This window comes from Oryx dammah, unplaced genomic scaffold, assembly GCF_014754425.2.
Source record: "Oryx dammah isolate SB20612 unplaced genomic scaffold, SCBI_Odam_1.1 HiC_scaffold_19, whole genome shotgun sequence".
Classification (NCBI taxonomy): Eukaryota; Metazoa; Chordata; class Mammalia; order Artiodactyla; family Bovidae; genus Oryx; species Oryx dammah.
Window position 1 is genome coordinate 17,748,312 of NW_024070203.1, and position 144,179 is coordinate 17,892,490.

A 144,179-nucleotide genomic window follows, 5' to 3' on the forward strand; every position below is an offset into this window, starting at 1 on the left:
ATTCAAAGAACCATAGTCCTTAACAAAGCATAATGAGGCGTTGCCTGGTTCTGATAGGCAAATATTTATAGAAAACAGTGTACCATTTCTAGGTTCAATAGAATTGATTTTGAAATCTAATGTCAGAATCGCCAAAATGATAAAATGTAGGCCAGGAAGAGGAAGAACAGAGGAAAGAAGGAGAGAAAGAGAAAAAAAAAAAAGAAAGAAAAAAAGAAACAAAAGTTCCTTTCTAAAATGGAAAATTTTAAATAGTGTTAATTCAGTGAGCATTAATGAGAGACAAGAATTCACATATAAAAGTTTTAAAGTACCTAATTTTCAGTTCAAGTATCATTTGTAAAGAAATACGAGTAGAACTCAGAATTTTGGCCATCATTACACAGTATTGTATGGGCCTTGAACCATTAGATAGTTTAAGTTTCCTTTAAAAAAAAATTTTTTTTAAGTTTCTTATTAGAAGACATGCCCTTACTGTGCCAAGAGTGATAGTATTCTTTGGAATAGGTGAATGATTAGATATGACATTTTCTGGATCTCTCTGGATAAAGGATAACTCTTGGTTGTTTTTTTTTTTCTTAGACAAGCAGTCGAGAAGTGAGGATGGCAACTAAATGCTATTAAGAAACTAGATGTAACCTAGATGAGAAATGAGAGAGAGTAGAGGGATTCAGCTGGACCATAGCTGATTTGACAGTAAGGCCATGTGAGGGGGCAGGTGCATCCAGGCTGGACTAGCCAAGGAAGGGGAGGTCGGGGACAGCATCAGGAAGCTGAGGATGGGGAGGGGGATGCAGACAGATGTCACTTGGGTCTCCTTGGAAGACTTCCAGCAGAAAATTGCTCTATTAGTATTTCAAAGAATTCCCGTACAGGCCAAAGCTGCATATTGAATGTAGTGAATATACCACAAGAGAGGCTTCTGAGTCCAGGATTGACTGGTGGTTTGTTGCACCAAGCCCGGACTCTCTAGCTCAGAATTTCTTGTACTATGAGAAAGAAAAAGAAAAAAACATAAAGCAAAGTAAAACATTCAAAATACTAGTTAATGAAACCACTGCCTTTTTCATTGGAGTCTTTTATTGCTGCTTCTCCCCTTCCCCTGCCTCCTCTTCCCCCTCAGCTTTCTCTCCTGCTCTGTCCACTGGACACCTTCCTAACCCCCGAGGGATGAAAGGCCTCCGAAAGACAGAGATAATTGGATGTAAGGTTGAAAGAGGAAGCAAGCGTTATTAGCAGAGGAAAGGTGGAAGAAAAAAATAATTCTGGGAAAGGAAATGTGAGCTCAGGGATGGGAAATCTTGGGGATACTTTCTAAGTGACTGGAGTGAAGAGGGATTAGAATGAAAAGACAGAATGAAGAGACCCCGCTGTGAAACCAGGTGACGAGGGCTTCCGCAGTCACCCTCCATCACTCTTGGAAATTCCTCCCCTGCAGCTACTCCCATCCCATGAGTTCCAAGACATCTGATATTTCTGAGAAGCTGATGAACAAGATTTGAACCTGTTTCTTGGGGTGGAAACTGGCACTGGTGTTAATGGTGGGAAGACAAGACTTTGGTTAGGCTGTTGGAATAGGAACCCACTCTGGTATTCTTGCCTGGAATGTTCTATGGACAGAGGAGCCTGGCGGGCTATAGTCCACGGGGTCACAATGAGTTGGACACAACTGTGTGACTAACACTTTCACTTTCACAGACTGTGGAAGGGCAGGTCCCGTGCTCCAGACATCATACCCTTATTGCTGATTTCATGTGCCTTTACTCTGACTGCCCTGCTCTCCTAGAATCTATGGTTGGAATCCCCCAAAGTGCCAGCTCACTGACCTGACTTTCTCACAAAAAAGTTTAGTTCACTCTAAACTAGAGAAGATCCTGGAAAGAACACTGATGAAGAAGCCGGGTTGGGAAATAATCCACACCTGGATTGTTCCTGTGTTACTCTATGATGTACAAGCTGTGTGACATTAGATGGGTTGCTTAAACGCTCTGTGTCTCATCTGGGGATGATAAGCCAAACTCAAACGACTGTTCATGAGAACTAGACGATGTATAGATGCTCTGAGCCTAGTGTCTAGCACAGCAAATAGGGACTCATGTGAGCTCTTCTTAGCCTGCAAAGTGGTGCTTCTTTCTTGTCCTAGGAGAATGTATTTCAGATGGCTTTTGTGCCGGGAACCTTCCTGTGATCTCTGCATTGGAGCTCTGCATCCTCAGTGAAGGAGTATTTCTATGCTTCCAAGGATCGCATTAGTGGTCCCCACGCATCATCTTCATTTGTCTCCTCTGTCAGATCTATGCACTTGCTTCAGGCTTTACAGACCTGGAGTCCACAGGGTGGGGCTGCTTGTTGAATGATTGAATGAAGGGATCATCTCATTACCGTATTCCTCCAAATTCATGTGACATCTTCCTTTGCCCCTCATATTCCTTTAACTCTGCATTGTTTTTCTGTCTCCCTCCCTGCCATCCCCTCCTCTCTACCTTCTCTATACCCCTTCCTTTTATCTTCCTGTCTCTTTCTGTATTTCTTGCTCCTCCCCTCCCACCCCAAGGGCATCATGATAAAATGAGGCCATGTGTCAAAAGGATCTTAAATAATGGGTTGTGATTGGTATGAAATTGCCTTACCCCACGCACTGCCTGCCCATTATGTGTGATTAATCAGCAGCATACGACTACTGGAAGGAGGCAGCTCCTGCCAACATATTCTTTAATTTAGCTGAAACAGAAACAAACAAAGGAAAGTCCACAATGCTCATTTGCATAATAAAGAGCTTTGTTGGAGTGAGATAGAAAAAAACAAAAACAAAAAACCCTTCTACAAAAGAATGCCGTCAGCAGTCTCCTAGTTAACCAGATCTGGGTCTACTGATACTAGAGGAGAAAAAGGAGATTAAACGCACATGAGATCCTTTTGACAGTTGCCTCTACTGCTGCCTGCAGCTGGAATTCCCTCCATCAGCTCAGAGCACCCTAATGTCCTAGAGAATCTTCATTGTGGAAAGTGTGAAAGTCACTCAGTCGTGTCTGACTCTTTGTGACCCCGTGAACTATACAGAGCATGGAATTCTCCAGGCCAGAATACTGGAGTGAATAGTGATTCCCTTCTCCAGGGGATCTTCCCAAGCCAGGGATTGAACCCAGGTCTCCGCATTGCAGGCAGATTCTTTACCAGCTGAGCCACCAGGGAAGCCCTCATTTTACTTATAAGTGAGCAGTTATGGATGATCAAGGGCTCAGACTCTCCTCTAGCAGCTTCCTTTGCTTAAGCAAAAGGGAATAAGGGAAAGGAACACCCTTATACAGAGGTGGATGTCACCAGAGTGAACCCCGCCCTTCTGAATGTGAGGCCACTTGGACATACAAGCAAACCCAAGGGGCTTAGAGCCCTGCATTAATTTTGGGGCAGGACGCAGGTGGGAGGGTGTCCTTCATCATGGGAGGGTGTTCGATTCATCAGGGCAGGAAAGGAGACTGGCATTTCTAACTATGGTACCAGAATAGTCTCCTTCCACAAATAAAATTCTTGAGCTATTTTTAGGAGATGAATTTTTAATGAAGACCAGCTGTGCAAAATGTTAGCATGGGGCAAGGGGACTGAAATATGGTCTTCATTCAAGTGGATTAAAAAAAGGGGGGGAATAAAAAGACATATCTTTTAAAAGTACCCTTTCATTATCAAAATTTTCACCCATGCCATACTGGAGCCATTTGAAAGGATGATATTATGGGTCAAATTGTGTCTCCTCCTCACACACACACACAAAAAGACCACTATGTGTTGAAGTCCTATCCCCTGGTACTTGTGAACGTGACCCTACTTTGAAATAAAGCCCTTGCTGATGTAATCAAGCTCAAGAATGGCCCTACTAGATTAGGGTGGAGTCTCATACAATGACTGTTGTCCTTATGAAAGGGAAATTTGAACACAGGTGAAACATGGACACAGCAAGAACCCATGTGTAGATGGAGGCAGAAATTGATTTGATGCAGCTATTATTGTACAAACCAAGGGATGGCAAAGATGGCCACCAATCACCAGAAACCAGAAGAGAAGCATGGACCAAGTTCTCTCTCAGAGCTTCCAGTAGAAACCAACCTGGCGGACATCCTGATTTCAGATATTTGGCTTCCAGAATTGTGAGAGAATAAATTCTGCTGTTTAAGCCACCTGGTTTGTGGTACTTTATCACAGCTGTCCTAGGAAACCAATACAGGTAAATAACCTTGGACATTAAATTTAATTCAAAAGATATTTTTTGAGGCTGTACAACTTCATAAAGTGATGAATATGTTTGAATGGGTGTAGGAAGGAGCACTCTTACTTACCTGGAATCAACACATTTATTTGATATTAAATTTGAATCAGAGTACCAGAAAGACAATAGTCAACTAATGGTCCACATTTGGCAGGTACTTCCTGGGCTCTTCCTATGTGTCAGACTTTTCTAGGAACTGGGGAGACAGTGGTAGGAATCCCATCCCTTCTCTTTGAGGGCATCCTTTCCCAGTTATTGCCATGGATGATGCTTTCTCCTTAGAGACCCTGGGGCAAGTGTAGCCTTCTTCAGAGACATCTCTAAACCATCCCACTGAGCTTGAAGTTAGTTCTAATTATTTTATTCACAGAAAAATTATCATCTGTAATTGTAGTTTTTTCTTGTTGTTTGCTTAACTCTGCGTTGATTCTTTTGCTTGCTCTCATCCCCATAGACTATAGATCGGGAAGGTCAGGGATTATATTTTTCTTGTCATTGTTATACCTCTAGCACCTAACTTAGCTTCTGCTGCTCACACAATGCTCAATTATTTATTAAATGTCCTCAACCTTTTCCCAACAAATTTTCACACGACTTCCCCTCTCGCCGACACTGTACTCTGCAAGTGTGTGATTTTCTTACCAGTTCCTGAACATATCATTCCCATTTGCTCCATGCTGTTCCTATTGCAAAGGAATCCTTCCACTTCTCTGTCTGATAAGATCCTTCTCTTCCAACTCTATCGCATCCTCTCACCTCCAGAGTCAAGCAGTCCCAGTCCTACCGTCCCCATGATATTCTGTCCACATCTCCATTATGCTTTCTATCCATCACATCAATATTTCTCATTTATATGTTTGTCTTCACATTATTCTCTGAGACAGCATTGGTTATTGTGTATATTCAGTATAAAAACATTATTTTAAATATTTTTTGTTAGTATTGTGTCTTTAGTTAGACAGCATCACCAACTCAATGGACATGAAGTTGAGCAAACTCTGGGAATTAGTGAAGGACAGAGAACGCTGCCATGCTGCAGTCCATGGGGCAACTGCAGTACGATATGGGACCATGACTTAACAACTGAACAACCAACCTCTCATCTTTGGGAAAAGAAAGGATGTGGACAACTTTATTGTCAAAATCAGAACCTCTAACAGAGTTTGACAGAGATGTTCGATAAATATTTGGTGAGTGAATAAATGAATGCATTAAATACTGAAAATCTTTACTTATAGAATGTATGTCAGTCAGAATCTTGTCAAGGAATAGATGCCACTCTCAACCAAGTTAATTGAGAAATATTTAATAATACTGTCATTGACAAAGGTCTGGGCAAAATTGGAGAAACTCCAACAAGAGTTAATAAAACTCTGGTATAATAAAATTCTGGGAAAGTAAGATTGGAACCTCTTCTCACTTCTAGAAAAGGCCAGTGGAAAATCGTAGGAACTTATGCAAGGGAGATGCCTGACTGAAGCTTATATTGAGACCACGGGTCACAACTAAATAGTGACTTTTTAAGAAGAGGATAGGTATCTACCCCTCCCTCTACTCACACCAGTGTTTGGCTTTGCTATTTCCAAATCTACCTAGAAGCTGATGGACAAGAGAGCTCGTGAACTGCACTCCTAAAGTTGTTCATGGAACAGGATGGCAAGCTGATCTGGAAGGGCAGGTGGAAAGTACAGGACAGAATGTAAGGAAGTAAATACGGTAACAATATGAATCATAAAGTACTGTTTTCTGTCCTTCCCATTTATTATCAGCTCTAACTTTTAAGAGTAGTTAGTGTAGCTATTATTATTTCCATTGTAGAGATGGGACAACTGAGGCACAGAAAACTAAAGTACCTGGTTCCATGGTCAGAAAGTCTCAGAGCTAGTGGGTCTGACTCCAGGCATCACACAGATAGTTCTTAGTGCTCATCAATCCATGGTTTCTGTTTGTTTTTTCAATTGCTATTGCTCTTTGTTGTCCAAATGTTGATTTAACAAGACAGGATAGTTCAAACAATTTGCAGGAGACCCAGTTGCTAGACCCGAGCTTCTAACAATTAAGTTGTGAATAAGTGAAACAGGGTTGATTTAACATCCAGTGTAGCAACAGGGAAGCACTGGACCAAATATATACAGAACCACAACTTCCCAAATCAGAAAAATTAATCATTTAATACTGAAAGTGTTAATTACTCAGTCATGTCCAACTCTTTGTGAACCCATGGACTGTAGCCTGCCAGGCTCCTCTGTCCATGGAATTCTCCAGGTAAGAATACTGGCATGGGTTGCCATTTCCTCCTCCAGGGGATCTTCCTGATCCAGGGATCAAACCTATGTCTCTTGTGTTGCAGATGGATTCTTTACTGGCTGAGCCACCAGGGAAGCCATTTAATATTGACCTAATACCATTGTCTAACCATGACCCAAATTAGACTTCATCAGTTATCCCAATAGTATAATTTATAGCTGCTTTTATATACAGATATTTTTCTAAACTTTTGAAAATAATTTTAGGCTATGCCCCTTTGCTATGGAAAAATTTATTCTGTATATTCTTTAAGAACAGGAACCATTTCTTACTTAACCAAAGTACAATGATCAAAATCAAGAAATTTACTATGTATGCAATATTATTATCTGTTCTAATTTTCATCAGTTGTCCCAATAAATTTTTTTTCCAGCTATGTTTTTGGTCCATCCAGGACCTCATGATGCATTTAGGTGTCAATTTGACTTAGTTTTCTTTAATCTGAAACTCTTCCTACCCTTTATCTTTCTTTCTTGACCTTGAACTTTTTTGGAGGAGGGGGTCAAAGTACAGGGAAATGATTTTGTAGAATATCCTTCAGTTTTAGTAGATCTAATATTTGCTTATGTAGATTTGGGTTACATGTTTTTAGACAGAATATAATTGACTGGGGTCGATGCCTCCCCTCCCAGAGCCATATAATATAAGCTTCTCTCAACACTGGTGAAGTAGTTCTGGTCAACTGGTTAAGGTGATATTTCCCAGCTCTCTCCAATGCAAAGACAATGTTTACCCTTTGATGAATGAGTTACATGGAGAGGTATTTTGAGGTTGTGTAGATGTCTCATTGATTTGTAATCCTCTCTCTTAACTGGGGAGTCCAATTGCAGGATCTGAGACCACAATGATTTTGAAAATTAAGTATTCAATGGTTTCAGGAAGAAGAATGGAAAAGAGGAGAAAAGGAAGTTATCAGGCAAATATCACAGCACCGGGAGACAGTGATGGCCAGAAGGAGGCGGGATGCGGATGCATCGGGGAGTATCACAGAGTGTTGGTACAGTAGCCAGAGACACCGGGTGTAGACATTCAGACCTTCTCTGCCTGTTTGGCTTGTCTGGTTGGTTCACATCTCAAAGGCTGGGAGCCTGTCGCACACCTCATTTGTGCTCTGACTTGGTCTAAAGCTGTCACACTGGCCCATGGAAAGTCCAGTTCTAAGGCTGTGGGAGTGACAAAATACTTTCTGCTCTGCTGACAGCTTATGAAATTATGTGAGGAGATTCTTAGACATATTTATTTCTGAGGCTTGAAAGAAGACTAAAAACTCCAGAGCCAAAAGGTGTACTTTTTTGGGGTAGGAACTGAGGCCCTTACAGGGTCTGAGCCAGGAGTCTGAGCCAGCCAGGTAACCCCTCATCCAGGCTGTTTCTGAAGCACTAAGGGGCAAAAGCCCTAGTGATTAGGCATATTTATGGATACAGGAGACTATATTCAAAATTATTATTCAAATATTTCAGATAAAAATGACAGAATTTTAACAGTGTTTAAGTGTTAAGCCTATGAGTAAAAGAAGCATTTGCTTTAAATAAAAAATTTCCTTCAGTGATTGAGAAATACTATGTCAGCATTCTTTTTCTCTATCTATGTACATGTGACAAATGGTGGTTGAAAAGGGATCCAGTTCACAGGATTATCTTTCTGTCCTCCAATCCATCATCTTCACAAACACAATTGTTATTTAGAGAAAGCTTATTACTGGGCATGCACTTTACAGAAAACCCCTGCCTGGAGACCTTCGTCGATTTTCATCCTGCAGATGGACTTTCTCAGCTGGGGAAAGAGAAGAGAGCTCCAGTCACAAGAGGTGTCCACAGAACAGAGGTTGAGCATCTTTCTGAAACATTGTGTAATTGATGGTAAGTGAATGTATTTTAAAATATTGCAACAAATAGATGTGTAAATAATTATAATGCAAAATGAAATAAGCTTTTAAGAGTAACATTATTTCAAAACAGAAGGTCATACTTGCCATAGGCTGTTTTAGGATACATGAGAATCCCACGGCCTAGAAGCCTGGGTGAATACTCCTTAACTTTCAGAGAGAGATACCAGGAAAGTGCTTCATGGATTATCTTAAACATCCTTAAAATAGATGTTTAATCCTTACCTTCTGATCTTTCTCCAATTTTGTTTCCTCCCTCCTTTCTTGTTATCCTTTCCTCCCTCATTCATTTATTCACTAAATATATTTTGAGCATCTCCTTTGTGTCAGGCACCATGTTGAGCTTAATAAATAAATACAGAGGGAATACAATGCATGGGCTTCCTTTGCTGACAGAGCCTTTGGTCTACCAGGCAGGAAGAGAGTCAGCAAAGAAACAAGCAAAACAGACATATGTACTTAGCATCAAAAGCTATTTTTGAATACGTGCAAAGACTAAAACTTTTAATGAGTCATGAGAGATAGTGTTATATGATGGTTGGGGGTGGGGAGAAGCATCATTACAGAAGGCCTTTGAGGATATAGTAGTTAAGCAAGGCATTAAAGAAAAGAAGTCCCTGTAGATCTGGAGAAAGACCAATCTCACCAGAAGCTCTGAAGAATAGCAAGCCAGATAAGAGGCTGCTGCTGCTGCTGCTAAGTCACTTCAGTGGTGTCTGACTCTGTGTGACCCCATAGACTGCAGCCCACCAGGCTCCCCTGTCCCTGGGATTCTCCAGGCAAGAACACTGGAGTGGGTTGTCATTTCCTTCTCCAATGCGTGAAAGTGAAAAGTGAAAGTGAAGTCGCTCAGTCGTGTCCGATTCTTCCCGACCCCATGGACTGCAGCCCACCAGGCTCCTCCATCCATGGGATTTTCCAGGCAAGAGTACTGGAGTGGGGTGCCATCACCTTCTCCAAGGTAAGAGGCTAGAGTAGCTAAAAAGAGTGAGGCAATGGGAGATGGGTAGAAGATGGGTCAGAGAGATTGTGGGGCTACATCACAAAATCCCTGGAAGACACTGTAAATAAAAGGACAATGCTAGTAAAATAATAATGACAATTAATTTAGCATGCATATTGTTATAATATAGTATGATATTAAGCCCTGCTCAGAGATGTTAAGTGAATTTCTCAAACACACACAGTAGCTGTGTCCATTGGGCTCCAAACTTGTGCTGTGCCCTTAGAAGGATACTGTCCCTCTGGAGGCTAATCGACTTGCTCTATGCCACAGAGCCGTTGGTAGGAACAGTATTTAAGCTTGGGCTTTTGACTATGAGCCCTTTCTGTAGGCAACTTTACATGACCTTGAGGAAAAAAAGCCATGTATAGTTCCAACTCACCAAATGGAGATTTTTGTTCCTGTTATAAGACTTTGGGAAGATAGTCATAGGCACTTCAAAAACAAAGGCAGAAGATGGAAGGGTGATCACATCTACTGATAACCATTCCGCTAGAGAGAATTCACTAGCTGCTATGGATTGACTGAGTTATAAGCCAAAGGGTTCAACTTCAGCGAGAAGGCTCATATCGCCCCCTGTCGGTAAACTAGAGCAGCTGCAGGGAATGCTCAGGACAACACAGAAGTCTGGCAGCCATTTTGCACTTTTAAGCATCACCAGGCTGTGGGAAGCCTGGTGGGCTGCCGTTTATGGGGTCGCACAGAGTCGGACACGACTGAAGCGACTTAGCAGCAGCAGCAGCAGCAGCAGGGTGTGGAGTCCTGCACCTCCCCACAGGTTCCCAGACTCCACTGAGGCACGGATGGTAGGCTTTGCAGTGATGGAAGGTTAGAAAATTCTAGAATACTAGCACTTGAATGCCACATCATCCAACTCCAATTTCTTTCCTATACAGAGGGTGAGATTGGTGTCTAAAGAGAAGGGACTGGCCCAGGACAACACACATATTGGCAGACTTTAAACGAGAGCATGACTTTCCAGAACTGAAGACCAGAACCCGATAAAGCCAGCTCAATGAAACAAGGGGACATTCTTTCAGGTTCCTTTTGAGACAAATCATAGAATAAATAGTCTTTACAACTCATAGTATTTATTTATTTACTATTTTTAATATAAATTTATTTATTTTAATTGGAGTTAATTACTTTACAATATTGTATTGGTTTTGCCATACATCAACATGAATCCACCACAGGTATACACGTGTTCCCCATCCTGAACCCCTCTCCCTCCTCCCTCCCTGTACCATCCCTTTGGGTCATCCCAGTGCACCAGCCCCAAGCATCCAGTATCATGCATAGAACCTGGACTGGCAATTCATTTCATATATGATATTATACATGCTTCAATAAAACTCATAGTAGTTACTAGGAAAGAGCAGTTTAGAAGTAGTATAGGATATGATGGGGCTTCCCAGGTAGTGCTAGTGGTAAAGAACCCACCTGCCAATGCAGAAGACATAAGAGACAAGAGTTCTATCCCTGGGTCAGGAAGATCTCCTGGAAGAAGAAATGGCAACCTTCTCCAGTATTCTTGCCTGAAGAATCCCATGGACGGAGGAGCCTGGCGGGCTGCAGTCCATAGAGGTGCCAAGAGTCAGACACGACTGCAGTGACTTAGCAGGCATGCAACCATGGAACATGATACTAACTTTGCAAACGTTGTTGTTGTTCAGTCAATCAGTCATCTCCAACTCTTTGTGACCCCATGGACTGTAGCATGCCAGGCTTCCCTGTCCATCACCAACTCCTGGATCTTGCTCAAAATCGAGTCAGTGATAACATCCAACAATCTCATCCTGTATCATCCCCTTCTCCTGCCTTCAATTTTTCCCAGCATCAGAGTCTTTTTTTAATGAGTCAGCTCTTCGAATCAGGTGGCCAAAGTATTGGAGCCTCACTTAAGCATCAGTCCGTCCAATGAATATTCAGGACTGATTTCCTTTAGGACTGACTGGTTTGATCTCCTTGCACTCCAAGGGACTCTCAAGAGTCTTCTTCAACACCATTGTTCAAAAGTATTAATTCTTTGGCACTGAGCCTTCTTTATGATCCAACTCTCACATCCATACATGACTCCTGGAAAACCCATAGCTTTGGCTAGACAGACGTTTGTTGGCAAAGTAATGTCTCTGATTTTTAGTATGCTGTCTGGGTTTGTCAGAGCTTTTCTCCCAAGGAGCAAACGTCTTTTAATTTCATGGCTACAGTCACTATCTGCAGTGATTTTGGAGCCCAAGAAAATAAAGTCTGTCACTGTTTCCACTGTTTCCCCATCTATTTTCCATGGACTTTGCAAAGTATAATAATATAAAGCCACCATATGCATAGATAAATGAATGAAGTATAAAAGATAGGGAATGATCAGTAGTCATTTTTGTTCTTTAAGTATAAAGGAAATTTTTTTTCCTCCTTTGCACTTTTCTGATTTTCCCTAAATTTCTAAAAACTTATGTGTAATATTACTTGTGGGTACAAAAACAAAACCAAATAAAATTAATAATTTTTTAGTTAAAAAAAAAGCTGAAAAACAGCTAGCAGAGAACTAGTGTTGCCTTTTCATATCTGCCTGCTATTTTTTCTCAAGTAACAAAGCAAAAACATAAGAACCTTCATATCATTGCTCATTATTTTCCCCAAATGGAATTCAACACAGTACAAGTTATTTCCCCAGGAGCATCTTCTATCAGGCACTATCATTTTGAATGAAAGCACTTTTTAAATCATTATTTTTTGCTCCCAGACTACTGCTTTATATTGTCTATTTTTTAATATTCTGGGAGATAAATGGTTTTTTAATTTTTTTCTGAATTTATATTATTTTTTGTACATATGCAGTTGATGGCCAGCAGTATTCCTATTAATTCTCAACAAGCATTTCTTGAGTCATTGAATGATAATGGATATCTAACAGAGGTCTTGAAATGAAGTAGATGCTCAGTAAATATTCTAGAAGGAAGGAAGGGAGGGAGGGAAGGAGGAAAGAAGGAATGAAAGAGGAATGATGAAATAAGTGACTAGATAACATGAAATTTTGGAAAGAGATTTTGGAAAGCATCCACAAATACCATCAAAAACAAACAACAGAGCTGTTTTTCATGAGACTCAAGTTTGGGCCCCAGCTCTGGCATGAAATCAACATGATAGTGGGAAAGTCATTTAGTCTTTTGGGTCTGTTTGCTCCATGATGAAGTGCAGATAATAATATTACTAAATGTATAGATGTGCTATGACATTACATAAGATAAACCTTGAAAATGCTATCTCTGTAAATTATGATATGTGGGTTTTTCCAGTAGTCATGTATGGATGTGAGAGTTGGACTGTGAAGAGAGCTGAGCGCCGAAGTATTGATGCTTTTGAACTGTGGTGTTGGAGAAGACTCTTGAGAGTCCCTTGGACTGCAAGGAGATCCAAACAGTCCATTCTAAAGGAGATCAGTCCTGGGTGTTCTTTGGAAGGAATGATGCTAAAGCTGAAACTCCAGTACTTTGGCCACCTCATGCGAAAAGTTGACTCATTGGAAAAGACTCTGATTCTGGGAGGGATTGGGGGCAGGAGGAGAAGGGGACGACTGAGGATGAGATGGCTGGATGGCATCACAGACTTGATGAACGTGAGTTTGAGTGAACTCCGGGAGTTGGTGATGGACAGGGAGGCCTGGCATGCTGCAATTCATGGGGTCGCAAAGAATCAGACACGACTGAGCGACTGAACTGAACTGAACTGAATATTATAAAAGTCATGTATCCAAATTCTGATATTGGTATTTTCCGAGCCCAATACCTGGTATATTGTAGATGTATACTTGTTAAAGGTATACATAATACGTGATTGAGGGGGTGAACAAAAACTAGAGAGATAAAATACCTTGCTGAATTTTTTTAAAACAAAGAATATTGAAGTCCAGATCTTCTGGCACCAGTTTCAATGTTTTCTTCTCTCTGTTTAAAGCCTGTGATCTACATTTATCTCTGGATGCTTTCCCGATGAAGAATTTTAAGTAAATATTTAGTAAACTCTGAATATCAGATTAAAATATACACTTTGAATATTGTTTATTCAATATACAATAGTCCTAATTAATTGCCATTCTCATTAATTTCAAGTCAGAAAAGATCAAAAGATGCTGCTCAACTTGGTTTCTTTTCTGTAGATAACAGTTCATAGTACAATGCAAACCAGCAATCTTGTATTTTGTTAATGCAGATAGAAACCATTACTAAAATAATGGGTTTCCCTATAACCCATTAGTCTTTGGCAAAATTTGTTTAAAATTTTCTGCACGTGTTGATTAGTTTGTATGGAGTAAGATTATAGAAATTGCTCTCAAAAGAATGTTGATTGAGACTTCTAGGTTCAATGCTAGGGCTTGGGGAAACAAAAATGAAAATGATGGTATTTAACAGCTTTCAGTCCACTAAGAGAATTGATAAGAACATAATAGGTGTTAAAAAGTGTTGCAACTACGGTTACAGAAGTAATTATAGACCAGAAAACAGTGAGGCACAGCATTCTCTAGGCACCATGCCTGCAGATACCTAGTGAGGTTTTGCTCATCTTTGAATGAGACATGGAGAGAGAAAGATTTTGGATGATATAAACATGCTTATACATTTTGCTCAATGGGTGAATAAAGTCAAAGCTGCCAATTTTGAGGGCAAATGCCAGATGACTTCCATCACTGTTCTAAGGGAATGTATTGTGGTAGTGCTAGTTTGTGGCTAAGTCGTGTCCGGCTCATTGCGACCCCATGGACTGTAGCTTGTCAAGTTCCTCTGTCCATGGGATTTCCCAGGCAAGAATACTCAAGTGGGTTTCCATTTCCTTTTCCAGGGGCTCTTCCCAACTTGGGGTTTGAACTCAAGTCTCCTGTGTTGCAGGCGGATTCTTTACTGACTGAGCGACCAGGGAAGCCCAAGGGCATCTGTAGAGAATTAACCAAGGGCTTCCCTGGTGGCTCAGAGGTTAAAGCTTCTGCCTGCAATGCGGGAGACCTGGGTTCGATCCCTGGGTTGGGAAGATCCCCTGGAGGAGGGCATGGCAACCCACTGCAGTATTCTTGCCTGGAGAATCCCATGGACAGGGGAGTCAGGTGGGCTACAGCCCAGGGGGTCACAAAGAGTCGGACACGACTGAGCGACTTCACTTCACGGCTACTTGGGATGATCTGTAGAGATGGTTCATAGCTGGTAGGTTTTATAGAGATACTCACAGTTTTTTTTTTTTTCCTTTCTTTTCTTTTATACCGGCAAGAGAGCCTCATAAATCAATAATGAAAATTCACATTAAATGAACTCCCCAAATTATCTCAATGAAGCGTTCTTGCCTTCAGGCCTAAGTGTGAGAGATTTCTACAAAGACCTGCCTCTGAGATGATCGTGGATCATCACTCAATACTGAGTATAAATAAGAGAACTTATTTTAGAATGCATTGCAACAGAGAAAGGAGAAGTCCCATTTACAGGATAAGTTGCTTGAGAATATATTCATATATAACAAGGAAATATTATTTAAAATATGCATTTTCATCCTGGAAAAGAGTGTTGTGGAAAAATGTCTATTTCTTCAAGGATGACACCCAGATTATACAGCAACGTTCTCTGTAAATGTTTCCTAATGACTTTTCTCCTTCACTCACCTCTGCCTGCAGTGCAGGAGACCTGGGTTCAGTCTCTGGGTCAGGAAGATCCACTGGAGAAGGGAATGGCTACCCACTCCAGTATTCTTGCCTGGAGAGAGCAAGGACAGAGAAGTCTGGTGGGCTATGGTCCACGGGGTTGCAAAGAGTTGGACATGACTGAGCAACAAACACTTTTCACCACTACTGAATTTTGCTCATTGGATTCTTGCTACCCTCATATCTCTCTAGTCATACAGCCAGTGTAATCTTCTCATGTTTTTATAATTAGTGACATAATCATATTTAGGTACCTAGATCTCATAGAATGCTTTCACACATAACAGGGGCTCAGAAATGTCTAATGCTATAAAGTTCAACAAAGGTACAACTTTAAAAAATAAATAGAATATCATATTCTTCTCTATTTTTTATTGAAAGAGTCAAGTTAATCAAACTCCAGGTTCATAGCACTAGAGTGGTAGTACAGATTTCTTTGATGTTGTTCACTCTTTCAAACTTCATCTGTTTTTAAAATGATGTACTAGTATATTTCTATTTATTGTAAGATTATATATAATGTATACATATATATGATTTGTATAAATAACAAAATGAACACACCTGTATCTACCATCCAAACCAAGATCTAGAATATATCTAATAATTTTCATCCATCTTTATTCCATCTTTATCTCATATCTTAGTGTTAGTCACTCAATCGTGTCTGACTCTTTGTGATCCTATGGACAGTAGACCATCAGGTTCCTGTTTCAGTGGGATTCTCCAGGCAAAAATACTAGAGCGGGTTGCCATTCCCTTCTTCATGGGATCTTCCCAACCCAGGGGTTGAACCCAGGTCTCTTGCATAGCAGGCAGATTCTTTACCATCTGAGCCACCAGGGAAGTGCAATCTCCCTGCTAATTCACTTAAAATTATCAGCTCGGTTTAATTTAATATTCATTTATTTAGCACTTATACTGGGTCATCTCTTCTGTTACTTATTAATTTAACACATTTATAGAACGCCTGCTATAGGCTGGGAACCAAATGGAATAATCAAGCTGGACTGTGACTTATATTTGTCTTAAAGTTTAGTGACAAAAAAGTCATTAAATAAATATTAGAGAGAAACCTGTAGTACTTGTCCCAATGCAGTTTACAGTCCAGTTATTTCAAAATTCTGGTTAGTACCTCACTTATTATGTTAAAAATATAGTCCTCTCTTTATCATCACCATTTTTTTTTTTTTATTCAAACCCTGTGTCTTAACAGAGGCATGATCGAGTAAGCCATTATTTGGGATCTGAACATGCTTGATTTCTGAACACTACTGATGTTTTTTGTTGTTGTTTGTGTTTTGTTAACTTGGGCAAGTTAATTCACCTCTCCAAGCTTTGTTTTGGGTTTTTTTTGGGGGGGGAAATGATTCCTAATTTTTTGCCAGTTTTGCAAGAATAAACTGTTTCATGAGTTATACTTAAATAGCTGTGAATATCCCTTGAGAAATGTAAACAAAGCAAACATGAGTATCATTTAATATTCCATACAGAATGTAATTCTGTACAGAATTTTGTCTTCACTCATCCACTGATCATCTCACGAAACTGTGACCTACATTTCCAACAGGAGTCTCTGTGTCGTTCTACCTTCTGTTCGCTGCTGGAATGTTCTTTCTTTTCTCCTCCCCCAGAAATTGCATTCATCCCGCTTACACTATCTGAGAATCCTTCCCATTCATCTTGCGGCAGGTCACCTCATCCTCCCAGGAACACTGTGAACTGGGTGTCCTTGCCATTTTCCTGATTTTACAGATGAGAACCCTGAGGCAGAGAGATTAAGAAACTAGTTTAAGATCATTTGGCTTATCTGGAGTCTAAGAACCTGACCTCCAGTTTCTTTCAGGGAAGTGTAGGAATGATGGATAATGGAGCTGGCTAGGACTAAAACCGAAATGACTTCAGAGTGTAGCTATTAGGAAATTGTGTGGACATCAGGTAAGGGATCAGGTCTTAATCTGGAGACAATTGTGAGAGTCCCAGCTGACATCCAATCCTGTCTGAGTGAGATCAGATGACATGAAGAAGGATATGAGAGAGATATACTGTGTATTTGCTCTAAACCATGGTTTTATCAGTAGGAGCATAAGTGATTTCGTGAATGTCTGCCAAAAGACCATGAGATCCTCCTATACAATTAAAAAAAATAATCCAAAACTGCATGCCTTACCTATGTCTCTTATCAGTCATCGACATATATTTCCAGCAACTAATATTTTAACATGCTTACGGCCAATGTTTAGCAACCTTCCAAAATTAGTTTTAAAGGTGACTGATATTTAATATTTTTAAATGAAAATTACTGCATAGCTAGAATTTCCTGAAGACTCTAATTTAGTCTTTGAACAAAAAAATGTGGTTGCCATGCAACGCTTTTGTGTGCAATATTGCAAACTTCCTACTGTGCATACATAATCAGAGATAATTGGGATTCTTATAATTTTGTTCTGAAGTATGTCATCTGTGCTGTCTTGGGCTGGTCGAGAATTTTGATTGCTGCTATTTTGGTAGTCATTAATATATATGGCAGATGATGGTTAGGTTTAATTTTGCTGATCATTTTGTTCTTCTATAATTACTGTGTTTTTAAGGCTCTGAGTCCTATTCGTTATTTTCCACATCTTTATCATCAATGAGTTGCTTCCCTTTTTCCCTCCATCAAAATTAGAAGAGGAGAGGAAACCTACTCCTTTGGGCTGATGGGCCTGTTGATTGTTGGTGCCCAGACAAAGCAGTTTCTCTTTTTCCCTGATTGTAATGGTGTGTGCTCAGCTGTGCCTATCTCTTTATGACCCCATGGACTATAGCCTGCCAGACCCCTCTGTCCATGGAATTTTCCGGGCAGAAATACTGAAGTGGGTAGCCATTTCCTCCTCCAGAGGATCTTCCCAACCCAGGGATTGAACTCGCATCTCTTGCATTGGCAGGTGGATTCTTTACCGCTGCACCACCTGGGGAGCCCATTTGTAATGATGTCTGTATTTTGAGGCTGTTGTGAGTATTAAGCATTTTGCTAAAATTATGGCACCTGGCCCATGAGATAGCTTCCCTGGTGGCTCTTTGATCTCTGGGTTGGGAAGATCCCTAGAGAAGGAAATGGCAACCCACTCCAGTATTCTTGCCTGGGAAATACCATGGACAGAGGAGCCTGGTGGGCTATCCATGGGGTTGCATGGGGTTGCAAAGAGTGGATGTGACTTAGCAACTAAACAACATCAAAGACCTATGAGAAACACTCAATTAACATATTCTTTTACTCTCTTGCATTGAACTATTGTTGGGAAAATTACTCTCATTATTTCTACATAGTGTAAATACTTATAATGACTTCATCCCATTGTTTCTAATGATCTTAAAAAGGACCACATCTAAGAATTCTGTTCTTTCTTTGGATGTTTATTTGCAACTATCAGAGGAAAGAAAATGCCATCCTCCTTTTCCCAAGTCACTGATGTTTTTGTTTCTAAAAGGAAATCCATTTGTATAAACAACGAGGGTGGAAGTGAATACTTATTGAGCTCCTGATGTGTGTTAGGCATTGTACTTTAAAAAACAAACAAACAAACATCTTTTCAATGTGTTAATTTTCTCATTTGGTCCTTAGGACAACCAAATGGAATAACTGTTACAACTCAGAAAAATGAGGCAAAGAGAAGCGAGTTTCCAGGTTTTTAATTCTGGTCTCTCTGACTCTGGTGCCCACGATCTTTCTTTCCACAGTGACAGGAACCAACAGACCAGGAGCATCACCATCCCCTCTGCTCTGTTCATCACTGTCGCATGTGTGGGGCACCAGCTTGCGCAAAGCCCATTTAAAAGCTCATTTCAACCAAAGAGAAGCATAATGGGTACAGAAGAGGTCAATTCAGGCAAACAGATGAGACAAGCATTGCCTGTGATATTTTAAGATGATAATTAATCACCCTTAATATCGCAACCATCTAAATACTGCCGGCACTTGCACTCCATCCTTATCTAATTCTGATTACTTCTCATAAAGAAGTTCATTTTGACATTGACCGTTTCTTTAACATAGTGAAAATACATTTTCAATTTTCTGTCTGCCTCTAACATAACCCCTGTGAGTCTGAGAATTGACTTAGTAAATTACTTAATGGAGTGGCCAAGATGAATGGATTGGATGAAATGGTTCTCTCATCATCCCTTTACCTTTGCTCTGATTATGAGAATTAGGCACAAGGTATCTGTACCTGTAAAAGAGGAAAACATGGAAACTGGTTCCAGGCCAAAAAGAAATGAAGTAAAGTGTGAAAGGAATTGGTGGGGGGTGGGGAAGGGAGGTGGTAGTTGGAAAGTTCCTACTGGGCTGATGCATTTCACTGAAACCCTGAAGGCACCGTTTCAAGGCCGGACAATTTCTTCCAGTTCAGAATGTTCACGAAGCAAGGCTTTTTCCGAAATCTGTGCTTGCTGAAACTCCACCAGTCCTTTTGTCCTCAGCTCAGAAGGCTACCTTCTCCAGGAAGCTGGCTCAGATGCTTAGCCTGTCTTTTGAAAACAATACCTGTAGAACACATTGCTCTGTGTTATGGATGTCTGTGCCATGTTCTCTTCTTGCTGGGACTGTATATCAGCAGCATCATTATCCTTACCAGTACCTGGCTATGAGGATACAAACCTAGGGTCATACAGCTTTAGTCTCCCTGTGCTTAGTCACTCAGTCATGTCCAACCAACTCTTTGTGACCTGATGGACTATAGCCCACCTCTGTCCATGGGGATTCTCCAGGCAAGAACACTGGAGTGGATTGCCTTGCCCACCTCCAGAGGATCTTCCCAACCTAGGGATCAAATCCAGGTTTCCTACATTTCAGATGGATTCTTTACCATCTGAATCACCAAGAAACCCAAGAATACTGGGGTGGGTAGCCTATCCCTTCTCCAGGGGAACTTCCTGACCCAGGAATTGAAGTGGGGTCTCTTGCATTACAGGAAGATTCTTTACTAGCCGAGTTACCCGGGAAGCCCTTGAGCTCCTTACTGATTATATATTTTATATTATATAATAGTGTGTATATATTAATTCCAAACTCTTAATTTATCCTCACCTCCCAACACACACCCTTCCCCTTCAGTAACCGTAAGTTTGTTTTCTAAGTCTGTGAGTCTGTTTCTGCTTTGCAAAGTAAATAAGTATGGTTTTCTCAGATATATGTCCAGGAATGGGATTGCTGGATCATATGGCTGTGTTATATTTTGGTCAAAGAGAGCTGACTGGCATCAAACAGTTAGGGATTAACTCTAGCTGCTGGGAAAAGTCTTAGTCAGCTTCCTAGGTGGTTCAGGGGTGAAGAATCTGCCTGACAGTGGAGGAGACACAAAAGATGTGGGTTAGATCCTGGGTTGGGAAGATCCCTTGGAGTAGGAAATGGCAGCCCACTCAAATATTCTTGCCTGGAAAATTCCATGGACAGAGGAGCCTGGCCAGCTATTGTCCGTGGGGTCACAGAGAGTCAGACATGACTGAGCATGCACACACTGAGAAGTCTTCGGAAGTTTTTTGAAGTTCTCATGTATTCATGGTTTCCCACCATATAACAAACATGCTCAGTGTAGGAGCACAGATATCTTGACCTTTTCATACAATGACTTATTTTTATCTCACGTGTAAAATCACACTTAGACCTTGATGTATGACTAACAGTCTTAGGTTGGTGTGTTAAGGAATATTTTAAGTATTTTTCTGGGTGAGGTCTTGAGTAGGAGAACTTGCATCAGAAAGATTGTTGGGATAAGAATAAGATGAGCCTCAGTGAGGTTAACTGAAGGCAGACAGAAAGTCATTGATAACACCTGTCCTGGATTTCAGTCAAGATGAACGAAAACAAATTTTGACAAAGGTGAAGCATAATTTAAATCATAAACTCCTCCAAATAGCCGGTTTTCCTTGTGGAAAAAAAAAGGGCAGTGTCAATCTCTAGAACAAATACTCTCGATTTTTTACTTAGTGTTCTTGACTATAACACATACATGGCGGGAAAGAGACAGCAAATGAAGTTGCCCTCAACAGCAAGGGTGTGTCTAGAACTGGGTACTTCCCGAGGGCAGAGGTGGGTATTATTTAACTCTGTCGTCTCAATGCTGGCAGGATGACTGTCTTTTTAAAATGAATATGAGAAAAAAAAATGAAGATGAATCATTTAATTCCTCTGCACAAAGGAAAAAAAAATACAGAAGGAAGGGGAAAAAATGAATGTAAGACGCCACAAAGAAGAGCTCACTCTCTCTGACTCAACAGACTCAGACCATCTTTTGCAGTGTTCATGTGGTCTATGCATTGAAAGTGATTCTGGTCCTCTCAACCTGATTACTGGCTGTCAGCATCCAAAGAGGACCTGGTTCAGTACACCACATCACTGGCCACTTCTCTTTTTCTTCTTCAGGAAATGGCCTGAGCCGTGCTCGGGGGTTCGGATCCCTCGTCACTGCACAGTCCTCAGCTACTCCTTTTCTGGAAATTGGCACTGAGCATCGGCACGTGCAGATACTCGGAGAAAGCTTGTTAATCCATGTCTCTGCTGAAATGGAACTCATCTAATGAGGCAGACAGGAAAAAAGAAAAGAATATGTAGGTATTGGAATAAAATGCAAGAAGTCAGTTCCTGGAAACAACAAAAAAGGAAGAGTAATGTGTATGAACATTTAATAGGTACGCAAATTTCTCTTAGATTCTGCCGAGGGCAGCAGATGACCTTGGTAGAGGGAAAAGCTCTCTGAAAATTGTCTAGTCCCAGGGGAAAATGGATGCCAGGCTGGAATATGAACTAGATAAAAGAGGGTGATCATTCTAATACCTCCTTCTTGAAGCCTTTTTTCCTCCATTCACTTCCTGCCCCCCCCCACCACCTCGCCTTGTTCTTTCCTGCTTGACTCTTGTGTATGTTTCCCTGCTCACTACTTTCACTTTGATAACCCACGCCAAGACCCCCCTCTGACAGCCAACAGGGTATTACAGCGGTTTCTTTGTCTTCCCTTCCCATTTCTCCTCCCCAGACAAGCCCACTACCTGAGATGCCCCAGTCTGTCTCTGAAGCCAAAGTCCTTCCTCCAGAGCTCCAGTCATCTCTACAAGAGATGGACGTGAGGGCAGGGTATCGAAGTGCGGAAACTAGAGACAACGTAACCCAAAGAGGAAGCCAGAGGAGATTTAGCCAAAGAGTGCTAACATGAAACCAGACCAGAAGGATGGATAAAAAGATGAAATACGGTGCAAGGGAGCAGAGAGAAGTGGTTAAGGATGAAGACACAGGTGTCAAGGCTGGACTGGGTCCTCTTCTTTTCAAAAGTCCCCTTCTCTTCATGGATGTAAATTTTGTACCTGTTAATGCATCTGCAATTGTTTCTTGCTTAGCAGATAACAAGCTTCCTGAAGCTGGGGTGTTATATATTAGTCATTTCTCATCCAAGGGTCCAGTACAGCACTGAGTGTGTATGTACAGTAGATATATAAAAGTTTTAAAACAAATATACATTATCAAAAGTGAATCATATTACTTGAAAAATATCCTAACTCAATTTTTTGAGTGTTCCAATGGCACTTCAGGTGTAATATCCTTTGGTCAAAAACATAGTAATAATCTAGAGGAGAGTTCAGTTAGCCTTAATTATTGTCAACAAACAGAACTCCCAGAATATCAAGGTACCAGGACCTTTTGATAAGCAATGGCTTGAATGCCAATCTGAAAGCTATTCAGCTGAGAAGAATTTCTAAATCCCTATGCCCTTCCCCTGCATGCTGGGAAGTACACTAAAGTATTTTAGCCAGTTCATGTTTTTTGAACACTATTTATTTCATCAAAAGCCTATTTCTAGAGTTTTGCATTCTATTTATAAAGTCTGTAATTTCACCATTGACAGTTTATTTCTGACTTTCATTAAGCTAATTAGCAAAACATCTGGTGTTGACCAGGGTTAAAGAAAACTAAAACCCCTAGTTGCCATCTGTGCAGGGTACATTTCTGATTAAGACAAGAAGTAACTTCTACAGTTAAACTATCACGTTGAGTTGAGAGTTGAGTGTTAGTCACTCAGTCATGTCCAGCTCTTTGTGACCCCAAAGACTGTGGCCCTCCAGGCTTCTCTGTCCATGGAATTTTCTACATAAGAATATTGGAGTGGATTGACATTTCCTTCTTCAGAAGACCTTCCCAACCCAGGGATCGAACCCAGGTCTCTTACATTGCACGTGGATTCTTTACTGTCTGAGCCACCAGGAAAGCCCAAACTATCACCATACCTAATATCAAACCGTTCATAATAAATGTTCTAAATATAATCACTGATGACTTAATCCCTCTGGCCACTCAGGGCACCTGGAACTCTCTCTGGGCAGCTTTCTGGGTGGTTGGCTAAAGCGATCTCCACTTGGTGGTCCCAATTTTAATCCTTATAAGTTTGAAAACATGAAGTTCTAGACTTACTTCCCAAGGTGAGAAGTAACAACTTAGATCTTCAGAAGTATAATGCTGAATTTTATTTTCTCAGGCAGTGATTAGGTACGGAGTGAGGTGCTAAAAGCTCTGGACCCAGTTCCAATGCGGGTGGGGGGTTGAAAGATTTCCACAGCACTAAGCAGTTTCCAGGCATCAACTGGAATTCAGCTCAGCTCAGTTCTGAGTTGAGCAGAATCTCCTGTCTGCCTGGAGAGAGCAGCAGATCCCGCAGGTTAAGGGTTCAGTCCTGCAAAACTGTCCCCACTCCGTGCAGACACCAATCACAAGTCCAGGTCATCACTTGTGATTCTGACAGACCTGCTTTAGACCAGAGAAGCACTGCTAAACTCACCTGTATGCGTATTCCGATGCATTATTATGGGAAATGCCAACTTCTAGGAAAATAGATGAGTTTTCCAATATCAGTGGTTGTTCCAAACTATGTTTGTCCATCACCTCCTTCCAACTCCTAATTCCTGATTCCTTCCATGAAGATCATTGAGGAATGCACACAGCATCTTATAGCTCTTGAGAATCCAATGAAATACCTTTACTTTAGAGTCAGTTTTATCAGAAAGACAGCAAAATCCGTGGAAAATAGCAAGATGAACCTATCTCACTGCCCCAAAATTCTCCCAGCCTAATGACAGCCTTTCTAACAAAGAGAACAACAATGTTGACAATCATGGGCTCTGCTAACAATATTTGAACACTTACTGTATGCTTCCTCCTTACTACAGGCTTAAAAGAAAGACTTTGTTAATATTTCCAGCATCAGTTCAGTTCAGTTTAGTCGCTCAGTTGTGTCTGACTCTTTGAGACCCCATGAATCACAGCACACCAGGCCTCCCTGTCCAACTCCCGGAGTTTACCCAAACTCATGTCCATTGAGTCAGTTATGCCATCCAACCGTCTCATCCTCTGCCATCTCCTTCTCCTCCTGCCCTCAATCTTTCCCAGCATCAGGGTCTTTTCAAATGAGTCAGCTCTTCACATAAAGTGGCCAAAGTATTGAAGCTTCAGCTTCAACATCAGTCCTTCCAATGAACACCCAGGACTGATCTTTAGGATGGATTGGTTTGATCTCCTTGCAGTCCAAGGGACTCTCAAGAGTCTTCTCCAACACCACAGTTCAAAAGCTTCAATTCTTTGGTGCTCAGCTTTCTTCACAGCCCAACTCCGACATCCATACATGACAACTGGAAAAACCATAGCCTTGACCAGACGGACCTTTGTTGGCAAAGTAATGTCTCTGGTTTTTTATATGCTTTCTAGGTTGGTCATAACTTTCCTTCCAAGGAGTAAGCGTCTTTTAATTTCATGGCTGCAGTCACCATCTGCAGTGATTTCGGAGCCCAGAAAAATAAAGTCAGCCACTGTTTCCACTGTTTCCCCATCTAATTGCCACGAAGTGATGGGACCAGATTTCCAGCATAGGGATGACAAAGTAAGCTCAGAAAGGATTAATAACTTACTGGAGTTTCTGCAGCTTGAACGATCAGAGCAAGGGCAGCAGAGACCAGCACCTGTGACTGTATACACCATGTGCTGCTGGGGTCATGTTGATGGTTGGTGTTTCTGCTCTTAATGAGCTACTGCTCGAGAACAAGACTTCACTTCTCACTCCTCGCCATACCCCAACTCCTCTAGCTCCTGAGGAGTGACCCCAAAGAGGTGGAATGTTCTAGAGGAGATAGTTGGGCTGGGAGTTCATACACAGTCTTTGCTGTGTGAACTTAGGGCATGTACACAGGCTCTGTGAATTTCAGTTCTTCACCTCTTACTCAGGATAACACTTCCCCTTCCCTGGATGGTTGACTGCACTACTGAGACAGCCTCTTCTAAACGTCCAGCTCGCTGTAGCTCATGTTAGCAGCAACAGTTCCTGCCCTCTGCCTCTCAGCCTGGACACCTCCCCAGGCTCAGCCCATTAAATTGTGCTCTGAAAGCAGCTCATTTAGAGACTGCCACCTCAAATCAGATAATAAAACTGCACGGTACTATCTCCATTACCACCCCCTGCTATGCAGAAATCACATTCTGTTCAATTAAGTTAAGTGGACTCAGAAGGAGTGTCACGTGCTCCTGCCATTTGCCTGATTTAGGGGGAAGAAAGGAGGTGGCGAGGGTAAGGGTAAGACGCGCCTTCTGGCCTGCTCCTCTCCTGGTGGGAGGACGTAAACAGGATGCTGTTTCAGAGAGGAGACGCTGGCAGCTCTCCTGCGGTCTTGATGATTCAGTCCTCTAAGCCCCTTCAAGGCGCCAGCCCTGACTATGAACTTTGGCAGAATTGGAATAATGAAAGCTCCCACCTACGGTGACACTGCGGGGAGCAGGCAGTGGAGTGTGTGAAAGATCGCTGTGTAAGTTCCCTCCGTCAGCAGCAGACAGGTCTTCCTTTGAAACTCTCCTTCAGCACCCAAGGCAGTCTATGTCACATATCTTGGCCCAGTCTTTTTTTAAAAAATTAATTTTTATTGGAGTATGTTTGTGCAAACTCTAGGAGTTAGTGAAGGGCAGGGAAGCCCGACGTGCTGCAGTTCACGGGGTCACAGAGTCAGACATGACTGAACGACTGAACGACAACAATACCAGTTGCTTTGCAATGTGGTGCTAGTGTCTACTGTGAATCAGCTATGTATATACTTATATCCCTTCTTCTTTGGATTTCCTTCCCTTTCAGGTCACCGCAGAGCTTTGAGTTAAGCTCCCTGTCCCATAGAGTAAATTCTTACTAGTTATCCATTCTATGCGTGCATGTGTGCCCAGTTGCCTCAGTCGTGCCCAACTCTTTGAGACCCTATGGACTGTAGCCTGCCTGCCAGGCTCCTCTGTCCATGGGATTCTCCAGGCAAGAGCACTGGAGTGGGTTGCCACATCCTCCTCCAGGGATCTTCCCAATTCAGGGATCAAACTCACATCTCTCATGTCTCTTGCATTGGCAGACGGATTCTCTATCAATAGCACCACCTGGGAAGCCCCATCTATTTTGTACATGGCATCATTACCATATGTATGCCAATCCCAATCTCCCAATTCATCTGACCCCACCCCTTGGTATCCAAATGTTTTTTCTCTACCTTTGTGTCTCTGTTTCTGCTTGGCAAATAAGATCATCTGTACCATTTTCCTAAGATTCCAAATACATACATGGATATAGGATATATGTTTTTCTATTTCTGACTCACTTCACTCTATATAGATGGTTTTTAGGTCTATCCATGTCTGTGCAAATGGCACAGTTTTGCTCCTTTTATGGCCAACTAATATTCTGTTGTATATACGCGTCCCATCTTCTTTATCCATTCCTCTACAGCAAACAAGGATGAGGGCCTATACATGCACAAGTCATGGCCTCCCTGTGGAGGCATACACAGTCCAGGGGCCCTTCCAGCCTTGACTTACTGGGCAATTTGAAGTTGCCATGATTCTCTGAATGTCAGTGTTCTCTCTTACAAAATGGGTATGGCAGTTGGAATCCTCACCAAGGAGTACCGTGAAAGTCAAATCAGAGAGTGTGTGTGAAAAACTATTTTGCAAATTGGGAAGCACGGCACTCTTTTCTCCTTTTAAAATTTTGGGCTCACATGGATTAAGCGAGTATTGGTTTATGGCTGCTGCTGTAAAAGGTTGTCACAAATTTAGTGGCTTGAAACAACAAACACTTATCTTTCAGTTCTGGGAGTTGGCATTCTGAAATAGATCTCCACAGGCTACAATCAAGCTGTCTGCAGACACACCCTGATAATCCCACCTCACAGCGAGCATCACGTGTCCTTGAGTCAGCCAGCCAACCTCTGGAGGCACCTCCTTCTGCTCCGTACCCGGGTCCAAGTTTTAGGAAACAATGGATCTGATTGTTGAGGGACCGTGTTTGCTCTCACAGGAAATACAAAACGAAGGGGCTTCTGAATGTGCAGTTACCCCTGAGGTAAACCTGGGAAAGTTCCAAAATCTGGAAAACAAAAATGCCTGTCGACTCACTAAGATTCTGTACCTCCTCATTACAAGGATATTAGTGATCATCACCATGTCCATCTTCTCGATTTCACACACAAGTCATGGGAGCCTGGAGGGCAAGTGACTGGACCAGGGTCCCTGGGGGCTTTGTAATGTGTCAGAGCAGATCCGCTCTCTTCATTTTCCAGGCGTGCTCTTTAGGAGTTCAGTAGTAATATATGATGCATTTTTCCCACCTGACAAGAATAACACCCTTTTCTGTCAGGGCTGCTCCCTTCCTCAAGACTGGAAGTTTTCCAAAAAGGCTGATCAGGAGGGCTTTTTAACAGGAGCGGGACATTCGCAGAAATGCCAAGTGCTGACTTGTCTCCTCTCACAACCCAAAGCAGCACCTTGCAAATGTCAGTAGCTCAGGGAGAGACAGTATCCAACGGTGTAAATTCACTACCCACCTCCCTCCATGGGAGTTGTTCAAAAGCATCTCAGTGAAAATGGGAGGTCAGGTTTATTTTCTTTATTTTTTCAGCCCCTGTTTGCAGAAGTGGGTGATGAGCAACATTCTCTGTTATTTGTTTACAGTGACTGAGATCAGATCACAAATCAGACTTCTAATTCATGTTACTTTGAATCATAAGCGTGCATTATACATGCAAAGGCTTATGTCATGGGCGTTGGGTTCTTGGTTAGCTTAAGATTAAACAGACACACTGTGACCGTCTATTACTATTTTTCTTTCTTCTTTTTCTTTTTCTTCTTGATATTGTGCTAAGCAGTTTCACAAGAGTAACATAGACCTAACAGTCCTGCGGGGCACCTTAGGTTGGAACTAAAAACAAGCTGCTAAATCATCCTTAAGAACATATAACCTTGAACCTTTGTTGTTGTAAGACAAAATAACAAGGTTAACTTCTCTTTTTTTATATTTTAAAGGAATGATTTTTAAATGTCATTTTTTTGTAAAGAAAAGTGTTATCTGATTTGGGGTCTTTGCTACAATTCCTACCCCCAAAGGCTAGGATAAAATATTGAAATCTTTTCTCTATTTGGAAATCAAATAAAATAATTTTAAAAATATGAATAATGGATACCAATTTACTAAGTGCAATACTTAAATCCCCAAGGCGTGTCTCATTCATCTGAACTCAGATAATAATACATGATGCTATGCTCCTTAATCAAATGCTGAGTTTCTTTCATTCATTAGCTACATGAATTTGGGAAATTTACTTAAGCTTTCTGAGCCAGTTTTTCTAACTGTCAGGTTAGGGTTGCTAACACCTCACGGGGGACTTTTTGAAAATTAAATAAGACTTCACATGTAAACAGGCTAGGCTCAGGGCTAAGCCAGGGATGACATCTGCCACAGTCTGATAACCCCTTACACTGGGTCTACCCTTCCGATGTGCATCAGTGAGATGCAGCAAAATGCCTTTTTTCTAGATCCTAATGCCTCTTTCACTTCTGAGAGTTAGTGATGCTGGGTTATAGCAAGCCTGTAGACAATCTGTGGGTAAGACGGATGCATAATGCAGAGCCAACAAATTAATCCTAAGGGAAATAATAGCAAACCTCAGATGACTTCTAACAGTGCATGTATATTTTCTCATGCAATCTTCACACCAGTGCTGAGAAATAACAGATTTGTGTTCATATTTTGGGCTTCCCTGGAGGGCTCAGCAGTAAAGAATCTGGCTGCCAATGCAGGAGACACAGGTTCAATCCCTGAGTTGGGAAGATCCTTTGGAGAAGGAAACGGCAACCCACTTCAGTATTCTTGCCTGGAAAATCCTATGGACAGAGGAGCCTGGTGGGCTGCAGTCCATGGGGTCACAAAAGAGTCAGACAGGACCTAGCAACTAAAGCAACAACAGCAACATCCACATTTTATCCATGTGAGATGGCCACAGAGAGGTTAAATAGTTGCAGACATGGTAAGACAAGTTATTAAATTTCTTTGTCTGCTGAGTTATCTTAAAAATGTAATGATAATGATAGCTCTTTCATAGGTAAAGAACTATTTAGAATTAAATAAGCTGACATGAGTACAATATTCAGCACCGTGTCTGGCACAGGGTAAACTGGTCACCAAACCTTGACCACTGATTTTCTCTATATTCACAGAGCTGCACACAGAATTCTAAAACATAGTGGTTATTCATTAAACATTATTCCAAAAGATATAACAAAGAATAAGTGAGTAATAATTTCCAGGAGCACAAAGTTTAAACAAAAAGCTGACTCCGCTTTCAGTGTTTCTGTGATTAAAGTATGGCTCCATATTTCTGAGTTGTCTGTTGTGATACAGCAGAACATAGTCATCTGGTAAATTATTCAGCCTTTGGAAAGAAAAACTCACTAATCTTTTCTCCCTGTTATGGATCAGATATATTTTTTTTCCTCTTAAGCACATTTCCATACCAGAGAAGATTCTTGTCTCTCTGCCCAAGAAGGACCATGCCTGTTTGATAGACTATTAGCATCTTGACACGTTACACCCCAGAGAACACATTCACGCCTCCCTGAAGCCTGCCCTGACCCTCAGTAGCCAGAAGAGATCTCTCCCACTCTCATTCTTTCCTTCCTTCCTTCCTTCATTTACCAAACATTTATTGCAACTCCACCATGTGCCAGGCACCATGCCACGTATGGAGATAAAATGCCAGACCGGACATAATCTTTGCTCTCATGGAATTTTTGGTGTATTTGAAGATTGGGATTTTAATTGAGTAATCTTATAAATACATGTAAACTCCTTCCTGTACAAAGTGACCCCCAAAAAAGATGAAAAGAAGGTATGAACATGGGGACTTTCCTGGTGGTCCAGTGGTTAAGATCCAGTGGGCAAGGCAGTGGGTGAGGCTTTCATCCTGGGTCAGTGAACTAGGATCCCACATGCCAAGAGGCAAAGCCAAAAAATAAAAATTTTAAAAAGAAATGAAAGAAGGTATGGGTAATGAACGGGAGAAAAGCCTGGGTCCAGGAGTTATGGGTATGGGTGGCTTACTGAGAAATGGTGGTTGAGCTGAGGTTTGAAACAAGAGAGAACAACAGACAGATAAAGGTGTGAATATGTGGGTGTGTAGTGAGAGAGAATAGGAATGGAGGGGTGTGCTGAGAATGGTGTATTTTCAGAGCTTTCAGCTGGGACGTGGGGAGGACAGCACTGTGACAAAAGGAAGCCCGGACTGTTTGAGGTGGTAATATGAGGGGAGGGAGGCGGGGCCGCACAGAGCACGTGATCAACTCCTGTCCAGTCTGCCCCTGGTGGGTGTGTGTGCCTGCCTTTGACTTCTAGAGCGATGCTGTCCAATAGCACTTTATCCAATGATGTAAGCTCTCTCTATCTGCTCTTCAGTGTGCCAGCTATTGACTTGTCTATTAAAGAACCAAAGAACTGTCTGACTAGTCTACTGAAGAACTGTATTTGTAATTTTATTTACTTTTTAAAATTACTATTACCAGACACTTGTGGCTAATGATTTTTTATCTGATCCCTTGTTCTAGGCTGTCCCATGGAGGTCTTAGATTGGAAGACTTGTTGCATGATATGCTCCTTTAACGTCCGATAGTAATCTGGCTTATTTAAAGGTGATCTAATGGCAATTTGATTTGACTGTGATATTCATAAAAAGCAAAACTGGCATCTTCTTTTCTGTCAAATGGTTATGTTATGTGGGAAGAAGGAGATAATTTATATGAGCTATGTGGTTTGCTAATAAAATATTTTTCAGGAAATAAAGAAAAAAAAAGACATTGCATGATCACTCCCTGGTCTAACATTTACTATCCAAAGCACCAAAAACTGATTCTCAATTTGACAATAGATTTTATATTTATTAGGAAGAAAAAGTCAAGGAAAAGGAACAGGAAAGTCAGTCGAAAGAGGAAAATTAATCACTTTAGAGCTTTCTAAAGAACTAATAGTATCAATAATAGGATGCTTATCTTAAAGATGTAGAATTGCAAACACTGATACTTCTATTACTGTGACTGGTATAAGATAAATGTTTATGAAGGGTTTTTTCCCACATCAGTCATTGTTCTAAACACTCAGCTATGGATTAGTCCATGATATCTTTACAGGGGTGCTATGAGGTAGGCATTATTTTAATCTTTTTTTTTTTTTTCCCAGAGGAGTAAAAGTGGCGCACAAAAGCCTCAGCCGCTATCCAATGTAGGTGTCCCTGATGTTTCATTGGCATTTGCTAACTCTTCATCAACCAGAACAAGTTTGGGACAAAGGCCATCCTTCCTTCTGGGGTCATGCATTCCATTTTCTTAGTGTCACGGCTCCTGATTGGTGGCAAAATATACCTCCTTCTGATTCCTTTCATTGTCCAGAGTCCTGCCCTTGAAACAAAGCAGGACAAATTTATTTATTATTTTTTAAAAAAATTGTAATAGAATTGCTTTACAATATTGTGCTAGTTTCTGCTGTACAACAGTGTGAATCAGCTGTAAGTATACATACACCCCCTGCCTCTTGAGGCTCCTTGCCACACCTCCCATCTCACCCCTCTAGGTCACCACAGAGAACTGACCTGAGCTCCCTGTGCTATACAGCAGCTTGCCATGGGCTATCTGTTTCACACGGGTAGTGTGTAGATATCAACACTATCTGCCCCATTTGTCCCACCCTCTCCTTCCTTCACTGTGTCCACAAGTCCATTCTTCTCATGTGCTTCTCTATTCTTGCCCTGCAAATAGGTTCATCAGTATTCCAGATGGAAAGCACCCAATAATTTGTACCGATGAGAGAAAAGCCCAGTTTCCATAGAATAGTTGACTCAAACTCCATGGGAGCCACCAAAAGCAAGGGGACTTTGAAGGTCTCCAAAATGGTCCTCTACCTATAAATCCTGCAGTAGCCCTACCCGAGGAAGCCAGTATTGGCTTCAGGCTAGAAACAGTGAAGCAAATGCACAGCTTCAGCAAACTTTCTCAGTTCTTTCATTTCCTTAAAGGTCACTTTCTCTGAGCTTTTCCTTTTATGGTCCACCTCTGGGCAGAATCCATCACATCCTTGGCTGTGTTCTCTTAACCATTCATCTGTACCTCTGGCTTTGCACTATGCCTCTAGCACCTAAGATAGGCTGCGGCTCAGGGCAAGTTCTACCTATTTATTGAATAAGTAAAACGCTATGGTGCTATTGTGTAAAGACTTGTTTATATGTCAGCCTCTCACCCAAGAGTATGAGCACCTTAATTCAGAACTGTGCTGAATGGCTGGCAGCTAATATCTAGGGCCATCAACTCAAGAGTTTATACTGCTTGAACAACTCAGTCACTGTCTCTTGGTACAGACATGATGGGGAAATCTAGTTCTAAAAACAGTTTTGCCTCTGATCTGACTGCATCCTCAAACCCATGAACATATTACCTGGCTTTTCTTTCTATTGTAAATTTGTTTCTAGTTACTTTCTGTGTTTTCAGGTTGAGGAAATGTGCTTTTCCTTGTTTCTATAGTTGGACATTGCAATTTCTTATCTGCTTAATTATTTATATAAAGAAATATGTTTGTTCCCAGATATATTCAAAGCAAGGGTAATGACAACTGGTATATAGGGTAGACTGAGAACTTAACAAGTCTTGTTATTAATAGAACAGCGCCTAGTATACAGAAGGGCTTCCCTGGTGGCTCAGAGGTAAAGAATCTGTCTGCGATGCAGGAGACATGGGTTCAGTCTCTGGGCCAGGAAGACCCCCTGGAGATCCTCGTTTTCTGGAGAATGCAATGGCAACCCGGTCCAGTATTCTTGCCTGGAGAAACCCATGGACAGAGGAGCCTGGTGAGCTTCAGTCCTTGGAGTCACAAAAGAGTCAGACGTGACTTAGCAAGTAAACCACAGCCACTACCAGAGCATACAGAAGGCTCGGAAGCAAGGAAGGGGCTGGTTGAACCCACACCTGGAGAACCACAGATAGAGAGTGACAGCAGATACTGAGGGCAAACTGAATGTTATACTCGAATTTTCAACTACGTTGTTGAAGGATCAGCTGTATTTATAATTGCCAACTGATGATCACAATAAGTTTAGTTAACATTCATAACCTCACGTAATTACAGTTCTGGGGTGGAGGCAAGCTGCTATTAGAAGCTTAATTTCTCCATCTGACATGTCAAAGCTCCATGAGGAAAGAAAGAACATAATTTGAGCTGTACACTCATGTATCACAAGCACACAGAAAAGCCTTGGACACGCAGTCAATACTAACTAAATATTTGTTGAATTAATTGCATTAAGAAATCCTAGGTGCTATGATGTGTCTTATTTATCTTACTGTTAAATTGAGGGTTATATTTAATGGTGGGTGCATTGGTGAGAGTTGTTTAGCACTTTAATCTTTGAGTGATACTGCTCAATAAACAAGGCACCTTGGTAAGAGAAAAATGGCTAAGAATTTCCAACGAAGTCTTCAAGGAGGGTGGGCCCTGAAGCATGGGGTGTGTTTTACTGGATAGCAGAGAGTTTAAAACATGGCTTCATAAATGTCTGGTCAGTTTTTGCACATTCAGCACAAGCCGCACTTACTTCATGTGTTGCCCAGCCAACTAAACAACACAGAGAGGTGCAGCTTTAAATAATAGAGCTAGACATTTGGATTTATGAAGCCAGTGTTTAGTGGAATTGCCCAGAATGCTTAAGTACACAATTTCCCAGATCCACTCTTGCATTTTGAATTTTGTTGTATTCCTACTTCTGCTTTGTCAATAAAGTTTCTCAAACGAATGCACTTTTATTTCCCCAGGTTACTACTCTATAATGTTAAATAAAACTTGTGCCAGAACTAATCTTTGCAGAGCTTAATCTCATCTGCCTGTGCTTTTAATTATTCCACTTGCCATTTTATTTTGCTGAGCCTACATGGTAGAAAAGATGGAAAAAATGCTAAACAGCAAAATGAAGCATAAATCCATATATACACATATGTATATTTGGCACAAGCTCACATATACACGTGCAGGAGACTCACCTTTTAATTAATCCATGTATCCAAATTAATGAAGATCTGATGCTGACCTTAATCCTTCCTGGGTTTAGGAAATTGGTACAAACCTAATTAAGTGTGATTGAGAAAAAAATCACAATTCTAGGCCTTTTATAGACCTCTTTCTCTCAGCAACTTTATCTGTTTCATATCATTTATATGCCCAAAATATCTCTACTAGAAATACATTTTCCCCCTCCCTGATACTACATCCTCTTTGAGGCATTCTCCTTAGATAACTTGCTCTTCCAAGTCCTAGAATGGGTTGCCAGCATCCTCCACCGCTTCCCCATTCCATTAGATGAATATCAGTGACCTAAAGCAGGGGCATACTATTCATTGAATAGGTTTGCAAATTTTGATTTTTCCTCTCTTAGAGATTACAGAACTAGGATATGGACACAGGTTTAATTAAACATGAGTTCCAGACTGGATGGGCTTCCTGGTGTCTTACAGTGAAGAATCTGCCTTCCAGTGCAGGAGACCTGGGTTCTAGCCTTGGGTAGGGAATATCCCCTGGAGAAGGGAATGGCAACCGACTCCGGTATTCTTGCCTGGAGAATCCCAGGGACAGGGGAGCCTGGTGGGCTGCCATCTATGGGGTCGCACAGAGTCGGACATAACTGAGCGACTTTCACTTTCTTTTTCCAGACTAGATGAAAGACTCATGTGATACAGGGCTGTAGACAAAATTGTGATTGCCAAGATGGAATGCATGTAAAAGAAAAGGAAACCTTTTCTCCCTCTATGCAGGGAGAAAATTATATATAGCACATGCTAGACAAAAGCATATTAATTTTCGATTGTTGCTGTAACAAATTACGACAATTTGGTGACGTTTTCGTCATAAATATGACGTCAGATCATAAGATTATTGTCTCGAGGTTCTGTTGGTCCAAAGTCTGACCTGGGTCTCACTGGGTAAAATGAAGGCATTGGCAGGTCTCTATTCCTTTCTGGAGGCTCCAGGGGAGAACTTATTTCAACTCATTCAGGTGGTTGGCACAATTCAATTCCTCATAGATTAAGGGCTTTCTTTTGTGGCTCATCTGCCGAATGGAGAGATCTCTGCTTTTGAAGCTTGTGGCTTTACGTCCTTGGCTTGAAGCCTTCTTCTTGTGTACCCCAAGCCAGCAATGGCGAGTCAAGGCCTTCCCATACCTCAAATCTCACTTCCCTTTCTACCTCCCACCTATCTGGCTGGAGTTGGAATGGAGTTGAAGGAAACCTGAGGGAAGAAACCACAGGCAGGGGTGGATTCCTGCTAAGAGGTATTGTTCTAGGCTTTATTGTTTTGGTAGGAAGAAGGAAGCAGAAGGATATGAGAGAATGGTCAGGAAAAACCTTTGTGATGTCTGAATGCTATGCTTTATGAAGATTTCTGTTTTCTGGTGTACATGGTCTCCATTTGAAAATGATTTAGTTCCCTCAATGGAAAAAATCTATATTCTTTTACACATGGGTTTCTCAATGAGCCTGGTGTCTGGTGGACTGTTGCTGATAAAACACTTTCTCATCATATGTGGTTTTATGCTGCTGCTGCTGCTAAGTCACTTCAGTCATGTCTGACTCTGTGCGACCCTGTAGACAGCAGCCCACCAGGCTCCTCCGGCCCTGGGATCCTCCAGGCAAGAACACTGGAGTGGGTTGCTATTTCCTTCTCCAGTGCATGCATGCACGCTAAGTTGCTTCAGGCATGCCCAACTCTGTGTGACCCTATGGACAGCAGCCTACCAGGCTCCTCTGTCCAAGGGATTCTCTAGGCAAGAATACTGGAGCGCGTTGCCATTTTCTTCTCCAACATGGTTCATAAAGCTCATTAAATTAAGACTTCCAAAAGATAATGAATATCCAGTTTATACCAACATGTAAATTGAGATTGTACTTCCTTTACTTCCTAAAGGAAGACTGGTTCCAAAGCTTGCTATATATGGGTTCTTGTATCTAGAAGTAATAAAATTGACATAAATCAAGAATAATAGGTGTTTTCTAGTGAGAACTTTCACAAATTCAATTAATGCTCAAGCACTATTATTAATAGTTCAATTCAGTTCAGTTCAGTCACTCAGTCATGTCCAACTCTTTGCTACCCCATGAATTGCAGCATGACAGGCCTCCCTGTCCATCACCAACACCCAGAGTTCACCCAAACTCATGTCCATTGAGTCAGTGATGCCATCCAACAATCTCATCCTCTGTCGTCCCCCTCTCCTCCTGCCCCCAATCCCTCCCAGTATCAGGGTCTTTTCCAATGAGTCAATTCTTCGCATGAGGTGGCCAAAGTGTTGGAGTTTCAGCTTTAGCATCAGTCCTTCCAATGAACACCCAGGGCTGATCTCCTTCAGAATGGACTGGTTGGATCTCCTTGCAGTCCAAGGGACTTTCAAGAGTCTTCTCCAACACCACAGTTCAAAAGTATCAATTCTTCAGCACTCAGCTTTCTTCACAGTCCAACTTTCACATCCATACATGATCACTGGAAAAACCATAGCCTTGACTAGATGGACCTTTGTTGGCAAAGTAATATCTCTGCTTTTGAATATGCTATCTACGTTGGTCATAACTTTTCTTCCAAGGAGTGAGCATCTTTTAATTTCATTGCTGCAATCACCTTCTGCAGTGATTTTGGAGCCCAAAAAAATAAAGTCTGCCACTGTTTCCCCATGAAGTGATGGGACCAGATGCCATGATCTTCGTTTTCTGAATGTTGAGCTTTAAGCCAACTTTTTCACTCTCCTCTTTCACTTTCATTAAGAGGCTTTTTAGTTCCTCTTCACTTTCTGCCATAAGGGTGGTATCATCTGCATATCTGAGGTTATTGATATTTCTCCAAACAATCTTGATTCCAGCTTGTGCTTCTTCCAGCCCAGCGTTTCTCATGATGTACTTTTAGAACTAACACCCAAAAAAGATGTCCTTTTCATTATAGGGCACTGGAATGCAAAAGTAGGAAGTCAAGAAACACCTGAGGTAAAGGCCAAATTTGGCCTTGGAATACGGAATGAAGCAGGGCAAAGGCTAATAGAGTTTTGCCAAGAGAATACACTGGTCATAGCAAATACCCTCTTCCAACAACACAAGAGAAGACTCTACACATGGACATCACCAGATGGTCAACACCAAAATCAGATTGATTATATTCTTTACAGCCAAATATGGAGAGGCTCTATAGAGTCAGCAAAAACAAGATTGGGAGCTGACTGTGGCTCAAATCATGAACTCCTTATTGCCAAATTCAGACTTAAATTGAAGAAAGTAGGGAAAACTACTAGGCCATTCAGGTATGACCTAAATCAAATCCCTTATGATTATTCAGTGGAAGTGAGAAATAGATTTAAGGGACTAGATCTGATAGATAGAGTACCTGATGAACTATGGACAGAGGTTTGTGACATTGTACAGGAGACAGAGATCAAGACCATCCCCATGGAAAAGAAATGCAAAACAGCAAAATGGCTGTCTGGGGAGGCCTTGCAAATAGCTGTGAAATGAAGAGAAGTGAAAAGCAAAGGAGAAAAGGAAAGATATTCCCATCTGAATGCAGAGTTCCAAAGAATAGCAAGGAGAGATAAGAAAGCCTTCTTCAGTGATCAATGCAAAGAAATAGAGGAAAACAACAGAATGGGAAAGACTAGAGATCTCTTCAAGAAAATTAGAGATACCAAGGGAACATTTCATGCAAAGATGGAGTCGATAAAGGACAGAAATGGTATGGACCTCGCAGAAGCAGAAGATATTAAGAAGAGGTGGCAAGAACACACAGAAGGACTGTACAAAAAAGATCTTCACAACCAAGATAATCACGATGATGTGATCACTCATCTAGAGCCAGACATCCTGGAATGCGAAGTCAAGTGGGTCTTAGAAAGCATCTCTAATGAACAAAACTAGTGGAGATGATGGAATTCCAGTTGAGCTATTTAAATCCTGGAAGATGATGCTGTGAAAGTGCTGCACTCAGTAGGCCAGCAAATTTGGAAAACTCAGCAGTAGCCACAGGACTGGAAAAGGTCAGTTTTCATTCCAATTTCAAAGAAAGGCAATGCCAAGGAGTGCTCAAACTACTGCACAATTGCACTCATCTCAGCAGCAGCAGCACACGCTAGTAAAGTAATGCTCAAAATTCTCCAAGCAGGCTTCAGCAATATGTGAACCGTGAACTTCCAGATGTTCAAGCTGGATTTAGAAAAGGCAGAGGAACCAGATATCAAATTGCCAACATCCACTGGATCATGGAAAAAGCAAAAGAGTTCCGAAAAAACATCTGTTTCTGCCAAGCCTTTGACTGTGTGGATCACAATAAACTGTGGAAAATTCTGAAAGAGATGGGAATACCAGACTACCTGACCTGCCTCCTGAGAAACCTATATGCAGGTCAGGAAGGAACAGTTAGAACTGGACATGGAACAACAGACTGATTCTAAATAGGAAATGGAGTACGTCAAGGCTGTATACTGTCACCCTGCTTACTATTAATAGCAGTCATTTACAAAAGCCTTTAAAGATGAAAACTTTTCTAACTTTTCCGTTGCATGGCGCTGTGAAACAGGAAGATGAATTTTTTCCAAAGTCTTCAAGGTAAGTTAAAAATGAAGCGGTAGTATAATTATTATTTAGAATTTCTTCAAATGGAAATGGGGGCTTCCCTAATAGCTCAGTTGGCAAAGAATCTGCCTGGAATACAGGAGACCCCGGTTCAGTTCCTGGGTCGGGAATATTCTCTGGAGAAGGGATAGGCTACCCACTCTAGTATTCTTGGGCTTCCCTCGTGGCTCAGCTGGTAAAGAATCCACCTGCAATGCAGGAGACCTGGGTTCGATCCCTGGGTTGCAAAGATCCCCTGGAGAAGGGAAAGGCTACCCACTCCAGCAATCTGTCCTGGAGAATTCCAAGGGGATCACAAAGAGTCGGACATGACTCGACTCAGCAACTTTCACTTTCACTTTTCAAATGGGATTAGTAATATTATTTTCTTCACTGTTTTATTTCTAAATTTTGCTTTTTTGATTCCAAACATTTAAATTTAATGAAATGCAAGTAAAATATCCCTTTGTTATCTCTTCTTCTCTTGTTTACTCTCTATAGATGTCTATGCATGAATATATAGATATAGATACAGATGATATAGATAAATCAAGGAACTTTTACTGACTTTTAAATGTTTTCTTATGTATTTGATTGTTGTATATTTTATACATATTCTCCTTTCCATTCTTTCTTTTATGTTTTTAAGAGTTTTTTTTTTTTAATTTACTTTACTTATTTGTTTGTTTATTTAGTATTGTCTGGATCTCCCACTGTGGCACTGGGCTTTCTCTAGCTGGGGTGAGCAGGGGCTACTTCACTGCAGTGCACCAGTTTCTCTAGAGCTCTGGCTCAGTAGCTGTGATGTGTGGGCTTAGTTGCCCAACAGCATGTGGGATACTCCCAGGCTAGGGATCCCACTCATGCCCCCTGCTTTGGCAGGTGGATTCTTAACCACTCGACCACCAGAAAGCCTCCATTCATTATCCAAATCCCAGTTGACCTTTTGCCTTTGCATCAGGAATCACTTTTCCAACAAGCTTTCTTGCTTTCCTATAGGTTGCTATTTTACCCTTACAGTTACCATGTTTTTATTCAAAATATTTATGTACATGGTAGTATCCCCAGCCTGCAACGCCAGCCACAGCCCTCAGCAATGCCTTGCACAGAGCAGATGCAGGATGGTTCTTGTGTCTTTCCTGCTGCACCGAAATGAACTGCAGTGACCTCGTGGTAAAATAAGTGCGTTCACAGATGTCAACATCGTAATTAAAATTCCAGTCTTCTGGCTTTAAATTCTCCACTGTGAAGCAATGTCAGGGGTCTTACTTGGAGTATATTATTAGTTACCTAGCAAATATTTACATAATTATGGGTCTGGTTAATGCTCTTTGTGAGAATAGGAGTATTACGAGGTCTCTGATTTACTGTTCTTCATGGAGTTTACATTCTAAATTCAGCCAAGTTCACAATGGTATATTTATTGGACAGGGGAGAATATTATATTCTGAGTATGCTTTTCAGAATTGGATAATGAAAATTAGAGAGGCAACTGCTCAAAACTTACTATGGCTCAGTAAATTTATATTATCAATTTTGAGTAACACCTGTGCTACCCAACTGTCAGAGAATGATAATTTTTATAGTGTAAAGCAGTTTCTCCTTCTAATAATTAGGGACTTGTACATATTAAATATGGATTTTTAATGTTTTTAAGGACTCACCTTTATATTTCATTGCAAATGCATTTTTCCCAATAGAATGTTAGTTGATATATGTCATTTTGGGATTAGATTCTCTAGTTTAATTATTATTCTTCCAAGATCTTGGATCTGCAACTTAATCTCTCTAAGCTATTGGCTTCTATTTTTTTTTATTATAGCATAATACTGCTAAATTCCTTAAACTCCTACTAATTTTATGAGGATTATCAGAAGATAAATATTAATAACAATACACTGATTTAGCTTTATATTTCACAGGCCAGTTTGCCTTCCTTATCTCTTTTGATGGCAATTTTTTTTAACTTTCATTTTTCCTGGATTATAATTTAGATATCTAAATACAAAATTCTGTAAATAAAATTATAACTACTATAATATTCAAGAGAGAGAAGTACAATGTTAATCGAGCAGTTGTGTCCAACTCTTTGCAACCCCATGGACTGTAGCATGCCAGGCTCCTCTGTCCATGGGATTTCCCAAGCAAGAATACTGGAGTGGGTTGTCATTTCCTTCTCCAGGGGATCTTCCCAACCCAAGGACTGAACTCCAGTCTCCTGCATTGCAAGCAAATTCTTACCTTCTGAGCCTCCAGGGAAGCGAGAGGGTACAAATATACAATATAAATACAAAACATACATCGGTGAACAAAAGAGATACAAAGTTAATTGTGCCAAACAGATGATTTATCAACTAGATTCCCCCTAGTTAAAATGCTGTATAAGAAGATAGTCAAAACTCACCAATAATCAAAGAAAGTAAAAATTATAGCAATGTAAATTTCATAACCTATGAGTAGTATAATTTTAAAATGTGATTGTGCTATTAGTGAGTGTGATGAAACATCACATAAATGTGCTGGATTAATGAAATAATGAATGACCCCAAAACGTGCTGATAGGACTCTAATGCCTCATGTTATAAGTTTTGTAAGCAAACCTAAAATATAAAATAAAATATGTATAAAATTGTCAAGGAAATACTCATTTAATCTTTGTTTCTTCTGATTTCACACAGACATGGACCAGTGAATGTTCTTAACATTTTTCAGGGGAAAAGTTTTTTACTCTCTTCTCTTAGTGTTTTTCCAGCTGGGCTGAGAATTAAGCTGACATAAGACAGATAAACGGGAGAAATCATACCTATTTATATAAGTTGTACATGGTGGCTCAGTGGTGAAGAATTCACCTGCCAATGCAATGTAACAGACTCGGATTCCATCTGTGGGTCAGGAAGATTCCCTCGAAGAGGGCACAGCAACCTGCTGCAGTATGCTTGCCTGGAGAATCCCATGGACAAAGGAGCCTGGGGGATTACAATCCTTGGGGTCGCAAAAGAGTTGGACATGACTTAGCGACTAAACAACAATAAACAGCATGAAACAGGAGCACCCCTAAGGAAGTGGTGAAACCTGCACATTTCTATATCAGGTTGAATAAAGAAACCTAATTGTGGAAAAGCAACTAAATTCTTTGGGGAGGCAGAAGGGAGATGCAAGTTATTTCCACAAGTCCTGTTGTATGGTATTATCACGGCTTCAGCTTCTCATTCTTCATGATGATGTTACTTTTTTTCCAGTATATGAAAGGCATCATCTATACGAGTGTTTCCATCTCCTTTTTAAGAAGGAAAGAGAAGATTAGGATGTCCTACTTGCATTTGCTGTTTCTCAAGTGGCTTTAGCTCAAAATAACCCATAGATGGAAGTGGCATATTTTGATACGGCATGTTCTGCCAACCTTCAGTGCAAAATTACAGTATTATGTGAGTTAGTTGTTATGGTACATTATCCTTGTAAAATATTATAAGAAACAAGAAAATGCATCATGGTAGTTACAAATGACATGTAGTATATGCTTATATGCTTTTTGTAAAAAGATGATAAGGGAGTACTGTGAACAACTCTACACCCACAAATTGGATAAACTAGATGAAATGGGCTAGTGAGTTGAAAGACAGAAACTACCAAACTTGTACAAAAGAAAAAAACATATCTTAAATGCACTATACCTATTGAATTAAATAAAGAATTTTAAAAATTTTCCAAAAAAGAAAATATCCAGTCCAGATGGTTTTGTTGATGAATTCTATCAAACATTTAAGAAGGAAAACTAGCAATTCTCCACAATCTATGTCATAAACTAGAGGCAAGAGGAATACATTCTTAATTAATTTTAAGTGACTGTAATTATCTGAATGGGTTTCCCTGGTGGCTCAGCAGTAAAGGGTCCACCTGCCAATACGGGAGACACGTTGATCCCTGGGTCAGGAAGGTTCCCTGGAGAAGGAAACAGAAACCCACTCCAGTATTCTTGCCTGCAAAATTCCAAGGACAGAGAAGCCTGGCTGACTACAGTCTGCAGTGTTGCAAAGAGTTGGATATGGCTTAGTGACTAAACAACAGCAACAACCAATTATCTAAACACCAAGTACTACAACCAAATAAAGCCATTACAAGGAAAGAAAGCTATAGGTGAATATCTCTCATAGATATAAGCAAAAACAAAAAAAAATCCTCAACAAAATAATAACAACTTTAATGCAGTATGTCTAACAATAGAAATTTAGGCATCAGGGCAAGTAGGGTGCAGTGATATATTCTCCCTTGCTCTAAACAATTGCAATTAGTAAAAGCACTTTTCATGTCTTCAGAGACTTAACATTGTCCAATGTGTACTCAAAATATAGTAAACAAGATACAGCAAATATTCATATTAGAGAGATTAAAAAAAAATTCAACACTATGTGTTTTTTGCTCATGACATTTCAAGGACTGCATGAAGAAACAGGTATCAAGAATATCACATAAAATACATGCAATTAATGTCCATTCTGGACTTTTTGCTGTATCTAGTGACTGGAGTGATCACAGTTTGTTCCAAAAGATATCATTGCTACCCACATGAACAAGCAGCTAATCGTCAAAATGCACAGTGGTGTTCATCATGATGTTGCTATTAATTTTCTAGGGCTTCCATAGTCAGCTGTCACAAACTGGGTGCCTTTAACAACAGAAATGTTATTTTTTAACTGTTCTGGAGGCAGAAAGTCCAGGATCAAGGTGCCAGCTGGTTTGTTCATCCTGAGGCCATTCTCATTGGGTTCTGGATAATCGCCTTCTTGCCATGTTATCAGTTTCTCATTTGTGTGCCCACACCTCTGGTGTCCCTTTTGTGTCCAAATCTTCCCTTTTATGCAGACACTGGTCAAATTGGATTAGGGCTTACCATATTGGCCTCATTTAAACTTAATCACTGTCTAAGAGGCCTTGTCTCCAAATATAGTCACATTCTGAGGTTTCTGGGTTAAATCTTCAACATATGAATTTTCAGATTCAATTCAGTAGATAACAATAATTAATAGAAAAGTTTTAAATATATAAGAAGAACAATCAAATTGTTATATGATATGCACAAATTGAATATTATCCAGCCATAATATATATCTATAAAAATAGATTGTTTTAAGGATGACTGTTTCACAGTGGCAACATGATATTATATTCAGTATAGTTACCAGATGGAATTTAAACAAGTTTAATAGCAGAGGAAAGGCTCTGGACAACATTTCCATAAGTGAAAATAAAGCAGTGTGCAGACTTGAGTGTAGAAAGGGCCCTGACTCTGTAAACAGAAGGGTAGAAAGAATGGTGCTTAACCAGGAGTAATAGTTAATTATTCAGTGTAATTGTTTTTATTTCCTCCCAAATGTGTACATCTTGCAGGTTTTCTGTAATGAGTTTGTGTTGTTTTTATAATGGGGAAATTATGCTAGTCCTCTAAAACAATATAATAAAATTCATTCATTAAAGCAAGAATGAAAATTGTCGAGACAACCTGGTTTCTTACAGAGGTTCCTCAGAGTCAGCTGCATTCTCAGTCCCTGTCTTGGCTATGGTCTTGATCACAGTCTCAGCCACGCTGGCCTGAGAGAAACTGGAAGATCACTGTGTTTTCAGCCCAAAGCACTGTTATAATTCCCTCTCTTTTACAGCTGTTTTCTTTGTCAAGGAATGAAGGATGGATATCAGTGAAAATGGTGGTGCTAGGAACTCCACATTCTTAGCTCTCATAAAAACAGTGATAAAATACAAGGAAATCCAGAAAAGAAAATCAGCTTTTTTTGGTATAGTCACCCCTCTTTATCTGAAGGAAATTGGTTCCAAGATCTCCTGTGGATACTAAAACTTATGGAACCTCGAGTCCCTTATATGAACCTCTGTGTATCCTTCTATATACTTTATTAGTAAATCATTTCTGAGCGTTAGTCACTCAGTTGTGTCCGACTCTGTGACCATGGATGGTAGCCCACCAGGCTCCTCTGTCCATGGCATTCTCCATGCAAGAATACTGGAGTGGGTTGCCACGCCCTTCTCCAGAGAATCTTCCCAAGCCAGAGATGGAACCCATGTCTCTTGCATTTCCTGCATTCTCAGGTTAATTCTTTACTGGTGAGCCACTGGGGAAGCCCAGTGCTTTCAGTAGCCTGATTTACAATGAAGAACAACGCGTAGAACCTAAAAGACCTGTAGGACATTGTCAAATACACCAACACACCAACATATACATTCTTAAAGTTCCCAGAGGAGAGGAGGGGGAGAAAGAGATAGGAAGAATATTTGAAAAAAAAAAACAATGGTTAAAAATTCCCAAAGCAGGTGAAAACATTAATCTTTATATACAAGAAGCTGAAAAAATTCCAAGTAGGATAAACTCAAAGAGACCTACATCAAAGAACAACATAATTAAATTGTCGAATACAGGGACAAAGACCTTTCAACAAGAGAAGCATCTCTTAAGGTATAAGGAACTCTGAAAAAGATCAATAAACAATTGCTCATTAGAATCTGTGGAGGCCAGAAGACATTTGGATGATTTATTGAAATTTCTGAAAGAAAAATAACTGACAACCAAAAAGCTCTGTATCTGGCAAAACTATCCTTCAAAATACGAGGAGCAACTAAGATAAAAGGTGAGATTTTTCTTGCTATCAGACCTGCCCTAAAATAAATGCTAATGGGGATTTTGCAGGTTAGGAAGAAAAAACCCTAGGCAGTAACTCAAATCTACATGAAAAAAATAAAGAACACTGAGAGATATGATTATGTAAGCAAATATAAAAAAAAACATGAATGTGTTTTTGTTTGTAATTTTTGTTATTGTTCTTTCTTCTTTCAAAACTCAGGATTACCGATCTTGTTCTCACTTTATTCTAATTCATTACAGGTTCCAAATATTATGAATCTTCATATAAATCCTAAATAGTCCTTCTGTGCATCCTATATGCCAGGTCAATTTAATGATCCATTTCCTTTATACATTTTTGACAGATTGTTTCTTATTGTTCATGACTTTGCTCCAATTAAGATGAACCTAATAGACGCATTTTGGGAGTATTACTGTATTGCTAGTTAAAAAATAATGTTAAGGTCCTTGTGTAGTTTTCAGTTTTATTAGAATATTTAGGAATGTCTCCAGTGATTTTGTCTGTGTATATGATGCTAAAAAGCAAAAGACAAATATTTTTAGGTGAACTTTCAATCACTGGAAAGTTCTCATCCCTGTTACTCCAATGCACAGACTGTGCAAACTAATACTTGAGAATTTTACATTTACAGTGGAGTATTGACAGGCTCTATCACAGTCTGAGAAGGTTAATAGAGTGGAGAGGGTTTGGGGAACTATCTCTCACGATGAACAGTTAAAGAGACTGATAACATTAATCCTGGAACAGAAGAGATTAAAATAGTGCTTCTTGAAAGTGCTTTTAAATTACTGAAAGACTTTGATTTAGTGACAATTAAAATCCAAAATCACAAAGCTGATAAGAAGGAGAGCTACTGTGGTTGAAACAAGGTCAGAAACCTTAAGACCAGAAAGCAGTCTCTGCAGCTTAATTCTCAGCTCCTCTGTCTGGGGCTCCTTCCTGGGAATACAGAAAAGCACTTTTCTAGAAGATAGTTTTAGATACTATAAGATATTATAAAGTTCCATCACAAGGAATAAAAGAAATTATATTGACCTAAAAGATAGATTCAAGACTATTTTTAAAAGTATCATTAGGTTATAATAAAACACATAGCATAATGTGTAATAATTACTTTAATAGTAATGTTTTATACCAGTTATTGTAACAGGTTATTATTATGGTTATGAATCAGGACTTAAAAACGTGAATCCTAATATTTCCACTTACTCATTGTATGACCTTGGGCAAATACACTATGTATGATTGGATTTCTTCACCTATAAAATAGATGTATAATGTACCTTTCTTAAGTTTTCATATCAAATGATTAAAGAATTTTTGTGATGCATTATAATATGTTTGGCACCTAGAGAGTACTACTTATGCATTTGATATGCAAATTATTAGGCTTCCCAGGTAGCTCTAGTGGTAAAGAACCTGCCTGCCAATGTAGGAGACTTAAGAGACAAAGCGCGGATTTGACCTCCAGCTCGGGAAAATCCCCTGGAGGAGGGCATGGCAACCCACTCCAGTATTCTTGCCTGGGAAATCCCATGGACAGAGAAGCCTGGCAGGCTACGATCCATAGGGTCTCAAACAGTCAGACAGGACTGAAGCGACTTAGCATATATAAATTACTCAACAATTTAATATGCAAACCAATCAATCTATGAGAAAAAAATACAGAAGATGTTGTTGCATGAAAGCTAATTATTGTGACTAAGGATGGTTTGTTCAAAACACCTCTGTTATAGCTAAAGAAATAAAGTTAAACATTGTATCTGATAATGAATTCATTATGTTCCTTATCAATACACTGATATTCATCTCAGTTGACTTCAGAAAAAATAGATAGGAATTTTATTTTTCACTATTCTTAGGTATAATTTCTTGGGGGTGTTTTGTCCAAATGAACATCCAGAATTAAAGACCTAAAATATCTGGTTGCTGTTGTTGTTTCCTCACTAAGTTGTGTCCAAATCTTTTGTGACTCCAGAGGCATAGCTAGCCAGGCTCCTCTGTCCATGAGATTTCCCAGGCAAGAATACTGAAGTGGGTTACCATTTCCTTCTCCAGGGGATCTTCCTGACCCAGGGATCGAACCTGTCTCTCCACTTGCAGGCATGTTCTTTACCACTGAGCTACCAGGGAAGGCCAAAATATCTGGATTTATTTAAAAAACACAAAATTTAAAGAAGAACTGCTATTGTGGTCAGTTGGGTCTGAGTAGAAGGAATCAAATTTCAAGTAAAATACCAAAATTAGAAGACTGCAAGTACAAACCAGAAGATGTTCCCAAGTCTATACAAGTAGTCAGAGAAATTATGGATTAATAAGTAATAATTTATAATTGATAAATTATGACAAGAGCTTTGTGAGATTAGTAAAACAGGAGCTGAGTTTAGGACTGAGACATCTTGGTGTCTCAGCTTTAGTTACTTTTCTTCTTTTCTCCTCCTCTTCCTGAAGAGAACCAGTCTGGTGTGTGGCTGACAAGGCAACAAGCCAAGGACCCAGACAGGCCTTTTCCTGGTAGGCTCCATGAACTGAATTTCATAGTAACATGACAAGGAGTTTGCAGGCGATTTGGTGTGGTCTGTTGCATTTCCAAGACTTCCCTTCTGATGTCACAACTGGGGACGTTAACCTGATTGAAAGATTCCAGTAGGAATGTAAACGTTGGTGCAGCCACTATGGAGAACAATATGGAGGTTGCTTAAGAAATTAACAATAGAGCCACAGTATGATCCAGCAGGCCTGCTCTGGGCATATACCTGGGGAAGAACAGGGTTTGAAAGGATCTGTGCCCCCAGCTTTCATTGCAGCACAGTTTATGATAGCCAAGACACAGAAGCAACCTAAATGTCCATCGTCAGAGGAAAAGATAAAGAATATATGGTGCATATATATATAACGGAATATTGTGTGTGTGTTAGTTCACTCAGTTGTGTCTGATTCTTTGCAATCACGTGGACAGTAACCTCCAGGCTTCTCTGTCCATGGAATTCTCCAGGCAAGAATACTGGAGTGGGTTGCCATTTCCGACTCCACAACAGAGTATTCAGTTCAGTTCAGTTGCTCAGTCGTGTCCGACTCTTAAGCGTCCCAGTCCATCACCAGCTCCCGGAGTTCACTCAGACTCGCTTTTGTCGAGTCACTGATGCCATCCAGCCATCTCATCCTCGGTTGTCCCCTTCTCCTCCTGCCCCCAATCCCTCCCAGCATCAGAGTCTTTTCCAATGAGTCAACTCTTCGCATGAGTCGGCCAAAGTACTGGAGTTTCAGCTTTAGCATCATTTCTTCCAAAGAAATCCCAGAGTTGATCTCTTTCAGAATGGACAGGTTGGATCTCCCTGCAGCTATTAAAAAGGATGAAATATGCATTTGCAGCAACATGGGTGGACCTGGAGATTATCAGACTAAGTGAAGTGAGTCAGACAAAGACAAATGTTATATGATATCGCTTACATGCAGACTCTAAAAAATGATACAAATGAACATATTTACAAAGCAAAATAGTAAGGAAAATCGTCTAGCGTAAAAAAGAAGGATTCCAGTATCTCCAGATGTACCCTTTCTATGTTAGGGTTCATTTTGAAAAGTGTATTTAATTAAAATTCCCTATCATAGGACTTTGTTTACATCTTCCTCCCACTATAAAATATTGATATAAAAGAAAGCAAAAATTGCTAGGCACTTTATTTTCTTAGTAATATATTATATATATATATATATATATATTTTTTTTTTTTTTTTTTGCTAAGTGGCTTCAAGTTAGGAACCTCAGGCCCCAGATTGGAAATGCCACTTACCTTAATCTGTAGGTGAAAAGCAGAAAGTCCATCTGCTAAGCTTATAAGATGCTGCTGCCTTTGAGTGTAAGGACAAACTGTCCATCTTCCTTTACCAGCAGTGCTTTTAGGGTCTCAATCCAAAAAGATGGGTGATTGGATTAATAAACTGAAAGGACCAGCTGATGTGTTGGCTCAGGGTACTTTTATAAAATATTAGGTGTAAACAGTTGGAAATAAATGTGGCAATATTTCTGACCTAATTATTATCACCTTAGAAGACATCAGGACTGAGATGGTTTAAAAGAAATCAAAACTTTGATTCTTTATTAAAGGTCAGCAGAATTTGATGGAGTAAGACAATCATTCTGACTTCATTTTAAGAGTCTATGGTAGGAATGAAAATATTCAAGGTACTAACTAGTAAAAAACAAAAATCACTGTGTTTCTGAAGAAGATTATAACCGTGAAAACCAGAGAAGAGAAAGTGTTTATTCATTGATTTGTTTGGTTGAATGATTAACTCGTATATTCATCCACTCAGCAAATGATTATCAAACATTTAAGCCTGTAAGTTTTCCTCAATCTCTTTTTCTACTCTCATCTCTTATTGTTGATTTTTGTATATCTGTGCTCTAACTACATTGTAACTATATCACAGTTTCTAGAAATCGCTATACCTTTTTATGTTTCTAAACAATTATGTGTGTAGTAGTTTGGAATACTCATTTTTCGACCAGGTTTTTGGAATCATTTTTTAAGACTTTGTTCACATTTTGCATTTGTGGCATCACGTAAGGCCGCATCAGGCAGTCAGGGTACCTTCAGCAATGTTCCCAAAGCCTGCAACTTTGCCAATGCAGCTATGCTAGAGAACTTTAGAGGAAAGCCATGAAAGTTACCTCTATGCCAAACACATTCTTATACAGACATTGGAAGGAAAGAGGAATCTATTGTGGATAAACTAATTCTGGAGGGAAAAAATAAGAAACAGAAAACACTTGCAAAATTCAAATTCAAAGCCTCTGTATTTTCAGGAAGATACTGCACCCAGAATACAGAGAACTAGAATGCTCAACAGAACAGAAGACAAACATTTTGAGAAAGGGAGGCTGAGTGATGATGAATGGGCTAGACACAGAGGGTGAGAGGGTGGAAGAAAGGGGCAGAAGGCAGAGCTCAGTGTGAAGCATTTGAGCTAATAAAGTCTGTAACTACCTACATCACAGGTAGGTGATTCATGAGCCCTCCACCTTTCCAGCCCATTAATGCCCCGTTTAGAATATCCAGGAGATGGATTACCGCACTAACTACCTTGCACACTGGATTTACAGGGATGATTTACTGGAATATTTCCTCCTCCAATAAATCACAGCATGAATATTGATTGTGGTGCCCTGCACTTATCTAAACGTTTTATGTGGATTATAAAAGGAAAGCAATGGCTGTTTCCGTGGAAAGTTTTGAAGAGGAAGGATCTTGTCAAGAAAACGCGTCTACAGATGTGTTCTAAAATATGCAAGGCCAGTATTAAATAGTGAGGAATGAGTGTGTAACACAGCAATGCCACTCGGGACCAATTTATTAGATGCTATACAAGTGCTAAACCGCCTTAAATCAATAGTTTGCAAGACAGCAGAAGGTTGGGCGCGGTAAGTCCTCATCCTCATGAAATATAGATTATTCCGAAACTATTAAACAAGCGGTAGGTGTCAGGAAAGTTGTTCACTTTTCAGAGCTAAGCAAAACCATCTGTTTCAGAGGAGTGGAATCAATAGACATTGGTGGCCTGCCTTGTAGCCTGAATATATACATAAATAGATAGCTAAAATTACTCATTGACACTTGGTAGGGTTATACTGCCTTCACTGTTGTTCAATTTTTGAAAAACAATTCTCTAAGGAGTGTGCTGAAGTAAGAAATAGAAGGAGCTGTACCTTATACCTCTTCCCCTCATCTTCTCCCCCTTCGTTGTCTGTCCTTTTCTTTCTCTTCTTCCTCTTTGCTGCCGTTGGAGGAACATCTATTGTGTGATAATAGATAATCAATACTGCCTTGAGAGATTGTGTGGGTTAACCTAGGTAATATGTAAATCAACACTGAGGGACTTCCCTGGCTGTACAGTGGTTAAGAATGCACCTTCCAGTGCAGGGGACACGGGTTTGATCCCTGGTTGGAGAACTGGAACCCTGCATGCCACAGGGCACCTAAACCTGTCTTGCAAACTGCAGAGCCCACGTGCTCCAGAGCCTGCCCACCACAACAAAGATCTGACACAGCCAAATAAATGAATGCATAAATAAAAAAAGCAATTTTCATCCTTAAAAATAAATAAAACAATACTGAGAAGCAGGTATTATTTCCTTGAGCCACTGGCTAGATAATAGGTGTTCAGAATAACTATGTCATCTGCCTAATGCCAAACATTTAGGGAGTGGCATATTGGGCATGGGATGAAGATGTTTGAATGGTCTCTGCTTTCCATTGGGAGATCTCATGAGCATTGTATCAGCCTCCCTACTTGGACACCAATTAGTTTCATGTTGTCAAAGACACTGCTTGCAAAGCCCTCTTCCTCTGAGTGGCTACAGAGATAAGTCCTGTTCAGAGGAATCAGGGGTATTCCCAAACATGGTTTGTCATCAAAATAACCAGGGGTAACATAGATTTCTCAGGCCATGCTAGAATTATGCAGGAGATTTTTAAAAGAGAAAGTCTGAAGACTTTTATTTTTCTTCCCATGGGTATTTCAAGGTTGAGAAACATTCAAGTAACACATATCTTAAGCTCCTTGCTGAGATCCTTGTATTTTGAAATCTGCCATTACATTCTCAGGTCCTCTAACACAGAAATAGGGGACAAATTTCAGTTTTTTTTTCTCTGTCAATGTAATCTTTCTTTGCTCTCCATTTCGTTGTCTTGTTCTCTCTATGATTTTTCACTGATTATATCAGTATATCTCCAACCCTCATCTTTTTGTCATATTGATATTTTATCTCATTTATTATTTATATTGAAGTATATTTGATTTACAATATTTCAGGCATACAGCAAAGAGATTCAGTTATACATGCATATATTTCTTTTTCAGATTCTTTTCCATTATAGGAAAATATATTGAATATAGTTCCATGTACTATACAGTAGGTTCTTATTGTTTATTTTGTATATGGTAGTGTACATCTGTTAATCCCAAATTCCAAATATGTCCCTCCCCCCTTCCCCCTTTGGTAACCATAAGTTTGTTTTCTATGTCTGTGAGTCCATTCCTGTTTTGTAAATAAGCTCATGTTCACCCACCCCCTGCCCCTCTGTGGCACCCCTGGTAAAAGCTCAAAGAAAACCCAAGCCTCCTGCTCTGTCGTGTAAACTGTATACACAGTCCATAGGTATATGAGCAGGCGGTGATGGTCCAACAGGATTATTAGGAGCTTTGACTTTTGAAGGAGAGAGACTCATTTCTTTTGGTCCCAAAATAAATTAACCAAACAAGGTGGATAGGAAGACATCCAGGGTTCACGGGAGAAAACGTGGGAGACAAACTGGAAATGTAGGTGAAGAGGTGAATCTAAGCAGAAGTATGTTAGGACATGCATAACAGCAGACGGCAAAGGACCTCGAGGTGTGACGTGAAGCTGTATTTGGTTACATCTGACCTCTCTTCACACATTAAAACCCATTTCAAAAACATGTCACCATTCACTGATACAGGCCCTTTATTTCTAACACATCCTATGCAACATATACATGGAAAATGCATTGATAAATAATACAGAATGTCAAGCTCATTCATCAACAAGCGAGATGGTTACAAATGTGGTTGTTTAGTGGCTAAGTCATGTCTGACTCTTTGTGACCCTCTGGACTGTAACCTGCCAGGCTCCTCTGTCCCTGGGATTCTCCAGGCAAGAATACTGGAGTGGGTTGCCATTTCCTTCTGCAGGGTATCTTTCCAACCCAGGATCAAGCCTGTGTCTTCTGCATTGGCCTGCAGGTTCTTTACTGTTGAGCCACCAGGAAAGTCCCAGTTACAAATGATCAGAGAATAAATTGGAATGATAAAAGCAAGGCAGAGAGATAATGTTTGTCTTCAAACAGAGCTTTAGGAAACTAGAGCTTTCTTCCAATCAGATGGCCCGATAATAATGAAATTTGAGGTAATGCATGAGATTCATAAATATTTAGAATCACTGCTCCTCCCAACAGCCCATGATGATAATAATTTTGTACAAATCTATGCCAAATATTATAAACTCAAAACACATGTATCTTTCCTAGCAAACTGATACTCAATGTTTCTATTAAGTAATTTGCTTCTTTTTTTTTAAATATCAGAATACTCCAAAATATAGTTAATGCTTTTCAGTTGCTTTCAATATCCCAGAATTTTTGAATAATTCATTTCTTTGTCTCTTACATTATCACTTAAACAGTAGATTTTAGCCTTTCTAGTCTTTTAATTCAAAAATTCACGTGGTGTTTAATGCATGTTGCTGCAGATCCTGCTATGCATGGTCATGTACTACACAGCAAAGGAAAGGTGATGAATGAGCTTGAAATTGTGTATTATTTATCAATGCATTTTCCATGTATATGTTGCATAGGGTTTATTAGAAATAAAAGGCCTGTATTGAATAACCTAGCCTCAGCCAGTGAATGGTGACATGTTTTTGAAATGGGTTTTAATGTGTGAAGAGAGGCCATATTCTGGCAAGGTACTTTTTAAACTGTGTTGACCTCGGGTGAGCTGCTTCACCTTTTGGGGCATCCATGGGGCCAGCAGTAACTATTCATGAATTGGGAGGATTGAACCCTGTGATGACACCCAATAAACTGTCAGCATGAAATTCTCTCTTTCCTCCTTAATAATTCCACTCAAGCTAAAGTATTTAATGGTTCTAACCAAGATAATAGCAGGAAGGATTGAAATTTTATTTCTACCACATGGTATGGGTGAACATAGGGGAATAAAATGCTAATGAAAATCTCCTCTTCTTTCTCAAAGCTGCTAAATTGAGCTGGAAATAGCAAAACAGAAATATTCTTCACAGCCGTCTTCCAAAGCTTCAACTAGCTCTGCTTTCCTGAAATACCTCCCATCCCAGCTTCTGCACTTGAGCTTCACACTTAAGAGTTTCTGGGCCCAGCTGGCACTCCAAGGACTTAGGAAAGAAAGAATGTAATAGTTAGCATTTAGCATACAGTGAACATCCCAATTCTGAAAGTTCCTTACCTTGGAGAACATATACTCTGAACAATAAATGTAAGAGATACTTGGCACTTGAAAAAAAAAAAAAAGTCAAAAAAAAAAAACAAAACAAAACAAACCAAAAACCTTCCAGGCGCAGCTAGTTGAGAAAATAAAATTAATAAATATTCAAGGAAGACCCTTTTCCTTCTTTTCTGGATGAGTTTTGATTAGAATCCTTACCACCATGATTGCTATTTTAAGCACCTTGTTCCAAGGCCCCATGTCATTATAAGGAAATGTTAAAAAACAGATTGTCGATGTGTGGTTTCCAGGTAATGAGTATGTCTCCTGTCTTTGTGCACAGAATTTGTTAGCTCAGGAATATTTTTTTCCTCCCGATTACCTTGTGAATTCCATTTGTCCTTCAAATCTCAGCTTATCTGTCACCTCTTTCTAAGCCACCCAGATCCCTTTCTGCATGTACAAGCCAGCTCTTCCACATTCAGTGTCGTCTTTATGTTGTTGCTGTTGTTAAGTGGTCTAGTCGAATCTGATTCTCTGTGACCCCATGCACCGCAGTGCGCCCAGTCTTTATACCTACATTGGAAATCACCTTCTGCCAAACAAGGTGCTAATGTGTTATTTATATTGTATCATTGACTGTTGGTAAGAATAAATGTGCTATTATCTCTTTGGTGCAGGTGCTGAAACTCACATGACTTGGCTTGAGTCGTTTGCCTAAGGTTATTCACCCAGCCGATGTCTAGATCTAAATTTGAATCCAGATAAACCTGGCCCCAGTCGTGGGCTGTAACCTACCCTACCTCACTACCTTTTCTCAGAATTCCTTTCCCAGTCTTGATGGAGGTGTGTAGATGACTTGAACCTGTTACATTCCATGGGATTTCGACTGAAGTGAGTCCTTGATCACATCAGATCGCATACGAATATTCTAGATGTAGATCAATGGATTTGCAGAAAGATAGACCTGCATTTGGTTTCAAACTCTGTTCCGTAGCTCATTAGGTGTCTTTGGCTCATTCAGTTAAACTTTGAGTTGCCATTTCCTGATGTGAAAAATAAGAAAAAAAATGAAACACCCTCCACACACAAATCTTTATCTTGTGATTTTGTGAGGGTTAATTGAGATAACAATACAAAGCAATCCATAAAGTGTCTCTTTTATGGCAGCAATACATGATAGCTATAAAGATAATAGTAGTTATTATGGGTATCATCATGGTTATAAGAGATGTCAAAACTAGAGAGGAGAATGAATAGGATATCTGAGTCCAGGAAAATGTTTGAGCACTGCTAAGTCCTCCCCTTAAATGTTCTTCTCCCTAATATGCACATTAATGTACTCTGAAAATATTCAGAAAATATTTATTAAGCACCTAGCACTTGCCATGCCCCATTGTGGTGCTGGTTTTGTCATCCTTTAGATTTGAGATTAACTATCTTTTTTTTTTTTTTACATTTAGAGAAGCATTTCTTCCCCACCCTCTCTAAGAGAGGACTCTACTCAATTTCCATGTTTGTCTGCATCAAGCATATTTGTAGTTATATTTTTGCTTTGCCCTCTCCTCTCTATATGTCCATCTCCCCCATGGACAACAGGAACCGGGACTTAGCACAGCGCTCAGCCTATTAGAGTTGTCCTGCTGCCGCTGTTAAGTCACTTCAGTCGTGTCCGACTCTGTGTGACCCCGTAGATGGCAGCCCACCAGGCTCTCCCGTCCCTGGGATTCTCCAGGCAAGAACACTGGAGTGGGCTGCCATTTCCTTCTCCAGTGCATGAAAGTGAAAAGTGAAAGTGAAGTCACTCAGTCGTGTCTGACCCTCAGCGACCCCATGGACTGCTGCCCACCAGGCTCCTCTGTCCATGGAGTTGTCCAGTCAGTACTAAAGAATGATTGACACGGGCTGAAGAAAGAGTCTAAGAGGTGGCAAGTGGAAGGAGGCAGAATAAAATTAAGCCCAACTACAAGAGGCATATCTATAAAAAGATAAATATTACATAGACAACAGCAACAAAAAACAACTTAAGAGCAAATGCGATAGAAAGCTGAAACTATATCACAAACAAGCAAGTGAAAATGAAATGAAAGTTGCTCAGTGTGTCCGACTCGTTGAGACCCCAGGGACTACATAGTCCATGGAATTCTCCTGGCCAGAAAACTGGAGCAGGTAGCTTTTCCCTTCTCTGGCGGATCTTCCTGACCCAGGAATCTAACCGGGGTCTCCTGCATTGCAGGTGGATTCTTTATCAACTGAGCTATGAGGGAAAAAAGCAAAAGAGAGTCAAAAACAATGAGATTATTAAGAAACAAGAATTTGACAAAGAAAAAGTCATGGATTGATGGATGGCTAAGGAGTGGGAAAAGTAGCATGGATCAGAATAATCTCCTTTTAATAAAGACCCTGCTCCTTCAGCATGTGGTTTCCCCTACATGCCTATTTACATGCGTTGAAAGCTGCCCCTCATGATGGCATCTGATGTTACTGATGGTTACTTTTTTTAAGAGTTTGTTGATGCGGATCATTTTTAAAGTCTTTATGGAATCCATCACTATATTGCTTCTGTTCTTTGGTTTTTGGTCTTTCAGCACAAAGCATGTGAGATCCCAACCCCCCCTGCCCCTACTAAGGATTGAACCTGTACCCCCTGCACTGGAAGGCGGAGTCCCAACCACTGACTGCCAGGGGAGTCCCTTGAAGGTTACATTTTATGCAGTGAGGTTTGCAGTGATTTATTTTCATTTTCATCTTTTTTATGGATTTAAACTTTTTAATAGATGTGTTGATGAAATTGAAAGAGGAGAGTGAAAAAGTTGGCTTAAAGCTCAACATTCAGAAAACTAAGATCATGGCATCTTGTCCCATCACTTCATGGGAAATAGATGGGGAAACATTGGAAACAGTGGCTGACTATTTTTCTGGGCTCCAAAATCACTGCAGAGGGTGATGAAATTAAAAGACACTTACTCCTTGGAAGGAAAGTTATGACCAACCTAGACAGCATATTAAAAAGCAGAGACATTACTTTGTCAACAAATGTCCCTCTAGTCAAGGCTATGGTTTTGCTAGTGGTCATATATGGATGTGAGAGTTGGACTATAAAGAAAGCTGAGCACTGATGAATTGATGCTTTTGAACTGTTGGAGAAGACTCTTGAGAGTCCCTTGGACTTCAAGGAGATCCAACCAGTCCATCCTAAAGGAGATCAGTCCTGGGTGTTCACTGGAAGGACTGATGTTGAAGCTGAAGCTCCAATACTTTGGCCACCTGATGCAAAGAGCTGACTCATTTGAAAAAACCATGATGCTGGGAAAGATTGAGGGTGGGAGGAGAAGGGGATGACGGAGGATGGGATGGTTGGATGTCATCACTAACTCAATGAACATGGGTTTGGGTAGACTCTGGGAGTTGGTGATGGACAGGGAGGCCTGGCGTGCTGCGGTTCATGGAGTCGCAAAGAGTCGGACACGACTGAGCGACTGAACTGAACTGAATAGCCATGTGTCAGTTTTATGAAAGGATAAACTTATTTTTCTTTGAAGTGAAAACAGACAACAACAAGATTCCTACTGCAATTCATTCTGCAATATGTGGATGAGGGTTATTGTTACATTCCTTTGTAATTTTATGTATAGTTTTCAACTGAAACTGAATTTTTTTTGATCAAAAAATATACAGCACATGCTGAATTATCTGAGGCCATCTTACAGAATTGTTCCTGTGTCCTCTGTTGGCATTTATAGGCCAGCATAGCGGGACAGGCTAGGGAGACGTGTAGATGGAGTTTGAAGAATGGTGATAAGCTATAAACCTTGTTTACTGATTTGTTCATGAATTTCTGACACTGCATTATGAATGTATTTGTTTATATGTCTGCTCCACTGGCACATGAGACCCTAAGGACAGGAAACGTGTCTTATTTCTTTACTTTGTATAGAGCCTGACACATAATAAATGCTTCATATGTTTCTTGAAAGACAGTGAATTCCCTTAGCTCCAACCAGCTCTGAAGGCTCAGTCGGGCCAAGTGACTTTGCTGTATTCCTCTTGATAAGAAGTCTCTATTATTTTCCTCATCATCAGCAGGATACAGTCTGTGCTGCTCTAAGAATCATGTTTTCAGATGACAGAAATCCTTAGACACCTCAACTCAGATGAGTCGCTTGGGTTTCCTCCAAGTAGACAAGAGGCTTCAGCATCTCATCACATGCTCCATTTAATTACTTGCCAATTCATGGCCTTGAGTTTCTCATGATGCTAATGGAGCCCCCGAGAAAGCAGAGAGAGTGGTTTGAAAAGTCCTGGTATTTTAATGGGGATGGGGGTGGTGAGTGTTAGATATAATTTAATCTATGGGAACTAATAGCTTTTGATATAATGATGCCTCTTGACTATCAACTTGAAAGCTACTGCAAGTAATTGAACACATTTCGACTCAGAGAAGGGTGGCTTATTTCTGTGCTCTTGACTTAAATGCTGGAGCAATTGTCTTACACTTTAAGAACACCAGTGGGCAGCATACAATTATGCCTTAGGTTAAAGCGTCTGCCTCCAATGCGGGAGACCTGGGTTCAATCCCTGAGTCGGGAAGATCCCCTGGAGAAGGAAATGGCAATCCACTCCAGTATTCTTGCCTGGAGAATCCCATGGATGGAGAAGCCTAGTAGGTTACAGTCCACGGGGTCGCAAAGAGTCAGACATGACTGAATGACTTCATCTTACCTCACCTTAAAAAAAAAAGTTCAGTGCATTTAAGCATAAAATGAACATGCACCCTGCTTTAAGTAATGCGTTTATGTTAAAATTATATACATCTTAATGTATTACCATATATACTCATATATAAATATAACCATATCAAATACTTCAGTTTTTAAAAATGAGGAAAGTATGAATGAAAATTATGAATATTAACAGGCCAATTTGGGGGTGCATAGAAAAGATAGCTCTACCTTGGGGACCACTTGGTAATAAATGGCTTGAACCAGAATGTCTGGGGTAAATCCTAGCTTCCTGATAAGTGAGTTGCCAAACACAGAGAAAATCTGATCCTCCCTATGCTTATTTTCCCATTGTAAAATGGTCCTCTTGAGAAACCACGGCAGCATCCTCCTTGTCACTCTGTGTGGTGTGGAACTCTGCACGTGGTTCCCTTTAACCCCTCTGCACTTCCTCGTGGTATCTTGTGTTTAATCTCCCACGAGGAATTGTTTCTGTGGCTCAGTACTGTGCTTTCAATCCTGTCTGATGGACGCCAGGATGTTCCAAGAGGACGGTAATGTTTGTTTGCTTTGCCTTGTGGTTCTTTTCATTCTTGAGTTCTTCCTATACCCATGGCAGGCTTATAAGAAGCATTCAATAAATATTAGCTGTTACATTATTTATAATGATATTTTGAAAGGAGTGTAACTTCCCACTAAGAACAGCCCTTAGAGTGTTCTATGTGTATCCCATTGTACTTGGCATTCTATCATCATCTAAGGATTATTTCTTGCAACTGTTCAAAAATAGAGAGCATTCTATTCAATAAAATACACATGGTAAGGAGATTTATATATACACTGCTGCTGCTGCTGCTGCTAAGTCGCTTCAGTCGTGTCCAACTCTGTGTGACCCTATAGACAGCCCACCAGGCTCCCCCATCCCTGGGATTCTCCAGGCAAGAACAGTGGAGTGGGTTGCCATTTCCTTCTCCAATGCCCATGAAAGTGAAAAGTGAAAGTGAAGTTGCTCAGTCGTGTCCAACCTTTGAGACTCCATGGACTGCCGCCCACCAGGCTCCTCTGTCCGTGGGATTTTTATTTTTAAGTGCATTGTCCTACTTTCATAAGTTTTTGATAAACAAGTATGCTAAATTTTGGCCTGTATATTTTCTGGTATTTTTTTCCTCTGTAATGTGACTTCCCGATTATCCTAGTAGAGGGATTTCTGCATGCAACTGCTAAAGGAAGGCAAAATTTTAATGAAGCAAAACCCAGGTTGGCAGAAGGATCACCCGTCCCTAGGTGTGATCTGCCAGGCTCCCTGGGATCTTGGCTTCCTCAGGCAATAATTAGAACAAAAGAGAGTACTGCTTATCATATGGTTGAATAGATATGAGAATTTAGGAAGAGGAATATTAACTCTAGTTTGGGCCAGTGTTATTTTTTGTTGCCCAGCATCTGTTTACCTGCTCTCTGATAACCTTAACTCAATTTCCTTTACTATTTTGTGACTTGAAACTAAAGTCGTTAAATGTGGGCTTCCTCTGATCTATTAGTGTTGGATGTGAGGGACAACACAAGAGATGTCCTGGACTTCCCTGATAGCTCAGTTGGTAAAGAATTTGCGTGCAATGCAGGAGACCCCGGTTTGATTCCTGGGTCTGGAAAATCCCCTGGAGAAGAGATAGGCTACCCACTCCAGTATTCTTGGGTTTCCCCTGTGGCTCAGATGGTAAAGAATATGCCTGCAATGTGGGAGACATGGGTTCGATTCCTGGGTTGGGAAGATCCTGGAGAAGGGAAAGGCTCCCCACTCCAGTATTCTGGCCTGGAAAATTCCATGGACCGTAGACTCCATGGGGTTGCAAAGAGTCGGACTTCACGGAGAAACTTTCACTTTCACTTTCACTTTATGAGTGTTGCATGTGAGGGAAAACATAAGAGATGTTCTTGTGGCAAGGGACAAAATAACCTAAAGCCTAGATCCACAAAACCTGTTTATAAGGCTTGTGGATAAATATTTTATGTTCAGTTTAGTCGCTCAGTCGTGTCCGACTCTTTGCAACCCCATGAATTGCAGCATGCCAGGCCTCCCTGTCCATCTCCAACTCCCGGAGTTCACTCAAACTCATGTCCATCCAGTTGGTGATGCCATCCAGCCATCTCATCCTCTGTTGTTCCCTTCTCCTCCTGCCCCCAATCCCTTCCAGCATCAGAGTCTTTTCCAATGAGTCAACTCTTCGCATGAGGTGGCCAAAGTATTGGAGTTTCAGCTTTAGCATCATTCCTTCCAAAGAACACCCAGGGCTGATCTCTTTTAGAATGGACTGGTTGGATCTCCTTGCAGTTCAAGGGACTCTCAAGAGTCTTCTCCAACACCACAGTTCAAAAGCATCAATTCTTCGGCACTCAGCCTTCTTCACAGTCCAACTCTCACATCCATACATGACCACTGGAAAAACCATAGCCTTGGTGAGATGGACCTTTGTTGGCAAAATAATGTCTGCTTTTTAATATGCTATCTAGGTTGGTCATAACTTTCCTTCCAAGGAGTAAGCGTCTTTTAATTTCATGGCTGCAGTCACCATCTGCAGTGATTTTGGAGCCCCCCAAAATAAAGTCTGACATTGTTTCCACTGTTTCCTCATCTATTTCCCATGAAGTGATGGGACCCAGAAGTCTCAAAAATAATCTAAGTAACAGCATATACAGTTTTTTCCTGACATGTCCCTAGTAATTCATCACATGGCATTGGGTCATTATGATGGGGGTGCATTGGGGAACGGCTGATCTGGCAATTTATGTCACATGTTTGCACTGGAAGAAAGTAGTAATCTTATATTTTTATACTCCTTTATCAAAATCTTCTCTTTGTAACTGAGTTTGTTCTAATGAAGCAAACGTGTGAGTGAGTGGATGCTCAGTCACTCAAACATATCCAGTTCTTTGCAGCTCCAGGGACTGTAGCCCACCAGGCTCCTCTGTCCATGGAATTCTCCAGGCAAGAATACTGGAGTGAGTTGCCCTTTCCAATTCCGGAAGATCTTCCCGACCCAGTGATCAAACCTTTGTCTCCTGCCTTAGCAGATGGATTCTTTACCACTGCGTCACCTGGGAAGCCCACAGAGGCAATCAAAGGGATTGAAACATTTACGTGTCTATTGTCCAGTTGATCTAATTACTTTTTACAATTACCTATAAAGTTTTATTTTTAAAATATCTCAAATGCCATTTAAGGTTTGTGGATCAACTGCCGTGTGGTTCCATTCTGGAAATTCTTCAGCTATCCTCCAATAGCAGCCACGAGACTCACCTCCTCCAGGCAGCTTACCAGAATCCCAGAAGCAGCAGCCTTGAGCATGGATTAAGTGTGTCTTTCTCAATGGCAACACTGACCCATTACTTTTTCTTTCTAACTGGAGGATAATTGCTTTACAATGCTGTGTTAGTCCCTGCTGTACAGGAATCAGCCTTATGCATACATGCATCCTCTTCCTCTTGAGCCTCCCTCCCACCTCCTCCCGTACCAGCATTTTAGATCATCACAGAGCACTGACCTATAAAGTTCCAGAAAGTCATAGCAGAGGGTTTCCCTGGTGTCTCAGTGGTAAAGAATCCACTTACGAACGCAGGAGACACAGGTTCGATCTCTCATCCAGGAAGATCCCACACATTGCGGAGCCACTAAGCCCCTGCGCCACAACTACTGAGGCTGTGCACTCAATCCCAGGATCCCACATGCCACAGCTCCTGAAGCCTGTGCACCCTAGAGCCCATGGTCCCCAAGGACGGAAGCCATGGCAATGAGAAGCCTGCACACTGCAACGAAGATCCAGCACAACCAAATAAATAAATGATTTTTTTAAAAGTTACAACAGAGAGAGAGAGAGGGAGAGAAGGAGGAAGGGAGAAAGAGAAATGGAGGTGGAAGACAGAAAAGGCTTTTAGGATCTCTTGTGCTGTTGAATAGCAGTGTGGCACACTCAAGTAGCTTTGGATAAATCCGGGAAGACAAAGATGTTTTTAAAATAATCAAGTGTGTGGCTTTTGATAATGGATTAGGTGGACTCAAATTTGTAGAAGAGCCATAAGATAAACATGAGAAGTGTATTTCAAGTACAGCTATGACGGTTTACTCTAGTTTGGATTAGGGTTTGTAGGGTGAAATCGCTACCTGATAATGAGTTATTATCTGGGCTTTGACTTGCAGGTGTCCCACTGTGTTTGGCTCACCTGAAGAGCTTATGTCGTGACCCTTGGGGCTTCAGCTACTACATTGGAAGAAGCACTGCCCCATCATAGTGGCAGGCCACCGTTGAGGAGAGGCCATGTAAGACCTCTCGTTACATGGGTATCGCTATGCCTAAACTTGCAAAAGGCACTTATGCCAGCCAGTGGTGGAAGTACAGGAGGAGGAGAATCAGAAGTCACTCAGTGGACACTCTTACTTTTCTTCAAACTCCAAACACAAAGTTGTACCCAATACTTGTCAGCAAATGAACAGCAAACAACCAACAAACAGAAAGCATGGCGGTACTGAATATTCGATCCCTGGGTCTGGAAGATCCCCTGGGGAATGATATGGCAACCCACTCCAGTATTCTTGCCTGGGAAATCCCATGGACAAGAGGAGCCTGGCGGGTTACAGCCCATGGAGTTGCAAAGAGTCAGACACAGCTGATCGGGTAAACAACAACTAAGTCTTCTGAGCACCACTCCCCCGACCCAACCCTGACCCCCGTGGAGACCAGAGCCTCAGTGCCCTGTGTGGCCTCGTACCACTTCTGGTTCTGACCTAGCGGCAGTGAGGGACGTGGTAAAGTGTTCAGGAAATGAGTGAAACCAAACAGACGGCTGAGCAATTTGATGGCAGCTAAGGGGCAGTATTCTTTATGTAATAATATTCTGGTCTGTTAAATTTCATAAATCTCTTCCTGATTTAGTGGCAGGCGCTTGCAGTCATGGGAGAGTCAATTCTCATAGCTTCAAAGGGAAGGGCTGATCTTTGAAAAAGTCTCTCAAGTGGCTCCGAACACCAACCTCAGGATCCTCCTAAAGAGCTGATCACATGTTTGCACCCCTTCAGTCCATTTTCTCCTCCTCTCTGAAGCATTCAAATCCTCCTCCTTCTGACTGTCACCCAAGGGTGCTGGCACTGCGTTTTGGAAAGCAATGTGTGTGTTCTTGCACCCGAAGTCATCAGATATTTCTGTTTATTCATAATAGATTATTGGCACATCTATCATCTGCCATGTACTCTCCACAGAGATTTAGTATTTTAAGAAGAGGGAAAAGATTCTGTTCCCAAGGAATGCATAGTCAAAAAGACAGTTCATTAAATTGGGGGCGGGGGGAGAATGGGATGATCTATTATCAAATTATGCATTATAAAACTGTTGTGTATCAAATAGCTTAAGATGCTTTAACTTTTTGAAGTTAACAGCTTTCAGTTTATTTCAGCACCCCTTCCATGGCAGCTTTATCTTAGTGTCTTGTTTTGAGATACGATCTGTTTATCAATCTATATGTAAAAGAAAAAAGAGCATTTGTATGTGCCAGATGTTGGTGACAGAGACAAAACACTGATTCCTGTTTTCAAGAAGTCAGTAGCTGTGATGGATTCAGGAATGGCTCCTGTAACGAGAGCACTCAGTGCGCATTAAGGGAGGGCTTCCTGGAGAAGGAGGAAGGCAACCCGGGGCCAGTACCCAAACGCACTCACAACAGCTGTTGGGGGTTAGGAAAGTATGTTAAGCAGAAGCAGTATTTGTCAGGACTTCCCTGGTGGTCCAGTGGCTAAGACATCACACTCACAAGGCAGGGGGCCCGGGTTTGATTCCTGGTCAGGGCATTAGATCCCACACACCACAACTAAGGTCCTGTATGTCACAACTAATACATAGCTAAATAAAATAATAATTTTTTTAAAGAAGCAGTGCCTGTAATAGTGACTGCTTTGCGTGCATGCTAAGTCACTTCAGTCCTGTCTGACTCTTTATGACCCCATAAACTATAGCCCGCCAGGTTCCTCTGTCCATGGGATTCTCTAGGCAAGAATACTGGAGTGGGTTGCCCTGCCCTCCTGCAGTGGGTCTTCCCGACTCAGGGATGGAACCCGCATCTCTCTTACATCTACTGCATTGGCAAGAGGGTTCTTTACCCCTAGTGACTGCTTTACATGTACTGAACTGCAGACATAATGCTAATAACTAAAAACATTTAAATTCAACTTAAACAAAAACACTGCAGGTTGGATTGAGTCCACAAGTCACCAATTTATGACTTGATTTAGAGTTTATCAGGTGGAGAAGGAGGCAGGAAAGTGTGTGGCAGAAAGAAAGAATCAGAGCCAAACAAGCTCCTTGAGGGCTTCACTCTATTTTTGCCAACTTTGTATTTTCTAAATGACTGCTCAATGCTTTGGTAATAGCAGAGGATCAATAAATATGTACTGAATTGGAAAAAAGAAGTATCAGAATCAGGCCTGAGGGCTGAGAGGGAGCTCGGTGGGGCTCAAAACAGCTAAGTCTGGTAGAAAGTGATGTGTTCATCTTTAAGGCTTTGTTCGTTCTTTAGCTTAAAGTCTGGCCAAGTAGCTTCTTTGGTTTCCTTCCTATCAGTCTCGATAGAGACTTAATTTTTTGCTGGGTTTAAAGGGAGCATGGAAGACAGCTTATTGAGGTTCAGTTTATTCAACCTATTCTTCTCTCCCTGCTGGCTCTCTAGTCTTCTCTCCCTGCTGGCTCTCTAGAACCCTCCATCTGTGCGGTTACAGTGAGCATGGACACATCTGACGTCAGCTGCCTGTATCTGGAGATAAGACAGAGGCTCCTCAGGCCTGAGTCACAAGGAAACATGCTGCTGTTGAGCTCAGATTCTGGGGGCATCTTCAGCATCTGCCTCCATGCCAAGCCTTCTTTCTCACCAACTGCCAACTGAATTCTTTAAGACTTGGCTAAGCTCTGCTACTGTTAAAGCGTCACAAAACCTACATTCTGCCACTCTCTCATCTGTAGTGTGGTTGTCAGGGGTCATAAGCTGGTCCCTCAGAGCCAACTGAAAGAAAAGAAGGCTAGCACTCTCCTAAAGCCATCAATGCCATGCTGCACGTCAGGACAGCACTTGTCTGTTTCTGGAAGTGACCCATTCTCCTCCACCAAGCCCTGCTCTTGCTTTCTAGTTCTCATCTACTTCCAACTGAGTAGTTTGTCTACAAAACAACCCCACAAATACTTGGCCATTTGCCTTTTCTTAGTGAGTCCCTTTTCTGATCTCACTTTTTCCTTCATGCACGTCTCTGCCTGCTCTTGGGTGTGTCTCTATCTGAAAGAGTGGAGACAATGGGCAGGCTGACCCCAGACTCCTTAACCAGTTTGGAGCTGTCGTTACGTGTTCCAGTTGTGTGTGCAAAGAACACATTCAGAGGAAATGAGTACTTTTCTTTTCTTTTTTCCCTTCCTGATTTAAGCATTTGACACCCATATCTCTCAGGAGATTATACTCTGATGAGTTAGGTGAACCACCGATGAACTTCCGGGATTCATCTTGTTCACTGATTGAACACCTAGAAAAAGACTTCCCAACTGATTTCACTGTGTTTCACAGCTGATGAAATGATGAGATTATCCCTTCAGTTGGCAGCCAGAGGTTTTAAAGCATGTGGCACAGAAGTACACGGACTGGACATGCTTTTTAGCATGCTGTTTGCAGTGATCGTGGAAAATCTCTGGCTTGATGGAAGAGCAGGATTCCTAGTCTGCTTCATCTGGGCTCATAGATGGATGCTGAATGAAGAGGCTTTGCTATTTGGTGGTGAAATGAGCCACGGGAAACTGAACAAAAGAAAGAACGAGACTCCTTATTAGTCTTTTCGAAAGAATCTGTTCCGTGGAGGTAAAATGAAGGTAAAATGAGTAGGAGTGATCACTTTTTATGTGCTCCAACTGCCTCTCCAGGTGAGAAATTAATCATGACAAGCTGTGTTGGGCACGGACCAGAAAAAGAAGTGGAAAGTGTAGAGATGGGACTGACATGAAGACCAGCCCGTGTTTGTCGGGAAAATTAGCCTGGATGTGATTTTTAAGGCAACAGAGCCAGGGAAGCACATTGTCTAAGAGGGAGGCGTACTGGAAGGCACTCTCTTGTTCATCTTGCTTGTTGCTTTATTTTTTGGGAGGGGATGCATGCCACATGGCTTGTGGGGTCTTAGTTCCCCGTGGAAGGACTGAGCCCATGCCCTCAGCAGTGAAAGCATGGAGTCCTAATGACTAGACCAGCAGGGACATCCCAGCCCTATTTCTCTATATATATTACCAAAGACAACGCAGTAGAGAAATGGCCTGAGCACTGAGGAATAAATCAGGTTAAATATATCCCTTGTCCTGGATCCTAACTCCAGAATACATTTGTCATTGATATAATAGCATCTGAAATTAAGAAGGGACTGTGTGTTCCTGCCCTTAGGCTTAGGAATTTCTGGTCCCCTACTTCCCCTCTTGGAGCTGCCTCAGGTTACATGGGTTACCTGGGGGCACATTTACAGCAAGGTGACATGTATGCCTCTGGCAGGAACTGGCTCAGAATATTCTCAGGCTTATTCCTGTTAGGATTTAGAGACATTTTAGCTAGTATCCAATGGGGAAACAGAACATGAGTCTTCCTAGCTATCAGGAAGATTAAGGCCAGTTACTCAAAACTTCCTACACTTTGAATTCTTTAACCTTTTCTAATCTGCCATGAGAATATCATTTTTGTGGTGGGCTCCTTTGCAATTTGTTTCATACCTAGAGAAGGGCCGTGAGCCGCTTTCTTCCACCTGGGCTATCCTTCCATGTCTTCTCTCCCTCCTGATAATAATAGCTGCTGTTTACAGGGTAATGCATTGCATGTAGAATTCCTATAATTGTCACAAAATCTTGCAAACTATCACTCTCATAGAAATGAGGAGACTTGCAGGCTAAATCCAATAATACGCACACAAATGGGTACAATGGCCATCAATTATCAAATCTATACCATTAAAAGTGCACTGGGCTGGGGACTCTACACATGTTCTTTATTTCTTCTTCATTGGTTGTGGTTGTTCTGTCTCTAAGTTGTGTCTGACTCTTTGCGACCCCATGGACTGCAGCGCACCAGGCTTTCCTGTCTGTCACTATCTCCCAGAATTTGCTCAAACTCATGTCCATTGAGTTGGTGATGCCATCCAACTATCTCATCCTCTGTCATCCCCTTCCCCTCCTGCCTTTAATCTTTCCCAGCATCAGGGTCTTTTCCAATGAGTCAGTGCTTAGCGTCAGGTGGCCAAAGTATTAAAGCTTCAGGTTCAACATCAGTCATCAGTTGTTTTAATGAATATTCAGGGTTGAATTCCTTTAGGATTGATTGGTTTGATCTCCTTGAAGTCTGAAATGATTCTTGAGACTTCTCCAGCATCACAATTCTTCTGTACTCAGCCTTCTTTATGACCCATCTCTCGCATCTGTACTACTGGAAAAACCATAGCTTTGACTATTCTCCCTGGTAGCTCAGATGGTAAAGAATCTGCCTGCAATGCAGGAGACCTAGGTTCGATCCCTGGGTTGAGAAGATCCCCTGGAGAAGGGAAAGGCTATCCGCTCCAGTATTCTGGCCTGGAGAATTCCACGGACTGTGTAGTCCATGGGGTCGCAGAGTCAGACTGACTGAACAACTTTCACTCACTCACTCACTCACTCACTTGACTTTGACTAAACTTCTTCATAGTTAACCTACAATGTAAATTTAATTATTCCCTTTTGATAAGTATCAAACTGAAATCCATAAAGACGAAGTAACTAAAGTTTTATACCAAATTAAGAGGAGGACACAAATACATGTTCATAGGCTGCAAAGTTCCTTTTCTTTTATTTATTTTTTTCAAAGTCCATTTTCGGATCAATGCAACATTCTAAATAATTCCTCTAAGTGCTGAATAAACCTGATACTTCAGATTCCCAATACATGAATCCTCATTAATACTGTTAATACTCTAGAGAAAAAGAGTATATTTGATAAAATTCAAAATAATATGCAAACTAACATCCCTAATATTACTGGTAAAGTACTTTAATTGTAACAAAATGAGACTGGCCTGACTTCCCTTTTGATCCAGTGGTTAACAATCCACCTGCCAAGGCAGTGTACACGAGTTTGATTCCTAGTCCCGGAAGATCCCACTTGCCTTGGAACAACTAAGCCCATAGTCCACAACTTGAGCCTTTGCTATAGAGCTTTTTTTCTGCAACAAGAGAAGCTAGCATGATGAGAAGCTTGCACAGTGCAATGAAGAATAGACCCTGCTTGCCACAACTAGAGATGGCCCACTTGTGTGTAAAAACAAAGATAAACAAATATATATTTTTAAATGAGCTTAGCCCATAATACTTCTGTAGGTAAGTTTGTTTTTGTTTTAATATATTTTAATATTTAATTAATGATGATCTCTGACTGTATATGCTTTCTGGGTCGTCCAGACTCAGCGATCAAACCCAGGCCTCCTGCATTGCAGGCATACTCTTTATCATCTGAGTAATTGGGGAAGTCCATTTAGTTTTAACTGGAGGATAGTTGCTCTACAATGTTGTGTTGGTTTCTGCCATATGTCAACACGAATCAGCCATAGGTATACACGTGCTCCCTCTCTCTTGAACCTCCCTCCCACCACCCCACCCTTCTAGGTTGTTACAGAGCACTGGGTTGAGCTCCCATATAGCAAACAGTTTGCTTTTAACACATAGGTTTGTATTATTTGAGGTCCCTGGGTCAGGAAGATCCCCTGGAGAAAGCAATGGCAATGCACTCCAGCATTCTTATCCATGGGAATCCCACAGAGGAGCCTGGCAGGCTATCGTCCATGAGGTCATAGGGAGTTGGACATGACTGAGTGACTAATCTATAACAATAGCAGGACAAATGGAAAAGTGTGACTCAAAGAGTGACGGATGGAAGGATGTTTACACAAGTGTAAACATGTGGCTGAGGTTAAGGGAGACTTAAGTGGGGATGATGACACATTCCTGGGCTAAGCCAGATGAGATGTACTATCATCTCTGGGCTTGCAGGTTCAAAGTGAGTAAATTGTCATCAAAACCTTGGGGAGAAGAGGAACTGTAAAGAGAGGTGCTCTGGCAGGAGCTGAGACTTTTCATCAGGGGACTGTGGCTGCTCGGAACATTGGCCTGGCAGGAAAGAACCAGCAGCGTGAACTTGGGGACTTCTATCTCCTGCACACTCAGATCTCCTGTGGGCTTCCCATGGTTCTTACCCACCCAGAGATTATATGGCAAAACAGACCAGAGGGTGCCCCTGGGGGCACAGATAGGGCTGGAGAAGGGTAGAAACTGGATCTGGAGAGACCAACAAATGATAGAATTGTAAAGGTTAGATATTCTCCTTATTGGACAACTCTAGAATCAGAATATATCTGCCTCACTCAGGTTCACTGGCTGTAAAGGACAGAAACTGACTTCAGCTGTCTGTTTTAGAAGTAAAAAGTGAAAGTGTTAGTCGATAGCCATGTCCAACTCTCTGCAACCACGTGCACTGTAGCCCATCAGGCTCCTCCGTCCATGGGATTCTCCAGGCAAAAATACTGGAGTGGGTTGCCATTCCCTTCTCCAGGGGATCTTCCCAACCCAGGGATCGAACCCAGGTCTCCTGCATTGCAGGCGGATTCTTTACCATCTGAGGCACCAGGGAAGCCCTATCTGTTTTAGAGGAGATTTCTCCAAAAGCAGACCCTCTGTAAAGAATATGAACACAGATCATTTTCTGAGGGAGGGTTTCCAGGTAGAGTTGCCAGATAAGATATAGGGCATCTGGTTAAGTGTGAATCTGCAATAATACGTTTTAGGGATAACTGTGTTTCAAATATCACTTCAGGGCAGCATCTTCCTGCTCTTTACATAAGTATCTTCTTGCCCCTACCTGCCTTGCTAAAATGTAGACTCTTCTGTCTTCATAAGAGGCAGTAGCCCTCAGAACTGGAAATGTTTTGTTTTGTTTTTTTTTTCTCGAACATCTCCCTTACCTTGATAGACAGGCTGGAGGGGACTCTTGGGAGTCCCTTGGACAGTAAGGAGATCAAACCAGTCAATCCTAAGGGAAATCAATCCTGAATATTCATTGGAAGGTTTGATGCTGAAGCTGAAGCTCCAATACTTTGGCCACCTGATGCAAACAACTGATTCATTGGAAAAGATCCTGAGGCTGGGAAAGATTGAAGGCAGAAGGAGAAGGGGATGACAGAGGATAAGATGGTTAAATAATATCACCAACTCAATGAGCGTGAATTTGAGCAAACTGGCAGATAGTGGAAGACAGGGAAGCCTGGCATTCTGCAGTCCATGGGGTTGCAAAGTGTTAGACACGACTGAGCGACTGAACAACAACTTGGACAAAACCCATATGATTATGATTAGTGTTCATATACTTTGCAACTGTCTTCTCCAGGTTTCTGAGGGTCATACAATCCAGCTATGTCCTCTGCCACCTACCACTGTGTTAATGTGGCTGGATCATTGAAGTCTCTGCTGCTGCTGCTGAGCTGCTTCAGTTTTGTCCAACTCTGTGGTACCCCAGAGACGGCAGCCCACCAGGCTCCCCCATCCCCGGGATTCTCCAGGCAAGAACACTGGAGTGGGTTGCCATTTCCTTCTCCAACTGAAGTCTCTAATTGTGGTCAAAACCTTCCTCTCCCTACAACTCCTGACTTTATTTAATCAGTAACACAGTCTTCCTTTAGTAACACAGTGTCAGCAGCTTCTCCAACTTAGAAAGCCATGGAGTGATGATGTTTTAATAGAGCAAAGACTACAAAACTTAATTAAGGAACAGATACCACATCTGTTTTTACCAAGTAGCCTGGGCTTTGTATGTGCAATCCTGACTACCAATAAGATGTATTATGATCCATATAATATTAGTATCCAAGAGCAGAAATCTGAAAATTACACGACAGGTAAAAACATTACACACTTTTAAAGCATTATTATAATTCCTAGAACATTAAATGTACTGTGAAAACCATAGTCTATGGCATAGGGATAAATAATGAAAGATGAACTTGAATGTTTATTGTATGTACTGAAGTATGATTCTCTAAATTGTTTTCTGTGAATTTCAGTGGCTGACAGACTTTAACAGAAATCCATTAAGAATTGGGTTATGGAACACTTCCCATTCCTCCTCCTCTCAACACCTCATTTGATGTCCTGAACTCTGTCACAGTGTAGCAAATGCCCAGATGTTCTGAAAATCTCTCTGGAATATTTGCAGTAGCTTCTGACTGTCGTTGTGTGGGCCTGTGCTACCCAGGTCTCCAGGAATTGGCAGAAAACTGAGGCCATGCTGTCCCATGTTCCTTCCTTTCTGCTTCCGGAACCTCCCTGCTCTGAAGCCTCTGTTATTGCAGTAACATGAATTTCCCTGCACAGGATGGGAGGCGGGTGCTGATTTGAGCAGTGCATGTATGTTGGGTGTGGTGGTGAGGGCTACAGCAGAGAGGAAGCAGCCAGCAAGCTTCTGTTGTCACCTGAGCCTCCTCTGACATCACCGTATGGCATGCCGCCTTTGCCAGTAAAGCTGAGAATAATCTATAAAAGGCTTGTGTATGTGCTCAGTCACTAAATCATGTCTGACTCTTTGCAACCCCAAGGACTGTAGCATGCCAGGCTCCTCTGTCTGTGGGATTTTCCAGGCAAAAGTACTGGAATGGGTTGCCATTTCTTTCTTGAGGAGATCTTCCTGACCCAGGGATGGAACCTGCGTCTCCTGCTTGGCAGGCGGATTCTTTACCACTGCACCACCTGGGAGGTTCCCCCATAAAATGCATACATGTATACACATTTATATATGGACATGGAGACCTGAGTTCGAGCCCTGGGTTGGGAAGATTCCCTGGAGAAGGAAATGGCAATCCACTCCAGGACTATTGCCCGGAAAATCCCATGGACAGAGGACCCTGGTAGGCTACAGTCCATGGGGTCGCAAAGAGTCGGACACGACTGAGTGACTTCACTCACTGTGCATGCAAACATAAAACTTATGGTTTGCTATCTCTCCAGACATCTGGACATATAAAAAAGAATGATGAGAAAGTAAAGTAACAAAAAATACAATGAGCTTAATCATGGTTTTAATGTCAAATCAGAGCAGCTGTGACAAACACAATAAGAACGTGGCTTTGTGTCCAAGACAGAAGTGATGTCCTTCTCTTTCTCATTCCTCACCTTCTGCCTAACTTTCTCTGGCTGTTATCCAGCTTCAAAACCCCCAAACTGCAGGCACAATTGACTGCAGTTTTAGAGTTTTCAAAGAAAAGCCTTCTGGACAAAAATTTTCCATTATTTTTAGCCAAAGAGAAACAGGTGATAACCTTTTAAAATAACTAAATGGAACTGCTAGAGAAAAAAAAAGAAAGAAGCACAGGGGAAATGAATTAGCTGTTTCCCTTTTTTACCATGTCTCAGAAAGTTTAACATTTTTCTGTGATTTTTTTTTTTTTGTCTTGTTAGACATCATGAAAGGACATTTGCTCACCAGAAACGCAGGAAGGGAACAGACTCTCTCGTTAAACTTGGGCACCTGAGATAAACTCTCTCAGGGGTGCTCAGGAGACAAAAGAGCTGTCTGGCTGAAACACACTGTAAAAGACTCATAGTTTGAACCACAGTTCAAAATATACCTTAGTGGAGACGTTTTAATTAAATTCCTTAATATAACATTTGTGAGAGCTAATATGCACTGTGCCTCTTAAAAATTCAGACATGTCAGTAGGAATCTTTTTTTTTTTTTTTTGGTCCAGGAAAGTGGTAGGATGGAATGGGCCTGATGGTAGTCAGGCGTCTCATTGTATGAGGATATTGACAAAATTATTTTACTTAACGCCTTCAACATCTCTATGATGTTGATGTTTGTGTCCCTGCTTTGTAGCTGGGGACACCAGTGTTCAGCTGTGTGAGGGACTCAGATCTAAACTATACAGCTTCTTTGATAGTAACACTTAACTTCATTGAGCCGCAATAAGATGTAGATACGTGTGTTGTCTTTCTGAGGAAGGACAGATAATATTTTCCTTCTGTAGGATCAAAAACAGCTTCATGAAAAGATGGTTGGTTAGACAGAACTCAAATAATATAAAGAGGTTTGAAGAGAAAACGAGAAAGGGTTTTCGAGTGAAGAAAATAATGAGGAAAACAGGATGCCTGGAGAAGGAATGACAAGAACCAGAGGTGGGTGTTAGTAGAGTGTAAGGTCCGTGAAAGGAAACCAGGGTAAAACAGAAGAACAAAGTGGTTGGTCAGGTAAGATCACAGAGGGAAGCCTAGAGTTTGAAAATGTTACAGTTCCTCTTGGAAATAACTAACCACAGGATGAGTGAGCTAATCAGTGGTGTGACCAGCATCTGCTTGGAGTGTCAGTCTCTCATCCACCTAAGGAATCCTCAAGCAGGAATTCCCCTAAAGAGCTCCTTGGGAAATGAGATAGACCATTCGAACATGCTGGAAACAAAGCTCAGGTTGCTTTCTATCTCCAGGAACAGATAACTGGTGTTGGGTCTGAATCGCATGCCCTTTTATTCCATTCTTTTTTAATCTTTCCAAATCCTTCACAAGCCTATGAGAATGTAAGAAGTCTGGGAAATGCCTCCCTCCTGTGTGTTGAGGACAGAAATAAAATAATGTGATTGGACACACACATTGGCTCTACCAAAACAAGGGTCAGAGGTGACATAGAAGTTTAGAATTGGAGCATTTGGGGGTGGCTGAGACTGGCATTTAGCAATATCTGTGCTTTCCCTTCCTTTCTGAGCATGTGGATAGCCACTCTCTCAGTGCAATACAGGGCATTATCTTGAAACGGGGTAAAATATTCAGTGAAACAGGTCGGCCGAGGTCACTGGAGAGTCACCCCAAATAACCATTGAGTTCATAGCTGTAGAGGAATGCGCCACTGGCTTCCAACAGGAATTTCAAAACAAGCCTTGTATTAAAACACTGAGATTTGAATACACTGGTGAATATTTATGTTACAGGAATCAGGATGGCCTTACTGAAAATGGAGAACTTCTGTGCATGAGGTAATGTTGCTCCTGGTTAGAAGCCTGAATTCTGGCATCAAATGGAGCTTTTCCTCCCAGCCTTATGTTTGAGGAACTGACAATGATTAAGCCAGTGTTAAGATGCTTTATAGGGCTTCCCTGATAGATCAGTTGGTAAAGAATCTACCTGCAATGCAGGAGATCCCGGTTCAATTCCTGGGTCGGGAAGGCCCTCTAGAGAAGGGATAGGCTACCCACTCCAGTATTCTTGGGTTTCCTTGGTGGCTCAGCTAGTAAAGAACGTGCCCACAATGTGGGAGACCTGGGTTCTATCCCTGGGTTGGGAAGATCCCCTGAGAAGGGAAAAGCGACCCACTCCAGTATTCTGGCCTGGAGAATTCCATGGACTGTACAGTCCATGGGGTCACAAAGAGTCAGACGTGGCTGAGCTACTTTCACTCACTTAGGTGCTTTAAATAGTTCAGGTACTTTAAATGCAAAAATTTAGACACTAGATTTAAAAAATACTACATATTTTTGTTTAAATGAGGCAAAGGGTTAAGTAACTTTCATAGGGAAAATAAGAAAGGATGGAGACAAGTTTCACCCTCCAATCACCAAGCTTTGTGAATAGTCTGGTTTTGGCATCTCCATGTGAATTATTGAGGTAATTATTGAAGTTTAAATCTAATTTCAAAAGAAGGGAATAACACATTTTTTTTTAAAGAAAGGGCATAATTACCTTGTATAACTATTGCCAAAGGCTAAAATAATAAACCTAGAAAATGCTTTGAAGATTAAAAAGCAGAACAAAATCCTGATTCTTTTTACTAACTTAACCTGTTTCCAGATTACTTTCCCATTCAGATATTTCCTATGTAAATCATGTTCTCAATAAATACTGCCATAATCCTTTACTCCCCTATAGCATAGAAGAATTATGCATCCACACCTTGCCAGGCCCTGGTGGTAAGTAAAAAATATTTTCCTTACCCTTTGATTTCAGACTTGGCCACCGTTCACTTGGCCAATGGCTATTGCAGACCTAAGTAGGTCAAGCTGAGGCTTAGCGTGTGCTTGTGTAGTAACACCGACTCTTTCCGCCCTCTATCCTTGCTATAAAACTATCTTTCAACATTTCACCTTTTGTCCCAGAAGAACACTAGTAAGTCGTAACTGGACCCAACCCACAGCCTGGAGCCACATTCAACTAAAGGTAGCTTCAGTGAAAAGTGAAAAATCAATGCTCTCATTAGCGGTGGTCAGTACTTAGCATTACTGCGGTGCTGTGACCCAGACCACTAACCTGCACTGCCCTGTGGTCCCTTCACTGCGGAGATGTTATCTGTCTGAGTCTGTGTGTTAGTTACTTAGTCACGGCCAACTCTGTTACCCCATCGACTGTAGCCTGCCAGGCTCCTCTGTCCATGGGATTCTCCAGGCAAGAATACTGGAGTGGGTGACCATTCCCTTCCCCAGGGGATCTTCCTGACCCCAGGAATCTTCCTGACCCAGGTATCAAACCCAGGTCTCCTGCATTGCAGGCAGATTCTTTACCATCTGAGCCACCAGAGAAGCCCTGTTATCTGTCTACTTCTTCTAAACCCCCAAATAGCTGCTACTTAAGACCTTTTGTGCCTTCCTATGTATTCTATCACTCTTTTATTAAAACAAACAAACAAACAAAAACTAATATTTATCCAGTGCCTAAAAGGTGTCACTGATTGTATCAGGTGCAGGGGACACAGGGATGAATGAAAAGTTTGTTTCCCTAGTATCTCATAACTGGAAATTTTACATCAGCAAATCTGTACCAAGCAAGGTCTTCCTTCTCTCTGCTTTTAGGACCAGCTCCATTCACCGTGAAGGGCCAGCTATGGTATTTTTTATTTTTAACACTTAGCCTTGAGGAAAGTACTTATCACGCCTGAATCCTCAAACCACCTTTATTGTACCTTAAGAGAGGTTGAAGGCACAACTCCTGGCGAAGCATCTGGGACCCACTCCAGAGCAACAACGGATCCTGCTGACAGAGAAGTGCTAATACCTGGTAAGTTAGAACACAGGGCTCAAGGCGCGGCTCAGCTCTGATTGTGAATGAGCGTGATTGCAATTCAGCGGTGCATGAGTGCATAGATTGGAATGCAGATGAACTGAAAAATTCGGTTGTTGCTTACATCTTCGCTTACTGCTATGTCAAACTGAAGAAACACCAAAGGGTTTAATTAGCGTTACTGTGCTCCATCCCTGAGCTGACGTTTGAGATGCTGTCTGGTTCTTTCAACCCATTCCTCCTTCCCCTAGCAGAGGGAACTTACACTCCACACCCTCCATGCTTCACTTCCTACTCAGCAAAGAACCACCAAGAGGTGACGCATCTCTAATTAAAGACATGCATCTTCAGTTCAGTTCAGTTCAGTCGCTCAGTCGTGTCCGACTCTTTGTGACCCCATGAATCGCAGCACACCAGGCCTCCCTGTCCATCACCATCTCCCGGAGTTCACTCAGACTCACGTCCATCGAGTCCGTGATGCCATCCAGCCATCTCATCCTCTGTTGTCCCCTTCTCCTCCTGCCCTCAATCCCTCCCAGCATCAGAGTCTTTTCCAATAAGTCAACTCTTCGCATGAGGTGGCCAAAGTACTGGAGTTTCAGCTTTAGCATCATTCCTTCCAAAGAAATCCCAGGGTTGATCTCCTTCAGAATGGACTGGTTGGATCTCCTTGCAGTCCAAGGGACTCTCAAGAGTCTTCTCCAACACCACAGTCCAAAAGCATCAATTCTTTGGCACTCAGCCTTCTTCACAGTCCAACTCTCACATCCATACACGACCACAGGAAAAACCATAGCCTTGACTAGACGGACCTTAGTCGGCAAAGTAATGTCTCTGCTTTTGAATATACTGTCTAGGTTGGTCATAACTTTTCTTCCAAGGAGTAAGCGTCTTTTAATTTCATGGCTGCAAACACCATCTGCAGTGATTTTGGAGACCCCCCAAATAAAGTCTGATTGTGTCTTATTTCAACTATTTTAAACATCCATCTCTCTCTATATATTTATATGCAATGATGCCTTCTCAATTAGCCTTGTACCTGCCATTTTAAAGCTTGAAATAGTTGATTTTTAGATAAATGTATGACTGACAAAATGTTCAGTAAAAGGGGGACTTCCCTGGATGTCCAGTGGCAAAGACTCTGCCTTTCTATTATAAGGGTCATGGGTTCAATCTTTAGTTGGGGAATGCCGTGTGGTGTGGCCAATTTTTTTTTAATTAAAATAAAAGAAAAGGGGATCTGTGAATCAATGTATTCCTTATCTCATCACTTTGATTTATTTTTTTAAAAATGTCCAAAAAAGAATCTTGACAGATGGATAAAATTTGTGGGGAAACACATTCACTTCCAAAAAAAAGTTTTCACTTTAACTTCTACTGAAGTTGGTTTTCTTTACAAAGCATTTTATGAGGAATAAGACTAATAATAGGAAATGAGTAAGTAAGAAAGTAAGTAAATAAATACATGTTTTCAAACACAATTACAAAGTAAGTCATTAAAACCAAAATAAACTGAAACTAATGTAAGCAATGTTTCTTCTCTTTTCCATTTTGCCCTCAAACCACAAACTAAATTACACTGTACTCTTTAATCTCTGGCATTGTCCAAATTGAGAGAAGTAATTTGGAACGGCTCATACATAATTTATTAAAAGTTCCCTATGTAGTGTACTTGCCCTAATTCAATAACATCACACTTTTCTAATTTGACTTTTAATATATTATGGTTATTTATTAAAATTTTAATTAGTCTCAAAATTGCTTTCAGCAGACTCTGAAATCCATTTTAATAACAGAACTGGACAAAATGAACTGTTTTAAGTCTCTCATCTTAGCACCAGTTTTTAGAAGCTGCACTGAAGTACACACAGATGGGTGTGCACACTCCCAAAGACGTTCATGGCCAAGGATGGGATGGAGCCTAGTGTCCGAGGAGATGCAAGCTGCCATAAATTAGTGGAAAGCACTCAGGTTAAAATTCTGCTCCAGGACTAATTGTATGCATCCTATGAAATACTCACAGACCTTCTTTGAACACATGGATATTCTTGGGGAAATATTGGTTTGTTTTTTTTTTTCCTCCACAAGTAGGTTTGAATTTCACAGCAGGAAGTGAGATTAAGCCAGAGCTTTCTTTTCAGAAACATGTAATATCAACAAATAGGATCATTCAAAAGCATATCATTATAATACACACTAGAAGCCCTGCTTTATGAATTTGACATTTTCCTCGACTACTTTGTACATTAAGGGTGCCAGTGTACCAACCATCGTGTGCTTAGAAAGAGTCAGTTTAGCACCTGGAACATTACAGGAAGCTGGTACACATTTCCTGAAGGACTATATGAAAAGTCTACTTTGTAAGTTTTTAAAAAGGCATGTATATGTTTTGTTTCAAAAGGTCTATTCTTTTAACTCTTCAGAAACACAGCATTGCCCACCTTTGTCCATAAAATGACATTCAAACTCCTTGTGGACAAAATCTGGCTTCTGTTTTCTCACCTGCCACCTTCTACCCGACTCAGTAAATCTTGTAGCCACAAGGATGCACTCCTGCTCATTCCACCTTGCAGGCTTCTTTAACTTTTCTCAGAATTTTCTGCTTCCCCTGAAAGCTCCCCTCTCTTGTTTCTAGAACTCAAGGAAGAGCATTCCTCCTTCTAGAACTTGGACTAGGTCTCTTGGCAGAATCAAGCAACATGGCATCTGAGTGGCTGCAACACCCTACACGTACTTTATCTCTCATTGCAATGACTGTAAAGGCTCATGGCCATTCCAGTTACAGATAAGTGTCTCATTAGACATGGACCTTCTGGAGGTTTGCAGAAATCCACATTTGTATCGGCAACACCCGACACAGTATTTTATATAGAAATTATTGGATAAATGACTGTTGCATTGGAATTGAATGTGGATAAGTGTATGCAAAGATAAGTGATCGCACTGATAAATGCAGAATTGCAATCCAAGATCTAGAAGTAGTTCTTTGGACTAACAAGAAAAAGAAACAACAAGCATAAGAAAAAAAAAGTCTGTGATGACTCTGCAAGGCAAACAAAAACAGGTGGATTTCGAGGATGAGTCCAACTGTGGAGAAGCGACCCCTAGGGGTGAGCTTTTCTAATTTTTTGTTTGTTTATCACCAGAGCCAGCCCCAGGCGGGGAAAGGTGGCGTAGTGGTGGTGGCTAAAACTAGAGGAGAAACCACGTATTTCTCAACCAGAGGAGAGGGGAAAAGTGGACCCTGGAGACTGGAGCATGTGGGGATAATTTCTGATTATTGATTATTGGGGAATGGATCCCTTCAGTTTATGAATGGGCCTGCAAAGCTCTTAGGTTTATTTCTGAGTTTTACATGTGTGAGACAGACCCACATATGTATAACAAAGCTCTGTGGAGCTGAGCTGAAATTGGAACCACCGTTTAGTCCCAAACTAAGCTCAGAGGTACACAGGCGCCAAAGAGATATTATTACAGACCAATATATCACAGGCTTGGTCACCGAACTGGTGTAAAATGTGGACACTTTAACTGAACAGCTCACCCCCTGTGCTACATGTGTACAAACAAGACTCTCACCAGCAGAAGATGGTTGGAGGCCTGAACTGAGATTTGAGCTCCCACAGACAGGAGATGTGACAGCATTTGGGGTTTGAACATACCGGGATTGATTGCCTGCTAGACACAAACACCCGCATTTTCCACAGGACTATAGCAGAACCCAGGACCCGCATGACGCAGCAGGTACAGTATTCACATTAAATTCATGTCCCTTAATAAACAAAGAGAAACTATTCTCAAGTGAAAAGCAATCAGTAGATGTTTATCCCAATAGACTCAGATACTGGAATTATGAAAAAAAAAAAAAAAAGACTTTAAACCAGCTATTATAACCATGCTCCATGACTAAGGGGATTGATACACACTACTACATATAAAATAGACAAACAACAAGGACCTATTTAATAGCACAGAGGACTATATTCAATATCTTGTAATAGCCTATAATGGAAAAGAATCTGAAAAATAGGAAACATATATATATATATATGCATGTATATATATGTGTGTGTGTATATATACACACACATATAGAACTGAATTACTTTGCTTTATACCTGAAACATTTTTAATGAAATACACTTCAATAAAGCAAATATATTAATGAGAAAAAAATTGGGTCACAATCCATTCCTTAGAAATGACATTAGGAACACAAATAATACTGACAACAGATTTCTCAATAGTAAAAACAGAAGAAAATTAAAAAAAAAAAAAAAGAAATAGGAGCACTTCCAAAACAACATTCATTTCTCCCTAAGGTAGAGTTCTTTGTGCCCACAAGCCAAAGGAAGCCAACCAAAAAAACAAATGATGGGCTAGAACTGCTTTGTAGTTTGAATAAAGGAGTGATGGAGCTTTCATGAGCCAATAATAAAATGTGATGGCTACTGCCACCAGCAAAAGAAAGAGAGAGAAACATACTCATATTCAATGAAAAAGAAGTGTCAGCTTAGAATCTAAAATTATTTTTAAAATAACCAAGTGAAAATATTGAACTGAAAAGTATAGAATCTGAAATAACTTCTTTCAATTACAGATAACAGGGGGAAAAGTCAGTGAACTTCAAGACAGAGTAATGGGCATTATCCTTTCTAAACAACAGAAAAATGCTTGGGAAGCAATAACATGACCTGTGGGTCTGCAAAAAATTTTCAAAATGTCTAATCCACATTCAGGTGCAACCACAGAAGTCGAAGAAATATGTGCTAGTGATGAGAAATACTTGAAAAATACACAGCTGAAAAATTTCCGAATTTTCCATAAGATTTAACTTTATAGTTAAAAAAAGCTGAGTAAACTTCAAATACAATCAGCTCAAAGTTAACCATGATTAAGCAATCATAGTGTCTATGTGTGTGTGTGTGTGTTAGACACTCAGCTGTGTCTGACTCTTTGCGACCCCATGGACTTGTAGCCCGCCAGGCTCCTCTGTCCATGGGATTCTCCAGGCAAGAATGCTGGAGTGGGTTGCTATTTCCTTCTCCAGGGGATCTTCCCGACCCAGGGATCGAACCCAGGTCTCCTGCAGTGACAGGTGATTTCTTTCCCACTGAGCCATCAGGGAAGCCCATTTTAATTGTCTAAATGTATTAATAAAAGCAGAGATAGTCAAAGTGGAAAGGAAACAGGCAAATAAGACCCTGACACAAGCTGCTTAGAAGGGAAGTTTTGATGACGAGGATACAGGTAGGCTGAAAGAAGACAGACGACCCGTGACAGAGCGTGAACAGTCAGCCTGGCCGGCTGTGCGGAGGGCAGATAGCACAGACACTGAGAGAGTGTCCTAGAGAGAGAGAGAGAGGCAGCATAAGGATGAAAGGGGCATTCAGCCAGGGGTTCATAACTATTCAGACCATGTAACTGTCGGGGCATCGAGTAAAAACGTCTCAAATTGTATGAAGCAAACTTGACAAAATTAAAGGGAGAAGGAGACGGCTCTACAATTACCATGGCTGATTTTATTACCACTCTGTCAGCAATGATACAACAAAAATTCAAAAACTTGGTTGTGGCTTATACAATGTGAGGAAAGCTAGCAAATTCCTTGGTTTAATTGAAATTTATTCACAGTCCATGGGGTCGCGAAAGAGTCGGACATGACTGAGCAACTTCACTCACATATCCAACCAGTGTAGGACGCACACCCTTTTAATGTGAAGATATGTTCACCAAGATAGTTGCTGTGATGGACCATAAAATAAGCACTGATTAAAAAAAAAATCATACAAAATATGTGTGTGTTAGTTGCTCAGCCATGTCCAATTCTTTGCAACCCCATGGACTATATAGCCCTCCAGGCTCCTCTGTCCATGGAATTCTCATGCACGAATACTGGACTGGGTGGCCATTCCTTTCTCCAGGGGAACTTCCCCACCCAGGGATCAAACACCAGGTCGGCTGCCTTGTAGGCAGCTTCTTTACCAACTGAGCCACCAGGAAAGCCCCGTATCCTCTGATAAAAAGGAATTTAATTTAGAAAATCAATAAAATGTTTAGAAAATTCCCAATGTCTGGAAATAAAGCATATGTTTCTATATAGTTTATTGATTGAAAACAAAATCATCAGAGAAATTAGAAAATACTTTGAACTGAAGAAAGCTAAGATGAGGGAAATTCAGAGCTTTAAAATGCATAGATCAGAAAATAATACTAATACAAAATCAATGCCCTAAGAATCCATCCTAGTAAGGACAAAAAGAAACTGAAATAAAAGAAAATATATAATATTTTTTTAAAAAAATCAGTGAAATAGTAAACAAAGAGCAAATAAAGGTATTAATATCTTGAAAACATTAAGACAATGGCCAAACTAAAGAGCAGAAAGGAAGATGTTGTTAATGTTCAAAGTAAGAAAGAGGGGATTACTGCAAATTTTATGAACAGGAAAAGAAAAAGACAATACATCAGCAATTGTATATTTTCACATTTGACAACTAAGATCACATGGACAAATTTCTTGAAAAATTTAACCTACCAAATTTGACACATCAGAAGAAACAAAAATTTGAAGTCTTACTGGAAAAGTTGAGTTTGTTAGCAAAACTAGCCCCCAAAGACAATTCCAGTCCAATTTGACTTTTCTGGCAAATGCTATCAAATAATCATGGATAGAGAGGTAATACACAAACAATTTATATGTGCATTTACATGTATTTATGCTTCCCAGGTGATGGTAGTGGTAAAGAACCTGCTTGCCAATTCAGGTAGATGTGAGAAACAGGGGTTCGAGCCCTGGGTGGGGAAGACAGACCCTCTGAAGGAGGGTATTGCAACACACTCCATTATTCTTGCCTGGAGAATCCCATGGACAGAGGAGCCTGGCAGGATTCCTTCAAATTAAAATATCTTTAAAGTATATCTATACATTGTTTTTTTATTGTTGCTGTTGTTAAAATCATAGGTGACATAAATATAAAATCTAACATGTGTATATATACTGTTTTATTTCATTTTTTTGGATCATATCCACATCCCCTTCTTCCCAATCCCTGTTATTAAGACTTTTATCTATATTCACCTAATAATTTCTGCACACTCATACACACATACTTCCAAGTGAAACTGCCCTAAAATCCTTCAAAAGGCCATAAATCTTGTATCAATATTTCTCAGTGAGTATTTAGACTTGATTAGTTATTTCTAATATGGATATATTCACCAGAAAATGGCTCATTTAAACTAATAAATGAGTACTCTTGATCTCTATCCAAATTCTATCTATCCTTCAATACCTAAATGAACAGCAAGCTTTTGCATGAATCTGAGAATTTATCAGAGGCCTAAAGTCATATCCCATCCAGACCCTGAATTATAGTTTTACTAGGGTTTCAGGTATGGGTCACCCACTCCACTAAATGGTGGCCAGGTAGACCTGTGTCTTTATTGAAGATGCCAGACACTGGCAAATAATTTATTTAAATAAAAGCAGTGGTTATACATTATACATTCTTCTATTTTCGTATCTGTGTTGATCTCCTTTCCTCTAGCTGATGAGTCCTTTTCTTTCCGTAAAGAACAAAAAAAAAAAAAGAGGGACAAAAAGAAGTTCATATTCCAGGTTTTATTTTTTTTTAATTTTTGTTTCTTGGGATTTTTGTTGTTTCTGCAAGTAGCTTTCTGCTTTTCTGCCGCCTGGCAGACATAATGAAAATGTGAAATGAATCTGAAATTTAAAACAAGGGCCTGACTCAAGAACTGGTATTCTCTGGACATTTCAGTATGTTTCTGGAAAATCAAGCCCTCACTCTATCCTTTAATATACCCTTCTGAACCAGATTTCCATAATATATTTGCACAAAGCACTTTTAATGTCAAATGAATCCCTATACTCAATTTCATTATCATAAAAATGCCAGTTCTTCTGTAGTAAAGAAATCCAATTACTTATGACTAAGGTGTTTGGATGAAAATTACAAAACCAACAACTGTTAGTGGAAATAGGCCAGTGTTTTCTATAATCTCACCAGGGTTCCTCTAAGGCGCTATGAATACGGAAAACAGGGAACCAGAGGAGAAAAGGCTTTGCAAAGCTTAGACTGCATTCAGTATTTCCTCTAATTCAATTCTTGGCTTTCAAGAAGAGCATCAGAGGGATATTGCTCCTAATTGTATTTTCTTTTTGATTAATTTGTTAGACTTGAGGAAATGAGGGAAACTAACACGGACCAAAAAGAAAGATCAGTAATGGAAGAGAATGCTTTTTGAGAGTGTTTTGTCAGAAGGATTTTAGTGACAAGAGCACAGGGTCTTGATGTCGGAAGGATAGTTATTGAATCATGGCTTGACCATATAATACATCCCTTTGGGCAGCTGACCTAGATGGTACAGCCCTCATTTACCTCATCAGTAACATGAGAGAAAGGAACTATGGCTTTAAGGTGGTTTTGTAAGGGAAATAGAATGAAATTCACTGTTGTACGCAAGGTTGCAATATAAAGTAGATGGCACTGAGGAATTTCAACAGGCACTTTCTGTCATTAAATATCACTTACTCTGTTAGAAAGTGTGTGAGAGTAAGACAGATCTGGGTTAAGATCCTGGATCTACATTTGCCAGCTTTTTTGATCTCGGACAACTTATTCCATTACTCTGCACCTCCGTTTTCTGGTCTGAAAAACAGAGATGATAAATCTCAGTTCTGAGGTTGTCGTGAAATAAATGAGACTGTGAATGAAACGTCTGGGACACGGGGAACACTGGAGCTAAACTCACTTTGTTCCTTAAACACCCTTCCTCATTTCTTCACCAGAGGCAGAGAAGGAGTTGAGAGTAATCATCACAGGAAAAAGTTCAGTGCAGAGCCTGAACACTCAGAAAGCTTTCCTTTAAAGATAGAGCTTATTACTGTGAGTCTGAGTACCAACCCTCTTCTTTCTGAAAGGGCTCCCTATCTTGATCACTACCTCTCCCAACTGAAACAAAATTTCACCCACTGTACTGACCTTCTTCTGTTCTCAAAACCCAGGGAACCATTGCTCCCCTCATATGACTTTCCCTGATTGAAATGATCCACAGAGAACCCTCAGCCTGTATTCTCCTTCTGCTAGAGAATGTTTCAGAGACCTGATCCAGGAGAAGCATAGCCCTTCCCTAAGAAAATGAACGGCTTGTTTACAAATGAAAGTCTCTGGGGGAAATAATTCCCTCAATTTTGTCCCTGCAGCTGGCTGCAGGAAAAGGCACTGTTTTCCAGAGCTTTCCAAAACTGGCTTTGTAGTTAAATGAAGCAAAGAGACCAACATTGTGTAATTCTGGGTCTCTACGGTTCTAACGCTCTGATCACAAAGATTGAAATTTTCAGTATCTATTCATCTAAAAGTTAACATGCAGCAGGTCTATGATTTGAGCTCTTATTTCTACATCTTAAAAGCCTTGGATAGCCTCATTAAATATCTACAATCTACATATTGCATCTACTTGTCCAGAGACCCTTCTGAGCTTCTTCCCTTTCCTCTTTAGAACCTGAAAATAAATAAATCCCTTAGAGTTCCATGTGGTGTCACACTGAACCAGTTGAATAACTGCACATTGGTTTTTAGATTTATCCTATTTATTTATTTCTTTGAAAGTGAAAGTTGTTCAGTCATGTCTGACTCTTTGCAACCCCATGGACTATACAGCCCATGGAGTTCTCCAGGCCAGAATACTGGAGTGAGTAGCCTTTCCCTTCTCCAGGGAATCTTCCCAACCCAGGGATCAAACCCAGGTCTCCTGCATTGCAGATGGATGCTGTATCAGTTGAGCCACCAGGGAAACCCAAGAGTACTGGACTGGGTAGCCTATCCCTTCTCCAGGGGACCTTCCAGACCCAGGAATCGAACCAGGGTCTCCTGCATTGCAGGCGGATTCTTTGCCAACTGAACTATCAGGGAAGCCCATCTATCCATTTAGTTAAGCCCATTTTAACTTGACTAGTCTGAGTGAACTCCAGGAGATGGTGATGGACAGGGAGGCCTGGTGTGCTGCGATTCATGGGGTCGCAAAGAGTCGGACACGACTGAGCGACTGAACTGAACTGAACTGAACTGAACTGCTAACATGAGGGGATACGTGTCTGATCCTGAAATAACTAGGATTTTAACCTGACACAAAGGTAACATCTATTTATTGATGTCTACTTCCATGCCCTCCACTGTTAAAATCACCAATTCAGGAATCTTTCCTTTTGGAAATCTATCTGGATTAATCAGAGACACTTTCCAAACATGCAAATTATCAATTAAAATGTTTTCTTTAAGGAAGCCATGACATGGCAACTTTATGAATCTTTTGAGTAAATGCTCGACCCTTTGATCAGTTTGTTGAGACTGCGTATTCATAGACGGCCTGATCACAGCTGCAGCCTAAAGAGTGGGCAGAGACAGTGTTGGAAGCTGTGCGGGCTCGGAGTTCTGGAGTCTGACAGACTGCGTACAACTTAACAAAAACACCACGAGGTGGCGGTGTTGCCCTGCTTTCTAGGGAGAGGGCAGCTCCATGCTCTCCCCACCCACCATCGTCAGGGCAAAATCAATAAAGCCTTTCCAGACAGGTGCATTAGTTTTGTCTAAGCAGGTGAATTGATCAGTAATTTCTACTCTGATAAGGATAGCATATATTTTTTTTTACAAAAGCTATAAGAAATAAAAATATATGTCCTTGCCAACAACATTTAGGGATTTTCCCAAATGAACATTGTTCCTCACTCCCTCAAATCAGTAGTTTATTTTGACATGGAATTCTAATCTATTTTGTAAAACGTGGTATATGACATTGGTCTCTTGGCATTTACACTGTCATTAACCTTTAATATCATTTTAGTTTTATTACTTATGTATTTATTTGTCCACACCATATGTGGAATTTTAACATGCAGGATTTAGTTCCCTGACTAGGAAGCCAACCCACGTCCCCTGCAGTGGAATCTCGGAGTCCTAGCTGCTGGACAGCCAGGGACGTCCCACTGTCATTTTAAACCGGGTGTTTGCTGTGTCTGATTTTCAGCCTCTTTATATGTAAAGGTGAGGAGTTTGGTATGTAACATTGATAAGGTGACATTGTAATCTGAGGCAATGCACCTCTCAGGCGCCACCTGTAGGACCTACGGTCAGGTTTTAGGTTCTGCCTCTGCACACCCCTGTGCCTCTGGCACTGTGCCGCGGGGACTGAAATATGAGGAGTGGGGAAGCTTCTTGACGACAGAGCCACTGTAGCCTGGGTCTGTCAAGGCAGAATCCACTGTGAAGAAGGGAATGCATAACTTTGATTTTGAGCAGCACTGTCTGACACCAATACAATGCAAGCCACTGGCAATTACATTTTTTCTAATATTGATGTGAAAGGTAAAAGTAAATTAATATTAATAATGCATTCATGTAACCCTATATGGGAAGTTTGCTGGTGGCTCAGAAGGTAAGGAATCTACCTGCAATGCAGGGAGATGTGGGTTCAATCCCTGGGTCAGGAGGATTCCCTGGAGAAGACAACGGCTACCTACTCCAGTATTCTTGCCTAGAGAATTCCATGGACTGAGGAGCCTGGTGGGCTATAGTCCATGGGGTCCCAAAGTGTTGGACACGACTGAGTAGCTAACACTTTCACTTTCAACCCCATATATCTAAAATGTTAAGTCAGCATGCAATCAACATAACCAATTTATTAATGAGACCGCTTTCATTTTTTGTCTCTGTGCCGAATCTTAGATGTGAATGTGTTTCACACTTTTAGCGCATTTCATTCCAGATGCTCTGTTTTCTTAGGGAGTATGTGATCTATATTGAGATTTCACAAAAATCGCAGTTGCAAAGTAGATCCACATACCCAAGTTGTTGCAAACACAGTGAAATGTTTTCCAATAACTGAACAAGTAACAGATCGTTTACATGTAAATTAAATTAATTACAATTAAAGTAAAAATTCAGTTCTTCAGATGTGCCTTCAATATATCAAATGCTCAATAACTATGAGAGGCTAGAGACTGCTGGACTGAAAATTTAAAGCATCGCACTACACTGAAAATAATCTCTATGGATCTTACTATAAAAGCAGGAGATCCTGATTCTATAGCCTTGCTAAGGGACTTCCTGAACTGAGAACTCTATTATTGGCATAACTCATCTCCCTAACATGACTGGACATCTTTTCAAAGCAAGGACTTTATATTTATTAATTTTTTACTCCACTGCAGTATGTGTCACACTTAATGAAATTTGGTAAGTGTTGATTTAAATTGAATAATGATTCTCTTTGCAGATAGAATATATTCTATGAAAATGAATGTGTTCCTGGCATTTGTCAAAGATGCCTGCTTGTTGACTGGCATCAAGATAACCTCTCCTTAAGATCCCCAAAGGCTCAATTTAAAGGAAGTTCACAGAGATGGCCACCATCAGATCATCTGACTGAGAGACATAAAAAAAGAAAAGAAACTTGCTTTTTATTACATGTATATTCTTCCCCTGACAATTAGTGAACTTCGTGACTCTCAACCTCATTACCTTTGGATAGGAGCCAACTGTCTTCGGGAAAGAGTACTAAAAATTAATGATGGTGAATTTGCTGGGGGAAAAAAGTGGTGGAAAGGAGACATATGGTTAATGATGACATATTATTGCAGAAAAATGCTGGAGTTTGCACAAGCGCCAGCAACAGGAATTGGACGGGGCATGCTGTTAGCCCAAGCGGGCAGAGTCAGGAAATCCGTAGGTCCTCTGGAAGCTGCTTTGTGAAAATGACCCTATTTGGCATGCACCATTACTTCCTGCGTGTGAGCTTCAGCATGGAATGGAACCGTGTCTTAAAGAAAGAAGTGCAGGGGGAGGATTGAGTCTAGCCGTGTCTGAGTTTAGCACAAACATATGGAACATTTGAACACCCATACACCCAGTCACCATTGTGCATGCTGAGATGGCTGCATTATTAAATGCCTTGCCCAGATGAACAAAACAGTTCTTAACTGTAGTTGGGAAATAATGGAATCTGAATGAAAGGCATCTTCTCTTTTTAACACAGAAAGGGTGTCTGTCTCAATGTTTATCAGAGGAATGTCCCCTCAGCATGCTGTACTCAACTGCTTTGTTTTCTGGGGTGGATAGAGGGCACATGGGGTTTATTGTGAGGAAAGAGGGTGAGAGATATAAGGTTTAGTACAAACACCTGGGATTTTTAAAAACATCCACACCCACTTTTCCTTCTCTATCTTGATCTCCCCATAAATCTTAAGGGAGTGACTTTCTGGTGATCCTTTAATGTTGATGGGATTTAATTTATCCAAACCAAATAATCTGGTATTTGGTTTGGATAAATTAAATAATCCTTAATAATATATTAAAAAAAGAGTTTTAAAATTAAAGTAAGATTAAGGAAATAGAGTGCAGAAACGGCCCTGATCCTGCCCAAATCCACAGTCAATCCTATCTGCAAGTCCCCTAAAGCAGATTCGTAAGGCAGGAAAAATAACCAATATATCAAAGAACATTTCATTTTTAGCCAGGCTTGGCAATCAAACCCTGAAACAAAGATTTGAGTCTCAAAGCTGATCATGCTCTTTTTAGAATCCTTTTAGAACCAGGTCTTGGTCACACACACACACACACACACACACACACACACACACACACACACACACACACCCCTATGGGTGGAGCATTTGATATACAGTGCCCCTTGCCCCTTGGAGATAGGGCCCAACCAGTGTTGAGATATGACCAATCCAGACATCAGGGTTCGTTTCTATGTGTTTTCACAGGGTTGATGAATGTCGAGAAATCATCTCTATTTAAATTACACTCCAAAGTGCCAAGATTTAGAATTCGTAGGAGAATCTTCCGGGTCTAAGCAATCCCACATGTGGCTCCAGCCTCAGCTGCGATAGTGGCTTATCATTTCGATTTCTGCTGTCCCTAGTCTGGCCCCCAGGGATCGCTCTTCCTTCCTCTTTCCAAGCCAAGAGTGAGTAAGTAAGTGAAAGTTGCTCAGTTTTGTTGACTCTTTGTGACTCCACGGACTATATATACAGTCCATGGACTTCTCCAGGCCAGAATACCAGAGTAGGTAGCCTTTCCCTTCTCCAAAGAATCTTCCCAACCCAGGGATCGAACCCAGGTCTCCCACTTGGCAGGAGAATTCTTTACCAGCTGAGCCACCAGGGAAGCCCCTTTCCAACCCAATTACATATAAATATTTTCTTTTATATTTAGCAATGCTGAGATGCTTCCCAAGTGGCTCAACTGTAAACCCCACCCCCCTGCAATGAAGGAGATGCAGGAAACGTGAATTCCATCCCTCGGTTGAGGAGATTCCCTGGAGGAGGGCACGGCCACCCAGTCCAGTATTCTTGCCTGGAGAATCCCATGGGCAGAGAAGCCTGGTGAGCTATAATCCATGGGGTCACAAAGAGAGCAACGTGACTGAAGTGACTGAGCATGCGCACGCAGTGCTGAGATGAGCTGCACACATTAGCATTCTTTAATAAGCAGCAAAGCCCAAAATAAGGAAAATAAAGTTAGTACACAAAATATGAAAAATGTGGCCAAGTTCTGTATGAAATAAATTTTCTCATCCTGGCTACATCCGTGGAATTCCTCCCTGACCAATCATAACACAGATGAACTCCTTTGCTACCTTCCCCGTGAAGAATGAATTTCTTCCCCAGAGTACTTGTTTTAGCTAAATTACAGACCATTTTGTAGCCACACTTGCTCTAGAGCCACTTATGAGGCTGCTTGACTGCCTTGCCTTGGGCTGAACTCAGTGCTAAGCTGTGTCTTGCCCGACAGCAGCATGATGAAGAGAAGAGAACACACAACTTAAACATAACTTACAAACATACAGAGAACATGTGCTTCAAATTTACATCTACGACTTATTAGATATGTGACTCTGGGCTCATTTTTTTTCATCTTTATAACCATAGCAACTTTATCATCCTTAAAAAAGTTTGAATGAAGCTTAATCTCCCTAGACCTAAAGGAAGAGTAAGTTATTATTCATGTTTGCTAATTGACTAAACTACTGATGAACGAACGATTCATGTGAATGTCCAAATCTACCTATAAACACTATGCAAGTGTATATTTATTTGAATTTTTAAAATGCCTGTGATAATTCAGATTCAAGGGCTGTTGTAACAATCTGGAGAGATCCATTATATATACTCTTCATCCAACTTCCATAATTGTAATATCTGTATAGTGATTTTAAGAATCTAAGTATCCCCCTACTCTATTCTGATAGGAAGGGCTCCAGCTCAGTGAAATTTGAATTGAAATGCAGGAGCTAGGATTCAGAGGGAAAATCTTGACTCTGGGCTCCTTATAACGGCCCCTCACCAAGTGAGTGAAGAAACTTCTAGGGGAGAAAAAGACAAGTCTGTCTTGCTTCTCTTCATCACCTGCACACTCTGGCTTCCCCAGCTAAGCCAGCTCGTGATTTATGTCCAAGACCTGGGTTGACCTGTTGCCCTGGCTGCGCTCCAAAGTTTTTTGTTTCTGCTCCAAGGGCTTTGACAGAGTGTCATTCAGGCAGCAGTGGCAGAAGGAACGCTATTCTCCATTTCTGTTGTTGTTGTTCAACTGCTAAGTTGTGTCTGACTCTCCACAAGCCAATGGACTGCAGCCTACCAGGCTCCCCTGACCTTCACTACCTCGCAGAGTTTGTTCAGATTCATGTCCATTGAGTCGGTGATGCTATCTAATCATCTCCACCTCTGCTGCCCCCTTCTCCTTTTGCCTTCCATCTTTCTTAGCATCAGGGCCTCTTCCAACATCCATCCCTGAGGACTCTCCAGCTCTACGATCTCAGCTGGAAAGCTGGGCACAGCTGGTGGGCAAGTACTCAAAGCTCACAACCTTCCCTACTGGAGCTTTGCCAGGGAAAAGGCAGCTTGGACTAATGGAAAACACAGGAGCATGGGAACCCTGAGAGTTCTTGTTGATAAGTAATGGGTACTCAGTGGGTCAGGTTTAGGTTTGGCCTGTTTAAGTGCAATGTCAGTTCTAATGTACTGAGGGGCCCCAACAAACTTGGCTCCCCAGAGCACCATGGAGTTCTTCACTCCTGGATTTCCTTCTCCCATCTCAATGCCCCTGGAAAGGGGCATTTTCTGCTTTTTAAACTATCATAGAGTAAATGCATTCCATTGGGAAGCACTGTCTACACACCCTGACCCCTCTCTCTGAGCTGCCAGACACCTTACACTTCGAACTCATAATATTGTCACCATTTACACGTATGGTTCCCTCTGTTGTACCAGCAGCTCTTTAAGGGTAGGGACCATCTATTGCACATTTTTTTTCTCTCTACAGAACTTGGTGATACCCAGCACTTAGTAAGATGATCAACAGATGTTGTTCATGTAAGGAAACAAACTTATGGAATTCTTATTCTACTGCTATTTTTTTATTATATTATTTTTTTTAATTGAAAGTATAGTTGCTTTGGGGCTTCCCTGATGGCAGTAAAGAATCCTTGTGCAGTGCAGGTAGCACAAGAGACCGGGTTCAGTCCCAAAGGCAGGGAAGACCCCCTGGAGTAGGAAATGGCTACAGTCCATGGGGTCACAAGAGTTGGACATGACTGAGTGACAAAGTGCAGACATATAGTTGATTTACAGTGTTGTGTTACTTTCAGGGGTACAGCACAGTGATTTAGGTATATATATTTATATATTTATATTTCAGATTCTTATATATTCTTATATGTTAAGATATATATATATATTGCAGATTGTTTTTTTCTTATAGGTTATTAAAAAATACTAAGTATAGTTCCCTATGTTATATAGGAGGTCTTTGTTGGGTATCCCTTTTATATGTAGTAGTATTGAACTAGATGATATGGCCCCTCTCTTCAATTGAATATAAGGCAATTTACAACAAAAGGGAATATTTAAATTAATGTGATTAAATTCACATCTTATGACAGTCATGCCTCTAGGTCGTCTTGTGAAAATAGAAAGTGTCATCATCTAAAATTGACATTTCTACCCTGAGGAGTTTATGTGATGAGACTGAGTGCCTGCGATTTGCAGAAAGGGTTGTACATCAGTGCCGAACTTGATCATTTTCACATGGCCTCTTCCCATTTTCCCAACTCCTGACATTTGGGCTTGACAGCCCATACTTGGTCAATGGATGTTGCTATGAAAGCTGAGAAAGCTGAGAAAGAGATGCTGGTTACTTCCATGTGCATCATTATTTCCTTGATAAATATTTAAGTTGATGGAATTTATTAGCTCTTCTCATTTGGACGCAAATTTTAGTTTTTGCAAATTGACTTCTAATTCAGGGCTTGTTTTACTTATTTCATTACAACATGCATGGGCGTGCTAAGTTGCTTCAGTCGTGTCTGACTCTTTATAACCCTTTGGACTATAGCCCTCCAAGCTCCTCTGTCCATGGGATTCTCCAGGCAAGGATACTGGAGTGGGTTGCCATGCCCTCCTCCAGAGGATCTTCCCAACCTAAGATCAAACCTGCGTCTCTTTATGTCTTCTGCGTTGATAGGCGGATTTTTTTTTAATTTTAATTTTTACTTTATTTTGCTTTACAATACTCTATTGGTTTTGCCATACATTGACATGAATCAGCCATGGGTGTACATGAGTTCCCAATCCTGAACCGCCTCCCACCTCCCACCCCATATCATCTCTCTGGATAGGCGGATTCTTTACCACTAGCACGACCCGGGAAGCCCCTCATTACAGCATAGGCAAGTGTCAACTCTTGCTTTTCCAAGGGGCTGCTTGTATCTTATTACAGAACACCACTGACTCAGGTAAGAGTTGTCTCCATTTTCTAGATAAATTTACTAAAATGTTTATTGATTTGTTCAGATAAAGGATCTGAATTTAGATCTTTCAGTTCAAATACACAACTCAGCTCTATTTATCTAAAACTTCTTTATACCTCTACAAGTGCAAGGTAAGTGTGCCAAATTTCAGCCTAATTCTAGGAGGTGGGAAAGGAAAGGAGGAAATAAAAGGTAATGACTTTTTGGAAGCTGAGACCCCCTCCGATTAATTTATGATGGAAGCTGCTTATCGAGCAAAGTCTCCGGAAAGCTCAAGGCTTTCAGAGTGTCACGGTCCATTTAAGACATCATTGAAAGAAACAGTCAGTGACAAGTATGGCATTGGGGACTCTTCAGGAGCGATTTATATGGCTAAAAGATGGGGTCAGCTTTCTTCATCTGATGTCGCTTTTTGCTTCTTTCCCCATCAAGATAAGATGACAAACATGTAATGCATCGGGTCGTACAGGATTCCTGTTTCACACCTGTCCGGGCAGTATGGTAGTCACTACTAACCAAAATGAAAAATTCTGTTCCTTAGCTCCACTAGCCACATTTTAGGGGCTCAGTAGAGAAATGTTTTATGTGCCAGACCCAACACCGTTAGTTATGATCTGTAAAATTCTGGGCAAGGTTTGGTCCAGGTATTCGATTCTACATTTGTAAAATCTCTTATTTCTCCCCCTCCCAAAAATGCATGCACAAGAAACTCTCATTAGATTTGGAGATTCTGGGGATATAAATCTCATTTTATTTAGGTTGTAGTCTTCAGAGGCTTATACAGGCATGATACATAATAGCTACTTTATATGTGCTAGCTTAAAGCACAAACAAATGTATGGCTATATTTGTTTTCCTGTTAGTGCTAGGATTTGTCTTATTTCTCCAGCCAGTTCTATTCATTTGCTAGGAAGGCTATTCCATTGTTAAGAAAAGGGACCAGTAAGGTGCCAGATAGCTAATGCTTAACCATGCCTTAGGCTCATCCATTTATTATTTAATTTTATTTCCTTCAATAAGTCTACAGAAGAAAATAGTACCATATTAGGAGATTTGCCTGGAAATAACTAGTAACTGGAGGTATCAAGATTTACACTCAGGTTTATAAAAAAGAAAACTCATGTATGTCCTAGCGCCCCAGTCTTCTTCTACAAGGTAGCACACCATCCTGAGAGGACCAAGAGTAATATCGTCTTAGAATGATAACCGCTTATTTGCCTTGTTTAACATTTATGTCCTGCTATTTCTGGGAGTTGTCCCTTGACCTTAAGGATGCTGCATTATCCTCCTGTTCTTCAGATCTTTTTGGCTGTCCTCTTTCAAGTTTTCTTTTGTGGGTTCTTCTTCCACTGATCCAAACTCAAAAGCAGGGAGGGACTCATCAGAGGTCTTTCCTTACCTTCCTTGTCATTTCCAACCACAACTCTCAGGTTGATTACTCAAATCATTTATTAACAATATAGAGAAGGATTTCATGGTGTTGGTTTCTCATGCCCTCCACCTTTTTACCTTTCCTCAATCTTTTCCTCTCATTGTCCGGGTTCAGGCTGCACTTAGAATTGATCACTACAGTGTTGCCTCTTTATAATCAGATTATGGTGTTCCTCTTTCTAAATACCCTTTATTATTAGGTTGGTGCAAAAGTAATTGCCATTTTGAATTGCTGAAATTTGCCATTTGATATTGGCATATGTTCTTAAATAAATATGGTTATGTTATACATCATTTTAATGCACATTTCTAACTTTATGTTTTTTGCTAATGACTTAGTACTTGCTGTGTATTTTATATTTATTTTAGGCTAGGGAAATGATGTTAGACAAAAAGCAAATTTGAACAGTTTTCTTATTTGAGTTCAAAATGGGTTGTAGAGCAGTGGGGACAGCTCAAAACATCAGCAATGCATTTGGCCCAGGAACTGCTAATGAACATACAGTGCAGTGGTGGTTTAAGAAGTTTTGCAAAGGAGATGAGAGCCTTGAAGATGAGGAGTGCAGCCACCAGCCGTCAGAAGTCGGCAACAACAGTTTAGAGCCAGCACCAAAGCTGGTCTCCTTAAAACTATGAGAGAAGTTGCAGAAGAACTCAATGTTGACCATGCTACAGTCGTTCTGCATTTGAAGTCAATTAGAAAGGGGGAAAAGCTCAATAAGTGGGTGCCTCGGGAGCTGACTTAGCACCTATGAGCTGACCACAAATCAAAGAAATCATTGTTTTGAAGTGTCAACTTCTCTTATTCTACACAGCAACAATGAACCCCTTCTGGATCTGGTTGCGATGTGTGTTGAAAAGTGGACCTTGTATGACAACCAGTGAAGACCAGCTCCAGTGGTTGGACCGAAAAGCAGTTCCAAAGCACTTCCTAAAGCCAAGCTTGCACCAAGAAAAAGAGATTATGGTCACTGTTTGCTGATCTGCTGCCTGTCTGGTCCACTGCAGCTTTCTGAATCTTGGCTAAACCATTACATCTGAGAAGTCTGCTCAGCAAATCAATGACATAAACAGAAAACTGCAACGCCTGCAGCCAGCATTGGTCAACAGAAAGGTCCCAATTCTTCTCCAAGGCAAAGCCCGATCACATGTCACACAACCAACACTTGAAAACTTGAACGAATTGGGCTATGAAGTTTTGCCTCCTTCACCGTATTAACTGAGCTCTTGTCAACTGATTGCTACCTCTTAAAGCACCTCAACATCTCTTTGCAGGGAAAATGCTTCCATAACCGACAGAAGGCAGAAAATGCTTTCCAAGAGTTCATTGAGTTCTGAAACATGGATTTTTATGCCACAGGAATAAATAAACTTATTTCACAATGGCAAAACTGTGTGATTGTACTGGTTCCTATTTTGATTAATAAATATGTGCTTGAGCCTAGTTATAATGATTTAAAATTCATGGTCCCAAATCCAAAACAACAGTTATGTTTGCACCAGCCTAACAAGTTCTTATTTCATTCATGATAAAATTCCATAGCTCTGCCATTCTGAATGAGGACCCATTTAAATGACACTAGCCTTCTTTCTCACTTTCTCCACACCTTGCCCTGCTCCTCCCTGGGATGCTGTTTGTCGCCCACAGCAGGTACTACCATCTCTTGGCATTATTTATGTATATAGTAGATGGCCTAATTGTCATGTATCAGCACACTGTTTATTTTATAATATTTTTAAATCTACATCTGTTTAATTCATGCATTTATGAGTTAATCATGTTTCATCCTTTGTCCTACTAGAATAAAAACTGCAGGCTGGTGTCTTTGTTGTTTAACTTGCTCTCCATCATCACCTCAGTATGTTGTACAGAGTAGGCACTGAATAAATACTGATGAAAGCGTTACTGGGGCAACATCATAAGGTGTCGTATCTATTATTTACTGGTTTACTTAACATTCAGTAGCAATTGTCAATTAGGTAATCAAAATATCTTCGATATAAGTAAATCTGGATGAGATCTCTGATGTCATTAAGATGTTTTATCACTAGGAACCCAAGGATGCTGAACTCTATCTCTGCCAATCATTTAATCTTTCCCAGAGGTTTTTAAAATAGATGAACATATAAACCACAATAGAAAAGAAGAAAAGATGTATTAATTAGCTGCTTTCTGGCTTTATTCATATAATTCCAGGGCAAAATTTGATAATCTGGACCAGAATACTGAGGTGGCAAAGTTGTCACGCCCGAAATCCTGGTCTACTCAACTAAGCATTAAAATAATTGGCATTTACCGGATCAGGTAAATGAAAAAAGTAGGAGGAACAGAAGACAGGGACGGGTTAGAATCTGCATCTATTTAATTTATGTAGAGATGTCCTCTCCCCTTCCTATTACATAGCTGGGAGAAGAAAGAAATCATGTCCAAACTCAGGATCTTTAAATGACTGTGACTCCATCCACTCTACAACCCAGATCAGGGGGCTACCAAGAAGGAGAGCAAGAGTGAGAAACAGGAAGGCCATCGCTCCCCTGTAACCTGCTCTCTGAATGGTCCTGGCCATGATGGCCTTTAACGTCTTCAGGTAAGGATGTTAGCTACTGTTAAGTTGGAGGATGCGACAGTTTGGATGGGATAGATAAGGAGGTCCTCTCTGATAACGGGACATTTGAATAGACGCCTCGCTGAAGTGAGGGAGGAGTCTATGTGAACGCTGGGGGGAAGAGCACTTCAGCCAGAAGAAGGATCGGGATGATGACCTGGCGGTTCAGGGCTCCTGGACCTGTTCCAGGAGGAGCAGGAAGGGCAGAATGTCAGAGCAGAGAAAATGAGGCGGGGCTGTTGGAGGAGGAGGAGCAGTCACCAAACAGATTACACAAGAATTTAGGGGCTTTGAGTTTTCTTCTGGGTGAAATAGAAAGCCGTTAAGTCCTGTGGAGCAGAAAAATCATTGATTTAAGCATCCATTTTTGAATCAAAAATAAAATGAGACTAGGAGGTTAAGTGAGTAGATGGAGAGAATTTTGTCAGTAAGGGTGGGGTCAATGTTTGAACTCAGGTCTTCTGGAAGCGCAGATGGTAGTCTTCCAATGACTGCTTCTCATAGAATGCTGCAGCTTGAATAAAGGTGGGACATAAGAAATGCAGTGAATGAGGAAGAGGTCAAGGTTGGCAAAAAGAGGAGCCACTGAACTCAGCAGAACTTATGATGTCATGTTTGTGGTTTTAGAATCTGTTTTTTTTTTTTTTTTTAATTGTGTGGGTACCTTATCCCTTGGATGATGAATAGATGTAAGTTTCTTTATGGCCATTGGGGGCAGGGGGAATGGTATAGAAACACTTAATGACCACACTTATCCTCTGACTTCAGGCCTGAAATGGACCAGGTTGACTTCTGTCCTATCCTGCAAAGAGCAGAGGACAAGTCAGAACCACTTACTTTGTCAGTCAGGTTTCAAGACTGCTAGCCATGTCCCAAATATTTGTCATTGTTGTGAGTAGCTATGTCATGACTTCACTAGCGAAGGATTTTATTTTATTTTACAATCTTGAGAATGCAAAATAAATAAGAAGACTAAAAGCCACCACGTCAGATACATCTTTCAGGGATTCTGCCAAGATCTGTCAACCTGCGCCTCTAAATAACCATTGACAAATGTTCTGTTGACATATTTCTCCCTCTCCCAGTGAATAATTAACACCAAATGTCAGGGAAGGCTGGTGAAATAATTTCAAACAAATAAAAACCTACTTCCAACTCATTTCAAGCATCCATAGCCCTCTCCACTGTAGACACACTTAGGAAACAAAGCAAACCATTGGCAAAATTATCAGAGAATGGGGTGCCTTCTAGGCTTCCTGGAATTCTTCCTCTTATTGTTATGTTGAAAACGTGTAGAGAGTAGACATGTGAGGCTTCCTGGAATTCTTCCTCTTATTATTGTCATGTTGAAAACATGTAGAGAGTAGACATGTGAAAAGGCAGCTCATTGAAGGGAGCGTGTTAATTCCATGGCAGTGGAGGCAGTGTGGTGTGAAATGAGAAGACCCTCTTAAGCCAAATACATGCAAGTTCAAATCGTGGTACCAACACTTTCTCCTGTTGTCACTTTGAGCTCTTAAATCCACATCTTAGTTTTCAAATTTGTTAGACAGGAGTAATAACCCCTGTTTTGCAAGGTTGCTGGAAATTTGAAAGAATGTGTGCTTACTTTGTGAGGGTCAGAGCAAGTGATGCTGACACTTAAGATTCCCCAGGAGTAAATAAACAGATTGCTGAGTGAAATACTTAGCATCTCCCAGCATACTCTGCAAACAGCAAGCACCCAGAAAATGTGCTTCCTCCACTTCCTTTTGTACTGAGCACTTTTATTTCACAAATGTTTCTATGTATATTTACCCCACGTTTTGGGGAGAGCAGTGGTGGCTCAGAGGTTAAAGCGTCTGCCTGCAATGCGGGAGACCTGGATTCGATTCCTGGGTCGGGAAGATCCCCTGGAGAAGGAAATGGCAACCCACTCCAGTATTCTTGCCTGGAGAATCCCATGGACAGAGGAGCCTGGTGGGCTACAGTCCACGGGGTCGCAAAGAGTCGGACACGACTGAGCGACTTCACTTTCACTTTCTTTCAGTGAAGTATTGAGGTAGGAATCATAAGCCAATGAAAAGTGTGGGGGTTATTCATCTATCAAACAGAAACTACAATCTACCGCAAAATGTGCTTTGTATAGGCAGACTATTATATTAACTGGTTAAGAGTAACTACTCAATAAAAGTAAATTAAAGTTGAATGATCTGAGATTTGTGGGGCTTTTTTGTCACCATATTTAGAGTGTGTTCTTCCTAACAGGTAAAAAGAAAAGCTCTTCTGTGAAGCCCACTAAGTACATTTCATAGCAGAGAAATTGTAAAGCTATATCTCACCTTGGTATATTCGTTAATTAATTTTACATCTACCCTGAAATTACACAGTTTGCATGAAATTCATATCAGAAGAGAATTAGCAATAAAGACTGCAATGGAAATCATTATGTCTACTTTCTATTGCAAGATCCATAAAGAACTATGACTTTTCCTTGCCCTAAATTAAAAAAAAAAACCATATTTTTAATTTAAAAGATGATTTTAAGGTTTATTTCCATAGTTGCCTTCCTGATGAAAACAGAATAATTTTCCAGCCAGATGAAATGTCATATATTTTGAGAGTCGTACTTATCAGTATATTTGTCTATTAATTTTTTAAAATTGTCTCAGCCATAAACAAAGTAGATCAGATGTAACCATTTCTACTTGGTTTCATGAAAATATCATGTTACTGTATTTTTAATTTTCATTTGCAATTTTGTTTTATTTTCAAATATTTCTAACTTTAAAGTTCCTTAACAAATGTAACCCTACAGGGATATATGTATATATATGTGAAAGTGAAAGTCATTCAGTCACGTCCGACTCTTTGCGACCCCATGGACTATATAAAAACCATAGAATTGTCCAGGCCAAAATAGTGGAGTGGGTAGCCGTTCCCTTCTCCAGGGGAATTGAGCTGGGGTCCCCTGCATCGCTGGTGGATTTTTTACCAGCTGTGCTACCAGGCAGGCCCAAGTATATATATGGCTGATTCCTTTTGTCATATGGCAGAAACTAACACAACACTGTAAAGCAACTATATTGCAATAAAAATTAACTAAAACAACAACAAAAACAAACGTAACCCTCTACAGCAAAAGACAGCTGATTATGGGCTACCACCTATTTTTGTGTGGCCCTCAAAGGTAGGAATGCTTCTTACACATTTATATGATTTGAAAAAATCAAAACGAGCAATTTTTTTGTGATAGGCAAAAACCATACAAAATTAAAATTTCTTATCCACAAATACAGTTTTATTGAACACAGTCATGCTCCTTAGTTTACATAGTAACTATCCCTGCCTTCTTGCTACAAATGGTAAAGTCAAGTAAGTAGTTGTGGTAACAATTGTATGGCCTGTAATGTCTAAAATATTTGTTATCTAGCCTTAACAGAAAACAGTTTGCCCATCCCTGATCTACAATATATTGAAAGGTTTCCATATTTTCAAACATAAAGTTTGAACCAATTTGACACCTATGGTGAGAGAATTTGCACCTTATCTACAAGACATATCTCTACTCAAAGAGGTAGCTCGAACTGGAAAGCAGGCTTTCTTGTCAAGGGATTTGGTGAATAAAGATGTGAAGAAGTGATGATATCATTATATTAAAAGTGCTTTATAAATTGCATGGGGAGTTTGTGAAAATCCAAACTTGCTAACGAATTTATCTGTGAATATCTAGAGATTGCTGTGCTTGGCAAAAGAATTCCTTCCCAATTCAAATCAAATTTGTTTTCTTCTTTGTGGATTAAACATTTATGAGCTACATTTATTGGATCCTGAATAGGATTTTCATTTACTGATACAAATAATTTGCTGGCCAAGGGCTTCATCTGATTGATGCATGGTCCACTTTCCTCACAATCCAATTCTTCAGGTTTATTATATCCACCCACCTTTTTCTTGGCATCCAAAAACTTTGATCGTCTCAAAAAAGTGAAGGTGCTCAGGACACAAGAACAGTTTCAGATTCAAAAAAGTGATGAAGTTTATAAAACTCTGACCTAAAACAAGACAGTCAGGTGACAATCAGGTCACTCAGATTATCTTTTTCATTAAAAATCTGACTTTTTCTGATACAATTTAACTCTAAGACTGGACATTTGATGGAGCTACTTCTCTTAGTGATTTCTCCAGCAAAAAACAAGGTAAATGGTATTCTTCTTTTTCTCTTTCTGATATAAAGACTCATCCCCGGAAAGCATGTCTCAGAATTGGGTTGGTTTTGCCATTCATTTCAGGGAAAAATAAGACTAAGTGTGAACATGGGTGGAGGCTCATCATGAGCAAATTGTCAGGGTCTGACACCCTGAAGTATGCAGACCACTTGGCTTCTTATTTGGTCAATGATTAGGTGGATTTAAAGGGATAGCAATAGTGCATTTGAATAATAATAATAGGGGCTCTTCTCTGGGTCTCTAGCCTTTGGGATCATCATGCAGATTTTGGCCTGGCCAGTCTCCACAATTTCATGAGCCAGTTCCTCAAAACAAGTCTCTCTCTCTCTCCTTATGTGTGTATGTTTATAAAAGACACAGGAGCATCCCACTTTTGGATTTCCTTCAGAAAAATAAGAGAAAAATTTTGGTTCACAATCTTTATAAACAGATTCACTTAAATATGTCTGTGTTCAGAATTCCTGGATGATACTTTTTCTTCACTTTTGAAGACAACGTTCTATTCTTTCTTGGCTTCCATCTTTGCTGTTATTATTGTTGCAAGTAAACCATCACCATTATGGTTGTCCCGATAAAGATTTTTTTTTCTTCAGCTAGCTGATTTAAAGATTTTTTTTCTCATTGTCTTTAATTTGTGCAGTATGATTGGGGTGTGTCTTGATGAGGTTTTTCTTTGTATTTCTTTAGCACGGAATATCTTAAGCTTCTTGAATTTGTGCATTGCCAATTTTCATCACTTTGTGAATATCTCTGACATTATATCTACAAATTCTATTTCTAACCCATGTTCTACATAAATGTTAGAGCAATCAGCTATGTCCCATGTATCTCTTATATTCAACTTTGTTCTTCCTATTATTATTTTTTTTCTTTCTGTGATTATGTTTGGCTCTTTTCAATTGATCTTCATCTTATCATCCAACGAACACTAAATTTTAGGTATTTTAATATGGGGGTCTAGAATATCTATTTTAATTTTTTTTAATATTATTTTTCTGCTGTGTTGCTTTTTTAAGCTGCTGTATTTTGTTAATGTTGAATTGTTATGGAAGAAAATGGACACCCACTCCAGCATTCTTGCCTGGGGAATCCCATGGACAGAAGAGCCTTGGTGGGCTTCAGTCCATGGGGTTGCATCAGACAGGACTGAGCGGCAAACACTTTCACTTTCACACTTGAAACTAATGAAATGTTCTATATCAATTATACTTCAAGAAAAAAGTGAAATTTCTAAAAAAATTACCTCATTTAATTTTTCTTGGGTTGAGCAGAAGGAACAAGTGAAACCAGAGGTATGGCTAAATTTTATGTGTGTATATTTCTATGTAAAAATAAATATATAATATAAGTATATATTTCTTCAAAGTAAGACCTATTAATTACTAAGGAACTCTTCAAAGAGATTAAAAGAATATGAGACTTTGTGCTGTACCATTTTTTAAATTAATTAATTTATTTTAATTGGAGGCTAATTACTTTACAATATGGTGGTGGTTTTTGCCATACATTGACATGAACCAGCTATGGGTATACATGTGTCCCCCATCCTGTACCACTTTTAAGAGTTGCTTTAAAATCCTTTTTCACTATTGAGTGGATAATAGGTCATCTGCCATACTTTTCTTTTCTCCTTGATTGTCAGTTACATTTTACTGCTTCCATGCTTGTAAGTCGGAGAAGGCAATGGCACCCCACTCCAGTGCTCTTGCCTGGCAAATCCCATGGACGGAGGAGCCTGGAGGGCTGCAGTCCATGGGGTCGCTGAGGCTCGGACGCGACTGAGCAACTTCACTTTCACTTTTCACTTTCGTGCATTGGAGAGGGAGGTGGCAATCTACTCCTGTACTCTTGCCTGGAGAATCCGAGGGACGGGGGAGCCTGGTGGGCTGCCGTCTATGGGATCGCACAGAGTCGGACACGACTGAAGTGACTTAGCAGTAGCAGTATGCTTGTAAGTATATACACATATTAATATAAATTTAAATTTAAATATATATGCATGTTTATACACACACACACACACACACACACGTATATATAGCTCAGCAAGTGTACAGAGAAAGATTCAGGGTGAAGATAATGCTATACTTCCTCTTGAGATGAGTCATACTTTCTCCTTTTTAGGGGATGGAATGATTTGAGTCAGGATTGAATCAGAGATCTAGGTGGTTTCAGTGTTCCTCTGGTCCCCCTTTTAGCCCAACCACCTCTTCAAGTACCGTGCTACAGGCTTTTGTTTGAGAGCTTGGTCCGCCTCTATCTTAAGTCCTTAAAAGTATGCGCTGTAGAGAATGTGAAATGATCTGTCTATTTCTCTGCCTCAGTTCAGTTCAGTTCAGTTCAGTTGCTCAGTCGTGTCCCACTCTTTGCGACCCCATGGATCGCAGCACGCCAGGCCTCCCTGTCCATCACCAACTCCCAGAGTTCACTCAGACTCACGTCCATCAAGTCGGTGATGCCATCCAGCCATCTCATCCTCTGTCATCCCCTTCTCCTCCTGCCCCCAATCCCTCCCAGCATCAGAGTCTTTTCCAATGAGTCAACTCTTCACATGAGGTGGCCAAAGTATTGGAGTTTCAGCTTTAGCATCATTCCTTCTAAAGAACACCTAGGACTGACCTCCTTTAGAATGGCCTCAGACAGGTTCAAACTTGGACAAAGTTTCTTGAGGGAAGAAGCTGCAAATGTTTATTGGAGGCAGATCCCTCCCTCCAGCAGGACTTTGTCCAAGGTCCCCTGAGATTTCACACTGCATTCCCAGCCTAGCCTCCATCCTGCTGTGCAGCCACAACACTTCCTGGAGGTCATTTTGCTCCAGCTGGCCATGGCAGTGTAAGCATCCATCAGAACCTGCCCTGGTGGATCTTTTCTAAATAGAGTTATTTTGGAAGGAAAGCTATGACAAACCTAGATGGTGTATTCAAAAGCAGAGACATTGCTTTGCTGATAAAGGTCCATAGGGTCAAAGCTATGGTTTTTCCAGTAGTCATGTATGGATGTGAGAGTTGGACTATAAAGAGAGCTGAGCGCTGAAGAGTTGATGCTTTTGAACTGTGGTGTTGGAGAAGACTCTTGAGAATTCCTTGAACAGCAAGGAGATCCAACCAGTCAATTCTAAAGGAAATAAACCCTGAATATTCATTGGAAGGATTGATGCTGAAGCTGAAGCTCCAAGCCTTTGGCCACCTGATGTGATGAACTAACTTATTGGAAATGACCCTGATGCTGCAGAAGATTGAGGGCAGGAAGAGAAGGGGACCACAGAGGATGAGATGGTTGGGTGGCATCACTGACTCAATGGACATGAGTTTGAGCAGGCTTTTGGAGTTGGTGATGGATAAGGAAGCCTAGTGTGCTGCCGTCCATGGGTTTGCAAAGAGTCAGAAAGGACTGAGCAACTGAACAACAACAACAACACCCATCCCTGGTAAAGCCCACGGTCAGCCTCGGAGCACGTCCACGAGGAAGAACACAGCAGGGAGTCTCAGTTTACCTGTGAGGGCTCTTCATAGGTGAGCCACTCTGAAATTTTACTTTATAGAGTTCTGTTTCCATAAGTATCCTATAGCTGTGAATAGATGCATTTTATCATTTCTCGATGTCTCTGTATATTAACCCCTGTTTCTTGCACTGGGAGTGATGGTCCATCCAACTCAGAAATGGAGCTCTGAAGATCTGGATTTGAATTTCCACTCATGCATTTCCCAGCACCAGTCTCAAGTGAAATATAGGAAAAGACATTTCTTTCTGAGTGTCGGTCTTTTCATTTGCAATTGCATTAAGTGTGTGACCTCCATCCAGAAGGTACAAAATAATAGTACAATAGAACATTATTTCCAAACCTACAAGTTTTCATCTTTTTCCCACACAATTTTTAACCTTTGGGTTTTTAATTCACAGTGACCTACTTTTAGGTTTGTTTTCGCTTGTAACAAATTCTATTTGCGTCACCCGCTAGATTGCAGTGAAAGAATTGTGAGCTTCTGGGCATGATATTCACAGTGAATGAAATATGAAATCACAGCGAGAAGCAGTGTCATGGAGCACAGGCCCCATACCAGGAGAGACTTGATGCCTGCACATGGCATCAAGTAGATCATCCAAGGGAAGTCAAGGTCAAAAGAAGCCGAAGATGGATAAATGACAAGGTCATAGCCCAGGGAACTATATTCAATATCTTGAGATAAACCATGATGGGACAGAATATAAAAAGAATGTTTATGTATGTAGAGATATCACTTGGCTGCATAGCAGAAATTAACACCACACTGGGAATCAACTACACTCTTATTTAAAAAATGCCAAAGAATGCATCATGCATCTTTCTCTGAACAACACAACCCCTCGTTTCATTGAGTAAATGGAGAATACAGGCACAGTTTAAAGGGAAGCATTGAGTTTGAAGGGAAGGGAAATGAGAAAGATGGTGAAAGATAGGAGAGAGGCAAATCATAAAAAGTAGTAATGACCAAGTTAATAGGAGAGAATAGGATGGAGCAAATAAAGGTGAGATATGAAGGGATAGGGTGGTGTCAAGGAAAGACACAAAGACAGATGAGGGACACACGGAGGCGGAAGGCTAACGGTAAGGAAGAGCAATTGACAAAAGGAGATGGAAGGACAAGCATGGTGAGGGCAAAGATGATGTAAAGGAAGGCGGTTAAAGGTAAGAAAAGAACAAAGGAAAGCTAGGGTGAGAGCCAAAAGTCACCTCAGGGACCAAGCTATGGCAGGAGAAAGAGGACACGGAAGAGAGAGGAAACGTTTTTTGTCATGTAGAGTTGACAGGAAGTTCAGTTCAGTTCAGTCGCTCAGTCGTGTCCGACTCTTTGAGACCCCATGAATCACAGCGCGCCAAGCCTCCCAGTCCATCACCAACTCCCGGAGCTCACTCAGACTCACGTCCATTGAGTCAGTGATGCCATCCAGCCATCTCATCCTCGGTCGTCCCCTTCTCCTCCTGCCTCCAATCCCTCCCAGCATCAGAGTCTTTTCCAATGAGTCAGCTCTTTGCATGAGGTGGCCAAAGTACTGGAGTTTCAGCTTCAGCATCATTCCTTCCAAAGAAATCCCAGGGCTGATCTCCTTCAGAATGGATTGGTTGGATCTCCTTGCAGTCCAAGGGACTCTCAAGAGTCTTCTCCAACACCACAGTTCAAAAGCATCAATTCTTCGGCGCTCAGCCTTCTTCACAGTCCAACTCTCACATCCATACATAACTACTGGAAAAACCATAGCCTTGACTAGATGGACCTTTGTTGGCAAAGTAATGTCTCTGCTTTTGAATATGCTATCTAGATTGGTCATAACTTTTCTTCCAAGGAGTAAATGTCTTTTAATTTCATGGCTGCAATCACCGTCTGCAGTGATTTTGGAGCCCAAAAAAATAAAGTCAGCCACTGTTTCCACTGTTTCCCCATCTATTTCCCATGAAGTGATGGGACCAGATGCCATGATCTTTGTTTTCTGAATGTTGAGCTTTAAGCTAAAATTTTCACTCTCCACTTTCACTTTCATCAAGAGGCTTTTTAGTTCCTCTTCACTTTCTGCCATAAGGGTGGTGTCATCTGCATATCTGAGGTTATTGATATTTCTCCTGGCAATCTTGATTCCAGCTTGTGCTTCTTCCAGCCCAGTGTTTCTCATGATGTACTCTGCATATAAGTTAAATAAGCAAGGTGACAATATACAGCCTTGACGTACTCCTTTTCCTATTCGGAACCAGTCTGTTGTTCCATGTCCACTTCTAACTGTTGCTTCCTGACCTGCATACAGATTTCTCAAGAGGCAGGTCAGGTGGTCTGGTACTCCCATCTCTTGAAGAATTTTCTGCAGTTTATTGTGATCCACACAGTCAAAGGCTTTGGCACAGTTAATCAAGCAGAAATAGATGTTTTTCTGGAACTCTCTTGCTTTTTCTATGATCCAGCAGATGTTGGCAATTTGATCTCTGGTTCCTCTGCCTTTTCTAAAACCAGCTTGAACATCTGGAAGTTCATAGTTCACGTATTGCTGAAGCCTGGCTTGGAGAATTTTGAGCATTACTTTACTAGTGTGTCAGGAGGAGACAGATGCAAATCAAAGGGAGATGCAGAGAGAATGGAGATCTCACAGGTAAAAAAGGGGATGAGAGGGAGCAGGGAAGAAACAGGAAAATATGATCAAATATAAGAGTTCGTTCAATTAAACAACTTCAACAAGCTAGACAACCTGTAAACATGGGCTCCCGTAATGCACCAAAATAGCATGCAATACATCTACTATTTTCTACTTTTTATAAAGGATGAAAATATTGTGCAAGGTCATGTAGATGGTGGGGAAGCTGGAAATCCATTCCAGGTCTATTTGTCTTTAAATATCACATATATATTTCTTTCTTCCTATTCTGTCAAGCACAGAGATTGGTGTATGCAGAGAGTGAAAAAACGATAGTTGGTAAAAGAGAATGAAAGATGGAGACAGAGGAGGCTCTGACAGAGAACTGAGGACCCAAGCCTCACTTTGTCAAGACTGCAAGTTGTCTCTCTAAAACACGTTCAAATTGCCAAGTTGATTTACCCAGTGTGGGCATGTGTCCAAAGCGAGTCATAATCTCCTGGTGTTAAGTCACCTTGATTTAGGGAGCTGGACACCTAACTTACTTGAGCCCATCAGAGACAAATTTGTTTCCCAGCTGTCATTCGTATCAGGGTGAGTCAGCATTCTTTCCGGCAGGCGGCTGGGGTTCCCTGGGTGCCTCCTGGCAAGGGCCAAGCTGTTTGCCCCAGGGACTTGTGTGAAATAAGAAAACAAACAAACAAAGGAGCCATTACAAGACATCATTGGAACAAAGGGGAGTTAAGTGCATGTCACAAACATGGAAATCAGGGCCAAGCTGTGATGTCAGTGGTGCTGAAGAAAGGTCACGCACAGAATGGCCATGTTGGAGAGGGACCCCAGATGAGGCTGGAGGGCTAGGGACAGTCAGGGAGCTGCAACCCACCTCACCCTTTCTGGCCCATTGCTGTTACCCTAATTCTGGTCACTCCTGGTATTTTGCCTTTGTTTCCTAGTAGAGTGGGCTTCCCAAGTGGCTCAGTGGTAAAGAAGCTGCCTGCCTAATGCAGGAGACACAGGTTCAATCCTTGGGTCAGGAAGATCCCCTGGAGGAGGAAATGGCAGCCCACTCCAGTGTGCTTGCCTTGGAAGCCCCGCATTTCATACCCTTTAAGGTCGACTTGTGTTTTCATTTTCCCCAGTCTGTGAACGCATCTTAGGAGAGCTCACTTCAGGGATGAGAGAGATTTGCTGCAGCATTGAACTGTCTGGCTTTGAGCTTTAACAATGAACTTGAGTGAGTGTTAGAGTTAATTGCAGGCTGGATGCAGTTAATTTGGGCCGGTGTGTTGTTCAGTGTGTTGCTGATATGAAGTCACTAATCCTCTAGGAGTGAGAAAGCCCAGGCATATTCAGGGCCACTTCTGTGTGTGCACTGATACATCTGGTCAAAATCTTTATGTTCGTGCAGGAATGAAACACAGTGCCTGGTCTCAGGGCCTGAGCCACATGTGTAAAGAATTTATAGTCCAAAGCCTATTGATCATAGATGTCATATTCCTGCATGTATAATACATGTAATTAGGAAGAAGGAAGAATACAAGGCCATCTTCTAGACATACCTGTTTTTTTCTTTTTTAATTGGAGTATAGTGATGTTACAATATTGTGTTAGTTTCTGCTGCACAGCAAAGTGATTCAGCTATATTTATACATATATTCACTCTTTTTTAGATCCCCTTCCCATTTTGTTCACCACAGAGTATTCATTAGTTTCTTGTGCTATACCATGTGTTATTAGTTATCTATTTTATAGATATTGTATATACAGCATATTCTATAGATAGTGGATATATGTTAATCCCAATCTCCCAATTTATTGCGCCTCCAATTTCCCTCTTGTACCTATAAGTTTGTTCTGTGTCTGTGTCTTTATTTATGCTTTGCAAATAAGTTCATCTGTACTGTTTTTTTCTAGATTCCACATATACGTGTTAATATACAATATTTGCTTTTCTCTTTCTGACTCCTTTATGTATGACAGTTTCTTGTTTCATCCACATCTTTGCAAATGGCATTCTTAGGAAAGATACTTGAATGCTATTGAACTCAATCATTAAATTTGGGGCAGGGGCGAGTTGAGCTAACATAATTCAATAAAATTTCTTGAACATCTGTATAATATTGCAATAATTTTACTATCATAGAACATTGTCCTACACTGAAAGTTAAAAGACAATCCATTCTCCAAAATCTAATTAAATTTACCACTCATTTGTTGGAATGCTATGGAATAAATTGTAGTTGTTTCCTTTCTTTAGAACTCGGTTTCTCTCAACTGGACTAAATCAGTTATAAGCTGTAGCTCAGGGACCAAGATTAAACATTTTGAAAGTGAAAGTCACTCAGTTGTGTCCAACTTTTTGTGACCCCATGGACTGTAGCCCTCCAGTCTCCTCTGTCCATGGAATTTTCCAGGCAAGAATACTGGAGTGGGGAGCCATTGCCTTCTCCAGGGGATCTTCCCAGTCCAGGGATGAAACCCAGGTCTTCCACATTTCAGGTGGATTCTTTACTCTCTGAGACACGAGGGAAATGCAGAATGCAGGAAACAAAATACTCTCTACTATGTGTGGAGAAGGCAATGGCACCCCACTCCAGCACTCTTGCCTGGAAAATCCCATGGACAGAGGAGCCTGGTGGGCTGCAGTCCACGGGGTCGCGAAGAGTCGGACACCACTGAGCGACTTAGCAGCAGCAGCAACAGCATGTGTGTAGTTGCTAAGTCGTGTCCGAACTCTTTGCGACCCCATGGACTGTAGCCTGCCTGGTTCCCCTGTCCATGAGATTCTCCAGTCAAGAATACCGGAGTAGATGTCTGTGTTGTATTTCGTCCTGTCAATATACGTGGGTGTCAAAGTGTGTGTGTGGGTGTGGTCAACTCTCAAATATTGTCAAAGTGAAATATTTATTAAAGTTATTTTTCATAAAATGTATCTTGGCAAGTTAGGAGATCTGGTGATACTAGGCATAGAGTTCTCCGTGGAAAATCTCATCGTGGGTGTAAGGAACTGTTTCCTTTTGACTTGGCTTGCGTTTCCCAGGTTACCACATCCCCTGTCCAATATTCCCACTCATTTATGTTAACTGCTAGCCCCTATGGCTTCTGAATCTCTAGCAGCTGAGATAATCTGTAGGATCCTTTTTGACTTTTAAGATGCTGCAAATCTAAAGCATCAGACGTGACCTTTATTCTCCAGCATGTATTTTCAATCAATCAAGAAAATTATTGGGAAAATAAAGAAACCAAGGACTCCTTGACATTGTCTTCATGATTATCTGCCAAATTATTTTGTTGTTCTTCTGTGTATTTTGTGATAAAGAATGGCTGCATCATGTCCCCTTGACATGAATCTATTATTCACGTCGATGTGACAGGTATGAAAACTGCCCCTACAAAATCATTAGAAGGGATTCCTTTATCACAGTCAAAGCTAAGACGTCTGCTAATTGTTAATGCTAATAAAAGGAGCTGCTATTACTTGGCTTTTAAAATTTAATTACATGACAGGAATTCTCTGTTTCGTTTTCTCACACAGCCCACTGTAATCACCATATAACAAAATTAGAAATGGATGAGACTTAAAGGAAAGCAAACTTAGCCACTTAGGAGATGGGAAATCCCCCAGATTAAATAAAAAAAAGAAGAAGAAGAAATCATTGACATTTTTTGAGCCGATCCAGGAAGAAATTAAAGCACACCAGGAGAGCGCTTTTTAAAGTGCTAAGCCACGGGACTTCCCTGGTGGTTCAGTGGCTAAGACTCCAAGCTCCCAGTGCAGGGGGCCTGTGTTCCATCCCTGGTCAGGGAGCTAGATCTCACAGATTACAACTAAGAGTTTGCATGCCACAACTAATGATCCTGCCTGCTGCAACTAAGACTGGACACAGCTGAATAAATAAACATTTTTCTTGAAAAAAAAAATTGATAACTAATATCCTTCCATTAAAAAATTGCCAGTCCAGGTTCAATGCAGGATACAGGATGCTTGGGGCTGGTGCACTGGGATGACCCAGAGGGATGGTATGGGGAGGGAGGTGGGAGGGGGGTTCAGGATGGGGAACACGTGTACACCCGTAGCAGATTCATGTTGATGTATGGCAAAACCAATACAATATTGTAAAGTAATTAGCCTCCAATAAAAATAAATAAATTTAAATTTAAAAAAGTATAAGCCAGATCCTGTAACTTCATCACTCAAGCGGCACAAAGGGTTCCCATCCAGGACGTGTTCCCAAGGTCCCATAATAACCTCTAACCACGCCCCACACCACCATGAGGACCCTTGCCCCTGGTTCTCAGGGCTCTCCTCATTGTACTTTGCTCCAGCTACTCTGGTCTCTTTTATTTTTTTCTTGAAGTTTCCGGGCATGTTTTCACTGCAGGATATTATGTAATTTTTACTTTCTCTTCCCTCTGACTGCCACCCTCTTCCTCCAGGTAGGTACACTGGTCTCTTGCTCCCCTCCACCTGTCCTGAGCTCATAGGGCATCTTCTCAGTGGGTCTTTCCCAGACCAGCCCAGGACAATCAAAACATAATTGCAGCTGCTCCTACATTCTTTTATTTATTTATTTATTTTTTAAATTTTAATTGGAGGCTAATTACTTTACAATATTGTGGTGGTTTTTGCTATACATTCACATGAATCAGCCATGGGTGTACATGTGCTCCTACATTCTTAACTGCTCTTTTCTCTTGTGTACCACGAGCTGACATGCTGGGTGTCATGCATCACCATTTATTTAGAATCTATCTTCTCCTATTTACTGCAGAAGGAAATGGCAACCCACTCCAGTATTCTTGCCTGGAGGATCTCATGGACGGAGGAGCCTGGCAGGCTATGGTCCATGGGGTTGCAAGGAGTCAGACAGGACTGAGTGAACAACACTCTCCTGTTTACATGTGCACTTTTGACAAGAGATGCTTGCTTGATATGTTTAATGATGTAACCCCAAGAAATAAGAACAATGCCTAGCGTATAGCAAGTATTCAGAGTGACTATGGAATAATCATATATTTATTTAATTTCTAAAAAAGTCCTTGATTCTACTTTAATACAACATTGTAAAAATTAAAAAAATAGAAAAATAGAAAAATTAAAAAACAAAAAACTAACAATTCATAAGCCTCCATTGAAAATTTAAAATGTTAGTGAAATAAATATAGAAACTATATTTACATGTAAGAAAGGTATTAAACTTTATCAAATAATAAAAAATGGTGTTAAAAATTTGAAAAACTTGAAATGGTGTTAAAAATTAATTCATGCATATAACTTATCAGTGGTAAAGAGAAAATTCTTGAAGAGATTACAGCAGACAACTGAGCGGTTGGATTTGATCTGTAATTCAAGTGAAAAACAATCTTAGAGCAACTTTCTTAAAATTCAAAGTATTTTAAGCCTACTGCTTCATCTCAACAAACTACAGGCCACTTAGAGCAACTTGGAGGCCCACCGTGACCTGCTGGCAAAACCCAGATGTAAAAGCAACTTGTTTCTCTACGGACCCCTTGCTCTAAACATTCCTGCTTTTAAATCCTGCTCATGATTCACTGGTTAACTGAAACTGTGTCACTTTAAATTCCATCCATGGCTCAGACCCTTGGGTTATATTCAATTTAGCCAGCTAAAGTGATGTCTTTAGTCCTATAATATTTGCTATGCATGAGGTCTTTTAGAAAACTGAAAATTTTTGTCATTGAAAGTTTGAGGTAATAGACATTTTAGAGTATTGTACCAGTGATCAGTTAAATACAGCCCAGCTTAAACAGACTGCTTTATTTGTCTTCTAGGGATTATTTAGGGTAGGATGGAAGTCTTGGATATTGTAATAGTCTATTCTTTTCAACAGAGACTTTTTAAATGTCTTTTTAAATTGAAGTATAGTCAGTTTACAATACTAGATTAGTTTCAGGTGTATAATATAGTGATTCAGGTTTTTTTTTTTTAAGTTTTAGTTTATATTGGAGTATAATTGATTAACAATGCTGTTTTAATTTCACGTGTACAGTAAAGTGATTCAGTTATACATTCATATGTATTTATTCATTTAAAGATTCTCCCACTTAGGTTATCTCAGAATATTGAGCAGAATTTCTTGTGCTATACAGTAGGTCCTGTGGTTATCTATTATAGTAACTTGATACTGTGTTTGCACATTTAACATGAGAGCCCAGAGGATCAATATCTGTGGTTGGAGCACAGGTATCTTTTATTTGAGGTGCCAAGTAGGGTTGAAATTTCACCCTTGAGGGTGACTCACTAAAAGTAGTGAGTTGGAAGGGAACACAGGACAAGTCAACCAGATGAAACACATCGACTGTGGAGTCCAAGCAGCGAAAGATGCAGAAGCCATCATCTTCCTGTGTGTGTGTGTTCGTCACTCAGTTGTGTCTGACTCTTTGCGACCCCATGGACTGCAGTCCTCTAGGCTCCTCTGTCCATGGTATTCTCCAGGCAAGAATAATGGAGTGGGTTACCATTTCCTTTCCCAGTGGACCTTCCCAAACCAGAGATTGAAGCCAGATCTCCCACACTGCAGGTAGATTCTTTACCATCAGAGTCACCAGGGAAGCCCCATAATCTTCCTACAGGAAAAAGAAGAAAAAATATATCATTCTCATTGTGTTTCTTTCTGCAAGAAGTCGAAGCCTTTGCCTGGCCCTTTCTGTTCATTTCGTAGACTTCCCAGTGAACACGCATCTTTGTGCCCACAAGGGGTGATGGAGAGACGTGGTGGTGATCTGAGTTAGGGACATCTAAGGGCTTGTCCTCAATCACACCCAGCACAACATGTCCCTGAAATATTCACATCTTCTGTTTTCTCTGTGAAGAAGGAGGGTTTACAAGACACTCTCCAGCTCTAACTTTCAGATTCCATCTACTTTGTTGGCAAATTAATCATTGTCTCGTCCATCAATTATTTACACAAAATCTTTTCAAATCAATGCTTCTATAAATAAAAGTCACCCAATTCTCTGATCTAAGCCACAGGCAAAATTGGGCAATATTTCTACCCACCCTCTTCAGGAGAAGTTTCTATTAAGCTGCTGCTGACAGGCATGAATTATTAATATTCCAGCAATGTTTACCTTTAAAAGGTTGAGTCTTCTCCTCTTGTTAGCTGTATAACCCTGTCTGGAGCTCTGGTTTCAGGTATAGTGATTGAGGGTGTTATATTTATTTTTTGTGGTTAAATGGGCATTAAACAATTAGTATATATAAAACCCGTTATCTCTACTAACTTCTTATTTTTTTCTTCCCCAATATCCCATGTTAAGTTCTGAAAAAGGAACTTTAAGTGTTAGAAAGTACATCTCAACGGAAGAACAACAGAAGAACCCTTTGGGAGGATATACTTACCCAATGTTTCTTTAATTATAATGATCAGTTATGTCATGCTAGATTCCTGATTATGCCTTGGGTTTTGGAATACAGGTTATTTTTGTACCATGCTTGTTGCATGAATACAGAATTAAATATTCCCTAAGTGGAGAGGATTTTACTGGTCTGAAAATGATTCAGGCTCTTCTCTCCTCTTTAAAATGTGGCTCCTTTAACTGCCATCAGCAGAGAAGCAACAGATCATTAGTACTGATGATGTCATGATGGATAATGGAAAAGCATTAATTTTCATAATATCATCATTAATTATAGCTAACATTGAAATGCAGTGGGGCAGAATTTGTCCTATTAAATGAAGCAAATGCTTTGAAATTTTAATTAATAAAATCAATCTCAATAAAGTGATGATAATAAAATTTATTGTTTAAAAAATTTTAAACATGCAAAGAAAGTTTTGTCGTTCAAGAAGACGCCATTAATGTAATTTATCGCTTTATTTTTTGTCACATTAGCCATTGGTAAACCACTGGAAAAGCCGAGGAAAACCTTTTCAAGTTCTTTGGTCTCAGTTTTCACCATCAAAATGAGGATGATATGGCCTCCTTCCTATGTTCATGTGTAGGTTAAATGAGATCATTAATAGAAAAGCATCTATAAATAATCAAATACCTTACACGTATCAAGTATTATTTGTTACTCCTATCAGAAGATAAGTTTGGCTGTGAGGAAGGGTACAGCCTTCAGTTTGCACTTCTGAAATCGGTTACTATTTCATAGTTATAAAAAAGACATCACATAATCAACAATTGGTAAATCACCCTGAGTCTCATGTACACACTTCACCTGGATTATTTTGTGTACTTCTCATGATAAACAATAAAATACTCATTTCACCAGTGGGTAAACAAAGAGGATTAAGGAGGCTAAGTTCCTTGGTCAAGGTCACAGGTAGTGAATGATGGCCCCAGATCTAGTTTACTCCAGAGTCCATGGCCTTAATCCAGTGGCTATTCCATCTCAGGGACTATCAGACAGCTTTCACTAAATTTCTTCTCCATCATCGTCATCATCATCATAGTGCTGGTTGACAAGTAGGCTTTCTGTAATTATTTAATTTAGGCCAATATGTGATAAAGGAATTCATGAAGAAACTGAAATCAAAGAAAGAATCCTAAAGGGAGGTACTAGAACCAGGCCTGGCACACGTAAAAGGCAATTTTGTACGTGCACAGTAACGATGAGAAGACTTTACATGTGTATAACCTCTAACTGATGGAATGTAAATTTTGATATCATCACTATGTTAGAACCTAAAATCCAAAGTCCAGCAAGATGTAGGTTTGTCTTTAAAGGGCACATGACATTTTATCTGGCCAAGTAATTGATTTTAATTCTTACTTTTTGAAGGGGATAGATTTGAAAAACAAATAGAGGATTGGGAGCTTGTATACACCCGTGGTGGATTCATGTCAATGTATGGCAAAACCAATACAGTATTGTAAGGTAAAATAAAGTAAAAATAAAATTAAAAAAAAAAAACAAATAGAAATATATTCTAAGAGTGTGTTCTCCTGTGCTCCCATGATACTGTGTGTGTGTATGTCTGTTGTGACTCTCCTTAACTTGTCTCTTAATTCATTTATTTTCATGTCTTAACATTGAGTCTAGAATTTTTAAGAGCTGGGATCATTACGCAATTTAGGAGTGAACAGAAAACAGCATAAAGACACTGTCCTCCTCTGGTAACCTAAATGGGAAGGAAATCCAAAAAAGAGGGGGTATGTGTTAACTTATAGCTGACACACTTCACTGTACGATAAAAACTAACACAATATTGTAAAGCAACCATACTCCAATAAAAATGCATTTAAAAAGAGACGCTGTCCTCACCCCTGAATTCAGGTAGCTGCATGATTATAGGCAGATTATCTTTTTAAGCTTTAGTTTTCTCATATTAAGATGTGACTAACAATAAAGTTGAATTACAGGTTGCAGTAGGAAGATTAAAAGAGACAGCCTACAGGGTCTCCGATTTACAGAAAGCTCTCAGAATATGGAGACTATTATTAATCTTACGCTTCTGACCAACACCTAGTCTGATATGCAGAAAACGTTCATTTTGAATTAATCCATTAAGTAACAAATTAATGCTGTACAGGTCAGTCCATAGATTAAACCTCCTCCCATGAAGTAGCAAACTCTCTGTCAGTACTAGGAGAGAGAGTGGGCACCCACTTGGTAAGCATGTAACAAAATATTCATATACCAGAGGACAGTTTGTGAAAACACAGATTCAATCCTGCCCAAACTTTAATGTCTATGATTCCATGAACTGCAAATTAAATTCAGCATCATTTGAGATTCTTTAGAAAGGTGATTCCATTTGTCTCTGAAGTAATAAAACAGTATAATATTGATATAATTTACACATCAGCAAGTGGGTTATTTATAAACAATGGCATATGCATGTAGAAATTGATGCTTTCATGTTTGCTGTTTAAAAGGATTATGTTAGAAGCTATTTCTCAATTGCTTATTTTGCTAAGAAGGTGGTTGCAAAACTAATATTCTCTGCTTAATTATTGATGGTGCCCTGATTTGTTTTTTCATAGTCCAAGTGACAAAAATTGATTCAGAAATATAACTGGCAAAGTTGCATATTAAACTTATGGTTTAACTCAAGAGGGGAAAAAAATGTAGCCAAATCTTGTTAATCTTTCAAATTTAATTTCCTTTCCTTAAAATGGGAAGATATAAGAAATGGATTACCATTTTAGCCAAACAATATAAACATCAAGTGTGTTAATAGCATCTTTTATTTAAAACTTATCAGTAAGTGCTGAGCAAAGGACTACACTGTTTTTATACTCTACCATGTGTAGGTGCTTAATCACACAGTCGTGTTTGACTCTTGCAACTCCAGGGACTATAGCCCACCAGGCTCCTCTGTCCATGGAATTCTCCAGGCAAGAATACTGGAGTGGGTTGTCATTCCCTTCTCCAGGGGGTCTTCCTGACCCAGGGATCAAATTTGGGTCTCCTGCATTGCAGGCAGATATCCTAATATAATTCATCCAATATACTCCTTAAGGAAGGTTTGATTATGCTTGTTTTGCAAGTGAGGGCAGTGATAGATAATTAACTTTAAATTTTCTATTTTTTTATAGGAAGTGACAAAGTGGAACTCGATCATATACCAGAGCCTTTTCTTTTTCCATGTTACTAGTGGCTTGAATCATTATTTTTTTCCACATTTATTTCCTTAACATTACTGCTGCTCTCCTCTACATGTCCACTGTGATAAGACTGGTGTGCTCCATGACCTGGGGTCCAAGGACCCTGTATGATATCAGGGGTCTTTACATAAGCGAGAGTAGAAGGAATGACACATTTGTTCAACTGGACGTACAAGTAATAGGGGAAAGCAGGTCAGGAGTTAGCAGAGGGTGAGGATGCTGAACATGGAAACACAGTGCTCAGGCTCTCCAATCTGTGATGGAGAGGTCCAGCCCTCCCCCAAAATCCCCCGCTTCTTTCTCCATCGTTGGATCATGGCGAAGCCCGGCTAGACTTCACTCCACATCCTTCCGTGTGAGTTTGTGCGTCCATGTACCAGGAGCAGAAACTGGCATATTATTTAGGGATCGAGGCTTTTCACGGTGAGGGTGCCTTCTCCAGTCTCTCTCTTTCCTCTGGCTGATACATGAACAAGACCGAACTCCTAATAAATTTAACTGGAGTTTATATTTTTCTATATTTTTTCTTCTTTCCTTTTTAACATCTATAATCTAGTCTTTTTGTGACCACTGTGAACCTTCTTTTTTTCCCCTTCTGGGTTGTACTTTGTGACTTTCCCTTCATGTAAATAGCATGAATCATATCATATCGATTATAGAATTCATATCATTATAGGATTTCTGCTGATATGTACCAGCTGTTTCCCAATTTAGGTAATGTCAGTGTGGTAAGGCAAAAGACAGCCATGTTCTAACTCCAGGGATTTAGGACTATGTCCAGTTATGTGGGAGGGGGAAGTTAGATCACAAATGCAGTTAATGTTGACTTTAAGATGGGGAAATTTTGCTGAATTATCCATATGGACTCAACATCATCACAAGGGTTCTTATGGGTGGAAGAGGGATACAGGGCAGTCAGAGTTAGAGATTAGAAGATGCTGCATCATTTTCTCTGAAGATGGAGGAAAGGACCAAGAGTCAAGAAGTAGAGGCAGCTTTCAAGAGCTTGGGAAGATGAGGGAAGAAGATTCTCTCCTAGAGGCTACAGAGAGAACACACCCCTGTTGATACTTTGATACTAGCCCACGGGTTCATTGGAAAAGTCCCTGATGCTGGGAAAGATTGAAGGCAGAAGGAGAAGAGGGCACCAGAGGATGAGATGGCTGGATGGCATCACCAATGCAATGGACATGAAGTTGGGCAAACTTCAGGAGATGGTGAGGGACAGAGGCCTGGAGTGCTGCAGTCCATGGGGTTGCAGAGAGTCGGACATGACTTGGTGACTGAACAACAGCCCAGTGAAACCTATTTCAGACTATGATCACCAGAATTGTAAGATGATAAATTCATGTTTCTTTAAGGCACTGCTTTCGTAGCAATGTGTTAAACAACGTTCACTCAGACAAATTAGAAGCTATTAATTGTTGGTGAGAATCCAAGTTATTTCTTCCTATATCATTGACAGGACCTAGACGACTGCCTGACCCAACATAGAGCCTCACTGAAAGGGTGTAAAGCCCAAGTGTCTTTCAGAACCAGTCAAGGAAAGTCAAGGCAGATATGTTTTCCTTTAGTCAAGTTTGACCCAGCTGTTCAAGCACAGCTTGTGCCAAATGATGTAGAAAAACTGAGTTGTCATAGTTTTTCTGGGTAGCAGCTTCTTCATGTATGTGCAACCCAGATTAAACAAGAGTCCTTGAAGTGAACCTTGTCATATGCAATCAGAATTCATCCAAGGACTCTGGCCAAATGTACTGATAAATACCACTCGACAGGTCTAGGACGGTTTGGGGAGGATACGTCTTTTGGACAATAGAGAAGATCAGCTGTAGGGCTCGTCATGGTCATTTTTATTAATACATCCACTGAGGTCACAAAAGAGGCCAAACAGGAAAGGGACGCAAACAGGAATTAGGGAAAATGCAAAAGAGAGGGTGTTGGAGAGGAACACAGATGTACCGGCACATCCTTTGCCTTTTTACAGATATCATTAAAAGAGACAAGTTCCTGCTCACTCAAGTTTTTAGCTCTCGTGTTCTTTTCCCCCTGAAAATAATGAGGAACTGACTTACATTTTATTATTGTTATTAATATTACACGGGACAGTTATTGCAGGGAGTGCTAATAAAAAGGAATATTTTGTGCTTATAATCTCTCTTTTAGGAGAAGAATAAGCCTCTCTTGAAAGTCCAGAGTAAAGCATTTGCATCTTCATTTTATGAGCATAATTAGCGCATTTGTCGGCGTTGTCAACAATGATAATCAACATAATAATAACCTCTTATGTTTATATAGCTATATACAATTTAACAAGCATTTTCTAATCCTTCATAATGCTACATCCACCTTCTCTCTGGATTTTGCTAATGATTTTTAGGGGAACATGAGGCAGAGAGAGATACCTCCATGTTTTATTTCAAGGAAGGGAAATAAAGATTCAGAGAGGGGCATAACTAGGTCTTGGATTAGGTTCTTAGTTTCCTAGTCTAATTGATACTTTTGAACTGTTATGTTGGATAAGACTCTTGTGAGTCCCTTGGACTGCAAGAAGATCCAACAAGTCAATCCTAAAGGAAATCAGTCCTGAATATTCATTGGAAGGACTGATGCTGAAGCTGAAACTCCAGTGCTTTGGCCACCTGATGCGAAGAACTAACTCATTGGAAAAGACCTTGGCGCTGGGAAAGATTAAAGGCAGGAGGAGAAGGGGATGACAGAGGATGAGATGGTTGGATGTCATCACCAACTCGATGCACATGAGTTTTAACAAGCTCCGGGAGTTGGTGATGGACAGGGAGGACTGGCGTGCTGCAGTCCATGGGGTCACAAAGAATCGGACACGACCTAGTGACCGAACTGAACTTCCTAGTCTATAAGGTTGTGAGTTAGACAAAGCCACATGAAGCTCATTTACCTAAAAGAAGTTTCTTGATGCTGCCTACTTGTTATTAAGTGGAATTTCATATCAACATCAATTTTCCACATATCTTGGAAACCAGAAATCTTTTGACAAGAAGAAGGAATGAGCCAGCACCACGCTGCCCCCGTCTGCACACACAAAGCCAGCCAGTCAATTGAGCACCGACTTACTCGGGGCAGGATCCTTCCTTCCTTGCCAGGATCGCTGAAACCTGTGCCTAGCTCTACCTCAGATGACACTGACTTTTATTTCTCATACCTCGTCTTATCTTCCTTCCAGACAGGGAGCTGTAATTTTTGTTTCATTTTTTTTTAAAAAATCTCTGTTCACTGTCTGACACTTTATAGGTATTCATTATGTACTTGTATCTGTTGAATTTGAAGAGAACCAGGACAAGAGAGACAGAGAAGCAGAGAAAGAGAGACAGACAAACAGAGACCTGGTTGACACCCTGAAGCATTACAACAGCATCATTTTGCTGTTTAAAGGTCAGCCAAGCTTCCCTTTGCTTTTTTCCTTTATTAACACATCTAATTGTGTGTTTTTTTAAAAGATTTTTTTTTCATGTAGACCATTATTTTTTGTTTTTATTGAACTTTTTTCTAATGATATTGCTTCTGTTTCATGTTTTGCTTTTTTGGCAGCCACGCATGTTGGAACTTCCCTGATCAGCAATGGAACCCACATCCCTGCCCTGGAAGGTGAAGTTGTAACCACCAGACCATGAGGAAAGGCCCAAATTGTGTACGCTTATTAATGATGTATGCTCAATTGCTCAGTCATGTCTGACTATGCAACCCCATGGATTGTAGCTCACCAGGCTCCTCTGTCCATGGCATTCCCCAGGCGAGAATACTGGAATGGGTTGTCATTTCCTTCTCCAGGGGATCTTCCTGACCCAGGGATCAAACCTGCATCTCCTGCGTCTCGTGCATTGGCAGGTGGATTCTTTACCACTGAGCCACCTGATGATAGCTATCATTTATTGAGCTCCATGCCAGATGCTTTACCAAAATCACTTCAAGTAATTTCTGTAGTCACATAGCAAAGAAGGTGTTATTATCTCTGCATTTTCAGAACAGGAAAAGGTGAGTAACTACTCCAGTGTCACTTAGCTGATATGAGTACTTTGTTTCCAGTGGCCCTGGACACTTTTTGCTGATGCAAATGGGGTGTGATCTAGATGTAATGTACGTTCTGGCACCTATGTTCCGGAACTCATTGAGAGAAGGACTGTGGGGACAGTAATAGACGTCAGATGCTCAGAGAAGACCCCCTTCCAGCTCCAGTGCCCTCTTGATGTTTTTCTAATAATAATTAAGGCTATATAAGAAAAAAGGAAGAAAGAAGAATAAGAAGAGGAATCAGCAGTTTTAATACAGCCAGGAGTTCACTTCACTGCTTATAAACCTTAATTAAACCTAATTTGTAAATCTTAATTGAACCACATGTACAGGCATTAATGAAGCGGTATAATAACACTGCTCTCCCAGTAAGACAACACACTCATACTAAATACGTGTATTCCTGGAGAATGTACTTGTATGGGCCTCATCAAAGCATAATGGGAAGTAGATAAACAATTCATCTCATTAATTGCAATCAAAGGACAAAAAGTACAAACGAGTTGCCTGGAGGAATCAACTTTGCCAGATTTCCTCACAAACAGATATGGTGCTAATGAAGTGTCAGTGTGAATAAGTGAACAGCTGAGGAATTTAAAAACTCAGTTGGAATGTCACGAGAAGGACGTTCAAACCGGGGAAGACCCAGCCCTCCTCATGCAAGTCAATCCCTTCAAGATAACTCTCAGATTCATTCATTCATTTAGTCAACAAATGTGTACTTAACACTCATGATAGGAATCATTACTGATATATATATGTGTATCAAATCATCCTGTTTTATACTTTAAATTTATACAGTGTTACATATCAGTTATGTGTCAGTCAAGAGAGAAAAAAATTTAATTTAAAAAACCCACTCTGTAAGTGTTCTACTGTTCTTGAAAAGGAGGACTTCCAAGAGGCATGTTCCTTGATAAGAAAGGGTGTAACAAGAAAAATTCGGGGACCATTTGGGGTCAGACACTTTTGGAAATATCTCACCATTTTTAAAGTCTTTTTGAATTGATACAATATTATTTCTGTTTTATGTGTGTGTGTGTGTGGTTTTTTTTTTTTTTTTTTTTGGTGTTTTGGCTGTGAGGCATGTGGGATCTGAGGTCTCTGACCAGAGATTGAATCCATACCCCTTGCATTGGAAGGGAAGCCTTAACCACTGGACCATTAAGGAAAGACCCTATTTGTTTGCTTTTTATTTCCACAACAACTTGAGAGTCAGGGAATACTAATTACATGTTACAGATAGAAATATGTGGAGGTTCAGTAATTTGCTCCAGGTCACAAATTTGAATCCCTTACACTCTTTCTCTCAAGAGTCCCTAAAATGTTCTCAAAAAAAAAAAAAAAAGCAAAAATATCTGATTTTATCACTTCCACTGATAAAATGATTAATGTGTCTTAGAATAAAGGTCTCAAACATTTGCTCTTCCTTTCAAGTTGTTCATGATCCTGATTCTGTTCACCTCCAAGTATATCCTCTGTATCTGTGATACATTCTAATCATAGCTTATGACTGTGTTTTCTAAACACTGTCATCTTTGATCGCTTTTTAAAGTTAGTACTTTATTTTTTATTTTTTTTAAATTAATTAATTTGTTTTTTATTTTACTTTACAATTCTGTATTGGTTTTGCCATACATTGACATGAATCCACCACGGGTGTACATGCGTTATTTTTTAGAATAGTTTTAGGTTTACAGAAAAATGGAGCAGAAAGTACAGATTCCCCTTATACTCTTCTCCCCAAACCTCCAGTCCCTGCAGTTTCCCTTATTTGCAACATTCTGCATTAGCGTGGCACATTGCAGCTGAGCCAGTATTGATGCTCTAATTATTAACTGCAGTCCATAGTTTACACTGGGCTTCCCTGGTAGCTCAGATGGTAAAGAGTAGTGTAGGAGACCTGGTTTGATCCCTGGTTCGGAAAGATCCCCTGGAGAAGAGAATGGCTATCCAGTCCAGTATTCTTACTGGGAGAACTCCACGGACAGAGAAGCCTGGTGGGCTACAGTTCATGGGGTTGCAAAGAATCGGACGCGGCTAAGCAAACAACACATAGTTGACCTTGCTCCTCACTCTTGTGCTTTGCAGTTAGTTCTGTGGCTTTTAAGCTTTTTGTGTGTTGTTCCCTCTTGGTGGAAGTCCCTGTAACCTGTTTTTTAAATTTGTCTCACTCATCTCTCTGGTTTCAACTTAGAGGTCACCTCTTCCAGGAAGTTCTCCACGCACTTAATTCTGCTCCAGGTTGCATTTTTGGAGAGTAAGTAAATAAGTAAATATTTAAGCTTAACTTAGTTTTTATTTTTATTTATTTACTTATTTGTGTGTTTCCTTTTTGGCTGCCCATGGGGCATATGGGATCTTAGTTCCCTGACCAAGAATCACACCTGTGCCCCCTACATTGGGAGCATGGAGTCATAATCACTTAACCACCAGAGAATTCCCTAAACTTATTTTAAACAGGCATACTTTCTGCTCCAGATATGTGCCCTGATTACCTTTATATCTGCATTTAAATCACTGTATTTTAATCGTAATAACGTGCTTCTTAACTGTGAAGTTCTTATGGGGTAGGCACTAAGTCTCAATTATTCTTCTGTGTTTCACTGCCTAGCAGGGTAACTGGCCAACACTGGCTGATCATTTTTTGCTGTTACTGCTAACTGACTAAATGAGCCCCCTTTCCCTTTCTCCAGGATATGTTTGGAGTCCTTAAACAATGGGGCCACATTTGACTGATGGGATTCACAGTCCAGAGTTCCTTAGGTAGGACTGACCTAAAATCCCCAACTAAAATCTCCAGCTACGGACTGAACCATGATCTACTTACCTGCCACCTGGAACCCGCTTCACTAATAACTGTACAATGTAGAGCAATTCACAACAATTTTTGCCCTTTACATCATCATCTGCTTTCCAAAAGAGAACGTTATTTTTCGCTTTGTCTTACTGGGTTGCAATGCCATGAACAACAAGGAATGAAAGATGTTAAGGGTAATATATATATATAGTAAAATAACTCTAGAAATGACAAGGCATAGAAATGCCTTGCATATACCCTTCCAACTCTACAATTAAAAACAGCATCTTCCGTCCCTCTCTTCTATTTACCCTTGACCTGTGACCCATGATTTAATAGGAAACAATAAGCTAGATCAAGCATATCCTTTTTCTAGGGACTTTAAAACATACTTTACATCTTTTATCTTCTTCAGTGGTCTGATAGTATAAAATTAAAGATGCCTTTTGATTATTAAACTCACTCTTCAGCTATAACAATCCTATCTCCACTTTATATAATATTGAAGGCAGAACATTAGGGTTAATAATATTCACTGTCTCCCAGGAGGGAATACATTTCCTTTGTCCTAAATTTTATTAAGTACTGTATCTTAAACAATAGAGACAGATGGCTCAATGGGTCACAGAGACAGAAGTGAAAATATGCCCTGAATTGAGCCGGGCCCAAGGCAATGCAAAGCTGTGTACAGACGCAGAGTTCAGAGAAGCCAGGTACAGACTAGAGGGTGAGGAATCCAGGAGGTGGTGATGGGAGAACAAAGCAATAGTTGTGCCAAGGGAAAGAATCTTGTCCCTGAGACAGCATCTGCAGTATAATTATCTAATAGATGGAGACCTGTGGAGTCAAGCTAGTTCAAGAAGCTGCCCTATTTAATGTTTATCATGCATTGGTACTTACTTTGGGCCAATGTTTTTTCATGCATCATTTCTTTAATTTTTGTCACCTGACATCATTACCCTCAATTTAGAGATGAGGAAATTGTCACTCAGAAACGTTAATCAACCTTCCAAATGTATATGCTAAATCAAAGATTTAGTCCCCTCTGTCTCCCTCTTGTCTGTGTCCTTGACCTTGGCTCAGAGAGTTTCAGAGATCATATTTTCTAGGGTGGATTGTTAGTGCGAAATATTCAGTTATTGATTCTAAGCCATGACACAAAAAGGCCAAAATCGTGGGCATTATGTCCACTCTGTGCTCTGTATCTTCTTATTCCTCTGATAATAACCAGATCATCAGTGTTCCTACTGCCACTCCTGGCTAGAGAACCTCCTCTTTCTATGACTGTATACTCTGCATCAGAGGTCAGAAAAGATTTTTGCAAGAAGCCAGAATAGTAAATGTTCTAGCTTTTTCATGCCAGAGTCTCTGCCATATTTGCATATTGCAGAGACAATATGCAAATGAATGATGGTGACTTTGATCCAAAAAAAATGCATTTGTAAAAAACAGGCAGCAGGCTGCATTTAGACCTTGCAGATGGGTGTGGAAATCTTTCAAGACAGCGGTTTTCTAAACTACTTTGGTCATATTGAGAGCTACTGTAGAACGTTAGTTAAAGGCATCTGTATTGTATATGTTTAATAACCAGAGGTTCTCAGAAAACTTTTCAATTCTTCTTTATCTGTTACACATTAATTGTTTATTTTGTATTTTATTTTATTAAGAGAGGAAGTGCTTGTCCTACACCATTAAATTGACTTCAAAATCGAATGCACAATTTGAATCCCCTGGAGAAGGGGCTACACACTCCAGAATTCTGGGCTGGAGAATTTCATGGACTGTATAGTCCATGGGGTTGCAAAGAGTCAGATGCGACTGAGTGACTTTCACTTCCACACTTTCACTTTCAAATAGCACAAAATATTATGAAGATTAAAACATCTGGATCATAATAATTTCTTGGAAGAATCCTGAATTACATGGAGCAACCATAAATAAGGGGTTTCCCTGGTGCCTCTGTGGTAAAGAATCCACCTGCAATGTAGGAGACACAGGAGGTGCAGGTTCAGTCCTGGAGAGGGCGTGGAAACCCACTCCAGTATTCTTGCCTGGGAAATCCCACAGAGAGAGGAGCCTGATGGATTATAGTCCATAGGGTTGCAAAGAGTTGGACATGACTGAACAATTGAACACATATGCACCATAAATAAAAGGAGGTAAAAACTCAGATCTTGAACATGTCCTCAGAATCCCCAGCATAGTGGTTTAGTTAATGGTTAAATGGAAAACATTAAAAAAAACAACAACAACACTTCCTTTCATAAAAAGTATGTTATAATTCATCATCCAAAGAATTTTATGTCTTCCTATGGGATTTTAGGCTCCCATGTTGCTATGAAGATAGCTTTGACTAAGGAACATTGCTGCTGCTGCTAAGTCACTTCAGTCGTGTCTGACTCTGTGTGATCCCAGAGATGGCAGCCCACCAGGCTCCCCCGTCCCTGGGATTCTTAAGGCAAGAACACTGGAGTGGGTTGCCATTTCCTTCTCCAGTGCATGAAAGTGGAAAGTGAAAGTAAAGCTGCTCAGTCATGTCCGACCCTCAGCGACCCCATGGACTGCAGCCTACCAGGCTCCTCTGCCCATGGGATTTTCCAGGCAAGAGTACTGGAGTGGGGTGCCATTGCCTTCTCCAAGGAACATTGCTGGATTCTGCAAATCTGACATTTTCATTCAAATTCATGAGAGGTGTTCCCTCAGTGTTTCAGGGTCTATAGTGGGCTGGTAGGTGATGAAGACCACAAACATCTCCATACGTAGAAGAAGTGAAGAAGGATTGGGGTCAGCTTCATCGTGGGAAGCAGAATATGTTATACAAGCAAAGAAACAAGGCATCTAAATCAGATGGAATTTCCTTATATATTGCCATACATCTTGTAACGGGGTTTTTTAAAAGTAGGGGTCAGGAAAACATGAAATGTTTTCTTTTTAGGTTTATTGCAGGAGTACTTGAAGCACAAAGCAATGGAATAAATGATGCCCTATACCTCCTCTCTTTACCTAGGTTACCTGGAAACCTAGAGCTAAATGCTGGCTCTAAGTTAGAAAGCTCATCCATCCCAGGCATCTAGGCGTATCTGTCTCTCTCCACCTCAGAGTTTATTGCTTTTCTCAGAGCTTCCCAGGTGGCCCAGTGGTTCAGACTCTATCTTCCAATGCAGAGGGCACGTGTTAGATCCTTGTTCCAGGAATTAAGATCCCACATGCCTCACTGTTGAGAACAAATGGTGCTAGAAAAATTGAGTATCTTTATGCTAAAACCCAGCAACAACAACTGATCATACCTTGTTACCATAGATAAAAAAGTAAAAGTTGCTGAGTCATGTCCAACTCTTTGTGACCCCATGAACTGAATTCTCCAGGCCAGAGTAATGGAGTGGGTAGCCTTTCCCTTTTTCACGGAATCTTCCCGACCCAGGGATTGAACCCTGGTCTCCTGCATTGCGGGCGGGTTCTTTACCATCTGAGCCACCAGGGAAGCTTGAGAATACTGGAGTGGGTAGCCTACCCCTTCTTCAGCAGATCATCCCGATACAAAGATTAACTCAAAAAATGAATTACAGACTTAAACGCAAAACCTAAAAAAAGAATTAAACTTTTTTAAAGTTTATTTCATTCCTCTCTCTCAATCTTCCTCTTTATCATATATTTATATATAACGCTATCTATATCTAGTATACATGCAACTATAACTAATGACATGACTGACTGAACTGACTGATAACTAATTATATATATAGATGTAAACATATATATACATATATACATGTCTAGGTACATATGCAACTATATAACCAAATATATACAGATACTTTTAATTTGTTATTGTAAATAATACATTTTTGCACTAATAACCTTCTCTGTTTCTCCTCTCTCCCTTTCTATCTCTCACACGTACGTTTATATACATACATTGTAGCAACAATTTTAATATTATATTTTTCAAATACTGGCCTCAGTGGGATTATTTGAGTTTAAAAATGAGCCTAGGCACTTTGGGAAAGCACTTTGTAAAACATGTTAACAGCAAATAACAAACTGTTTTGTCTGGTACTTTCATGTCACGGTAGTATTGATATTTCTCTTTTCGCTACATCACCTATGGATACTGATACCACATACAGCAGATGTAACACATAGGTTGCCCAGTTAGCTTTACTTTCAAATTAACAACAGTATTTTACCATAAGTATAACCTATGCATTTATTTAGGTCCTATTTACACTAAACACATATTTTTATTTCAAGTTCAAATTTACCTTAACATTATACACTTAATCTGACAGCTCTACCCATGAAACAATCTGAATTGGAAGCAGTAAAAGTGAGGTCTCTTGAAGGCTGAAGGGGGCTTTTCAATACTCTCTGAAAACAAATAGGCACTCTGACTCGCCCTCTGTTGTCAATAGCTCTGATTCTTGAGTTTCTTAAAATCATCACTTCCTTTCTATGAAGCCCATAATGGTGTGCTTAAGAAAATTTTTATTATTAGAAACATTTATTATCTTTGCCTCTCTAACCTTTTGCTGTGTTCTTAATCTACCTGTATTGTGGAACCGGTGTGTTAAGAAAATGTTTTTCTGTGAGACAGTGTTTAGGGACTAAGGTTTGATTAGAATATGTTTCTTAAGAGGAAGATCATTACCAAGGCTGAAGCCTTGTAGGCTGGCATGACTTGCTCATTAGTTTCACAGCATTCCGTTCTGATCTCCAGAACCTTCACGGGAAAGCGCTTAATATGCAACCTTCCTATTTCCTTCTCGGTTCATTAATTTCAACCATAATCTTATCCATTTCAGCACTGAGCTTTTACCTTGCACTGTCTAGATCAGCTGCTCAGCCAATAAATCCAATAAAGTCATTTCCCAAAGTGGAGAGATTTCTCCCACGGAACTCAGTCTTGCAGCTAAGATGTGCCTGTTGCTGCTGAAGTTAAAGAGTGCCAGAAGTGTGGGTCTTATTTCCAGTTTTCCTAGAGAATTGTTGAATGAGGTGAAAACTGACTGGTATCCGGTGTTCTGTTTCTCTCCAGGGACTTAGGTTTTGAGGAATTGTGCCCATTCCCCTCTCCCCTTGATGTATTTAAATACAACGGCACAGAGTTTCTGACTAATGCTTTTCCATTTGGAAGGCAATCACATGATCTCATCGTGAGCATCAAACAATATGTTGGTCAATATAATTCTTGATTGCCCTACATGGATTAAGATTAGGAGATGTTTTCTTTGGACTTGACAAGGCTGTATTACTCTCTGCTGCTGCTGCTGCTGCTAAGTCACTTCAGTCATGTCTGACTCTGTGCGACCCCATAGACGGCAGCCCACCAGGTTCCCCCATCCCTGGGATTCTCCAGGCAAGAACGCTGGAGTGGGTTGCCACTCTGCTGCCTCGTATTTCTGATGTTCTTGAAACCACACAAATCAATCACATTTTAGTATCTAACTGATCACATTGCAGCATTTTTGTTCAAGTTTATTGTAAGAAATGAATCAGATTCTAATTAGACTCATCTCCCCACAAAAAACTGGAGAAGCAAAAGTAATGATAATAACAGGCGCCCTTCATTGAGTGTCTCCACAACCTTCTGAGCTATTTTCTCCAAAACAGATGAAGAAAAGAAAGTCACTGAGCTGATCAGTAAAAGAATGAGGGGCCTGGCCTTTTCCTTCTGGCTTCCAAGCTTGTGACTTCTCCTTGGAGCTTCTTCTTTAAGGTTCTATGTGGTGGTGGTGGTTTAGTCACTCAGTTGTATCCAATTCTTGTGACACCATGGACTGTAGCCCACCAGGCTCCTCTGTCCATGAGATTTCCCAGGCAAGAATACTGGAGTGGGTTGCCATTTCCTTCTCCAGGGTTCTATGTAACAAGCACTATTGATCCCCTTTTCTGGGCCAGGTGCTGTCTGGGCACAGGTGAAATCAGACCATTGATACATGTCATCTTATGATACAGCCTTCATTTAGTATGAAAACAAAGAATTAACAAGAAAAGAAACACACACAAATTAAATACAGCTGTGATAGGGAGTGAGAGGCTCTCTAGCCTCACTTCCAACCCCAACATTGAAAAAGGAAAGCAATTCTGGAAGTCACTTTGGATAACATCTTTCATCAAATCCTTGAAAAGAAACTGCCAAAGCAAAGAAGCTAGGCAGAAGGAAAATCTTAGGAGGATCTGGAGAGACAAAAGCCAAGAACTCAGGCGCAGAGAGAGACAGAAGTATAACTCAAGGAGATGAGAACTCTGACATGAGCATGGAACGTTGGGTCAAGCAGACCAGAGGCAGGACTGTCCTCTGCCTGTTAGCTCCATTCTCTGGGAAAGAGTGTTACCTGCCTACATCTCACTACAATCCCAACTTTGGTGCTTTCTTAACCATGTGATCATTCTTTATAATATTTTATTTTATTTTTTATTGAAGTAGTTTATTTGTAATGTTGTGCCAATCTCTTCTGTACAGTAAAGTGACTAGTTATACGCATGCATGGGCATGAAGCCGCTTCAGTTGTGTTTGACTCTTTGAACCGTAGATACTGGAATGGGTTGCCATTTCCTTCTCCAGGGCATCTTCCCCACCCAGGAATCAAACCAGCATCTCTCATGTCTCCTGTATTGCAGGCAAATTCTTTACCTGCTGAACCATCCACTTAGTTATTTTTTTTATTATCTTCCATTTTTTTCTCATCATATTCATGTTTTCCATTATACACTTTAGCATATGTGGCACGTTTATCATAGCCGTTTTCTGCAAATTCCATCATCCCTGTTTCTGGGTTCAGTTTTCCTAATTCTTTTACTGTCTGGTAACTTTTAATTGGACTTCCTCGTTGGCTTAAACAGTAAAGAATCCACCTACAATGTGGTAGACCTGGCTTCGATCCCTAGGTTGGGAAGATCCCCTGGAGGAGGTATGGATGTGTGTTCTGTGTGCTTAGTAGCTCAGTTGTGACTGACTCTTTGCGACCCTGTGAACTGTAGCTGGCCAGGCTCCTCTGTCCATGGGGATTCTTCAGACAAGAATACTGGAGTGGATTGACATGCCCTCCTCCAGCAGATCTTCCCAACCCAAGGATCGAACCCAAGTCTTCTACATTACAGGTGAATTTTTTACTGTCTGGGGGAAGTCCATGGATGTATAGGCATTGCATATTTTATATCATGAAGCACTCCATTGCATTCCTTTAAAGAGTATTGGGGTTTTACTGACAGGAAGTTGAGTTACTTGTGGATTTATTTGATCTGTTTGAATTTTTCTGTTAAGCTGTTCTAGGGCAGGTCAAGATTCACCTTTATTTTAGAGCTATTTGAGCCATGCTTATAAGGTCATCTGGGGTCTCTGTTGAAAGTCCTGTGTAGTCAACAAGCTCTTTCTCCTGCAGCTGGAATAGAAAGAAGTACAAAGGACGGATTTCTCTCTACACATGAACAAGTTGGTGTTCAGCCAAAGACTGAAGGGCTCTTTGTAGAATCCATGGGTTTTAGCTGCTCTGACTTCCTCAAACTTTCACCTCTGTCTCCCCAGCTCAGGAAGATGGCTGAGCTGGGGAGACAGCCCATTTGTGTCAAAATCCATAGGTTACTTCCTGGGCCAGAAAGCTTGGGTGATGATTGGGTTCTCTTTGCTTCTGTTGCTTTTCTCAGAAATTGCAATCTTGTGCTTCTCATCTTACAATATCTGAATACATTTGTTTCTTGTATTGCATTATCCTGTTTTCTGTTTGTGTTTTACAGAAGTGTAATTCTTAGCATTGGCAGAAGTAGAAATTCACTAATATTGAGAATTTCTCATGAGATGGTTCCTGTAATATCCGCCTAGAATGTGTTAAGTCCCTTGCCTAGGGCAGGGGGGTGTAGAGTAGAAGTCATCACTCAATCTGAAGAGGTTGAAACACACAAGGAGGACTTCTTGGAAGAGGTGGGGCTTGAGCTGTTTCCCCAGAGCTTGATGAGTTTTCAAATATTAACACTCTTTTAGCTTAATTAGCATGCTAAGTTTAAGGAGAGCACAAATGAGTGATTGAAATTGCTTGGCTTAATGAAGCCTTAATAATAACCCTAATTCAGTTTATTCGGCATCTATCACTCATAGACGAATAGCTAATGTCTTTTCTAATAAAACAGTCATAATAAAATAAAGGAAGCCATAAACTATATGATTTTTATTCTTTTAATCACACACTTTCTAAGTGAGAGTACTAAATCCATTTGATTAGCTCTACAAAATGTTTTAATTCTCTCTCTCTCTCTTTCTCTCTCTCTCCTCAATTTCAGAATTGAATTTCCTTGATACCACAACAGGAACCATTAAATGTTGTTTTCTTATCCTACTGGTAGGTAAATAAAAAATAGATTTCAGTTTCAGCTCTGTGTGTTTGCTTCCTGGAAAGGGATTCTCCTTCCAAGTGGAGGAAACTGGCCAAATGACCTGGATTTTGATCCTCCTCACCAAAAGTCTTCCTCTTGGGAGCCCTCAGAGAACACTGCCTCGTGCCTGGGTCCTGCCGAGCAGACCCTCGCTAACCTGAGCCTGTGTATGTGAAGGCACACAGATGGCTCTTCTGTCAGTCCTCCTCATAGCAGCTAAGACAAACTGCCGTTTCCAAGAAGAAATGAGTAGAGGGAACAAAACATGATATTATCTCAGATAATGCAAGCGATACTAACCCACTGGATGTCCCAGGTAGTAGCTTTCTCCTCCCGCCATAGCTGAGTGTGGACACTCCGCTCAGAGCGTCCTGCCTCACCATGCTGATCGCTTCCTTCACTCCGAGACTGTCCCCGCGTGGTTGCTGAAGGCAGGCCTGGGCTCAGTCCCTGAAAATGGAGCCTCAGAAGTTGGTCTTTTTAGAGTCGAGACTTAAGGAGACAAGAAATTAACTTTATGCACCACCTGTAATACGAATAATATGCCAGACATTAAGTTAAAAGGCAGAGTCTCTTTAGTCTTGAAACTCTGAGGAGCTGTTCTCATCTCCTTCTTGACTGGTGAGGTAAAGTGAGCTGCCTGAAGTCACACAGGGAGTGAGTGAACGGCAGACTGGATCTCTGTTTCACCTGATTCACACCATTCACCTTCCTTGACACACGCTATGCCCAAAGTATAGGCATTGAACCATGCTTCAGCCTGGTCGCTCCTACGCGCCTCTCCTTTCTGCTGGAAGGAATATGCCTGTTTCTTGACTCCCTTATTCAAAACATTGATTGAGATCCTACCCTGGGTTATGCAGGAGATTACACACCTCAGGGAGCATGGTGAATATATCCAAGCTCTGTGCTTCAAAATCTCACACACTAGTAGGAAATGGAGAAAAGGAAATAATCATTTGCCAGTAGTGTATGAGAGGGCTTTCAGTAAAAAGAAATGCCAGATATGAGAGAAGAAATTTGAACACATTTAAACAGGAAGATGAGAAACTTAATCTAGACTGGCCTCATGTACAGGATGGTAAAGGTGAAGAGATAGATCTTCCCTGGAATGTACATAGGGGCAATCTCTTACCTATGAATAGATCTTTCAAGGGACTTTCCTGGTGGTCCAGTGGTTAAGAATTTGCCTTCCAATGCAAGGGACGTAGGTTCAATCCTTGGTCGAGGAAATAAGATTCCACTTGCTGAGGGGCAAAGAAGTCCCCAAAACTGCAACTAATGAGCCCACACACAACAGTGAAAAGATCTTAGGTACTGCAACTAAGATCCGATGAAGCCAAAAATTAATTAACTAATTATTTAAAAAAGAATACATATATATATGTATAAAAGAGCTTTCCAGACAGGTAGGAATGGGAGGGTCTCAGAAAAGATATCCTCCCATCATAGAGGAGAGATGGATGCTGCTGCTTTGGAAACTCATCTCACACGCTAGCAAAGTAATGCTTAAAATTCTCCAAACCAGGCTTCAACAGTATGTGAAACTCTAGACGTTCAAGCTTTTTTTAGAAAAGGCAGAAGAACCAGAGATCAAATTGCCAACATCGTTGGATCATCAAGAAAGTAAGAGAGTTCCAGAAAAACATCTACTCCTGTTTTATTGACTATGCCAAAGCCTTTGACTGTGTGGATCACAACAAACTGTGGAAAATTCTGAAAGAGATGGGAATACCAGACCACCTAACCTGCCTCTTGAGAAGTCTGTATGCAGGTCAAGAAGCAACAGTTAGAACTGGACGTGGAATAACAGACTGGTTCCAAATAGGAAAAGGAGCATGTCAAGGCTGTATATTGTCACCCTGCTTATTTAACTTATATGCAGAGTACATCATGAGAAATGCTGGGCTGGATGAGGCATAAGCTGGAATCAAGATTGCCAGGAGAAATATCAATAACCTCAGATATGCAGATGACACCACCTTTATGGAAGAAGGTGAAGAAGAACTAAAGAGCCTCTTGATGAAAGTGTAAGAGGAGAGTGAAAAAGTTGACTTAGAGCTCAACATTCAGAAAACTAAGATCATGGCATCTGGTCCCATCACTTCATGGGAAATAGATGGGGAAACAGTGAAAACAGTGGCTGACTTTATTTTAGGGGGCTCCAAAATCACTGCAAATGATGGCTACAGCCGTGAAATTAAAAGATGCTTACTCCTTGGAAGGAAAGTTATGACCAACCTGCTGCTGCTCCTAAGTCACTTCAGTCATGTCCGACTCTGTGACCAACCTAGACAGCATATTAAAAAGCAGAGACATTACTTTGCCAACAAAGGTCCTTCTAGGCAAAGCTATGGTTTTTCCAGTGGTCATGTATGGATGTGAGAGCTGGACTATAAAGAAAGCTGAGCACCGAAGAGTTGATGCTTTTGAACTTTGGTGTTGGAGAAGACTCTTGAGAGTCCCTTGGACTGCCAAGAGATCCAACCAGTCCATCCTAAAGGAGATCAGTCCTGGGTGTTCATTGGAAGGACTGATGCTGAAGCTGAAACTTCAATACTTTGGCCAACTGATGTGACGAGTTGACTCATTTGAAAAGACCCTGATGCTGAGAAATATTGAGGGCAGGAGGAGAAGGGGATGACAGAGGATGAGATGGTTGGATGGCATCACCAACTCAATGGATATGGGTTTGGGTGGTCTCCGAGAGTTGGTGATGGACAGGGAGGCCTGGCGTGCTGCAGTCTATGGGGGAAACAGTGGAAACAGTGAACTGAACTGAACTGAATTTAACTGACTTGGAAACTGGACTGGTCTCTTTTGTGGAGTTCAGAGTTATCAAGGGTGGACAATCATGGAGTGGGGCTAAGAATGGGGGAGGATGGATTTGGTTCATGTTTTTACTCTTGGCCTTAGGTGTTGCTCCAAGTGAAATGTCTTCCACCTTTCTCTGCAATTTGTCCACCTGGTGAACTTAAACTCACGTCTCCAAAGTAATGTGAATACTACACATTCACGCCTTTACCTGAGTTTCTACTGTATATTATGGATGCCTCTGTTTTTGCCCTTATCCCCCAGAACAGTTGGTTCACTAGCTCCTCTAGACTGTGAGCTGTTTGGGAAGGGAGGGTTATGTCTTATGTGTGCTCAGTTGCTCAGTCATGTCTGACTCTTTGCTGCCCCATGGAGGCTCCTCTGTGCATGAATTTTTTTATGCAAGAATACTGGAGTAGGGTACCATTTCCTACTCCAGGGGATCTTCCTGACCCAGGGATCGAACCTGCATCTCTCATGTCTCCACCATTGGCAGGTAGATTCTTTACCACTAGCACCACCTGGGAAGCCCCAGATCATATCTTGTTTAACTCTTACTTCCAGAGTAGTCAAGGGCTAGGCATGGTGTCATCATTCAGTGGTTGCTTGCTGGGTGCACAACTAGATAAATTTCCTGTATGCCATGAGAAAAATAGAGTGATGCACTTCAATTTCTCCTCCAGACCTTTGGAATTAGCTAATATATTTCCAGAACATTAATGTACTTTTCCTCCCCAACCCTTTCACCGTATCTTCCCCTTCAGTCAGTATTCTCAGGAAATGTGTTTCTTATTGAATTTGTGTTTAACCAAATCCAATTTTTCTATTGTCTGCCTGGGTCTCTAACCCCTCAGAGTCCATTTGCATCACGTCTCTATTCACTCTGTTGCTTGCTACATCTTCAATTTAGTGTAATTTGTGCATTTCATTAACATGTTATTTACTCTCACTTTGAAATCTCACATACTCTGCCTTCTTTCTTGTAGCTTATCACCAAGGATAAAGTAGATGTCTACTAAAATTAAATGTGCCAATGGTATTTAATTTGGAAGGGTTATGAATACAAAGGGAGAAAAATAATAGAGGATTGAATAGATTTGGAGGGAAAAACCTCAGAGATGCTTATAAATAGTTATTTCTCAAGGAAAAATATGCTTGAGAAAAACAGATAAAACATATGTGCATTGAAGGTGTGAAATAATTGGAAAATAGTCATTTAGAGGAAAATGGTGGAGGTGTTAATAGATAATGCAAAATTTACATTTACAACAAAAATAATACCATATTTTATAATACCATATGTAATACCATAGTATCGGACTTGACAGATACTCTGGGGATTATGAAATGTGAAATGTTTCCTTTTCTTTTTATAGACAGGTGAACAAGCCCTGAGGGTTAGCTTGGTTGAGGGCATATCCCAAATGGTTACAGAATAAATCCTACAAGCCAGGTCTTTCTGTTTCTTAATTAGCTGCTCTTCCCTCCAAAGCGCCATCATTCTTAAACATGTGTAACCATTTATGGCTTTATAAATGATTGGCACATAAATCACTTTGATTTGTACAATACACTTGTTAAAATAGGCATGATACTTATCATTTTCCTTCTTTAACACATTAAAAACATCTGAGGCTCAGAGACCAGAGTAAAGACAGGCTTCTAGTCTGCAGCAAGATCAGACAGGATGTTCTTTTTTCTTTTTCCAAAAGTGGCATTCTTGCCAGTAGACGACACTGATGCTGGCATAAAATGAACACCAAGTTACATTTGAAAGGGACATAACAATTAACTTGCTTATCTTCAGTCCAAAAGCTAAAGAAATATGACTGCTGGGATGATTCAAAGTGAATTTCAAAAATCTGTCAGTGAATGCGGCCTGGACGGTGAATGGGTCTCACCCTGAATTCAAATACCCCAGAGTTGTTATCTAGCTTTGATGTTTCTGGTCCACATTGTGTTACTGAGATCAGCCTAACATCATTGCCATATAAACTGAATGTGTTACTTGGGCGTGTCTACTCTTAGACTGTGTTTGGCCAAGGTCACAAAATATCACTGACATATTACCTGATGTTCATCTGCAGGACAGAATAGGTTGTTATTGTTGCTTCATCATTCATGTCTGACTCTGCAACCACATGGAATTGTAGCCCACCAGGCTCCTATGTTCATGGGATTTCCCAGGCAAGGATACTGGAGTGGGTAGCCATTCCTTTCTCCATGGGATCTTTCTGAACTCTCACATCTCCTGCTTGGTGGGCAGATTCTTCACTGCTAAGCCACCAGGAAAGCCCAGTAGAATGATATCGGGAAGCTATACCTTGCCTTCTAGCGCTTGGCTTCTCAATTTCTTTGTAAGCATCAGATTCTGGGAACCAGAACGCCAGGTCAATAGCATTGACTCATAGATCTGAATTTTTAGAATAGCTACTGAAATAGCTGATGGAGGAGGAGAGTCTCAAAGTAAGGTACAGGAAATAAACACAGGTGCTTCAGCATTGATCGAGATAGGTATTGTTTTGAAACATTCTTCACTTTAGTTTGGACGTCAGCACTATTTGATTCTTCACAGCACTTTATAAAAATGTGCATTTAATGCAAACTCCACAATACTTGTATTTAGAAAATAGTGCCTGCTATTCTTGTAGGTATGATGGAAATTAAAGCAGAATGCATGTATATTCTTGCATTGTGTCTTCATATTTGAAAGCAGATTAAACTCTGACTTGAAATCCCCCTCCCACATATTATATTGATTATCAGACCAGGGATATTTAAGTATTTGTATAACAATTCAGGCAGAGTGCTTCCCTGGTGGTTCAGTGATTGAGAATCCACCTTGGAGTACAGGGAACACTGGTTTGATCCCTGGTCTGGGAAGGTCCCACACTCCACAGGGCAACTAAGCCCCTGTGCCACAACTCCTGAACCACGGTGCAGTGACTTCCGAAGCCTGCCTACCCTGGAGCTCACAAGCCACAGCTAGAGGAAGCCCTGTGAAGCAGTCAAGACACAGCACAGCCAAAACTACTAGATAAATCACTTTAAAAAGAGTTCATTCAGAAATAGTGTTGAAGAAATCAACACTTGATTTGCCTTAGAAGAGTACATCAAAATTCTTGTCCAATTTCCTGCTGTTCTTATTGGTTGTGTTTTCTTGAGTTGGTTGTTTGATTTTTCTGAATCCATTTTCTCAACTTTAAAGGGAAGAAATAACATTTGCCTGAATCCAACATAGGGTTGTTGCAATTATTAACATAATTTGAGAATGCAAAAAATAGTCTACAAAGTTTGAGAGTTTCTCAAAGTTCCCAAGGATGGGGTTTCCTAAACCTCAATTGGATTATGGCTAGAGTAACTATCCTGAAATTCTGATATTTTGGGTAGAAAATGTAAATAGAGGTTTCTAAATGAGATAATGTGTGTAAGATACTTAGCTTGAGTGTCTGGCATGTAATGAGTACTCCACAAATGTTAACTACTACTGTTATTAACACTTAATCCAATGAACTTTTGCCAAGGATGTGCAACAAAATTTCCTGGAGTTAAAAAAAAAAACACACACAAAAACACCAACAAAAATCCTGATTCATTGGCCTCACTCTGTGGAATTCCTTGTGGGGCCGCATCTCAACCAGTGTGTTTTCCAAGAATCTCTCCAGCACTGTGAGCAGTAGCAACACTCCAGCTTTTTTCTTCACAGCTTAAGGAATGGGAAGAGAGGATGTTGAAGTTACTTGCCCATGAGCTCAGAGCAGTTACTTAGTGGCAGAGCCAAGGCTAGAGTGTGGTTCTTAATTCACTTTCTCATTGTGAGATCTTGCCACCGTTTCTGTTGCTTTGTGAGACACTGCAAAAAAAGTGACCCAGACAATCCGTCTGCATGGGTGCTGCACACTTTCTAAAGCACACGTTCCTGGCACTCTCTGACCTTAAGGGACTTGAATGTTAAGTAATGACTACATTAGCAAAGCAGGCATTCAGTAGAACTCAGTAATTTAAAAAATTATATGTGGTCATTCTTTTGGACAGACCTTAGTGACACAGCAATCTGCACTTTGTAATGAAGAAGTAGCAACTTAAAAAAAAAAAAAAAAAAACCTAGTCCTACATTCCTTTTTCTTAAACAAAAACAAAAACTTTGTTTCGTATCATTTTTATAGTTGGCATAATGTATGAAAGCACTTTGAGAAAAAGTAATATAACTATAAAGTTGTGTCATTAATATCTATTTAGACATAGACATCTATAATGTTTATATCGGAGAAGGCAATGGCACCCCACTCCAGTACTCTTGCCTGGAAAATCCCCCGGATGGAGGAGCCTGGTAGGCTGCAGTCCATGGGGTCGCTAAGAGTCAGACACAACTAAGCGACTTCACTTTCACTTTTCACTTTCATGCACTGGAGAAGGAAATGACAACCCACTCCAGTGTTCTTGCCTTGAGAATCCCAGGGACGGGGGAGCCTGGTGGGCTGCCGTCTATGGGGTTGCACAGAGTCGGACACGACTGAAGCAACTTAGCAGTAGCAGCAGCAAGCAGTGTTTATACTGTAAATGAGGTTGCTGGTAACATTATGGTTCCTCAGTTTTTGTACTTAAAACAGGCTCTAAGCCAATAACTTCAGAGAGGCAACAGGGTTTGGTCCTGATATAAGAGGATGAACCAGAAAGGATTTGTTTCAAGACTCCAAATAATGTTTCCTCAAAGGGAAAAGTGAAAGAAAGTGTTGGTTGCACAGTCATTTCCAACTCTTTGTGACCCTATGGGCTGTACTGTCCATGGAACTCTCCAGGCAAGAATCCTGGAGTGGGTTACCATTCCCTTCTCCAAGGGATCTCCCCAACCCAGGGATCAAATCCCGGTCTCCTACACTGCAGGGAGATTCTTTACCGTCTGAGCCACCTGGGAAGCTGGAGTAAGAATTATGGAACCAAAACAGAAGAATTCCCGTGGTGCAACTTAAGGGAAGACCATAGTCTCCAAGCGCAAGGGTTCATTGGGCACCATCTATGACGAAGCCCTAGTGAGCCCAAGGAAAGGTGAGTTTAGTCTCACTGGCCAGTCTGATCACAAAGTTCAAATCCTATTAGCTGGGGAAGGCATAGGCTACAGATTTAACCTGAGGGGAAGTGCGAAAGTAGTTTGGAGAGCTGAGCTAATGACCAAAGTGGAAAAAAAAAAAATCAGCAAATTATCATGGAGCAGTAAGTGCAGAAGGACATCAAATGGTCAAGAGCACAGCAGCCCTGGGAACATCATGGCACAAACTGGGGAGTGGAGCTGTGGAAGTTATCCCGGGTTTGTCTTGGGTTATGTTGATATCAGATATATATCACTGAGTTAGCTTAGGGCAGTAGTGCTCAACTATTGCCACTGGAATTCTGTGTGCTGGGCTGAGCAGACGGTTGTCACTACATCCTTTGGAAATTGAACATGAAGCTTATAAATTCAGTTTCCATGCAACATCTCTGTTTGCAGAAGCCTGGGAAATGATATTTCCTTTCTGCACTGTGAGAAATATGGATGGAAGTTAAATGCCCAGCCTTGCAAAACATGTATTTAAGGTTTAGAAGAATGAGGACAGTAAGAGCCAAACTAAATTTCAGTCTACCTAATTTAAGTATCTCTAATTCAACAGCATGACTATTTCATCTTAATGGCACTATCTAGTGTAGTATTGTCATTCTCTTGCCAAAAATTGATTAGATGAGCTCTTTGTAAAAATTATGATGACTGGAAAAATATGGGTGAGTTTAATTTCATCAGTTCAGAAAATATGATCTCTTTTCCTAATGGAGTGGAACATTGGAAAAAAAAAAA